Consider the following 144,179-nt stretch of genomic DNA (forward strand, 5'->3'; position numbering starts at 1 on the left):
ATCCTTTTCTTTCAAGTATTACTAATTTTGCCAATCACGATTAATTAGTATGAGATTTAAGGTTTAATTTTTATGTTTCTACACTTTTTTCACTATATCAAAGAGTACTTTGAATTATATCTTTTATTTGAGTTAAATACCTATTTTTTTATATCTAACCTTTATTTCGTAATAAAAGTTGATCCTATCATTATATTCTGTTTAACAAAAATTAGAGTCAATTAAGAAATGCTATGTGATCACCTCATAAAAATCTAATTAAATAAAAAACATATTAATATTTATATTGATATTAATTAAAACAAATTATATTAATATTAGAATATATATATATTCCTCTCTTTCCCCGTTAGAGCTGTCCACGTGTTCCAAAAAGAAAATTTAGTTGAGTATCATTTTGGTCGGCTTGGTCCACTTAAAAATCCATTTCATTATTTAAAATTAATGAAATATTTAAAATATATTTTTAATTAATATTTTATATATTTTTATAATTAAATTTAAATAATAAAAATAGCTTTAGAACTAGTTTGAGATGCAAAAATTTTTGTTTAAAAGTTGACCCAAGTCCATCCCCAACCCACCATCTTTATGGAAAATCAATCAAACCCACCAGCCTATCATTTTCCATGGGAAAAGAGATAATAATAAATTAAAAAAACTAAAAAACAAACAAAAATAAAAGCCAAATAGCCTTAAAACCCATCAAAGCAAAAAAAAATGGAGATGATATCATCATCAACAACTTCAAAAACCACCGCCATTACAAAGAAGAAGATAAAATCATAAATAGTTGTTTGGTACTTGAGACACAGGGAGAGAGAGGGGGACGATGATGGGGGAGGAGGAATTTTTTATTTTATTTAATATTAACATAAAATTTATAATTTATTTATATCTTAATGAGGTGATGATGTGATGCTTTTTTATTAATTGGGACGTTTTATTTTAACGGATATAATGGCTGGGCCAATTTTGGTTACAAAATAAAGTTTAGATATTTGGTTTGACTAAATAAAATTTTTAGGTATCCAACTCAAACAAATGACATAGTTTAAGGGTCTATCAATTTAAAATAAAAAGGTAAGAATTTAAAAGTTTTAAAGTTTGAGAAATTAAAAGGAGAATATATTTTTAATTAGGAATAATATTTGATATATTGCAAGTGGGAATATAAGCACGGTTAAAAGTTAATAAATATTTTATAGAGGTATAATAAAATATTAAAAAACAAATATATAAAAAAGAGAGAGAAATTATAGCACATGGCAATTTTTATACCTACTTGTGAAATAAAAATGTACATAGTCAACATATTAAATATTAACATTTTAATTATGTGAAAAGAATAATAATATTTATAATTATAGTAAAAAGTTGGATAAGAAAAACTCAAATTAATTATATCATGTGTGTTGAATTCATATTTATTAGGTTTGATTTTTGAGATGATGAAATTTTTATTAATGAAAAATTCAATATGGCTATTGAGTTTTCCATCAATGTATTTACTAAGACTGAGTTTCCTAAATGGTAAAAGGTTAATTCAATAAGAATTTTACACTAATGGGTTGAACAGTTCAACTTATATGACTTAGGCTGGAAATTCAAGAGATCAAAATTAAACTTAAATATATGGATTTAATTTAGATAAAATTTGACATCTATAAATGTGAATATTTAATTTGCTATAAAAATCTTGGACACGAATTTTATGAAAGTTTTAATTTAATGAAAAACTCAATACATATGTATATGTTGAGATTTATTTTAAAAAATCAAATTCAATAAATAATAAAAAACAATATATTAGAAAATAAAATATATATAGTAATCATGTGAAAATCTACAATTACAAAAGGGGTAAAGTTAGCTGGGGAGTGGGGAAGGTGGAATAAATAGGTCATCAACCTAGCTATATATCATAAATCCTACAAAATTATGACTCCATAAATTTAGTTTCTAAACCCTCACCTTCACCCCTAGGCTCTAACCCAACCTTGGACCGTTGAATTTGGTGTGATCCCTAAGTCATTGGTTCAACGAATTAAATTCGTTGGGCGTGTTAAACAAAATTATTTAATTTAATTATAATTTATATGCTACTTTTAGTTTTGTGTAATGCAAGGATATATTTATTTAAATTTTAAAATTTTAATTTAAAAACAACGTAATTATAATATTTTAATTTCTATTTTTAAATTAAAGTAAAACAATTTAACGAATGATAACAAACTCATATAATCTTTAAATATATATTATAATACACATTATTCACCTCTTGTTTGATTGATGATATATATTTCGGTTAGTTCAAATAGTTGCTAAGAATCAAATCAACACTGATAAGGAGTAATTAGGAAGTGGACACTTTACCACTAAAATGGAAAACAGTAAATAAATAAGATATAAAGGAATTGTTTAGGCAATTTAGTTTCCCTAAGTCTACGGAAACTAACTCAGTGAGAGATATCCACTCTCTTTAACAATTATAACAAATTATCTTAATTTATCACACACTTGTGATAATTTTCCTCATCTTTGCATCATGAAGAATGATACCCTCTCCATTAAATTCACCCTTGTTAATTCAGCAAACAAGATCACGATAGTATGATTACTCACAAAAACATATCAAATGCTTAATTCTCTCAATATAATAATCTATACAAATCTCTTTAAGACGAAGGTTTAGAATTTGATGCAAATCAAGAGGTAGATGGATTACTTGTTGTAACTGTGGATAGAATTATCGATTACGGTTAAACAAACGTGATTGGTAGAACACCTTAATACAGAGATTGTATGCATTAACGAGTAGCTTAACTGTTCGAATAAGAAGTTCAAGCTTATTGCGAGGGCAAATGAGTCATGCAGTTTGCTATAAAGAAGATATTCTTGCTAGTGGGCCTTGAAACTCTTGGTATTTTTATCCAAAAAAAAGGAGAGTAAAGGTAGAGTTGAGTTGTTAACGGGAAGCCGAGCTTATTTGGTGGTGTATACTTTAATTGCTGTTGGGAATTTTTATTTGTTCTGTTCTGTTGGACTGATGATACAAACTTCCTTATTTGCTTTATTATAGTTTGTTATTAATATGGCGGATGTTCGCTACTACTACTTTGATGACTTTATATTGACGGTTAGTTTTTCATAATTGATGTCAGTATGGAGTGTACTATTTTGAAGCTTTTGCATGTTATGCTTATCTTGTTTGAAGAAATTGCTCTAGAAGTTCTTGGCTAAATATACCAAAAGGGAAGAATGTTAGTGTTAGAAGTTACACGCTAGTTACAATTCACTTTATTAGAGTTGCTGAAAGTTTTTAATTAATTAAGAGTTGCTGAAAACATCCAGTCAATTAAGGATATTTTTAAAGAGTTCTAGTATGATTTACTTACTTCGCTTTAAAAAGTTTACTATTTGTAGAAGTTTAATCGGTTAAGATCACTTTTTATTTTATGCAATATCTAATGCTTAATTGGGTCAAACTTTAGTTAATAATTCAATCATACTAGTTGGGATTTACAAGTCCACAAATGCCTATAAATTTTGAAGACTTGTATATTGATGCATGTACAAGTTAGAGAGCACTAAGTTGTTCATTAGAGGAACTTAACTCAGTGCAAATGGTGTTATAAATAAACTGATATCATATTGTGATTAAGTTTTCTATGAGAATGACTTGGTGAAAGAGTGAATCTAGATAAATATATTAGAGTGAGGTTGTAACATGATAAGCACTTGAACTTAAATCATATATTGTGTTATTGAATTATAGTGGATTGCTTTTTGGGAAAGGCTTCACAAATATTAGAAGAGGTTTTGAACTACGTAATTAATTTGTGTGTTGATTGTTTTACTTTTCCAATTTCAATTATATTTTTAGTTGCAATTCACAGTACATCTAGCCAATATCAATAATAACAATATAATTTTTTTTAAAATATACGACTAAGAGATTAAAAGATTAATTTCTTATTTTTAAAACAAATTTGATAAAAACATTTTAGTCAATTTAATCTTCTTTTATATGTATATATATGTTAAAAATGTTTTCTATTTATTCGTATGATATTTAGCTTTTAGAATGTATCATATCAGTTTTGTTCCTAATTTAATTGATTTAATTGGTTAATTTAATTTTTTAACACCAAAGGAGGAAATAAATTTTTTCCTTTATTTAATTATAGCAAATATTTGGGTCTATCATATTATATATTGAGATTAGGGTTTAGACTAAAATGTATTAGCACTATGATATAGCATATGATTAAATGATCAGCTACACATTATATATAGAAATAATGTAAGAGGAAAAGCAAGTAGTATCATTAGTTATGAGAAGATTAACATGAAGTTATCATTTATACATTTTATGTGGCCTGAAATTGTATCATAAGCTAGTATAGAGTAGATATGGAGAATTAGGAACCCATCAACCAAAGGAAAAGAGATGATTAAATAATCTATGAATTTCATCAAGCAACAACTCATGCCTTTCACTCGTTATGAAAAAAAGTAACTCTAAATATAATTAATATTTAAATAATTCTAGAAAAACCATCAATAATAAGATTTTATTAGACCTATAATATTATACTAAATAAAACCTGGATTCCATCCAATTGAATATGAAAAATCCCAAGTAAAGTTGTGCATTTCTTTTACCGCGTATGAAAGGAGTAATAAGATCTTGGATACATTCCAAAAACTAGAGATCAAATAAAAAGCTCACATTCTTCTATTTATGGAAATTTTACTTTATTATTATTATTATTATTTTGTAAAGAAGTAATAATGAATAAATAAATAATATTCCATAAAATAAAACCTGAATGCGTGCACGCAATGCGAACCCAATGAGTGTAGTTAATTAATATTTTGTTTGTTTTCCTAAGAAAAGGTTTAGCTGATCAGCTGACGCCACAATTTCATTCTCCACTGGATGGATTGCTCTGCAGTTTTTCTAGTAATTCGTGTTTTACTCCTACTACATTTAATTATTTTAAATACCAAAATTTCCGGTTTGAGTCAGTATTTTTTTATTTAGTTGTTGTTGTTGTTTTTTAATATATATCAATGTTTATTATTTTAATTTTATTTTTGGAATTATTTTATTATTAATCTTTAAAATTTAGTCAAATGGTTTGTTTTAGATAGAAAATTTGATTAAACAGTTAAAATTTTGATGGCATTGAAATGGTAGCTTATGTGATATTTTAAGTATATTTCATTGTTAATATAGATAATTTTTTTAAAGTTTTTACAAACTTTTTTAATTTTGTTGACTTTTAATATTTTTAGAAATTTTATGAATTATGCATGGATTGTCACAAGTATTAACACATCAATGCCGTTAAAATTGAAATTTTAACAGTTCAATCAATTTTTATCTAGAAACAAGCAATTTAACTAAATTTTAAAGGTTGAGAACTAAAATGACCCCCAAAAAGAGAACAAGGCTCAAAATGACAAAATAAGTGAATGTCAAGAGCTAGACTTATTATTATGTTTTTTTCTTAAATAAACATATTTTAAAATTATTTAGAGGTTAAGCACATAGTAGTTAAGCTCTTTATTAGCATTTTAAAAATTAAGATTCAAATTTTATTATTGTTATTTCTTCCTTTCATTTGTATTATGCACCAAAAGGTTAAATTAAAAGTTAATGATTTTTAATAGATGAAACTCTAATTTTGTCATATATTAACTTAAAAGAATAATTGTTAAGCTCTTTATTGTTAAATTAATTAGAGGTTAAAGCACATAAAAAAATTAGTAGTTAAGCTCTTTATAGCTTTTTAAAATTAAATTAAAATTTATCATTTCTAATACATGCACCGATCAAACTATAGTTTGATGATTTATTAATTTATGCTTTGAAAAACAAAAATTAGTAAACTAGGTCATGATACACCAATAATATTGGTGAAAATATTTATGTAGCGAATTTAGAAAATTGACATAAAAACTAAGTTTGATTTTGATTGTCCAAATTTTGAAATTTTTATTATATGTATTTATGTTTTTTAAATTTTATCAAAATATAAAAAATATATAAATGCTATTTGTCTTATAAAAGAATGAAATATTACTAATTGGAGTTGAGATTTGATTGTTGAATCACATCATTTCAATTAGTGTGGGATAATAAAAATGAGGGTATATCTGCCAATAATTTCAGAACTTTATAGCTTTCATTATTTATCATGATTATTTGTGTTTAGGACTCTAAACGCCACTTACTTGGGTTTAACTAAAGGCTCAATTAAATAGAATACAGTTAGAATCCACTAAGTTATTTATTTTCTAAATTAATTTCACGTTTTGTTGTTCAATTTCAAACATTTATCATTGTCTGTATTGTCTAAAGCCAGAATTTAGAATCCATCATACTATAATTGCAATAGTATTAATCTTGCCATCCAATTTATATTTTTTTTTAGTGAAAACGCATTTTACAATACAAGTATAGAAGAATTGATTGATTTTTTAATTACCATTTTTAAAATTAAATGACATTGAAATTTTAATAAGATTTAAGTAAATATGTCAATTTTAAAAATTTTGATAAAATAATGATTTTAATATTATTTGATTAAATATAACGATGCAAGTCTAGTGCATATTGAGAATTAGAGGCCAATTTGCCAACAATTATTAGGCAATGTGCCGGACAAGTTTAGCAATGGTCGAATATATATATATATATATATATATATATATGGTTAGAAAATAATTCCAAGCAGCTTGATGAATCTTCTAACGAGGTGAAAAGGCAACAATATGCTTAAGCATTTATACTGAGGTTGATCGGAGGTCATTTAATGCCAAATAAATCTCAAATTAAGGTACATTTGAGATGACTCTTCCAACTAGATGACCTAAAAGAAGTCGAGTGGCTCAGTTGGGGTTAAACTATCTTGGTAATATTGTCCAAAAGTAAGCTTGAGGAGACTCGATTATTATTAGATCAAAAACCATGAGAGCTTTTGCATTTTTCATTTAAATAATAATAACGTAAGCATTGGAAATTTATTATTAGTTACCTAAAGAATGGATGTCATGCTCTAATCAATAATGCAAAAAAGAATCTTGATTGAATTTAAGATGAACTCTAATATATGGCACGTCAAAGTGTCATTGATAGTTCTTATCATAGTTGATATGCATAAAGTTAATCGAGTGATATGCCAATTTAAATTTATATAATATATTTTAAACTTGCTTTCGATGTATAGTATATTGTGAAGTGGATTTTTTTCTCCCTCATTCTACTAGTTCCCTAATGATTGAAAGTGGTTATGGACTGAATTTTGTGCTTAACTTCATTACATTGTCCTTTTGGTGATGATGGCCAAGTTGTCGGAAATGCAAAGGATATATTTGCAAATTTGTATGAATGGTTGATGATAGAAGGTAGATATTTTTTGAGGGAAATTCACAATTTGTTGAGTCTAGATGATTGATTGAGGTGCCTGAATACATGGTGTTATTCCCAACTAATTTGTTTGTAAGTCTTAAAGTGATAGGTGAACTTTTAAGTTTTTGACTCATATAATGACATGTCATAATAAATACTAATCCAATTTAAATTTTTATATCTTGCAAAGTGAAGAGTGATATGTAATCAATGGCTTCTACATTGTAGCTTTATTGCTATTAGAAGAGTGCTTGTAGAGAGCCACATCGATAGTCAATTTCCCTTTTTTTTTTTTTTTTATAGAAAAAGCTTTTGAATTAATAATCAATCCTCAAATTTAGTTTTTAAATTATTTAATGAAAATTAATTTTCATATTTATATTATATTTGTTTCATTAAAATTATATTCAGAAAATGGGTTTAAAGAAATTATCAACATTTTATATTAGAAAATTCACATTTTCAGAAAATCATATTATTTTTGAAAATTTATATTTCAGAAGCAGTTTTCTACCATTGTTTTGTTTTTGAGCATGGCTAGCCTCTGGTGGGTGGCTTTTGAGTTCCTTGCTTCATTGGGTAGTTTTTAATGAACAAAAGATGGTGGGTATATAAATTAAGAAATAATTAAATCAGAAATCCAACATTGTTAAAACATTAAATGGTGACAAATTCTTCCCATTTTACTTTTATCTATTTGCAAAATTCCAACTTGAAATTTTACTTTATAAAAAATATTAACCTCCTTACTATATTTAAGCCTAAATCTGGGTCTTTGACTGAATAACCGAAAAGAAAATGATGAAGAGATTCATAATCATAAGGGACCACTCTTTGCCAACCATTTTGATAATCAAGTCTGATGTATTCCATAAGTATATACAGACTCAGGAAGCATCTAACTTTTGAAATATATCAAAGCTTAAGTTTAAGCTATATTTTATTGGGATTTATAAAAAAATTATTTAACATTTTGTAACTTTATTTATTAGATTAAATATATATTCTCTCTCCATCTTTCTATTGAACTTACATTTGTTAATTAGAAAATATTTAATGCATAAAATGAGTTAAGAAAACCTTATTAATTGATACCAAATCTACTTTATATTTTGTTTGGCAATTGAATGTGAGAAATGCATGGCATGCATTTCAATCTTCACTTCTTGAGTTTACTCCAGCTGTTTTGGTTTAGGTAAAAAGCTATTTTCTTCTTTATTATCCTCTTCTCACTCTATTTTTATATGTGAAGCTCACCATAATTCACGTTTACAGTACCTTTATTCCTAACCTAAACCTCATTTAAGATTTATTATGGTTTTCATGCATTCCAATTAATAATAATAATAATGGTTTAGAATTATTATCTTATTATATGTATTCATAATCGATTCCAAAGGAAAAAAAACTTTTAGTGCGTGCATGCCCTAAAGAATAAAAATAATTACCCCTAAAGAAGTAGTAAAACAGATAAGCTTCTTACACAATAGTAATTTTGAGGCCAAGTTCCGAATTTAACATAACTTGCAAATTAAAACTAGTATTTTGTTGTTTCCTTTCTAGTTAATAATAATGTCCCTACCCTAAGACCTAACCCCAATAAAAATGAAAATGAAAATTACTAACACCTAATAACATAAAATGCCACTTATTCAACAAAAAAAAAAAAACAAGACACACAAACGCCATTAATAGACCCAACTGTCTTGAGACAGGATAGTAACAATAATTAAACACTTCAAAGATTTTGGTTACAAAGTTAAACAAAAAATGTAGTATTCTTTTATAATCGTATAAAATTTAAATAAATATTTTATGTATTTGCTATTATATATTCATGATATATAGAAAAGAAAAATCATTAGGGAATTGGTGTTGCAAAATCTCAACTCACGTGACCAACGTTGGCCATGGTCTCTGACACACGACTTCTTTGGCAAAAACCCTTCTCAGTCACTCACTCACTCACTCAACAATGGCGCTTCATCTCAAGCTTCTTTCTCTGTTTTATTGAAGCCCCCTCTTTTTCTCTCATGACCTTCCATTATTCAACTTCATTTTAGTGTTTGTCCATCTTACTCTGTACGTAAAATAGCTTTTTGTTGCTTGGGCCATGGAGTCTAAGCTTTCGTTTCAGTTCCTCTGTTTTCTACATCTGTTGTTGGTATTTATATGGGGGGGCATTAGAGCGCAAGAAGAGCCAAACCCAGAAAGGGAAGCCCTCATTTCCTTCAGAACAAGACTTCAAAATCCTCATCTCCTTTCTTCATGGAACCAACAACTCTATCACTGCCAATGGGATGGTGTGATGTGCCAACTCGGTCGAGTCACCGTTCTTGCTCTTACATCTCGCTCCTTGAAAGGTCCTCTCTCTTCCTCTCTTTCCTCACTCTCCAGCCTCACCCTTCTGGACTTGTCCTCCAACTTTTTGTTTGGCCAAATACCGGTTGAGTTGGCTGAGTTGACTATGCTCCGCATCCTCAAACTCGGGTCCAACTTTTTCACGGGAAAAATCCCTCCGGAACTGGGCAGCCTGAAAGCCCTTCGTACGCTAGAACTTTCCTCCAATGGACTCAGTGGCACAGTGCCGGCTCAGCTGGGGCAGTTGACTCACTTAGAGTTCTTGGACCTGGCAAACAATTTCCTTTCAGGTTCTCTCCCCTCAACTCTCTTCAAAAACCTTCAGTCTTTAACCTCCCTAGACATTTCTAACAATTCATTCTCTGGTAACATCCCGCCAGATGTTGGTGAACTTAAAAACCTGACCGCTCTTTACATTGGCATTAATCAATTCAGTGGGCAGTTGCCACCTCAAATTGGTAACCTTTCACTGCTCGAGAACTTCTTTTCACCCTCTTGTTCGATAACTGGGCCCTTACCTGAAGAACTATTCAGTCTACAGCTGCTTACCAAGCTTGACCTTTCATATAACCCATTGAAATGTTCCATTCCAAAGTCTACAGGAAAGTTAAAGAATTTGAGTATATTGAACCTTGTTTACACTGAGCTCAATGGTTCAATACCAGCAGAGCTTGGGAACTGCCAGAACTTGATGATGTTGATGCTGTCTTTCAATTCCTTATCCGGCTCTTTGCCTGAGGAGCTTTCCAACTTGCCTATGTTGACTTTTTCCGCTGAAAAGAATCAGCTCTCTGGGCCATTGCCGCCTTGGCTTGGGAAATGGATCAAAATGGAGTCCTTGCTGCTTTCAAGCAACCGCTTTTCAGGTAACATCCCACCTGAGTTAGGGGGTTGTTCCACGCTGAAGCACCTTAGTTTGAGCAATAACATCTTGTCGGGTCAGATACCAAGAGAGCTATGTAATGCGGAATCACTTTTGGAGATTGATCTTGACGGTAATAACCTTTCGGGGACCATTGAAAATGTTTTTGTCAAGTGTAGAAATCTCAACCAGTTGGTTTTGGTTAACAATCACATCAATGGTTCAGTGCCCGAGTATCTTGCTGAGCTTCCGTTGATGGTTATTGACCTTGACTCCAACAATTTCACTGGCAGGATACCTGTGAGTTTGTGGAGTTCAGAAACTTTGATGGAGTTTTCTGCTGGAAATAATATGCTAGAAGGTACGTTGCCAGTTGAAATTGGTAATGCTGTTACATTGCAGACCCTTGTTCTTAATCGTAATCTTTTGAGGGGCAGAATACCGAAGGAGATTGGCAATCTCACAGCTCTCTCTGTGCTTAACTTGAACTCGAATTTCCTAGAAGGATATATACCAGTTGAAATTGGAGACTGCAAAGGACTTACAACGTTGGATCTTGGAAACAACAATTTGAGTGGACCAATCCCGGTGGAACTTGCTGATCTGGGACTGCTGCAGTGCCTGGTTCTCTCGCACAATAATCTATCAGGTTCAATCCCTCGGAAGCCATCATTGTATTTCCATCAGGCTAATATGCCCGATTTAAGCTTTGTTCAGCATCATGGAGTATTCGATTTGTCCAACAATAGACTGACTGGTCCAATACCTGAAGAATTGGGGAACTGTGTTGTGGTGGTGGATCTTCTGCTTAGCAACAACATGCTTACCGGCAACATTCCAGGATCACTTTCTAGATTGACAAATCTTACAACTTTGGATTTGTCTGGGAATGTGCTAACAGGTTCAATTCCTGTAGAATTTGGTGACTCTCTCAACCTTCAGGGCTTGTATTTGGGGAATAACCGGCTTACTGGAACCATCCCTGGAAGCTTAGGCCGTGTTGGTAGTTTGGTAAAGTTAAACTTGACTGGCAATAAGTTATCTGGTGTTATTCCTGCAAGTTTTGGGAACTTGAAAGAGCTTACTCACTTGGATTTAAGCCGTAATGATCTTACTGGTGAGCTACCTTCTTCACTGTCCCAGATGCTTAACCTGGTGGGGCTTTATGTTCAGCAGAATAGGCTTTCTGGTGGGGTAGGTAATCTCTTCTCCAATGCCCTCTCTTGGAAGATTGAAGACATGAATTTGAGCAATAACATTTTCAATGGAAACTTGCCACAATCTTTGGGCAATTTGTCTTATGCGACTTACCTGGATCTTCATGGGAATAAGTTTACTGGTGAGATCCCTTCAGAAGTTGGTAACTTGATGCAACTTGAATATTTTGATGTATCTGGAAACAGATTATCTGGACAGATTCCAGAGAGAGTATGCGGGATGTTCAATCTATTCTACTTGAATCTGGCAGAAAACCGGTTGGAAGGTCCTGTACCCCGAACTGGTATTTGCCAAAACCTGTCCAGGACATTTCTCTCTGGGAACAGTGATCTCTGTGGCAGAATTATGGGTTTAGAATGCCAGATCAGAAGTTTTGACAGATCTTCTTTGTTAAGTGCTTGGGGCCTTGCTGCGGTCACAGCTGCAAGTGTCTTTATCATTTTTACTTCGGCCTTTGCTCTACGGAGATGGATTATGAGTAGTAGTCAGCAATGTGATCCAGAAGAAATTGAGGAAAGTAAACTAAAATCCTTTATAGATCAAGAGCTCTATTTCTTGAGTAGCAGCAGGTCGAAGGAGCCGCTGAGCATCAATATAGCGACATTCGAGCAGCCACTCCTGAAACTGACACTAGGCGACATCCTTGAGGGCACTAGTCATTTTTGTAAGACGAATGTGATAGGAGATGGAGGCTTTGGAACGGTTTACAAAGCTAAGTTGCCTAGTGGTAAGACAGTTGCGGTTAAGAAGCTAAGCCAGGCAAAAACGCAGGGCCATCGAGAATTCATAGCTGAAATGGAAACCTTGGGTAAGGTGAAACACCAAAATCTTGTCCCATTGCTTGGATACTGTTCTTTGGCCGAGGAGAAACTCCTTGTTTATGAATACATGATTAATGGAAGTTTGGATCTGTGGTTGAGAAACCGCACCGGAGCCCTTGATGTCCTTGACTGGTCCAAACGCTTCAAAATCGCAATAGGTGCTGCGCGGGGACTGGCTTTCCTTCACCATGGTTTCATTCCTCATATTATCCATAGAGATATCAAAGCCAGCAACATCTTACTCAGTGAAGACTTTGAACCAAAAGTTGCCGACTTCGGGCTGGCAAGACTTATAAGTGCTTGCGAAACTCATGTTACTACTGATATAGCAGGGACATTGGGTTACATCCCACCAGAATATGGACAGAGTGGTAGATGCACTACGAAGGGAGATGTTTACAGTTTTGGGGTAATTCTACTGGAATTGGTGACTGGAAAAGAGCCAACAGGCCCTGATTTTAAAGAGATTGAAGGAGGCAATTTGGTTGGTTGGGTTTCTAAGAAGATGAGAATGGGTGAAGCTGCTGACGTTTTAGATGCAATGGTTTTGAATGTGGACTCAAAGCAGATGATGCTCAAGGTGCTGAGTATTGCTGAAGTTTGCTTGTCTGAAAATCCTGCTAATAGACCAACTATGCTTCATGTGCTGAAGCTCCTTAAAGGGATCAAGGAGGATTACCTGTCTTTCTACTAGCAAGTATTATAGGTTTCTTCATTAATAATATTGCAGTTTTTTTTACAGAGAAGTTAGATTTTTAGTTGCTAATCTAATTATATTTTATTAAGTTTGTTTTCTTTTTCTTTTTATGTAATGCAATCTTGGATTAAATGGTGAAATTTAGACTGTAGTTGTGCTACATATGATTTGGGGGGAGATACCCCCGAGCATGGCATGATTCAGCCATTTTCCATGGTACATAAACCTTACAAATCACTCTAATGCTAATACTTATTTCTACTTATATTTTATATATATATATATATATAACTCACTATGCTGAAAGCAAAGAAGCAATGGAAAATTGAAATTAAGAAATAAAATGAATAAAAAAAGGGCCAAGACAAAGAAGAATGTGTACATCATCAGTTTAGAAGATGGTGCCAAGGATGCAACTGGTAGTGTGGTACATTGGGAAGGTTTTTCAATGGCAGCAACATTTTGGAGAATCAGTTGTAAAGATTGGAGCTTTGGTAGGTAACTGGGTCCACTCAACTGCAGCTTCATTTTCCGTCTAAAATTGTATATATGTTGTCGATAGAGTGACCAACCTGGTCGGCCCTTCGCTTTGCTTTTATTTCTGCCAATAAAATCTACCGGTAGAGAATGTGCCTCCTAAAATGGACCACCACAATGAATAATTCAATGTATCGCTTGTATATTTCTAAAACAATTAATAATATAATTAAATTCATATTTAATTATTAATAATGTATAAATATGTAAAGCTAAAGCATTCTATCAATAGAACCTCCAACGTTAAATACATTAATAGGGTTGGTAAAATAAACTTTAAGTTGAAAAATTTTTCTATGCTAATTTGAGTTTGAAATAGATTTGAGCTCAAAAAATTCGAGTTGAGTGCTAAATAGATCGACTCAAGATAAATTTGACCCAAAGACTGTAAAATATAAAATTTATAATGAAACAACCATAATAAAAATTAATAATTAATATAATTTGTGATATTACTTAAAATAAAAATAAAATATAAATAAATGATAATTATTTTATTTTGTGAAAATGTATTAATAAGCCTTACATATTTATATTAAAACTTTATTAATAGAAAATTAATTAATAATCAATTTTTATGGTAAATTATAGAGTGAAATAAAATTTTAAAATATTAATTAAATATAAAATATGTTAATATCATAATTATATATGTCACAAGTGAATCAACCTCCTTAAAACCATTAACTTCTCCTTATTATCTCTTCCTTGTTGATTCATCGTATCAACAAACTAACTAAGTCATTTTAATTAATTAATTAATAATTTAAAATAAAACTAATTATTAAGTTAGATAATTATATAAATTTATTTTATTTAAAAAATAAATTATGCATATAATTATATTCAATACATAAAGGTTAAATAAGCCCCATACAACATAGGGTAGGTGGCTCATTGGTGTGGGAAACTAGTGTGTATGTACTGTCTGATGTAGAGTCCTAGAGGGACTGTGGGTTTTTCTATTTCAATAGTATTTGTCCTCTATTTTTGTTCTAATAAAAATCTTGTGATTTTTTCAATATACAAGCGAAAAATATATTAAAAAAACATATGAGGATACTTTACTGAATTTTAGTGAGAATTTATTTATCGTGAGTACTCATTTAAACTTGTGAAATTAACAAATTTTTAGTTTTCTTATAGAGGAATTACTCAAAAGTTTTAGTTTTCATTTTGTGTCTAGTTTTGGATAAGAACCCACTCTCTTAATATCGGAGGGTTTAAGATCAATATCAGAAAAGATAACCCTCGATTGTAAGTTAAAAAATTAGATATTAGATCCAAAAGTCATACAGGACACTCTAGCATTGAAACATAAATATTAAATTTGGTAAGATTTATTATTATAGATAACACAAGTAAAAGGTCAACGTTATGAAAAAAATTTAAAGTTTTGCTAGATCGGATAATAAGTTTTCCAACAACATCATTGTTAATGGATAAATAATCAAAATGCGGAAAACGTAATATGTCTTCACGGCTTACTCTTAATTTTATTACGAGAAATTGTAATAAGGTTGCGGACTGGTTATCAAGAAAAACTCGAAACAAAACTTGTTTGCTTGATTGGACTCAGTCTTCCCCCACAGAGCTGGAGTTCATGTTGGGTAAAAAGAAAGTCAAACATAACACCTAGTTATGACGAATTCAACAAACCATTTTGGTTTCCTTTAATGAAATTCAACCTTTCATTTTTAAAAAAAAGAAGAAAATTTGAACAGGTATATATATATTAAAAAAAGGTTGAACAATTCCATAGATGCTAGAGATCATAAAATAAGAAAAAGAAAGAAAACATACAAGATTATAGAATGTAAACGACTACTTTTTCCTTTTCTTTTCATGCATTAAACTTTCTTTTGGTTATTTATGGTTTAGACTTTTTATACTTAGTGTTATTTGTTATGTCAGCTTTGGTAATGAAAAGCACAACAAAGGTTATTAATATTGTATTAAAAGTTTACCTATTAAAGGTATTATATTTGACGGTCAACCAAGTAACTAATGTGGCAAAGGAGATTTACGTAGCCAATAATACAATTATTGAAGTAAGCTATCACAATCTATAGCATCCTATGCAAGTGCAACTTTAATCGAATGAGTAAGTTGGTGGAACTAGTAAAAGCCAACCGGCCTCGTAATAGCCTCCTTTGCCACGGTATCCGGCACCATGTTAGTTTCATGGATTATGTGCTTCACCTCACTTACGCCCGATGATGCTGGAATCTGCAGTTTGGGAAGCAACAGCTTTAATGGAAGCAGTTGTATCACTCTCCACTAATAGTTTTTTTTATTTCCCATCTCATGCCAACCTTACTACATGAATGTCGGATGTTATATACCAACTGGTGGTATCATAGTGGGATGTGCAGAGGAGTAAACCTTAAACCCTAAATTGAAAGAAATTTATATTATTATTTTAATTTTTTATGAAAATAATTAATCATTTTAAAAGTTAAAATTTTAAACATCAATAAAATAATCTCACATCATCTATTTTTAAAGATGAGAAAGTATTATTATATTCATTTATATTTAATATTTTTTAACTTAATTTAACATTACTTGAAATCATTAATTTTTAAATAAACAAATAAGTTTTCTTCTTTTATATTTTTAATCATTTTTATTTTTTTTCCAAAATTTGCTTTTTAGGTTTTTAAATTTGTTTTTCTTTATTTTCAATATTCTTCTTTTGATTTTATTTTTATACAATATTTAGAACTACCCATAATCTCTTCCAACCATTAAATAGGAGGATAAATGCGCTTTAACGCGCTTAAATTTATGTTCTTCTGCATTGACAATAATGTCAATACCAACCAAATTAAGACTTAATCGAATTATTATAATTGTTTTCTCTACCGTATAGTGTTAATGTATTTCCTTTTCTTTTTAATTTTAATTATTTTGAGTAATTTAATTAAAATTAAATTAAGTTAGAGAAGATATTACATATAAAGGAATGTACAATAATATTTTATCATTAAAAATAATGATGTAACAATACTTTCTTAATGCTTAGAAATTATAGTTTTAAGATAATTCTAATATAAGTTATTCTCATTTTATATGAATATTTATATATTTCTATGATTAAATTTAAACAAAATATATTTAAAATAATTTTATTTAAACTCGGGGTAGCTCGTAAACAAAAACATCTTATCCGAAGTGGGTAGTGTTTCTTTTAATAAAAAGTTGTGCATATTAAGTAATTTCCTTTTTTTAAAAAAATAAGGTAGTTATTTCCTATGAATTTTATAAAGAAATCATTAATAGCGCTAATTGTATCTAATATTAATGAAGAGGACTGGCGTAAGTTTGATCCATGTAGAGCTATTTCTTGAAGTAAACGCCACAAATCTTCTTAGTTCATACCAATCCAAAGTTCAAATAAAAATTGTTGTTGGCTGGGTTATGTAGTTTCCAATACATTCCATTTATATCAACATTATTTAATTTTAACATAAAATAAAATTACGCGCAAATCTTATTAGAATATTTATTATATACATACTCGTTATGATCAATTATTATGAATTCCTTTAATGAAGGTTCTCTTTGAAAAATATTTAATGATTGGACTATAATACGATTACCGCTTAATCGAATCGAGTCAAATTATTTAAGTTAAATTAAAAATTAAATATATCAAATGAAAGTCTTGTTACGGTATAATTAATTTTATGTTAGATGACATAAATTTAAAATCATATATATTTAAAACTTTTTCAAGTAAAATAATATACTTTAGTATGATAAACTTAAATAATTATTTAACTTATTGATTTGAGTTTGGACCTATGTGTTTTAATTGATTTCTATCAAGTTTAATTCTTTAATTAATCAATATAAAATCATTTTCATAAATGTATTTTAAGCTTAGATTTATTTAAAGAATAATTGGATTAACAAATCATTTATTGTTACTAAAAGTTTTGGATTTTGGTGTTTTATATGAGAATATTATATTTATTGATCACTAAAAGATTTAATGTTATAATTTATATTTATTTCTCACTCTTCACTTAACGTATCCTTTCATTTGAATAGGTTCTTGGATTTTTCTTTATTTTTTAATTGAATGGTATCAGTATAGATATGATATTTTATTTAAACGCGTGCATTTAGACATTTCCTTTTTTTCTAAGGGAAGTCTTTGTATATATTATTAATAAGAATTAAATATGTAATAAAAAATATTTATTGTATAAAAATTATTTTATTTCTTAAGTGTGAAATATTATTCATACGCATACAATAAAGATATATTTATACTCTACATGTATACATTACGTTCAAATGAAATTGTTCAAATAAAACCTTTTATTATTCTTTTAAAAGTTTGAACTTGAGTGAATTTTAAAATTAATAATCCTTAATCATCAAATCAATTACGAGAGTTTAATTTAAATTATTTATTAATGTCCTCGCATGAAACTTATATAATTTAACTATGATATATGTAATTAATTCTAATTTTGATGTGTTTGAGTTGAATTTTAAATGATATCTTTATTTGAATTGAATTGAATTATAATATATAATATTTATACGTCGTGCAATAGACTTAAATTGGTAATGATTTTTTAATTATTTTGTGATATCTTCGAGATACGTTTTTTGGCATTGTCGGATTTATAATCTAACCCTTTTAAATTTAATTAGTTTATGTTTTATTTGTTAATGCCCTTGCATGAAGCTTTAATTTATTGTATAATTTATTTGATTTGACTATATTTTGTATAATTAATTCTAATTTTGATTTTATTTGAGTTGAATTCTAACATATATGTCGTGCAATAGAATTAATTTTTTTAACTCATTCAATAGAATTTTTAAATTTTAATTACATTTCTTTAAAGTTAGATTGGTTAGGCGTTTGTTAATTTTTTTTAAATCAAATGTAAAACTTATTTAAATACACTACTAAAACAATAAAGTAATTAAAAACAAAATAAATTTAAATTTAAATCATTTAATTCATAAAAATATAAAAATTAATTCAAAATAATGAAACAATTAACTAAAATAATTATTTAAAAATTAAATTAAATCAATAATCTATTTAATAAATTAAAAACACTTTTTATTCATGATAGTTTTAAAACATATAAAAAATAAAAATTTGGATTGTGCTAATGGATTTAATAATCAATTTAAGAAAAAATTAAACATATATATTATTTTGTTTTAATTTCTTAATGATTTTATTTGTAAAATGTTAAATTTTAAAAAATATATTTAATATATACAACTATCCTATGTATCAAACAGATATGCAAAATAGTTTTTGTATAATATAAGTCATTAATTTTTAAATTTTATATAAATATATATTACGCCTAAACAAAAATTGTCAAATTTAATTTTAACTATGTGCCCTTTCTAAAAAAAAAAAAAAATCCTCCTAGAAAATGCTATACTTTAGAGCATATTTTATATTGTTCTCCAAATCCCTAATCCTCATACAACCCTAAACCGAAATCAAGATAACCCCCCCAAAAAAAAGCCATTGCACTTAGTTATGGTTTATTAATGTGTAAATTTTATTGGATTAATTTTTTTAAGGAATGGGTCGAAATATATTATGCTCAGAGATTTTGTGTTATTCTGTTTTCAATTTTTGTTATGAAAGCCATAATTGAATTTATGAGAAATTTCAAAAGAAAATTGAGTAGTTCAATTTACTTTTGGTTAAATTCGAGTTGGTTTTTAAAATTCTTAATGGTTTTATTTCATTTAATACACACACTGGCTATAAAATAAAAAGCAATATTTTTATTTAATTATAATATATATTTTTAAAATTTTATTTATTTAAAATATTTATAAAATTTTGCAAATATATGATATCTCTATTGAATTTTTATATTATTTATTTTATTTTATAATTATATTTAAATTTATAAAATTTTAATAAATTAAAATTTTTTGTCAAAAAATTTTTTTAACCTTACTTATAATAAATATATAGGTACATTATGGTATGTTTAATTATGTTGGTATAAAATTAATAAGAGTGCGACCTTCCATCTAACCAATTCACTTGTTGTCATTTAAAAGATTTCATCTCAAAACGATTTGGTGGAAGAAAATCAGCAACATGGTATAATTAAGCAATTTTAAGAAACAGGCAATTAATTAATTTTTAATAGATTTTATAGACTTGCACGGTATAGTATACAACTACAAACATTAATATATTAATATAATTTCTTTAAATATTACAACTTATTAATTTTATATAAATTTATATTAATCTTACTACAAATAGAAAAAGTCAAACTTAATTTTTTTTAATACAAACTTGATAATCTGCCTTTAAAAAAAGTCAAGCTTAATTTTTTTTATAAAAAGTCAAACTTAATTTTTTGATACAGAAGGTCAAACTTAGTTTTTGATTCTTTAATTTAAAGAAAATTCCTTGCACAACATTCTGTTAGCAAATTGCTATACTATAAGAGTTTTATTTTTTGACCGTAAGAGTGGACGAAATGATAGATATACTAATGAGTAGGTAATGCTCTATAAATAAGGTAACCAAGTGTAACACATTCCCATGCTCACAACCAGCTCAAGAACATGATGAAGTTCCCTCAGTTTTCTATGCTTCCATTTCTTATGGTGGTTGTGATGTTGTCCCTGAGTGGGACAACTTTATCTCATCCTCACTGGGATTTCCTTCATTGCCTTTCTCTTCGTTTAGCAAACTATTCTACCATTTCCAAGGTTATTTATGTGCAAAATAATCCCTCCTATTCATCTGTTTTGAATGCTTCTATTCACAATACTAGGTTCTCTACACCAGCTACTCCTAAACCCTTTGCCATTATTACACCACTTAAAACATCCCATGTCCGATCAACACTTTACTGCTCCAAGAAACATGGGTTCCAGCTTAGGATTCGAAGTGGTGGTCATGATGTTGAGGGTCTTTCTTATGTTTCTGAAGTTCCATTTGTCATCCTTGATCTGCTCAACTTTCGAGCAATTAAAGTTGACACAAAGAATGAAGTTGCCTGGGTTCAATCTGGTGCAACTCTAGGTGAATTGTATTACGCAATTGCTGCAAAGACTAATACTCTCGCCTTCCCTGCTGGTATGTGCCACACTGTGGGCGCTGGTGGGCATTTTAGTGGGGGAGGATATGGCACATTGTTCCGCAAATACGGTCTTGCGGCTGATAATATAATTGACGCTCGAATGATTGATGTTAATGGAAGGATTCTTGATCGAAAATCCATGGGAGAAGATGTCTTTTGGGCCATCCGAGGAGGCGGAGGAAATACCTTCGGGATTGTTCTTGCTTGGAAAATAAAGTTAGTCCCCGTTCCAGCTGTTGTAACTGTGTTTACTGTCAACAAGAACTTGGAACAAAATGCAACCAAAATCTTTCATCGATGGCAGTACATTGCTCACAAGCTTCCTGATGATTTATTTATGAATGTTTGGATAACGAAGGTGAATTCCAGTCAAGTAGGGACGAAAACAGTTCAAGCTACTTTCAGAGGGATGTTGCTTGGTGGGGTTGATGAGCTGATTACATTGATCCAAGACAAGTTTCCAGAGCTGGGACTTGCCGAAGAGAATTGCAACGAAATGAGTTGGATTGAATCCGTTCTCTACTTCGGCGGACTTCCATTACAATCTGTGGATATTTTGCTTGATAAAAATGCTCTTCCAACATTAAGTTTGAAAGCCAAATCAGACTACGTCAAGGAACCGATCCCCGAAAGTGGAATCGAGGGGCTCATGTCCATGTTTCTTGAGGAAGAAGCTGACAATGCTGTAGCGATGATACCGGCTTTCGGAGGGAAAATGGATGAAATCCCAGAAAATGAACTACCTTACCCACATAGAGCAGGCAACTTGTTCGAAGCCACGTACATCGTGCAATGGACAAAAGAACAAAATGCAGAATCTGGAAAATACATAAGCTGGAGTCGAAGACTTTACAGTTTTATGACCCCATATGTTTCAAAATCTCCAAGAGAAGCATATGTTAATTACAGGGATTTGGATCTTGGAATTAACAACATTAATGACTACACAAGTTACGAACAAGCCAGCATTTGGGGTTTTAAATATTTCAAGAATAACTTCAAAAGATTGGTGCAAGTAAAGACCAAAGTTGATCCAATGAATTTCTTCAGACATGAGCAAAGCATTCCTCCTCTTTTGTCTCCATGGAAAAAGAAAGGTAATTAGGATTGACGAGTTTAGAGTCTTTTGTTAATCATGAATAAAGATTGCGATAGAAAGTAGTATTATATTGAAAATAAAATATCTTTTTTATCACTGTATCTGTAATTTAATGCAAAATCCACTAATTAAATCATAATTTTGTTTTACAAGTTTTGTTTCATCATATAATATTTTGGCTTAAACAAATTAACATTTTCATATCATGATTTTGTTCGGTAAAGATTCAATTATATATAAATATACCTTGGATAACAAAAATATTTCACCAAATTAATATATATATTATATTTATTGAATTAATAATATATTAATATGTTACAAAGAAAAAAAATATAACAAATTTCATGTGTTAGTCTGATGGCTAGTATGTTCATCGTCTTAGGTGTGACTTGAGTTTGAGTTATGCTAATCGCGTTAGTATTAAGGCTTTTTCCTCCTCTTGTAATATATATATATAAAAAAAAACATAATTGGTTAAAATTTATAATGTTAGTGTATTAACCTATATTATATATATAGCCATACTTTTTGGCTGCAGCAAGTAATGCAATAAAATTTGTTTTGTGAGAGGGGGTTTGGTGAGAAACTAATTGAAGAATAGAAAGAATGTGGGTCTTGTAAAACCTTGTAAAACCCCAGCAGCAGATTATGGCTCCCTTGATTCAATACCCATCCATTCATTTTTTAAAAGTAAATATTTATTTCTTGAAGAATCCTAACTTACCTCTCTACCCTTATAAAACAAAAAAGGCAAATAAATGACATTTTGAATTCTAGAATAACTCAAGCTCTTGGGTATAACGTATACGCAATACAATTTTCTGATTATCAGCGTGGAGCATGCGTTTTGCTGCATGAAATTTTATCAAAATAAATGTTTATACTGGAAAACTTTTTTGCAAATGTGAATATATATGCTTTCTCTAAAGTCAATATAAAATGAAAATACCATAGCTTTGTCTAAATGACAAAGAATTGAGATGTCGTTATCAGCATCACTATTCAACAATTTATTGCTGTAGGCTTATGGGTTATGGCATTATAGTTATCAAAACCCACTGCCGAATAGTTGCACAAGTAAAGCTCCTATGCCATGAACAAAGAATTAGACTAATTAGGTTATTAAAATTTTGATAGCTTAATTTCCATTCATTGATAAGGACGGTATAACTACTGCATTCATATTCTATTCATTATTGTAATATATTGATATTTCTACAATCATTAACACCATTTTATTTTAAATCGTAAAAAAAAAATAAAAAAAATTCAATAGAATATGAATGCAGTTTTTTAATCGACGCGTATCAGCCATTGCTCCTTCTGCTGTTATTATTAAAAAATGGTTTAAGCATACAACTAGGTTGAGTCAAGGCAAGACCCCTTCAATTGGTTGACTTCTTTTAAGAAGAACGTAAAAGAAGTGCATGTGAAAGGCCGGCAGCTTTTGCCCTTTTTCTTATATATATATATATATATATATATATATATATATATATATTTTAAATTTTATGGATTTCACCGAATTTTAAGCTTACACATTTTCATCTTTTAATTTTTAAAAAATGAACTTAATTTGGATGTAGTTTTAATTAGATATTTATTAAAATGAGTTTTAATTAAAGAATAAATTTGAGTGCACATTTAAGTAAAATGGGATGCAGGAATGGGGGAAACGGCGGAATTTGGAAAAGAGGTAGGAAGAAGAGATTGGAAAAGGATTCTAGGATTCTTTCACTTCTAATTACCCCCTCCTTTATCATTCAACAATTGGTTTTTGGTAATTTTCCTCAGATGTGATACAAACACGGATGGAAGAATTGATGAGAGGGACATGTAAACTTAATTAATGAATGTACTAATTTATTTGATGGACAGCAACACATGTACAAATTAGGTGTACAAACTTAATGTTAAAATCTACCGGACAACTGTGAGTGTGCCACTTTGTCTAGCAAATGTTATTTTTTATCATTACATATTTTTATGTAACATTAGAAAAACTTATCCGATACAGATTTTTATCAATAAAACTTTAGCTTGTAAACCCCAGAGAAGTGTCTCTACTATTTCGTCTTCAATCTGATTTTTCAACATTACTTCTAACTCAATTTCAACAACACCCACAAAATAATCAACATTTTTTTTCCTCTCCTTTTTCTTGTGCTGAAGGTTAAAGTTATTCTATTCTATCTAACTGCCATAAGTTTAGTCCATTTAGAGCTGTTTCTTCAAGTAAACGCAACAAATGTTGTTACCAATCAAAAGGTTGCTGCCAATTTTATTAAAAAAAATAATTTGTTGCTCACAGGTTTAAGTAGTTTTGAATAAATTCATCTAACATTATTTTGTTTAAATTTAATCCGTTTATATTTTTTATTAATTTAGCCTTTACCTTTTTTTTTTTTAACTAAATTTAACTATACATAAACTATCCCCTTCGTTAATATATTATTGTTTTAGTCCAGATTTCTATTTTTAAAAACTATTTTTTAAAGGTCAACAGGGCCAGCTTTGATGATTTCGGCGGTTTCTCTTTGGGCTCTGCACGTTAAACCCATAAGCCCAACCAATAATTTAAGATGAGATAGAGGAAGGGGGAAAAGAGAGCACTTATTCTTATTAACCAAGCATAAATGACACATATCCAACCACATTACATGAGCAAATAGCTCAACCAAATCAAGAAGGCCTGCAACATTGGCAAGCCTTGCGCCGCATCTCTCAACCAAATAGCAACCGAAAGTGGAGCTGCAAATAGACAAAACCAATAAAGCCATAACCACTTATATAAACCAGCTTCTCACTTTTCACGATCAATCCAGGAAAAAGCATTCATCCACCCTTGCTCCAAACGGAGGACAAAAATAGAGAGCACAAGAGAAAAGATTGATGATAAGAGAACCTCAGCCCTCCCCACAAATACGCCACACTGCAAATATCACACTTTAAATCCCAATTCAGATGCGCACCAAGAGCAGAACAGCTAAGAGTCACCTGCAAAAAGACCAATCAACACGCATGATGCACCAGCACATCACTAAAGCAATAAGTGACAGACAAATCTCTGAAGCCAGCATAGAAGGGAGGCTTATTACCGCCACCATCAGGAGGACGAGACGATGACGCCTTGGAACCCTGAAGGAGCTCATTATTATGGTCAGCTTGAGGCATTGTGGGTTCACCTGCTGTATCGACATTGAGTCTATATTCTGTCTCCTCAAATGAAACCACAGTATTTCCGTCTTTATCCAACGATGACTGCGGCAGATTGGACTCTTTTGAATTAGCCTTAGCTACCGGGCCGCCAGAATTGAATTTAGCCTTGTCGGGCCCATGTTCCGAGCTTCCCCTCATCTCTTCTGTTGGGCTTATGGGTTTGACGTGCAGAGCCCAAAGAGGAACCGCCAAAATCATCAAAGCTGGCCCCGTTGACCTCTTTAACTGCAGCAGAATCCTCCTCTAAGTTAGCCAATATATCAAATTTTAATCACCCTAGATTGCTCCCCTGGTTCTCTCTGACAGAGTTGTCTCCTTTCCATGTTTTTTTTCTGTGACGTACGTTGCACCACCATCCAGTCCACATACTTCTCCTTCTCTACCGGCGACACCGTCCTCGGTTGTTCTGGTTGGTTCTCTGATGGGTTATTGCATTGTGATTCATTCTTAGGAGTAAACGAGCATCCTTCGTTAACATGGCTATATCTCCCACAACTAAAGCAAATTATTGGGAGTGATTCATATTCAACCCTTTGAAGGAATCATCAATCTATATCTCCAAAATTAACAGCTTGTTGATACTAATATTAACAACTATACAATCAAATCTATTTTAAGAATTATTATTTATATTTTTTTAATTGTCTCACTTATAAATTTTGTTTTTTTCTTATATAGGGCACTTGACAAGTCGGGTAGTCTAACCCATGCTACTACATTCGATAGGTACAGCTAAAGCATGTTAAAGTTGGAAGTCCACCCATGACAAGGCCGTCAAAAAATCATTCTCAATACTAAACTTGACCAAAAAATAACCATTATCAATACTTATAAGATAAATTAATTGTTGTGGTTTCCATGAATGAATTTGATTGTACAAATCATTTAGACCAATCTTTTTCCCTAACAGCTTCAGGACCACTGTCCTTGCCGTGCTCAATCAAATTATGGATTCTTTCAGAAAACTTGATAGAGGAGACTCCATCAACCATCCCTGTTGAGCAATATCCTCATCATCACCAGCCAGGCCATTCCCTTTTAAACCTTAACCATTATTCATTAGCCAATTCTTAAAAGACATAGCCCCCTAATGGGATTAAAATCCATAAGGTCACCCAGGTCATGAGGCAATTGTCCCTTCTTTGTAACTCTACCACAATTGTTGGCACCCAAAGAGGAAGAGAGAGGAATGTTCATTGCTAACTATCAGATTTCTTCGTGTAAAGTAAAATCTGCTTAGTTACTCTAACCAACTTTTATTATGCATGATCAAGTTTAGTTTATTAAAATTTTATAAAATCATTTTCATATTTGCATTTTAAGCTTAAATTCATTTAATGAATGATTGGATTATCATAGAAGCAAGAAAACATGAACTATGATGGGCAAAAGAAAACATCTTCTGTTATTAAAAATTTTGAATTTCGGTGTTGTATGAGAAAATTTATTTAACAAGTAAATTAGTAGAATTTAATTAGGCTTTTATGTCGATTTTTACAATATTTAAAGAAATATGTTGATTTTGAAGAGAGAAAAACAGAAAATGGCAAATCAGCATATTCTTGTAGGATACATTTTCTGAAAATGCCTTTCACAAAACGCGGTTTTTTTTTTTGCATCAACTCCTTTTATTAGATAGTTAGATGTTAGTGATTTTTTTTTTTTGAGTCTCAAGTTTGATTTCTCTCCTAATAACATTTGTATTTTTTATTTCATGTTGTTTTAAACTTTGTTTAGTTTTAACTAATGTTTTTAATGCATCAACTCCTTTAGTTAGATAGTTAAAAAATAGTGATTTTATCCTTAAGTCCCAAGTTTGATTCATCTTTTAAGTACATTTATATATATTTTTTATCTCATGTTATTTCACGCCTTCTTTTATTTTTAATTAATGTTTTAATTAATAAATATATTATTTTCAAATTTTTATATTTATTTTAATTCATAACTCTTTTATTTATAAAACCAAATTATTATTTCAAATATTTTTAATATAACGATTATTTTATTTTATAAATAATAAAATTAAAAATAAAAAGTTTGAGTGCAAAATATTTATTAATTAAAAATAAAAAATATAAATATGCTTAGAAGAGAAATTAAATTTAGGACTCAAGGATAAAAATAATATTATCTAATCATCTAACCAACAGTGCTAATACATTAAAACATTAATTAAAAATTAAAAAATAACTAAAAAATATAAATATGAGTGAGAGAGGAATTGAATTTAGAATGCTAAAACAAAATTGCTAACATCTAATCATCTAACTAAAGAAATGAAATTGATGCAAGTTTCATAGAAAGGGTTTTCAGAAAGTGCATCCTACTTTCAGTTGAAAACACTCATGTTAGGGTTTTTTTTTAATTCTATCTCCAAAATTTTTATGTATTTCTCTAAATATATATATATTTTTATCTAAATTGCCCTAACTTTTGAGACTATTTATTTTATTTATATATATGTATTCACTCTAAATAATTCAAGAGAGTGGAAAATATTTACTTCTCTGTCTTGTTTTGGAATACACGATCCGATGGGAAGCAAGATAAGCGAACTAATTGGGTTTTTTTACGTGAATAATATAAAATAAATTAATATATATAAAAATAAGATAACAAGAATAATATTTATAAAATAGATAAAATATATAGTAAAATATTGGTGCTGCTTGACTAATCGGTGGCATCATTTTATTTCTAATAAAAAACTTATTTTTTAGGTGTAACTAAATCAATCGACGGCACTCGTATTTTATATGATAAATATAAGTTTTTATCAATATACGAGAAAAAAATAAATACATATATATATTTGAAATATTTAATGTTTACGCTAGAGAGTATTTCCTATTCACTCGTCTTTTCTTGTAGGAAATATTTACTATTCATGCCAGAAAATATTTATTGTTCATCTTCATTCATTTTTTACTTTTGCATCATATTTATTGGTCTTTGTAAACAATTATATATCATTTTGTTGTTGTTTTTATCACATCATCAAGCTGGTGCTACTTGACAGCTTGGCTGCACTAGCTTATCGGCTGACACGGAAGTGATCATTCAATCACAAGTTAGTATTTTTAATATTAAAAAAATTAAAACACGAGTTTTTTCAGCTAATTTTTTTTAAAACTGGTGCAACTAGGTTGTCAGGTGGCACAGCCTGACGGAAGTGACCACGAATTCATGTTTTTAATATCAAGAAAAAATTAAAACACGAGTTTTTTTTTAGCTAAATTTTTTTAAAAGTTTGTGGGTGCCGTCGCCAAATAATTTTTATTTTTTACTTTTTTCCCATATATTGAAAAAACTCGTATTAACCATACAAAATACGAGTGCAGCCAATTGATCCGGCTGCACCCAAAAAAATTAATTTTTTATTAAAAATAAAGTGGTACCGTCGATTGGTCGGGTGACACTCGTATTTTTTTTTGTATTTTGCCTATCCTCACAAATATTATTCTTATTATCCTATTTTCGTATATATTGATTTATTTTATATTATTCATGTAAAACCCAAACTAATTATATATTAGTACTTTTATATATATACATATATATATAATTAAATTGGTGTTTGTTTCACCAATTCCATATGAATATTTTGGCTTTTATAATGATTCAAAAATTTTAATTATTTATTAAATGATCCATTTTGAACAGTAAACATTGATGTCATTGTCATTGGCGGCATCGGACTAAAGTACAATTATATAAAACGTTCATGGAATGAAACAATTACCCTTTTTAGATTGGAAAAAAAAGGGATGACGACATTTCTCCTGCGGCACCAATTAAATGCTTTTAAACTTTTGGTCTAATTACATGTTAGGTTTGTCTATTTTGAAATTAAATTTAAATAGCCCTAAAATATAAGAATAACAAAAACAAACCCCATTCAATTTGTTTTAAAAATAATAAACTTAAAAACTATATAAAATTCTTATTTAAATTACCCAAATATATCCCTAAGAATTTTCCTACAGTTTTAAGTCAAAAATTGTTAAGGGATATGTTTGGGTAATTTAAATAAGAATTTTATATAGTTTTTAAGTTTATTTTTTAAAATAATAATAATAAATTTTGAAAAGAGTTTATTTTTATTATTTTTATATTTTTAAGGGCTATTTAAATTTAATTTTAAAAGGAGATAGACTTAAGTATTTAATTGGTGCCCTCGGGAGGAATGGCGCCACCCTTTTTTTCATCTAATCTAAAAGGTTAATTTTTTTTATGTCCCTAAACGTTTGATATAATTATACTTCAATCTGGTGCCGCCAATAACACCGACGACATCCATTATTTTTTAAAAAAAATTAGAGGTGATAATGTCAATGACAATGGCGTCATCGACGTTTATTTTTCAAAACATGTTATTTATGTACATAATTTTCAACGTAAACTATTTTCATAAATAATCAAAAGTTTTGGATTACCTTTATAAAAAAAAAGCGGGATATTTTTTTTAGATGTATATTAAAATTAATTTTTTTTCGAAAAATAATCCAATTGGTGTCAACATGCGGTCCAAATCACCGACCAATAAGCAGACAGCCACCTACTAAAGATTTGAAAAGAACAATTATCCTCGTTTATAATAAAACTTTAATAATTCTTTCAAATTCTTTTTAATTAAAGGAAAAAAAAGTAGAAAAGGAATTATTTAGGTTTTTTACAAGGAATTATTTAGGCTTTTTTTACTTAAATAATATAAAAATAAAATTAATAACTGAAATAGTATGTTCATTAGACTATTTATCAAAATGGTATGATTTTATTAGTGTACGCTAAATTGACGGCACTAAACTGAGATGTAATTAATGAACCATATCATTTTGATAAATAATCTCATGGGCATGTCATTTCAGTTATTAATTTTATTTTTGTATTATTTAAGTAAAAAATCAATTACTTAAAATAACTTTGATGAATTTGTTAATAATTTTAATAACTTTAGATGTTATAAATTAAATTACACAAATTATAAATTTCAAAATAATTAAAAAAGTTATACTCGAAATCTCTAAAACCGAAATTAACATAAGAAAAAACCCTCGATTAATTAACCCATTGCACTTGGTTATGTCAAACTCCATAAATTAACCAAATTATATTGCATTTACTTATCACAAACAAAGGCATGGATTATTTATATTTTAAAATTTTCTAAAATTTTAAATTTCTTCTTCAAATACATACATATTATAATATAATAACGTATGAAAAATATTTTTAACCTTAGTTATAAAAAAATAGTTAATTACATTATTTAATATATTATGTTCTTGTCGTAGCTTCAAATAAATTAAAATTTTGATTAATCATAGCAGGCATTAAGACAATTTATCAAGGATTGCGTGTATCCATCTCCATTATCGGACTGTCATTTAAAACATTTCCTAATGTTTTATTATAAAATATAAAACGTTTTGGTGGGAAAACAAAATCAACTACGGTAAGCAACTTGTTTTTTTTCTATATAAAAATAATAATGGGAAACAGATTATTTATATAGTGAATATCAGGCACCACCATATCTTTTTTTCAACTACTATGCTATCATATATTTTTTTAAATAGTGTTGTATGATACAATAACAACATTAAACTAAAATGTGATAAATTAAAATATTTAGGTATTTGATACAAACTTTTTTCTTTTAGATTGATTGTTGTTTTAGGGGATTATTGCTTCATAAACCCTTCATTGCTTTTTTTTTTTTTAAGATATTTTCATTTTGTGGGGAATTCCAATATAGAACATATGACATTTAAACTATATATTTTAGCTTTTAATGTATATATGCTCTGTAACATTCCGAAATAGGGCCTAAACGGAACAGTGGTTGCGAAACCACAAATTTAGGGTAAAATATATATATATATATATATATATTTTGAGGTTCATGGTATGATTACATGATTGTGTGAAAATTTCGTGATAAAATTCTATGCATAAAGTGCTTAAATTGAGGTTAGGGACTAAATCGAATAATTTGCAAAACTTGCATTCTAGAAGTTTTTAGTATGAAATTATTTTGGAATATTAATTAGGAGATCTTAAATGGTAATTTGACCAATTTTAAGTTCATGGACAAAATTAGGACATGGAAGGAATTTTTGAAAGCTTAGTAAGGAGGGGCATTTTGGTCATTTGGTTATTAACATTAATAAAAAGGTGAAAAAGATGATAAAATTGTATCATCTTCTTCAAGTTACCAGCAGAACCTTACCTCTCTCCATAGCTGGGGTTTATTCAACTTTCAAGCTTCATAGTAAGTGATTCCAAGCCCGTTTTAATGATCTTTACGTTTTGAAGTCCGTAGCTCGATAAAGCTTATGCTAGCAATAATTTAAGTTAGGAATCAAATTTGGAAAAATACCCATAGGTGAAATTTGTGTATTTTGATGTTTTATGATGGAATATGAGGTTTTAAATTATGTTAGACAACTTGTGCTACTTGGTTTTAAGTGAAAGCGAGTAAAAGGCTTAATCGGTAAAAATACCTAATAGTCATAAGTACATGTTAGTGTGTGAATTTGATGTTGCCATAGAAGGAAAAATGATCAGCATGTCATAAAACATAAGAAAATAGGATGAAGTTTAATTTACGAGCCTTGGGGCAAAAGTGCAAATATGTGAAAGTTTAGGGGCAAAATGTAATTTTGCCAAAGTTTGAGTAAAGGGTTGTTTTGATAAATGTTGATATTAAATAAGCTAAATTTGCTATTATAGATCAAGAAGAGCGAAATTCGAGTAGATCGGGAAAAGAAAAAGTAAAGGACTAAATTGTAAAGTTTAGTCACATTTTGTATCGAGGTAAGTTTACAGTAAATAAATGCAATATTCTTTTATTTTACATTATTATTGTCAATTTCCAGCATTTATAATAAATGTAACACTCCTTACCCGAGACTGTTTCCAGAATCGAGCACGAGGCATTACTAAACTTATTCTATCCCTTAAATAGGTTTAAATTGTTTATTTAAGCATTTCGGAATGTGCTGCCATTCTGCGTCGTAGTCGCCTAAAAATTCATATCTTGAGTTCCGAAACTCGAAATTAAGATCCGTAAATTTTTCCTGAAAGAAATCCCAAGTGACCCTCTCTTTCGGTACAACTGATACAAGTGTCTTCCACCAAGAGTAGGTCGAGTCTCTAAGAAGTGATACTACACATTTCATACATTCCTCGTGTACAAGATAATTCGTCAAAGACTCGATAGTATTTTCTAACCAAAATTCGCTCTTTCGCATCATCATCTTTTGTTGCTCGGAACTCTTCGCCTTTGTTTCTGATTCTATCAACTGGTGGTTTTCTCTTACCACTGTACCTATGATGGGGAAGCTTGAGCTACATGGGTAGCCCGAGAATCATGAGGGGTGGAGGTCTAATCTGGGATTCGTGCGAACGAACTCGGCAAATAAATCATTCAAAGCTCGGAGAGAGCTTCTAGTCACTCCTCCCGATCAACTATTACGGCCTATTCTCGGATGGCGCTGCCCTTCGTGGAAGCAGGCGCATTACTTTCTACATCATCATCACCTTGCCGGATCCATTACTATAAAACAAAATATTTAAAAAAATCGTCGAGTCGTCACACTATCAAAATACAAGTATGGCATGTATAGCTAGACTTTTCTCACACTAACTGCTCCGAGAACCGACTAAACCTGCTCGATACCAATAAATGTAACACTCCTTACCCGAGACTGTTTTGAGAATCGAGCACGAGGCATTACTAAACTTATTCTATCCCTTAAATAGGTTTAAATTGTTTATTTAAGCATTTCGAATGTGCTGCCATTCTGCGTCAGAGTCGCCTAAAATTCATATCTTGAGTTCGAAACTCGAAATTAAGATCCGTAAATTTTCCTGAAACTAGACTCATATATCTATCTACTAATTTTTTCATAGATTTTGACTTGGCCAATTAGTACAGTTTATTAGTTAAAGTTTCCCTGTTTCAAAACTCGACTGCACTAACCTCTTGTTACTACGAACCATGTTTCTTCCTGTACAAAATTCATATCACTAAGCCGTTTGTTTCTCTTAAAACTAGACTCAACAAGGATTATAACCATATAAAGTATACCTTCTAATTAGTTTTGTACAATTTATGGTGAATTTCAAAGTTGAAACAGGGTTCCAGAAATTGCTCTGACCCTGTTTCACTAAAACTCAGATATATCATGAAATATAATACCTTTACCTATTTTCTTATTCCATAAGAAAATAGACATAATAACTTTAATTTAATATATTATTCATCTTCAAACTATGTTTATAAAATTTTAGTGATTTTTCAAATTTACGTCATTGCTGTTACTTGAATCTGTTTTTAGGTTACTTTCACATTTTCATAATTTTCATGTGATAATCACCATTCAATCATACATATTAATAAACATGCATATCATCGGCCATTTTATTAGCTAATCACTAGCAAGTATTTACACATCATTCATTGTTCATATTATACCAAAAGTGGCTAAGTTTCTATACATGCCATACACAAAACAAAACGTCTAATTATACCGAGTTATTTCTTTGATAGTGTGATCGGCCTCCGACGTTTCCTTCGATCCCCGAGTGGCTAGATAAGTACTATAAGAAGAAGAAAATAAAGAGATTAAGCACTAGGCTTAGTAAGCTTACAAGCAAATAAATCACAACATTCAATATAATGGATAATTATGCATAATATCATCTAACATCATAAATTTCTTTACTTCTCAATTTCTATCTTCTTCTTTATTCCCTTACCTTCTTTCTTACCTGACCTTTCCTTTTTCATAAGTATAATCTACTTTTCCTTTGCTGTTAATTCACTGTAATTTAACTCGTATCCTGACCCGTTGAACCACTCGGAATACTAAGGATACTAGGGTCGTTCCTGTCTATCAATATCTCGCCAATGCCATGTCTTTGACATGGACTTACATGAATTATTCCTCTCCAATGCCATATATAATATGGACTTACATGGCTCAATCCTGTCTCCAAAGCCATATTTCTAATATGGACTTACATGGCTCATTTCGTTCGTCACATCAACCCTAATATCCTAACATTCCTAGGGTTCAACCGGGCTTTCTAACACTTTTCCTCCATCACTTCACCTTAAATTCGACTTTAAATATTTTCATAACATAAATATATAAATGCTGAAATTGACAATAATAATGTAAAATAAAAGAATATTGCATTTATTTACTGTAAACTTACCTCGATACAAAATGTGACTAAACTTTACAATTTAGTCCTTTACTTTTTCTTTTCCCCGATCTACTCTCGAATTTCGCTCTTCTTGATCTATAATAGCAAATTTAGCTTATTTAATATCAACATTTATCAAAACAACCCTTTACTCAAACTTTGGCAAAATTACATTTTTGCCCCTAAACTTTCACATATTTGCACTTTTGCCCCAAGGCTCGTAAATTAAACTTCATCCTATTTTCTTATGTTTTATGACATGCTGATCATTTTTCCCTTCTATGGCAACATCAAATTCACACACTAACATGTACTTATGACTATTAGGTATTTTTACCGATTAAGCCTTTTTACTCGTTTTCACTTAAAACCAAGTAGCACAAGTTGTCTAACATAATTTAAAACCTCATATTCCATCATAAAACATCAAAATACACAAATTTCACCTATGGGTATTTTTCCAAATTTGATTCCTAACTTAAATTATTGCTAGCATAAGCTTTATCGAGCTACCGGGACTTCAAAAACGTAAAGATCATTAAAAACGGGGCTTGGAATCACTTACTATGAAGCTTGAAAGTTGAATAAACCCCAGCTATGGAGAGAGGTAAGGTTCTGCTGGTAACTTGAAGAAGATGATACAATTTTATCATCTTTTCACCTTTTATTAATGTTAATAACCAAATGACCAAAATGCCCTCCTTACTAAGCTTTCAAAATTCCTTCCATGTCCTAATTTTGTCCATGAACTTAAAATTGGTCAAATTACCATTTAAGATCTCCTAATTAATATTCCAAAATAATTTCATACTAAAAACTTCTAGAATGCAAGTTTTGCAAATTATTCGATTTAGTCCCTAACCTCAATTTAAGCACTTTATGCATAGAATTTTATCACGAAATTTTCACACAATCATGTAATCATACCATGAACCTCAAAATAATAATAATATATATATATATATATTTTTTTTTATCCTAAATTTGTGGTTTCGCAACCACTGTTCCGTTTAGGCCCTATTTCGGAATGTTACATGCTCACCCTTTGCACGAGATTAATTACTTTTGGGTTAGATATAGAGTAAAATTTTAAAGGTTAAAATATGCTTAATGTTATTATATTCTTCGTGTATCTAAAATTTAGTTTCTATACTTTTATTTTCAAGAGTTTAGTAACTTTATTTTTGAATTGAAAATTTTAGGTGAATTTGTTTAGACCATTACAATTCTTTTGTTGAATTTGCTGGTGTAATATTTTAAAATTAAAAACATATACTCTCTAGTTATTCATATAATAAAAGATGACATTGTAATGAATCAATTTAATAGAGAATTTTAAGGGTGCTAATATTTTTAAAAATTCATTTCAATATTTTAAAAAAAGTATTTAATTTAACTAATGAAAATTATAAGAGTTGAAATATCAAATTATGTCAAAATTAAACTTTTATTTCAAAAATAAAATATAGAGATTGAATTTTAAATTTGAGCCAAATATACTAATCAAAACTAAAAATTAACCATTATTATATAATCTCAAAATAAGAGAGGGATTAAAACTAAAATTTAGCCACCATCTATTTGTGTAAAAAAAATGAAGAAGAACAAGTTTGAGGTAATGAGAGGGACTAAAGTGGTAATTTTAAAAAAATACAAGTATCTTAAAAATAATAATAAACAAAGAAGGGTTTATGAAACAATTATTCGCTACCACACTCTTAGATAGAGCCCTTAACTTTTTTTTGTTTTTTGCAACAATCGATCTAAAAGAAAAAGTTTTATATTAGACCCATGAATGTTTTGATTTATAATACTTCAATCCGATGTGACCACTGTGTTTGACCGATGTCGTCACTGTGTCTGACGACAATAATAAAAAAAATTACTTTTTAAAAAACCATATATTACGTGATGATTAGGGAAAAAATTAAGGTGATACTACCAACCAGTTCAACCATAATTATAAAAAACATCTCATTTTCATAATTATTCAGTTTCTCATCGTTTTCGTAAACATCTCATGATGACTGGGGAAAGATAAAATTACTTGCAGAAGATGCGGTTAAGCAAATTACTATTCTTTGGAGTTCTTTTTCCCCCTCGTAGTAGACTTCACAAAATAATATACTACAAAAATAAACATCTGAAACTAATTATGACATCATGAAATATAGGAATATGATAGATATAATAACGGCTAGGCAATGCTATATAAAGAAAGCAAAATGTAACTCACCCCCATGCTCACAACCAGCTCAGGAAAATGAAGTTCCTTCAGTATTCTGTGCTTCCATTTCTTTTAGTTGTAGTGATTTTGTCATTGAGTGGGGCAACTTTAGCTCATTCTCATGGGGATTTCCTTCTTTGCCTTTCTCTTCATTTAGCAAATTCTTCTACCATTTCTAAGGTTATTTACATGCGAAATAATCCCTCATATTCATCTGTTTTGAATGCTTCTATTCAAAATACCAGGTTCTCCACACCAGCTACCCCTAAACCCTTGGCCATTATTACACCACTCAAAACATCCCATATCCAATCAACAATTTACTGTTCCAAAAAACATGGGTTGCAGCTTAGGATTCGAAGTGGCGGTCATGATTTCGAGGGTCTTTCTTATGTTTCTGAAGTTCCATTTGTCATCCTTGATCTGCTCAACTTTCGAGCAGTTAAAGTTGACACAAAGAATAAAGTTGCCTGGGTTCAATCTGGTGCAACTCTAGGTGAATTGTATTACGGAATTGCTGCAAAGACCAAAACACTCGCCTTCCCTGCTGGTATTTGCCCCACTGTGGGCATTGGTGGGCATTTTAGTGGGGGCGGATATGGCATATTGATCCGCAAGTACGGTCTTGCTGCTGATCATATAATTGATGCTCAATTGATTGATGCTAATGGAAGGATTCTTAATAGAAAATCCATGGGCGAAGATTTGTTTTGGGCCATCCGAGGCGGAGGAGGAAATACCTTTGGGATTGTTCTTGCTTGGAAAATAAAGTTAGTCCCCGTTCCAGCCGTTGTAACTGTGTTTACAGTCAACAAGAACTTGGAACAAAATGTAACCAAAATTCTCCATCGATGGCAATACATAGCTCACAAGCTTCCCGATGATTTATATGTGGATGTAGGGATAACGAAGGTGAGTTCCAGTCAAGCAGGGAAGAAAACAGTTCAAGTTGCTTTCATAGCTTTGTTTCTTGGTGGGGTTGATGAGCTGATTCCATTGGTCCAAGAAAGGTTTCCAGAGCTGGGACTAGCCAAAGAGAATTGCAGCGAAATGAGTTGGGCTGAATCCGTTCTTTACTTTGGTAGAGCTCCAAGAAAATCTCTGGATATTTTGCTTGACAAAAATGTTGTTCCAAGAACAATTTTCAAAGCCAAATCAGACTACGTCAAGGAACCCATCCCCGAAAGTGGAATCGAGGGATTCTTGTCCATGTTTCTTGAGAAAGAAGCTGACTTCGCTGCAATGTTAATGGTGCCTTTCGGAGGAAAAATGGAAGAGATCCCAGAAAATGAACTACCTTACCCGCATAGAGCAGGCAACTTGTTTCAAGCCTCGTACATTGTGGGATGGAGAAAAGAAGAAAATGCAGAATCTGGAAAATACATAAGTTGGATCCGAAGATTTTACAGTTATATGGCGACTTATGTTTCAAAATCTCCAAGAGAAGCATATTTTAATTATAGGGATTTGGATATTGGATCTAATAACATTAGTGGCTATACGAGTTACCAACAAGCTAGTATTTGGGGTTTTAAATAATTCAAGAATAATTTCAAAAGATTGGTACAGGTAAAGACCATGGTTGATCCAATGAATTTCTTCAGAAATGAACAAAGTATCCCTCCTCTTTCATCTCCATGAAAGAAGAAAGGTTACTGGGGCTGAAGACTTTACAGCTTTTGGTTAAACATGAATAAAGATATCCGTTGAAAGTGGTATTATATTGCAAAGTGAAGAGGTCCTCTGTCACTCATCACTAGAAAATCTTTGTCACCATATCTATCCTGATGAATAATTTAATGCAAAATCTACTAATTATATCACAATTTTACCTTTTTTTTACAACAAATATTTCATACTTTTGTTTCATCATAAAATATTTTTGGCTTAAACTTTACCATAACAATCAACTTCAAATCAGAATTTTGTTTATATATAAATATGAGATAGAGTATTTTTTTAGTAGTACATAATTGTATATATGAATTTTAATTTGATACAATTATACTTACGTGAAACTCTAATTGTGGTTTAAAATTCAAATGTATATTGGATAAATACATCAATTTATTTTTATATTAGATAAATATTATTATTTATGTATACAATATATAAACATAAAATAATATTATATCAATAATTATATTAATAAATTATAAGAATTGGATCAAATCAAAATTTTATGTATGAATTACACAAAATCAAAATTTATGTATATAATTACACATTCATATATAATTTTAAATTTATCCCATATATTTATCACCAATTTAATATATATCTTTAAAATTGAGATACAACACATTTATTGAATTAATAGTGTATTAATGCACCACAATGCAAATAAACAAGCGATTAAAACTTTATCTTAATAGCTTTAAGAGTTTAGGTTTATAAAATAATAATATTTTCATCCTCAAATTGTAATGTACTAAAACATATAGTGTTTCAACCTATATTATATAGACATATTTTTCACAAGTTAACTTATAATCATTTTATCATATTTTATTATATTACTCAGTAATAAATTAATTTTAATTGATAACTTTTAATTATTTACATCATTTATTTTGAAAAAGAGAAGGAAATTTTTGTTTATTTAAAAAAAGCTCACTTTTATAAAAATTTTATTCATATTTCTAATTTCAATTTAAAATTTATATTAATTATTCTTTAATAATAAATAAGTATTTTCTTACTTAAATAACAAAATGAGTAATAAAAGTATACTTGAAGTGGTTTAGTGAGAAACAAATTTAACAATACAAAGCATGTGGGTCCTGTGAACCCCAGCAGATCTATTCATTCCTTTTAAATAGTTGATTGAATTAAAGTTAGAATGATAAAAGTAAACATTTAAAGATTAAAATATATTTTAATTTTTATATATTTTTATTTTTAAAATTTAATTTTTATTTTATTTTAAAAATTTAGTTACGTTGATACATAACATCAACAGTAATTGATGAAGCAAAGGTGAAGAAGATAATAAAAATCGGGAATTGGAAGTCCTGTCTTCAGAGAGGGTTTTTAGAATTTTATTATATAGGGAAGTTATTCGGTTCAGACTTTAGATTGAGTTATTATATATTTTATTATAAATATATAACAATTTATCTCTCACTTTGTAAAAAAGAGTTATAAAGCGGCTCTTTTGAGATAAATTTATATGCATAGAATGTGATATTAAATTAAACGAATTGTTAGGATATCGAAGGTCGTAATCTTAAATCAAACAAACTATAAAAATGACAGTCGTGATACCAAATCAAGCGAATCATAAAAATGATAGTCGCAATGTTAAATCAAGTGAACTGGTGAAATATTGAAGATCGCGATCTTAAATCAAGTTAACCATAAAAATGTCATTTATGATGTTAAATCAAGCGAACTATTAAAAGATCAAATGTCGTAATCTTAAATCAAGTGAATTGTAAAAATGTCAAGTACGATATTAAATCAAGCGAATTATAAAAATAAAAATTGTGATGTTAAATCAAGCGAATTGTCAGAATATAAAAAATCGCCATTTTAAAATTCGAGATGAAAAATAATTATTTTGTTTGAGAGAATATATAAAAGCCAAAAGTTTTGAGTATGAAAACCCATTCCCCAATAGTTAGATGCAGAAGTAGAGTTGCTATACCATACACAACCGTAAAGAACAAAGAATAGACAAATTAGATTATTAAAACTTTGTAGCAACAGATTAAAAATATTAAATATTTATTGATAGCTTAATTTTCATTCAATCATAAGGATGGTATAACTGCTAAGTAGGACTGCATTCATATTCTGTTGATTATTTCACTAATTATTGTAATTTTATTGATTTCTTTATTATCATTAACATGGTGTTATTTTAAAATGTAGCAAAATATTAAGATAAATATTAAAATTATATATGAATTTTAATTTGGTGTAATTATACATATCAAATTTGAATTGTGATTCATATATATATATATATAAATAAAATTTTCATTTGATTTAATTTTTACAAATCACTAACATCATTAAATTAGTACTATTTTAGGTTTATGTAAATATATACAAATAATTATATTAATCGAATATGAAAACAAATGATTTATTCATTTCTTTAAATGTGTAAAATTGAATCAATATTAAAATTTTATATATATATATATATATATGAATCAAAATTCAATTTAATATGTATAATTACATCTAATCAAAATTCATATATTAAACTACATAATAAATTAAAATTCATAAATAAATAATTTTATGGGTATGTTAAAGAATTACCGGACTACTGTTGAGTGTGAACCCATCAAGTGTTGTAGGCATACAAAGTCCAGCATGATGAGATTCAGGTGGGCCTAGCAACCATCAACCATTCTCAGTTAGCCTCCTTAGATTTGCATACTTCCTATTTAAAATAATTCTTGGGTCGGGTCAGTCAGTCTGAAAATAAGTTTAAACAAAAAAGTAAGGTTTGTTTAAAAAACGAGCCCTTAATCCAGTATGAATTATTAACAAAATAAAAAATCTGTTATTTTTTGCTCTTTTTAACATTTTATTGTTATTTTTATGTTGTTTTCTCATTGTGTTTTGCTACAATTTTACTATTATATTATTATTTTTAGATATTGTATAACTCTTATTTTATTATTAATTTTTCTACTGTTTAGAGGCATTTGATTGTTAAGTTATACCTATCTTAGTATTATTTAAGTATAAATAATTTTTAAATTTATTTTTAATTTGTTGAGAAATATTTATTTTAATATTTTTATTATTTTGATGTATTATATTTTTAATTTTTTATATAAAAACTAACATAAAAATTAATTTGGGTGGGCTAAGTCTAGGCTTTAGTTTTTTAATTAGGTGATATTGAACAAAATTTTAAACCTATTTTTCGAATTGAGCAAAGTCTATCAAACAAATTTAAAATTTTGGCCCAAACCCAGCCCTACCCATGAACAAGTCCATTCATGTTTCATCTCGTATCAAGTTGGGTCATTAGCACTAGGAGCGAAATTTTTGGGGATTGAAATTAAATCATGTATTTTTGTAAGAGTTAAAATATAATTTTATCATTTTATTATTTTATATCTTTATAATTTTTAAATGACTAAAATAAAACTATTATTTTGAAGGTTAAAATGTAATTTTAACATGTACTATAAGGTTTATACATTTTAAGGTGCCGAAAGTATAACTTTTCATTATAGAGGGCCAGAGCTCCTGGTACCGCCCCTGGCATCACCCTATAACCGTGGGATTTGCCACTGAGTATACAGCATCAGCAAAGACTAAGGCTAGCTATGAGATTGCGTCGATGAAAAAGTCACTAGTTTCTTTGAGTGAGGTATGGTAAACCTTTTTAGCCTACTCCATGTAGAAAGATGAAACCTTTTTGGGATTCTATTCGTTGCAATCATCCATGGTGGCAGTTTCTTTGAAATTATTGATTTAAGAGTTGGGGAAGTTTCGCCAATGGTATGTTGCTGCTTGGCCCTCTTCTCATTTAGTTGTCTATATTATCTTTCATAAAATACAACGGACAAGGTGTTTAGTAGCAATAAAGTATATAAAATTGTTGCTTTTTTCTTTATTTGCCAAACAACAAAAGGGTGTGCAGAACTTCACATGAACATGGTGAATTAGGCGGAACTATGTACAAGTGAACTAAATAAGAAAAAAAATATAGGTTTTTTTTCCCTTTGTATGCATGGCACCAATATACCATCAAATAACCATAAAGGATGTCAAAAGAGTCAGCTTTAGGTCTCGAACTGTTGGCCGTGAAGAAGACTTTCAGGGCAAAGTGGCAGTACCTTCCTCTACACCAATGTCTTTCACACCAGAGCTTAAAGATGAAGATAGATCATCCTCCACCCTATCATGTTCGTCCTCAAGGAAAGAGCCCTTCTGTCGCAATTCCTTTATCTTGAAAAATTCATCATAGTGTGATTTTCGTTGCTCCTTAAAGTTCCTACCACTTTGATCTGTTTCAGAATCTGAAAAAAGTAGAACATACTAAAAACCATCAACCAAAGATTGAACACAAGATAATAAATCGTAAGCTAGTGATGACCTGGAAGACTTAAGATTTGGATGGTGGAGTAGTGAAAGGTGTTCGTATCTTCATAACCTTTTTGGACCTCTGTGTATCGTAGAAAAGTCATCTAATTCTGTTTGCTTTCTCAGTAAGTGAACAAGCATTAGAGAATACAATGAGAATCATACGGATGACTCGAGCCAAGAGAAAATGGCACAAGAAAATAATGAAAACTTCCAAGCTATAAGTGAAAGCAAAAGTTTAGAAGCTATAACCCTTGAAATGATAATGTTCCACATCATGAATCTTTCCAGACACATCCCACCATTCCTCCAAAAAGATGAAAAAGGTTCATGAGATGATAAATGCCACTAGGAAAAACAAGGGCTTTACCCATCACAAGGTTGTCTGCTAGAGCAAGCCTCATATCATTTAGACTGAAAACAATCACTTTTAATCTTTTGAAAAATGAAGTTGTCATCAAATATGTTAACCAACTTAAAGGAAAGTGAAACATTTCTCAATATGCCATGAAAAAAAAGGACAACTTAAAAGCACAGATAGTAAGAAAACCTTCTTCGTGAGCCACAGCATTAGCGTCATCACCCAAAGATGTCCAGCCAGCTGAGCACCCAGTTGTTTTTCTACTAGGGGAAGCCACATCCTTCAAAGCAGGGCATAATTTTTTTGCATCCATATCATCGATACAATCATTGAAAACATGTCTTACAGGAGACAAAGACACTACAAACCAATATCAGATTTTATCGTGAGAAAAGCTATTCAATCTTTTATTTTTTTTAAACAGCACTCAACAAATGTATACGTAACTTGAAAACAAAACTAGAGCAACTTTCTTTAATATCCAACATGTATTTAAACTTAAAATAATAGATTTCTTCAGAAGGGTTTATGAGTATACCATCATCATCATCAATCATAGGGTGGTACGGCGTCTTGGGTTCAGTTATTTTCTGCCTTACAGGTTTATTTGCTTCAATTTCCTTAAGTTTTTCCTCATTCCATCTTACACGCCTAATGCTACCCCTAAAAACAATTATTAGATCCAAGGCACAACTAGAAACTATAGAAAAGTATATATCTTTCTTCAGCAAAAAACCTGTATTAAAATGAATGTGTAAGTAGGAAAATGAAAAAAGATTATGCAAAATGGGAATTTTGTACGAAAATAGCTAATATTTAACCATTTGAGTCAAGAAACTCAAACTCCAGCCATAGCCTAATCAAGGCTGTGATAAGATGCCAATATTTAGATGAGTTGACCATATCCTTCCACATTAAAGCGTCATATCCCCATAATGCATTGTCACTCGACAACACACACACACACACACACACATATATATAATGGGTACATTTTCAGTTATCCCTTTTTATTATAGAGTAATAGTCTCATGTACTGTTGCATCAAACCATTAACTGATACATTTAGGAGCCTTTCTAAAATAGAGATACCATACGAATATATTAAGTAATTTGAAAATCCATTCTGTGTTAAATCAAACAATCTGCACGATCAACATACTAAATAAACCAACATCTAAAGCTGCTAAGGTGAACTCTAAAGAGGGAAAACACAAGCGAACAACTGCAGCTAAAGACATTGAGATTATTGAGCAATGAAAGAAAATGCATCAAATATAGCAATAACTTCGCATTACACGGTATCAAGAACAATGATAAAAACAATTTCAAGTTAACCACCAATCAACTCTACATCCCATCCATCTCCTTCTAGAAGAAAAAGGAAATAGAAAGGAAATAATATGGGAAGATATTACAATTACTTCATCCGGAAATTTCTTGAGTGCCAAAAGCAAGCTTCAAACGAACCTGATCCACTGAAACATTATAATAATCACTTATCAAAACCTCAATGTCTAAAAATTAATCATGTAAACTATTATACAAATATCAAATACAAAGTGGTAGATTTATCCATGAGCTTGTCGTAGCTATTATTTATGTAAAGCATAAAACTGGAAGGAAAGAAACAAACTGAAAGGAAAACAATGTCTGGACTTGATAAAAATACAAATTGAGAAATTAGGTATTATGGAAAAGTAGAGGATATAACACCAAATTCTCTCAAAAGCATAACTAGATCAACTCCAAGGGAAAACCATGTCAAACCTAATAAAGAAATGCTAATAGCATCTATGAGAGGAAGAAATTACAGGGAATCATGCCAAAATAAACTAAAAACAAAATCCCAACAAGGGCTTCAACATTAGAATTGTAGGCGGGAATCTCATTATCCCAAGGCTACAAGGCTATATACATCGACAACTTGAACTAGCTTTGTTGAGTTGCAAGGACTCTCATTTCCCGATTGTACACCAGGTTAATGCATTTGAGGTTTACTGTTCTTAAAATAAAACAAGGAGAGGCATAATATATCTACATTCAAAATAAAAAATTCATGATCCAATTAACTATTCTAAACGAAATAATGATTACAATTATATGCAAGTAATTCAACCAAGAACCATAAGGAGAAGGAAGCAGGGTGAAACCCAGAACTAGAAAAAGTACCCAATAATCCATTGAATGAAATGTATAGAAGGAGAATGCATGGAGAAATACAATTTAAAAGAAAAGTTCGATACGATCAAATTATCAATCCCAAAAAAAGAAAAAACATTGTTGTTCGTTTTATTGAATGAAATTGAAGTAGAGGAAATGAAAAAGAAAATGGCGAGAGAAAATTGTACCTTTGGATTGATCCTCTTGGCTATCGTAGTTGTATGAAAATGTTATTTTGAGGCTTTTATTATTTCTAACTTTTAGTTAAATCCGGATGCAATGGAGTTACCGCCACCTTCGGTCTATTTCACTTTTACTTTCACGTCAGCTCTCGTACATCTTGCCACCTCAAATCAACTTATTATTAAATCATGATACAGAAAAACAAAATAAATATTTTTAAACTTAAAATGTTTTGTACACCGCGGGATCAACAAAATTCCTCTACCCCTTTCGTCTGTTAACCCTCCTCACATGGCTTAACAGTCAATCTACCATTTCTTTCAATATGAGGGAGGAAATTAACTCTTCACTTGATTAGGGGTGGAAGAGAATCAAGAGTTTCAGTTTATTTCAGATTTCTTCTTACCCCCCAAAAAACACTTCTACAACATGAACTCTGATGGGTCAAAGAAGATCAATAGATTTTTCAGAATTCATTCCCTTTAATTTGGCAATTCATTTTTCTCTATTTTTCATCACTATTGTTTAGTTTCAGACCAAATTTGAAAAACTTAATCATCAATGTTTGTTTTTTCTTTGTTAGCAAGCTTAATGTGAAATTGAGCTTTATATTTTTCGTAGATTTTTGTCATTTATTCATCGATATTTAACTTTTTTTTCAATTTTTTGTGATTTCCATTGAAGTTTACCAATTTTATTTTGAATTTCAATTATGACTTTTTTTTTTTTTTGGTGTTTTGGCTATTTAAATAGTTGAAGCTGAAAACTTATTTATTAATATATTGTACTTTACTATTTTATATTTATTGTTTAATAGAAATTGAATAGTGATAGTATATTAGCAAGTTTTGAAAACTTCTGTATATTAAAAAAATTGTATAAATTTTGTACTAAATAATGAGAGCACTAATCTCACCTAACTAGATAAAGGTAAAATTCGAGCTTCATCCCTCTCAAAAGTCAATGCACTAATCACAATAGAATTGTGTTTACAGCCTAAATTGTGCAAACAATAAAACATTTTCATTCAGCATTCCAAGTATTGACAATTGTTGAATTCAACAAAATGCATGGGAAGAATGACATGATTCTACTCATCATGTATGTAAATAAAGACACAAGTTGCTTATATTTATTTATGGCCTGGGGAGATCAGAAATAATTAGAAACTTGAGTTTTTCATTTTCACTCTCGAGTCAACATTACTGCTCTTGGGAAGGTTATTCTAAGACCTGTGCTTCTTTCTGCTCTCCTGTTGTTTGGGTTTTTTGTTTTTTACATCTTTTGCTTATTGTCCCTTCCTACAATATAATATTTTTCTCAAACGAATTCAGATTTAATTGAGTTAATTCAAGTGAACTTTTTTTTTTTAATATACATGATATTTAAGCTCAACATATTCAACTATTACGTTATTCTTGCGGATGCAATTAAAAGATCATATTGCTTGGCATGATTTACAAGGATAACGAAATTCATGTCATGAATACTGGATAAAATGTCTTCAAATACATTATTATTATTCCAGCTGAAAAGCAGCTATAGACAAAAGAAACTGTTACTGATAATGCATAGGCACAAATGACTTTATACACCTGACATAGTGAACAGTCAACTATAAATGCTATCTTATCATGGCAAAAATCCACCTATGCATGCTTATTACATTTCATGAACATTTAAACATGCTTTTTCAATACATTAAACTGATTTTTTTTTAAAAATATCATAGTTTTGGTTCCAGGAAAGAAAGATTCTGCTTCCAGATCTAAGTGGGCACTTACTTCTTTTTTTTTCTTTTTTATGTTCTTTCTTTCGCAGAACCAATACATTCCTGAAAAAAAAAAAAAAAGCTTAGCATATGGAACAACATAAACAGAATTGAGATCAGTTGTGCAGTGGGTTTGGTCCTCCAGGGACAACTTTGTGCGAGACATCGTGAGCCGCCGTGTACTTGTTGCTGTTCCCAGAAACAGAAGCATAATAACTTGAAGAAAAATGGTGTGCAAATGAAAACTTTGTTTGCTGGTAGGAAGCCCAGGTGAGTTGCCGACAACTAGAGAGATGGACTGTTGCTAACATAACTGCGAGAATCAGAAGTGGAAGAAAAGGACTGTGAGTTCTCATGCTCTGAAAGGACTGCCAGTGTTGGGAAAACAAGATCTTCTTCTGAGTTGGATTTCTAGATTTCAAGGTCTATATATAATGGTAGCAGGCAACCAGTTAGAATGACATGAATGCCCATATTCTAATCATAATTAGCCCCAATTGGGATTAAGTCTAAACAGAGCCAAGAATTGGGTAGGGGTTTAATATCAGATATGAAGTTTGAGCTACAGATAAGGTTTTTTAAGTCGGCATATGTATGTTAATGAAATCCAGCAAGATTTCATAACTAGTTTTCTGTGATAATTTTGTTGTAATATGCTGGAAGGCAAATAAGGTTCTTTCTTAGCAAAGAATGATTAAACGTGTCTCCTGTCATTTTCAAGCAGAGGTTAGTCGTGTTTTAAGGGACCAAAGCATTGAATAAATTGTACGTTTGATTGGATATGTCAATGGCTCTCAATATTCATCTCAACTGCCAGCCTCATAAAGTGAAATTGTTTTAACTTAAATCACCAATCCTTTCACCTTTACCCTTCCATTGTACCTAACCTGTTCCTTCCTTGGCTTCAGGGACTTCATTAACAGGAGCTTTTATAGCACCAGTTTTCCCCCTCCTCTTTTTGGTGTCTAAAACAAATTATATCTAATTAAGTCAAGTCGGATCCCGATGAGTAGGAGCACTTATTTTCTCATTGTGTCTGCACTCCTATTTTTACATATTTGTTAGTATAAATTTTCGGCGAGTAAAATCTCAAATACACGAACGGAATTCGAACAAAAGAAGAAATAGAACAAAGCTTCAATGTATCAAGCCACTATCTTTAAGGTTATATTCGCCTCTATCTATCTTCGGTGTGCAAACTAGTTCCAAGCAAATTAACCTCGAGGATACAATGAAGCCAATGACTGTTTGCATTTTACACGGACGAGAATAGCCCACTATACACTGAGCAATTTATGACAAAAAACTCAATTTCTATAAAAAAATTTTGCAGTAATACTTTTTAGAATAATCTAATAATATTAGAAAATAAAGAAAGAAAAGAAAGAATATTAGAATTTGTTGGTATGATTTCCAAATGAAATCTCATTCCTATTTATAGGAATTTTCATGTCTCTTCATAGACACATCTTTCATCATCAATAGGTATCTTTCTGAATAATAATATCTTTGAAATAAACACATAATTATTCATTTAATTATAACTATTCAAATAATATTATTTAAATAGTTATAATTCTTTTTAAAAATAAAATAATATAATCTTTTGATTAATTATAACCATTCATTTATAGTTATTAGAACACTATAAATATTTAAAAATGTTCCAACAATATTTGTCTATACGATGACAATCTTCAACAGGCAATGCATCACCTTCGGTAGCTCCTAAGGTTTTCACCATTTCCATCCCCTTAAGTTGCTGGAAATCTGGAACTTTATTCTTGATGCTTCCAACCTTTAACATACTTGGTCTTGGCCATATACTCCGCCTCCAATTGGAATAGACCAAGGTCTGAGATGCCACTATATTAATTCTTTTGTTTTCTTCAAAAATTATCTTTGCATGGGCTCTGCTAGCTTCCTTTAGTTTACTCTAAAAAAAAAAAAAAAAGCATAAGGTCCATAAAACATAGTATAAAAAAAGACGAAATTCAGGTTGACAGCTCAGAACTTTCTGATTCATTTAATGCGTAATACTTGCACTTATATGATTGATCATGCCTCAGGCAAATCCTACAACCATTATAAGTGTTTCAGCTGTAACCATCAGTTAGAAAACTAAACTTCGCCACTTACTAGACAAAATACCTTACAACTAGGACAGTTTATTTGTTTTGGCTAAATTTTTGTTATTAGTCCCCATTAGATTTTGAAAATACAAAACTTAGATAAAGTAATTTAACAATTATAATTTAGTCAAGATTGAAATTATAAAACTTAAAAAATATAAAAATTAAATTATAACCTTACTTTTTTTATGTTATATAAAGTTAAATAGAATGACAAATAATCACAACACTAAAAGGGATTCTATAAATGGGACCCATATAAGTTGGCATCCCACTCCAATAATTTAACTTCTAAAGTTTCTGCATTTCATTAGTTATAATTTGGGTAAAAGATGATAAGCAAAATAAAGAATTTAATGGGCATCAACCAAAGAAATCGTCCTAACTCCAGTGTAAACGAAAACCCAAAAAGAAATTCTATAAACGAAATCCAAGTAATAATCTAAAACCAACCCCAAGAAATCTTGTTCTAATTCATTTGCAATGTTTCTGGATTTAAAAAGCCAAAATGAAAATGAAGGAAAATCCAAAATTGAATAAGCTTGATGATGAGATTGGAGAATTCCCTTTTAACCCATTTCATCACAACAAACAGAAATTATAAGTATCGTACCAACCTAAGAAAATATGATCTGGTATTGAATGAATATATCCTAAGTCCAAATCAATAAATTTAAGCCTTGTAAGATGATTAGTTTATACGTAACATGCAAGTAATAAATAATTATCAGTTTGATAATTAATATTAGGTCGAATTTCAACTTTTGATTAAGCGATATTGGATGTTAATTTCAAAAATCTGGTTCAAATCATGAGATCAATCATGTTTGTGGTGTTTGAGCTAATAATAATATGTAATAGATGTAAGTGAAGGGTAAATAATTGTTGCAAATTTTTTTATGATGGGAAAATGTATATAGTCGCTCTTAAGTAATATAGTAATAAATATTAGAGTTATCATCTCTTCAATAATTTATTTTAAAACAAAAATTGTAAAATGGACAGATGATAATTTTGAAAGTAAATAAAAATCTGATTGGATTCAAATAAACATGTAAAGCAAATTACAAATAGTAACAAAAATTAATAACGATGAATTGAAGAGCCAGAATAATTATTGTCCCCTAACATGCAATTATTGGTAGCAATGTTGCAGCAATGCCGCAATTTATTAATCCAGAATCGACAGTTTATATGTAACACCCCTTACCTGACTCGATCGTCGAGTCTGAGCTACGAAATGTTGTATCCGTTGCCGGAGCAACTACAGTTAAATACGTAATAATGATTATTCACACATGCAAATCAAGGGTCAACCACATTTAATTTATGCTAAACAATTATTTTTGAGTCTTAATCGAGCTTACGGAAGCTCTATTATCAACCTGAGCATGAAACAAAACCAAATTGCAAAGTTGTAAAAGTTCAGGACCAACGTTGTGATGTCATCTCTTCCACGTCATGATGTCACCAAAATAGTATGTCATATCACGATGTCACATGCTGTTGGCCAACATTGTGATAAGGTAGGTAGGTCATTGGGACATGGACCCTGTCACAACATCAAGCCACTCGACATCACGACGTCACATACTATCGGTCGATGTTGTGACGAGGTAGATAGGTTATCGGGGCATGAACCTTGTTTTTGGTAAAAATGAATCATTTTGATACCTATTTCAATTGCTCCAAACAATCATTCAAAATATGCATCAAGCATTAATTTCATTTGATTCAAAACATGCTAGAAATATGTCAGACAAGCTCAACAAGTCATGTTCAATCCTCACTGTAAGGCCCAAATTTTACCCGGGGCCCAATAAAACCAAACCCAAATTAAACCTAGCCCATTACCCAGTTACAAGCCCAAACCCAATTTTGGCCCAACCTAATCCCAATACAATAGCCCAACCCAAACACACAAAAAAAAAAACTAAAAAAAACTAGCCACCAAAGTCTGTCACCATCCACACCTCCACCTGCTCCACTTGCACCTGCAAAATAGAAAAAGGGGAAAAGACAACAACAAATAATAATAAAATTTGTAAAAAATGGATGGTTATAAGAAAGCCATCCGAAAATCAGGAAGAGGAGGGGGGATTTTGGATTCTATCTCATTTTTTTCGGCTAAAAATAGAAGCCGAAAGAAATCGTAAAAGGGGGATCCCCATTCTTGTACGCAGGATTTCAGAAAAAAAAGAAAAAAACACAAAGAAAAGGTGGATTTCCGATCGTATTCTCTTGGTTTTCATTTTTTTATTTAGTTTCTTTTTTATTTCTTTTTTATTTTTGTTTACAAATCTATTAAACGAAAGTGGGCATAAAAAAAAAAAAAAGAGAGGAGAAGAGAGTCTTACCGGATCCACCCCGGGGTTGCGTCGCCGGAGTTTTCTTTTCCGTCGTCAGAATCGACACAAGGAGAAGGTGGGGGGTTCTTTCTCCTTTGTTTTCTTCGGTATAGAGAGGCCTCTCCATTGAATCTCCCTTTAAAAGTGCCAAAAACCCGGTTTCGTGAGGCTTTGAACCACCGTTTACGATGGAAGCCACGGCGGGTTCACGATGGTTTGGTGACAGTTCAAAAGGGGGAAGGTAGAAAACCTAGCAGAGAAAAGAAGTTGAGGAGAAGGGGCTGCTCTCTTTATTTCTGCTGAATGATTAAAAGGGGGTTGAATGTTTCAAGAAAAAAAAGATTTTTTTTAAAAAGGGATTTGAGTGTTCTAAAAGGTTTTTTTTTTAAAAAAAAAGGGAGCCACTGTTCTTTAATTTTAATTGCTTTTGGGGAAAGGAAAAAGATGGCCTACGCATGTTCCCCTTAAATAGGTAATTTGCGCGGCCAGTCCTTTCTATTTTGCGTTACCTTTAATTTGTCCCTATTATGTTTCTTTCATTTTTCTCCAAAAGTTTGCACGTTGTTTCAGTTTGGTCCGTGCCTAGGCAGTGTTTTTGGTGATTTGGGTCAATTTAAATTTTGATCCCGAGCATTTGTGCGCGTTTTATTTCGGCCCACAATTTTGTTTAAATGATTAGTTTTGTTTATAAATTATCCCTTTGGTTTTGTTATGCTTACAATGAAGTTTTTTTTTCCTTAAGAAATAAGAGCATATTATTTTAGCATATAATCTTGTATTGTTTTGATGATTTCGTTGTTTTTTTTTATGTGCATATTTTTTCTTTTCTTTTTCAAATACTTTCGTATATTATCATTATCTCTTTTATATATATATATATATATATATATATATATATATATACCTAATATAATTTCTTATATTATTTACTTAAATGTTGTACATATATCACTTTGCATATTGCTAAATCTTTTGAAACTTCATTTATGTATTATATATATATATATATATATATATATATTTGATGCATCTCAAATTTCCATGTAAATTATTTTATGGCATTTATTTTAAAATTCATTCGTATGATATTATTTAATTTATTACTTATTTATATTTTCTATTTATTTTAAAAGTATTATATCCATTATTTGTTTTAAAGTCTTTGCATTACTTTTATAGTAGTGTTCTTTTAAAATTTCCTTTCTTCCCTATTGTTCATTTTATTTTAAAACTTGATATTTTATTTGAGTAATTTGCTTAGAACTTCTTTTAAGTTGGCTTTTAATTCATTAGCTTATAATTATTAACATTTGTATTTATATATTTGTTCCTTCATGTTTTTGTATCATTCTTGATTATTCATGTAATGTTATTGTCCCAAATTTTTATTTCTGGCTCAATACTAAGCTTGCATGCTCTTTATTGCATCATGTTTTTCTAATTCCAACTTCTTTCTCAACGTCAATTGTTTTTATCTCTAAATAATCAAACAAGTATATTGACTCATTTTTTTGCAATTGTATTTGAAACTTCACAAATCAAGGCAATGTTTCGTGTTTGGGAATTCGGGAAATAGTTGTGTCCTAACTCACTGGATATGACATTTTGTTACCTCGAAATAAGATTTTTCGCAAGTAAAGGCAATATTAGATGTTTGGCAATTCAAGGAATCGTGCCCTATCGTGCTGGGTTGCAATTTCCTGTTTGTTCGAAACAATCGAATATTTCTTTGGTGTTCCACTCATGTCTTTTAAAAAATTTCATTAAAATGAAAGAGATGTTCGATATTTAGCAATTCATGGAATCGTGCCCTAACGTGTTGGGTTGCAATTTCTCGTTTGCTCAAAATAACCGAATGTCTCTTTAGAATTTCATTCATGTTTTCTAAAAAAAAAAAAAAACTTATAAAGGAAATGTTCGGTATTTAGCAGTTCGGGGAATAGTACCCTATCGTGCTGGGTTGCAATTTCCTATTTGCTCAAAATAATCGAATATCTCTCCAGAATTTCACTCGTATCTTCCAAGGTGAGGCAATGGTCAATGTTTGGAAATTCGAGGAATCGTGCCCTCTTGTCTTTGGGTATCGATTTTTCGTTAGACCAAATAGTTGGGCATCTTTTGTTATTTTCAATTACAAATTTTCGAATGCGAAACAAGAAGATTTTGGCAATGGACTCGGGTTATTCAAATGTTATTAACAAGAACCACATTTAAAAAACATTTTAATTTTAGACAAAAGGACGATATTTAATCAATTTGGTACCAATTTTGGGCGTAATGAGGGTGCTAATCCTTCCTCATACGTAACCGACTCCCGAGCCTATTTTCTCATATTTTCGTAGACCAAAATCATTGTTTTAATAAACCAAACTGTTTTATTAAAACAACCCAAATTTCTAGGTGATCCGATCACACCTAAACAAAAAAAGATTGGTGGCGACTCCATTTTCGCTTTCCAAAAAGTCGATCCATCATTTTTAAAACGAAATAAAAAAATGGTTTCGACACTCACATCAATACTTTTGTTACTTAAACATCAACAACACTTTAATCATTAAGTTTTTTTAAAGTGAATTTTACTAGATTTAAGCTTAATTCAACTAACCCATTAATTAATTATTAAGATTAAAAGATTTAGTTCAATTTACCATCAGAGAAAACTTTGAGAAATTGAGTTAAATGACACATAATATTAAGTGTTGAATTAGGAATTCTTGTAATACATGTTAGATTTGAAGCAGATACAATAAATTCAAGCTTCAACTAAGTTTTTGATTTTATGATTAATTAATTATTATTAATGGCCTAAATGTAAAGGATAAGAATTTTGAGGTTTGTTAGTGAATAATGTTAGAATAAGGTCCCTGTAGTATTTTTACAAGACTAGATTTAAATTTGATCAGGTAGATTGTGAGATACGGGTATTTCAGACATTAAGATTCAAAAAGGTTAAATAGGGTCAAACATCTCATGACATTATTGTTAGTAAGCCACTGAATGGCTAACCATGCCATTGATGGTGTGTCTATATACTTATATAGAGAAAGAATTAGAAAGAATTGAAGCAAGAAAAGGAAAAATTAAAATTGTTGATTAAACCTTGAGAAAAACTTACTCATTTTGTTTGTTGAAAGGTAAATTCTCATGCAACTTACTATCTTTCCTTATTTTTTTGTAAGTTTGTGTGAATCCTTTAGTTAATAGTATTACTAGTATGTAACACGCTAAAAATGGATAAACTAGACATGCTTGGCAAAGAAGCATTAATGAATTATGAATGAGATGAAATGGATACTATGTTAAATTTGGAATGTAAGTATGTCTATATACATAGTAATATGCTTGATAAGACATGGCCAAAAGAAGGGCTAATGAACTTTATTATGTTATATGATAAGTATATGTTTCTTATAAAGCTACGACTTATAAATTATGAAAATTGAAATGTAATTGTTGAAAGTAAATGTATGATCATTAATGATATATGCCTATGTAAACCCAGTAGAAAGGATATGACACAGTTGGCATGCCAATAGTGTCATATGTACATTTTTGTACAGGTTTCGGTAGTGATATGAAGACTATTTATGTCATTGGATGATTTAGCATTTGTTGCGGATCATTGGATATGAATTGTCTCTAAGGAGACCTTGGTGTGGTGGAAGAATGTATTTGTGTGTTTATGTGTGTGTGTGTGTGTGTAACAACCTAAAATTTCAGTGGTGTCGGAACAGTGATTTGAGATCACTAAATCCGAAAAATAAGATTAGAAAATTAAATAAAAATAATATTTAGAAGTGAGTGAGATATTAGAAATATTTTTAAATAGGCGAAATTAAAATTTAAGGAGAAGTTATTAAATAAATTAAGTCGAAAATGGGGTGCTGAGACCCCAATTTCATAAAACCGAGTCAAAAATAATTTTATAAATATTTATGGAGTGTTAGTAACATGGTATTAAAATTTCATTAGAAAATTTTAATGTTTGGGTGGTCAATTGAATGAAAAGGACTAAATTGAAAAAGGTGTAAAAGTTGCTAGAATGATTAAATAGCTCAGTTGTCAAATAAGGAAGGACATAAAGTGTAAATAAGCCCAAGGGAGATATTTTCGGCGGCACATGCAGAGAAAAATCAGAAAAATTGAGGAAATAAGGGAAAAATTGGAAAATTACAAAATTAACTAAATAAAGATAGGACTAAAGTGGAAATATCTAGATTTCTCTTTATTTTCTTCATTCTCATCAGCCAAAAACGCCATATGAGAGTTTTATAAGCTTTTTTTTCATAATTTTTACATAAAGTGAGTAAAATATTGTTTTTTTCTTGTAAATTTTATGGTTTTAAGACTTTTACAACTAGGTCCTACTATCTAATTCATTAGTTTTTTATTATATGGATGATTATGGAAGTTTCCATGGATGAGTGCTGAAATTTTATGATGATTTAGCATGAATTTGAAGCTTTAATTTGGTTGTGAGATGATTTATTTAAGTAATTTCAATAGAAATTGATGTTTAGGACCTCATTGTGAAAAATGTTGAAATTAGGGTTTGGTGCTAAAATTTTGATTTAAAAAGGTTATGAAGTAGTTTAAAATGATATAATAAAGTGTTAATTGAGAAAAATTAGCTCAATTGAGAGGTTAATTAAGAAACGACTAAATTGTAAAAATTGTAAAGTTTGGGGTAAATGTGTAATTTCAAAAATTAAAGGGTATAAAGCATGAATTGAATTGAAATTGAAGTAGATGCTGATGATTAAATAATTTTATATTCTAGATCAAGAATCAGAAGATAAATGAGGAAAATGAAAAGTTGTCGAACAGTTCCTGAAATATAACAACTTTTACAAATTGGCCCAGGTAAGTTCATATGATTGGATTGTGTGATTATTTTTTAAATTATAAATGATGTGATGTTATCTACATGTTGCTATTGTATTGTTAATAATGTGAAACATTGTAAAGATCAGATTGAAAGTTCAAATTGAGGAAAACGCAAGATTGAGTACGTTCGTGTTGTGTCAAGTGATGAATTGATGGATAAGACTATGGTTAATCCATGGCAAAATTATGACATGTAGGTATGGTATTATCCATACTGAGTTATGACACGTAGGTATGGTATTATCCATACTGAGTAATGACACGTAGGTATGGTATTATTCATACTGAGCTATAATACGTAGGTATGGTATTTCCCATACCGAGTTGTGAAACGTAGGTATGGTATTAAACATACTGAGTTGTGAATCATGGCACTGAGCAAACGACGTACTCAAATTCGTAAGTCGTCCCTTAATTTGACATGTGTGAGTAAGTGATAATTGAGGATAAATGTTGAACTATGAATTGATATTTGGGTATTGAGCTCAATTAAGTGAACTCATCATTTGAAATTATATTTGACAGGAATTGGATGTTTAATATTATTTATTGAATTGGTTGTGAATGCTTGGTAAGATTGTTATTATGAACCTATGAACTTACTAAGCTCCCAAAGCTTACTTTGTGTCTTAATGGTTTCTGTAGATTTGCGTGATATAGGTGGTTGGATCAACATAACGGGAAGCTCCAGAGTTACATCGGTAGATTTTGAATACAACTTTTGATTTATATGGCATGTATAGGACAGGGTTGAAAGATGTAGTTTTGAAATATTGAAATTTGTATGTTTGAATATCTATGCTCTGAAGTTATTTTGGTAAGGTAATAAATGAAAACATTTTGACAAAATTAGGATAAAGTAGTATTATAGTATGTTGGTAGATGAAAAACTTATGTTTTGGTTGATTTGGTTGATTGGTTTGGACATATTTGTGTATTTGAAGGTTATGTGCAGGTAGATTACAAAAAGGGTGAGAAATGTGGTCTTAAAATGGCCTATTTTCGTCCACACGGGTTGACATATAGGCGTGTGTCTATGCCATGTGTGACACATGGTATGCCCTACGGACATGTGTTGTAGCCGTGTGTCCCCTGCACATTAAAATTTAAAAGCAGAATGCTCTGAATTAAGCACATAGACAGAGACACGGGCGTGTGTCTCAGTCATATGGGTAACATGGTCATAGACAAGGCCATGTGATTTGGCCGTGTGAACCTGCACTTAAATTGTAAAATTTAAAATAACCATACGGCCTAGTACAGAGGTGTGTGACTTGGCCGTGTAACTTCAATTTATTCATAGGATGTAAGTCAGAGATTTACACGGGGTCAGGACATGGGCGTGTATAATCACACGGCCTGCCCACACGGGCGTGTCCCTAAGCCACACAGACGTGTGAGCTATGCACGTGCGAAAAATTTAATAGTTTCGTGAAAATTTCTCTGAGACTCAGAATAAGTCCTGACTCGATTCTAATGTTCATATTGGGCCCCAAGGGTCTATTTAAGGGATGGTTTGAATATTTTCATTTATGAATGGTAAATTTGACTTGAATTGATTATACATACTTAGTTATCCTCGATAATACTCTACAACCCTGTTCCGGCAACGGATACGGGTTAGGGGTGTTACAGTATCTTTGATGCCTTTGAGCCTAGCACTTACGTGTTTTAGTATGGTGTAGTTATTTCTCTTTTGAGCTATCTCGGTGTGGTGTAGTTCACTCGTCTATCCACATTCATTTTTACTACAGTTGCATTAGACAAAACGTTAAATTAAATATGATTTTGAGTAATGAAAAATGAACATGATATAACATGTTATGAATCACTCTAGATATAATTGGCATGGTATGGATGAGTAACTCATTAGAAGGAATTGGGAGTTATATAATCATATAAGAAATGACACAGTTTTGGTTGTAATTATGATATTTGACACTTGAATGTGTGTATATATATGCTTTACCTTGCATTGTAATGCTATGTGCCTTGTTTAGCTAAATTTGTGCTTAATTCACTTCGCATTTTGAACTTATTGAGCATTGAATGCTTACTTGCCATTGGTTTTTTACCTTTAGATCTTCAGCTATTGGAATTCTCAAAGCCTACTTGGTATATATACCACATATCTATAAGAGTATGCTTATTTTTTATATAATGTCGTGACATGTACATAGGGTGTCTTTTATAAGTAATGGTTAAGGTTGTCTTTTATAAGTAATGGTTAAACTCATGCAAATAAGTGTTAAGTTTGATCTTGTTATGATGAAGTTAGAAAATGCCTAGTTATTTGTTATATATCGTTTATCAAATCATTTTTGTTATCATAAGCTTTATTATTCTTTTGTGCATAGGTTTATTTGATATGGTGTGAAGTTGTTATGTGGTAACAAGTTGATTGGATGGTAATTTGGCATTTGAAATTATGCCTACAATGCAATGTGTTGAGTTTTTGGGTCATTTAGACCATTTGAGATTGGTATTTAGCAGGTTCGGGGAAAAATATGCAAAATTTAGGGAATTTTTCCTTATTAGTGTCGTGACATTAAACCTATATTTCCATTGTTGCGACATTCCCCTATTGAAGTCACAACCCTTAGCCTATTGCCTTTAATGTCACGACTTGCTTTTGCTGAAGCCGCAACACGAAACCCTTTACCATCAATGTTACGACATTCTCTTGTCGAAGTCACGACATCAGATTACTGTCTTCATGGTCGTGACTCAACCCTTTTGAAGTCATGACATAAAGTTATTGCCCACATTGTTGTGACAATACTCATTGATGTTGCAACAACACTCACCTATTTAATTATTTTTTACATTTTAGTCCCTCAATTGTTATCAGGGTATCATGAGAGCTTTCGTAAGCCTACTTATAACTTGGATTTGAATAAATAATGTTTTTAGAAATATTAAATATTGACTATCTTGTATGAATTGTCTTCCTAGATTTTGAAATGAAAGTGTAGTTACTTTGGCAAAGAATGTGGTGCCTCATATCTTAGACCCGACGATCGGGTTAGGAGTGAGGTGTTACAGTTTTTGTTAATAACATTTTGACTAGATTGCATTGGCGGGAATTGGGAAGGATTTTCATAACCTATGGAAAGTGAAAGGTTGTGGATGTTTTCATCCCACAAAAGAGAAGCAGAAGCAACAAAAGATTTGGTTTTATTCGCTTCTTTTATATTGATAATGTTGAAAGGGCTACATATCGATAATAATTGTATGAACGATTCTTCTTTGTTAACTTGTTGAAATCAATACCACATCAACAAATTTAACCCAAAAAAATATTTTTTAACTGTGCCAACAATAGGACCAAATTTTAAAATCTAAAAAATAAATAGACTAAATTCTTAAAAGTAAAAATATAAAAATTAAATTCTAAATTTGCAAAAAGTGTATAATGAATCATGGTGGACTTAACCAAAATATAAGTACGACAATAGCCTATTTGTCTCTCGGTTTGCCTCGCTCCGTATTTCCTCTTCCTTTTTTCTGTACCAAATATAATTATTAAGAAACCGTTTTAGTTTTACCGCCGGAAAGAGAAAGGTTTCGATAATTTTATAGAGTTACGATTTAGGAAAATCCTGGGAGAGGAGAAAGATGGTATCGTCACCTGTCGTGAACACGTATCCTCTGTCCAGCTACACCTTCGGCACCAAAGAGCCGAAGATGGAGAAGGACACGTCCGTTGCCGATCGCCTTGCTCGCATGAAAGTCAAGTAATTTTTTACCACTTTCTCCTTTTTTATTTTCGTTTTTCAATTACATTTTTTGCTGGATTTTTCAAAGACCCTAGATAAACCCCCAATGATCCTTTCCGTTTCCCTGATTGCTAAGCTAATGTTCTATTTTTTTATAATGATGTTTTATTTTTATTTTTTAATTTGCGATTAAGACGCGTTTGTGTTTTGATCTATCATATTTAATCAAAAGGAGATTCGTTTGGAACGGAGGAATTTATGAATCAAAAACGAAATTACTGATAAAAATTAAATTTGAACTGGGGTTTGGGAAAGTTGTCTACTTTTCGTTTTCCCTGTTTGTGGGAAGGGTTTCTCTCTCTCTCTCTCTTAAAGGAAAATGGTGCCTCATTTAAAAAAAAAAAAATCGCTTCCTATAAAGAAAGTGGAAAAAGAATGCACCTTCATATCGCTCATTTCCAAAATCCCTAAGCAAAACCCAAGCAAATTCAGGCTCTAAACTAAAATGTCCCATTGAAGGAATAGTTATGGTTCGACAAGTTTACTGTTAAGACTGGCATGTTGAAACTTTAGTTTATACAAGCTCAAGTTTGTAATTGCTTCTTTGGATTGTGAATTGCAGTTATATGAAAGAGGGCATGAGAACAAGTGTTGAAGCGATTTTACTGGTATGTTAATGTGCTTCTGGTTTGCCATAATGTCATAATATGCTCTGTTAGAATTTACCTTGTAATGTTTATGATTCATTATCTTTTGTGAAAATTTATGGTAATATTTTTCACTCCTTGATTTCTCCACATGGTAGTCATGCAATCATGTTTTATTGCTTTTATTTTGAATTATTAAAATGATTATCCTCTGTTGCCTATTTTATGTAGATTTGGCTAGTTATATTCATTGCACTGAAACTTTTGAAACACTATGCTCTTTGTTGTATTTAACTTTGTCATAACAATAGTTATCTTTATTGTGAGATGATAAATGCATTTTATTGGGGATTGGGTGCTTCATCATTTTAATGAAGTGGAAAAATTAGAATACACCGTAAATTTTGAAGTTATTGTGAGATAGTAACACTAACATTAGAGATTTGGAACTACTGTATTTGGAGATGTCGGCTTTTTAAAGTTGACATGTTCAATATTTGGTTAAATGATTCCATTCAGAAAGAAAAAGATGATTCAAGAGTGTTATAAAGTCTCTTATTCTTACATTTCAAGGCCATTATTTTATTTGTCATTAAGGTTGTATATTAGTCATTTAGCGAAGGAGGAAAAGGTTTGTAATTGTATATCAGCTTTTCGTTTTTATCAATTCTGCTGCTCTGATATTTCAGTTGGTTCATGCTTAAGCATATGCTGTCTCATTTTTTGTCATAGAATGGGAGGTTTTTGCATCTCAGAGATCTATAGCTTGTAAAAGTGTATATGTATGATCACAATAGTCAACCTGGCAGAAATTTTCAACTATGTCTTGCATATGTAAAGAGAAGATTATGCCTCAAGAAAAGAGGAATGACATCCTAATACATAATGTATTCCTTTCTAGAGGCACTAAACATTTGTATGTTTTAAATTGACTATGGTAATATCTATAAAAGAATTAGCATTCCTTTTTGCCATTATGAGTTTGTGTTATACTTTTGCTACATCCTTCTTTACCTGTAACTTAACAATACTATTATCATTCTGTGGCTTAGCAATTAGGGTTCTAAGATGACCATTTTAATGTTTGTTCTTTGATTGCTTATTCTATTTTCTCATGCAGGTCCAAGAACATAATCATCCTCACATTCTTCTTCTGCAAATTGGGAACACATTCTGCAAACTTCCTGGTGGACGCCTGAAGCCTGGAGAAAATGGTATCATCTTATACTATCCTTTTACTTCTGCTACGTTCTGTCACCTTCTCTCCATACATCTTTTCAGCTGTGCTATTTTGGAAACTATATGTTGGTTGTAATACTTATGATCTTCTTTCTTTTGGCTTCAGAGATTGAGGGTCTGAAGAGGAAGCTGACCAGCAAGCTTGGAGCTAATTCACCTGCTCTTGTGCCAGACTGGCAGGTATAGATTTGTAGTATTTATCTCACTAGGGTGAGGAGAGCAGGTTTCCCTTTCTGTGTCCTTTGAACTTTGCAGTGATGTAATATGCAAACAATTTCTTTCAATGCTAAATTCTGTTCCTTGTTACATTATTGTAGATTGGTGAGTCTGTGGCCATCTGGTGGAGGCCCAATTTTGAGACAATGATGTATCCATATTGCCCTCCCCACATTACAAAACCCAAGGTAATAGCAGCTTCATGTTACTTATGAACTATGCTATCTTTTCTCAACTTCCTCTGTCATTAATATTGCAGGAGTGCAAGAAGCTTTTCCTCGTCCACTTGTCTGAGAAAGAGTACTTTGCAGTACCGAAGAATCTGAAACTTCTTGCTGTACCATTGTTTGAGCTCTACGATAATGTGCAGGTTAGGAGTATACCTACTTCCCAATCCATTTTTCAACTTGATTTATAATTTGAGTTTGCACCTCTCTTCTGTTTCTTATTTGAGTTGTAGAAGATTTTAAAAGCTTGGGAAAGCGTAAATGGAGAATGAACTGTGTGTTTGTGGCAAATTACTGTTATCAAATCATATGTTTCTTATCTTATGTCTGCTATATTACGTTATTACCACAAAGTCTTTTTTTAGGTCTCTTTTGCCTTTCCTCTGTATTTCTACTGTTTTAATGAAATGGTAAATAGTAGGTTCGCTGCTTAGATATGCCTTACTGTTTCTTTTTTCTTTAAAGGATAAAATGATTGCTTTATTGCTCTTCTGGTTCTTTGTAACAAACAACATTTAAACGTTGAACAGAGATATGGGCCAGTCATATCAACCATTCCTCAGCAGCTTTCTAGATTCCAGTTCAACATGATCAGTATATGACTTTGGCATGGGATGCCAAGATTGTGAATCTTTCTGCTCGCTTTCTGACAGCTACATCATGAGAGTATCGCTTTGGTTCCAAGAGCTGTTGCCTGTACGCAACGGTATATAATGAGAGACTTGTCTTATTTACTTTTCCTAATTTGCTTGACCGAAAATTTGATGTATGGCAAACTCTAGTACTTTAATTTGGTTACGAACCATTTGGCATTACCAGTCACAGCCCATCATGTCTGCGTCCGTAACCACCCTAGTCTCCCTACTTGGATGGTTTATATTAACGGTTTTATACGCTATCAGACCTGTTAAGATGCCATTGTTTTGAGGTTTAATGTCATGTATCTTGGTCATGGATGTGTGAATGTTTTCATACAGAACTGCTTTGCTTTGCTTCCATAGTAATTAGTTATGTATGTCCTGCAAGCATGATGCTAAATGTGAGCAGAACTTTCATTTTAGGTTTTTCAAAACGCTCTAATCCAAACTTTAAAAAATATATATATTAATTGGACCTGTGGGTGCTAAGTGAAATCATGTGATTGAAATTGTACCCGATTGAGATATAAACCACCTTACTAATATATATATATATTTTGAAGTTTCACTAATAAATAGATCATTTACAATTCTGACTAATTACAATATAGAATTCAATCAACATAACGCATAGTGAATGAAAAATTGGACAAAAGCTGGATGAATCAACATAATGTATAGTGAATAAAGAACCGGACATAAACTAGATTACTTTGAAAAGAATTTAACAAAATTCACATGTTGCAATTAAATTTAAATTTGGGCCATCGAGGTCTAAAACATCAGCCTTTATTAATAGTACCAAGGTCTCTTAGCTATTAATTCTTGATTTTGAACAAAAGCTGGCTTATTAATTTACATTTATTAGGCTTTTCCCTGGTTTGCTCTAACCATTATTCGACATGTATTTGCTAAGAAATCCCTCAGAAAAACACCTGCCCTGCTTGTTTTAATAGCGTCTCTTTTTTTTTTAATCACTTTACAAGGCAGTAGTAGTTTACAACATTTCATCTTTCCCATCTCAAATGCTAACGTATTGGGGTTTCCGGGAGGCCTTAACCCAGTAGAGTTTCGAAGGATCTCAGAACTAGTGTCTCAATCTTTATATATGTATATATATACAAGAGGGTTTCCGAGTTCTAAACGTATTGGATCTCATAACACTAGTGTTTCGACTGATATAAAATAACAATCTCAGCTGCCAACATAAAACCAAATTCTGTTTACCTAGAACATGGATTCAGGTGAGTTGCAGTAATTTGTGTCTTAAATGTATGTTTAGTGTTGTATAACTTGTATGATCTTGGTCTTGTGTTTTTACAGATTGGGCAGGGTTATCCAGGGACCTGGTTGATTTGATATTAGCACGACTGGTTTCCGTGTCTGATTATTTGCGATTTGGAGCGGTATGCAAAACGTGGCACAGTGTTGCAATGGACAGAATCAACAACTTCTGCCTCCACAACTTTCAATGCTCCTTCTCCCTACCCATGTCTTCCAATGCTTCTTGTCCCTAGAGATGTCCAAGGTATTTGGAATCTATCGCTCTTCATTTTATTCAATCCGCTGGACAACGTATCAGTTTGCATTACTTTTACTCTTGTAATACCTCCATTCTCGTTTAGGCATTAGGGCTAGGCTCCAATGATTGATCATTGCATTATTACAACGTTGCAGTATTTGAATTTAGCCTAAGAAAAAAGCTTGTATTTTCTGCTAACCCAGAATCAAGCCCTGATGATTACATGGTAATGGCTATACTTGGTGAGTCTGGTAGACTTAACGTTTTTTAGACCAATCATAGGCATTACCCAAAGACTTTGAAGATGTGTTTTATGCAGTTGATTGGAGAGGGAATGTCTATTCTTTTAACCTCATTGATGACCCATCTATCCAATGTTATTGCCCCTTACAGTATCAGATTCCACAGACAAACATTATGTTGTAGAGTCAACTACAGAGAACTATTGATGGTTTGAAGGATAATGGAGCAGCATGAAGGATTATGGGTGTCAAGCTCTGGAAACTAAACAACTATTGCAAGGGATAGGAATGGATGAAGATGAAAATCAAGGAGATTTTGCTTTTCAATCATCATTAAATTAGTCAATAAAACCTTCATTTGAAGATTGCATGAACCTAATCGATTGCAGCATTCATGTCACAAACTAGGAGTTGCCTTATAGATAGAGCAACTAAGCTAAAACCATGCTGAAAAGCTGGATTGTGAATATTAAAACATAAATAATGTACTTCAATCTATAATCTACATGATTCAAACATTATTACATCAAACTTGTTACTTACAAATCAATAAGTAATTTGTTCCAAATGGTATAACACTATATCTATATACACACACAGAATAATGAACAATGGCCAATGCTTCACTACATAAAACCAAACCAAAGACATCCTAAAAGCAAATATACAAAAGATCCCATTTCCTAAACCAGAGGAATTTGACCCTCAAAAACAACCAAGGACCTTGTTCGGAGTAGTTCCGGTGGCACGGTACTTGGCAGCTATCTCCTCAGCCTTGAGAAGATCTTCCCCACGCTTGGCTTCAACCATAGCTTTCTTCTCTTCTGCTTCCTTGTGGATTAAGGCTATTTTGTTTTTCATTTTCTCCACATACTCAGCTTTCTGCTTCTCTAGTTTTTCCTGCATAACATTTAAGAGTATTAGCTTTCTTCTCTTCTGCTTCCTTGTGGATTAAGGCTGAACAGTTATATAATTCAGGGTTGGCGGAGGTATTTCAGTGGATTTAAGCACCGAGTGTTGTTTGGGTTGGGGTTAAGGAAAGATTAGGAATGGAATTAGTACCTCAATCTTTTTCAGCTCAGCTTCCAGAGCAGCTTTCTTGCTGTTTTCCCATGCCTCGATAGAGGAAAGCTTTTTATGAGCTCTGCCCAACATTTTCAATAAACTCCAGAGTTTGGGTAACATAAAAGCCAGAAAATCTAAACCAAAAGCAGTTAAAAAGTATAATTTTGTTGGCACTTGGCATATTATGTTATGCAAAAATTCATACCACCAAGTTTCCTCAATGATTTCAAAGAAAAAAAAACCAAAGTGAAGAACAGTTCATACTTGTTTTCAGCTTTGCTTCTTTCACTCTCTTCCCAAGCTTTGATCAGTGATATTCGCTTCTCTGTCGCAACTCTAGCAAGCACAGTATCTGGATCATAGTAATTACATTTAAACCTTCATAATGAATCAAGTATTAATAAACCTTAAGATATGGAGAAATTACCTCGGTCCACAGTACTCTCCGTGCTCTTTTCCTCAGTCGGTTCTGCGGCCTCTGCCATAAACACCAAAATTAAATTTAAAAGGAAAAAGATAACAACAATAGTAATCCTATCCTAATATTAAACTAAACAAGGAAAAAAACAAAAAAGGTATATACTTTGGAGTGCGGCGGACTCAGCAGGTTTTTCTTCAGAGGGAGGAGGCGGGATTACGGATTTTTCCTCCGCAACGTCTTTGGGGGCTTCGGGAGGTGGTTGCTCCGAGGGGGTTACGGTTTCAACCTTCTTGGGTTCTTCCTCTGCCATGCGTTATTTGCTGACAAGAATCCTCAACTGATGGACAACAAAGCGAGGTGAATGAGAAGACAAGAAAGATTAAAAGAGAAGGGAAAGGATGTTATATTTGCTGGTTTGATTGACAGAGCTGATCTGCAATGGTAGGTACAAGTGGTTTATAGTGCGTTGGCTGAGAGTGACTCAGTCGGGCAAAAGCTTTGAGTGAGAACTTGATATTCAACCTGCCTAACCTTTTCTAAACACCCAAGTTATCATCAACAAATACAATTAAAAAACGAAAATCTTTTTGATTTCTGTGGTTTTGTCTGTTCATTTGAACGAATAAATGATTGAAAGGTTAAATTTTTTTGACAATCCTTTCGTTGTTGGGTTTATTTTTCAAAGATGGGTGGGGTTAAAAGCTCGTGACTTGAGCCGTAAGTTTTGAATTAGTGCAGAATGAGCCAACATCATGCCAATAAGAGTGCAAATTCTCATCCTGATTTAAGGTTGCAGTGGGAAGTGTCATAATCAATCGATTGGAGCTAAAATAATTGAATTCAAAGGAGATTAGGTTCAATCATGCAATCATCATTTGCTAATACTTTATTATTTTTATGGAGCAAAGCATGGATGAGAGATCTCTCTCTTTCTCTCTTGTTTGAAATAAGTTAGGATTAGGCGTAATACAGGGGTTAGGTAAAACTCTATGGCCACCTTTGGTTAAGTGTAATGGAATAAGGTTGTAATGAAATAAAACTGTAATAGAATAGGGTTGTAATGGAATAGAACTGTAATAGAATAGAGTTGTAATAGAATAGAACTGTAATAGCAATTCAATTGTTTGGTTGAATGGAATGGAATAGAACTGAAATAATATTCTTGTGTTTGGTTGAATGGAATAAAGTTGTAATAGCATAAAAAAAGAAGCTGAAATGACCAGAGTACCCTTAGCAGAAATTTTATTAAAAGGATGATTATTGTTATTAAATTTAATAGGATTATTATTAGATATAATTTAATAAAAATAATAATACATAATTTAACCCTATTTTAATAAATTTATTATTAATTATAATTTAACAATAATAATATATAATTTAATAATATTCTTAATATAGCAATTATTAAAATATAAATTAATAAAAATAATATATAATATTACAAAAATAATATACAACCTACTTTATTATTTTTAAAATATAATGCATATTTAATGTGTTAGAATATTATTAGCAAAACAAATAATTTAGCATATATATCATAATCTCTATGTTACTTGAAGAATAATTTAAAAGAATAATTTCAAGAATATATTATCTCAAATATTTTTACTCATAGATGATATTGATATACAAAGAAAAGAACTAATGAAATTGTTATATTGTGTATATATATTTTTAACATATTTTCGTTAATTTATTTATGTTGCTAGACGTGTATAATATAAAAATTTCATGTAAAAGTAAAAATGAACAATATAGATTTAAATTTGTAATCACAAACTCTCATGCAACTTCATTTTTACATGTGCCAAACTTCACAAAGAACATTGATTTAAAGTATCTATTCACAAAGAATAGCATTAAGGTTCCTTTAAAATATTGACCGAGAGTATTCTATAGAATCAAATATGATAATACAAGACTATTTTAATCTAATATATATTAATAGAAAATTATTAAACATATAAAGCTTCCTGCATCAATGACTGAATGTATTTTAGAAGCTGGAAAATACAAAGCAAGAATACCAATAGATGAATATACTTGAATAACATGCAACCATTGGCTCCTCTTCTTGAAAATTTGTAAAGCTTTTGCAGTTGCAATCAATGGAAACTCAGTATCCTAAGCTACCCATTTGTTAAATCCAATAAATTAGTTACAGCAATTGAAAAGGACCAACGATGGCTACTGCATACACTTCCTGTAAAAGAAAATAGTAATAATAACAACTCAAGGTCGTGGTCAATACAAGCCAACATAATAACATACAATAGTGAATCAAGGCAGAAAAGTAGTCACTTAAATATCTTTCAAGTAGCCTCTAAAATGAGATAAGATACAAATCAAAAAAAGAAAAAGAAAAGAAAAGAACATATATAATGAGAAACCAAAAAGTGTTTTGAATTTAATCATGGCAGAACAGTATTCACCTTGGCATCTTTCCCCCAATCTGTAATGTAAGATATAACATAAATGTGAATGAAACATAGAATGTTGAATCAATGGTGAAATGCATCTGCATTGTTCATTAGATAAACAAAGGCATTAGAATTCAATCATGGCAGAGCGATATTCATTTCGGCATCTTCCCCCCAAACCGTAACATAAGATATAGATACAAGTTGGCTAAAAGAGTGTCCAAATAGTAAAAGATGCGAGACAAGTTAAGTACGGCCATTGCTGTAACGCCCCCTTTACCCGAGACCGTCGCCGGAGTCGAGCACGAGGCATTACTAAACTTATTTGAGCACTTAAACAAATTCAAAAAATTTATATCACACTTTCCAGACAAGCTGTCCAACTGCGTTACAGATGAAAAAAATCATATCTCAAGTTACAAAACTCAAATCCAAATCCGTAAATTTTCCCAAAATCTAGGCTCATATATCTACTTACTAAATTTTTCTAGAATTTTGGTTGGGCCAATTAGTACAGTTTATTAGTTGAAGTCTCCCTGTTTTAGGGTTCAGCTGCTCTGACCCCTGTTCACTACGAACCAAATTTCTCCATGTACAGAATTCAAATAACCAAGCCGTTTATTTTTCTTAAAATAGACTCAATAAGGAATCCATAAATATATCGTATGACTCCTAATTAATTTTTACAATTTTAATGATTTTTACAAATCAGAACAGGGATTTCAAAATCACTCTGACCTTGTCTCACGAAATTCAAATATCTCCGATATGAAAGCCTTTTGCTTACACCGTTTCTTCTATGTGAAACTAGATTCAATAAGATTTAATTTCATATTTTATTCAACCTCTAATTAGATTTTCATGATTTATGGTAAATTTTCAAACTCAAACTACTGCTACTAACCAAAAACTGTTTTAGTACAAAATGTTGTTAACTAGTTTATAACATCTTTACTTCATTTCATTTAAACTCTATACATGCCATATAAATCTTCAAACATAAAACAAAAGCTACCGGAATTGATCTGGATAGTGTGCTTTGTTGTGTTGATCCGATCTACCCACTTCACTTCAAGTCAATCTACATAAAAATATTAAACACACACAAGTAAGCTTATTGAAGCTTAGTAAGTTCATAGGTTAAAAGTAATGCTTACCAAACATAATATTTCCAAACAATACCAAAAATTTACTAAAGTTTCCTGCGATTCACAACCATTGTTATAATAACTCACATAGTTGAGCTCAACAGTAACAACTACTCAATCTCTTTCATTTGGATCACTTCTCTTTTATTTCTTATAATCAAATTAGGAAACGGCTTACGAAATTGAGTACGTCGTTGCTCAATGCCACGATTCACAACTCAGTATGGTTTTCCTCATTGAAATACCATACCTACATTTTTCAACTCGGTATGGGAAATGCCATACCTACATTTTTTTAACTCAGTATGGATTTGATAATACCATACCTACATTTCATGACTCAGTATGGATAATACCATACCTACATTTCACAAATCAGTATGGATGATACCATACCTACATTTCACACTTCTCCATGGAACGACCATGGTCTTATCCAATCAATTCATCACACGTCACGATACTGACGCATTACTCAATCCTGCGTTTTCCTAATTTGCATTTCCACATTTATTCTTTCATTAACAAAATCTACACAATCCCACAACAAATTCAGTATATAATAACACATTATAAACTTCAATCATTCACAAATAAACATCTAATTCCAACCATATGAACTTACAGCTAATTTGTAGAAGATATTGAAATTTAGGGACTATTCATAACTTTTTCTTTTCCTCGTTCTTCTTTGGATTCTTGATCTATAATATAAAATATTTCTACTCATTAGCATTTATTTGATTTCTATTTCACTTCACAATTTATGCTGTTCAAATTTCGAAATTGCACTTTTACCCCAAAATTTACAGTTTTCACAATTTAGTCCTGCTCAATTCACCCATCAATTGAACTAATTTTTCTCAATTAACACTTTATTTTATCATTATAAACTATTTCAAAACCTTTTATATTCTGAATTTCAACAGCAACCTTCAATTCACAATTTTTTCACAATTAGGTCCTAAATATCATTTCCTATCAAAATCACTTAATAAAACCACCTTAATATGAAATTAGAACTTAAATTTCATAATAATTCATCATAAAATTCCTTATCCATCCAGGGTAACTTCCAATTTCACCCATAAAATCAAAAACTAATGAATTCTACAAGTGGACCTAATTGTAAAAGTCATAAAAACATAAAAATTATCAAGAAAAAGCAAGAATTAAACTCACATGATGTAAAAATATGAAAAACCAGCTTTCTCCAGACCTTCTATGGTGTTTTGGCTGAGAAAATATGAAGAAATGTCTAGATTTTTCAATTACATCATTATTTAACTATTAACTTTTATCTATTTCCAATTTTGCCCCTTGTTCACATTGTTTTCTTGCTTATTTCATACCCAAACCGTCCAGCCATTAACCTTTGGGTCTAATTGCTCTTTAAATCCATCTTTTTAAATACTTAAGCTATTTACTCACAATTTAACAAATTTTGTGCTATTTTCAATTTAGTCCTTTTTAATTAGTTAGCCATCTAAACGTTAAAATTTTCTAACGAAACTTTAATAATAACTCAATGACACTCCATAAATATTTATAAAAATATTTATAGCTCGATTTTCGACTTTGAGGTCTCGATACTTCATTTTTTACCCGTTTGACCTAATAAATTCTTTTAATTCACTAATTTCACCATTTCACAAATTCTTCTAAATTCTTACTTGACTCATAAATATTAAATTACTATCTTGTTCAATCTTATTTGTCGAATTTAGTGATCTCAAATCACCATTTTCTACACCACTGAAAATTAGGCCCTTACAACTCTCCCCCCTTTAAAAATTTCGTCCTCGAAATTTGTTACCTGAAAATAGATTTGGATACTGTGATCTTATTGACTCCTCTGTTTCCCAGGTTGCCTCCTCCATACCATGTTGATGCCATAATACTTTAACCAATGGTACTCTTTTGTTCCGCAATTCCTTAACTTCACGAGCCAAAATCTTCACTGGTTCTTCTGAATAAGTCATATCTGGTTGAAGCTCAATTTCAGTATGGGGAATTACGTGTGAAGGATCTGACCTATACTGCCTTAGCATAGACACATGAACCACATTATAAATCTTCTCAAGTTCCGGAGGTAAAGCCAAACGATAAGCCACAGGACCAACCCTTTCCACAATTTCATATGGCCCTATGAATCTCGGACTTAATTTTCCTTTTACCAAATCGTAACACCCTTTTCCATGGTGAAACTTTTAAAATACTCGATCACCCATGCATATTCTATGTCTCTTCGTTTTAAATCCGCATATAACTTCCGACGATCCAAGCGACTTTTAGACTATCTCGAATAATCCGGACTTTCTCTTGGTTTCTCGAATCAAATCAACCCCAACTATTTTTGATTCACTCAATTCAGACCAACACAATGGAGTCTTGCATTTTCTACCATAAAGAGCCTCAAATGGTGTCATTTTTATACTAGACTGATAGCTATTGTTGTAAGCAAACTCAGCCAACGGTAAATACCTTTCCCAACTGTCACCAAACTCGAGTATACAACATCTTAACATATCTTCTAAAATTTGAATCACTCGCTCTGACTGTCCATCTGTTTGAGGATGAAATGCTGTACTAAAATTCAATCTGGTGCCTAAAGCTTCTTGCAATTTATTCCAAAATCTTGAAGTAAACCTCGGATCCCGGTCTGAAATGATAGATATTGGAACTCCATGTAGTCTCACAATCTCTGACACATACAATTCTGCTAACTTATTAAGTGAAAAACTGCTCGACGGAATAAAGTGTCTTGACTTTGTCAATCTATCAACAATCACCCATATCGAATCTTTCTTTCTTGGAGTCACAGCAATCGACACAAAATCCATTGAAATATGCTCCCACTTCCATTCAGAATCATAATGGGTTGTAATAAACCCGTTGGCACTTGATGCTCTGCTTTAACTTGCGGCAAATCAAACATTTTGCAATAAATTCGAAATTTCTCTTTCATACCAGCCACCAATATGTCTTTTTCAGATCACCATACATTTTTGTACTACCGGATGAATAGAATACATACTATTATGTGCTTCAGAAAGAATATCATTCTTTAAATCAGAATTATTTGGAACACAAATCCTATTATGATAGCGCAATATACCTTCATCATCAATACTGAACTCTGAATCTAAATTATCCCGAACCATTTGCCGTTTCAACACCAATTTTGGATCTTCATTCTGCACCTTCTAAATTTGTTGAAGAAACATTGGTTTTACCTTCAATTCTACTAATACAACACCTTCTTCATTAAGAACCAAATGAGCATTCATTGCCCGAAGTGCAAACAAGGATGACTTTCGACTCAAGGCATCAAGAACTACATTAGCTTTCCCGGATGATAGTCAATAACCAAATCATAGTCTTTCAAAGAACTCTAACCACCGCCTCTCGTCTTAAGTTCATTCAGAACATCCCAAACCCGGCCCAGACGTTATGGCGAATCGACGTGCCACATTGGAGTTGAAAACCCACGTTCGTTTAGTGTTTTAAAACCATACATTTTATTGAGTTAACAAAGTGTATGGAAGTCGGGCACCGGTAGGTATCCGAGACAGAGGAGGTGAGCTATGAAGGTCGCTTAAGTACCAAGCTCTTTAATTGGATCCAATCCTAGACATGCCCACAACCATAGCCACACTTTGTTATATCGAGTTTAAATTTGTTTAAGTGGACGTCTTTGATAAATCGATTAATTGTGGTGTTGAGATATTTTGAAAACAAGTATCATTTTGAAAACACGTCCTAAGTCTAGCCCATTTGAATAATTATTAACCAATTTTAAAGTTATTAAAATTAGTAGAATTCGAAAAGAAATAAAAGGAAAGTTAAAATTGGCCTTATTACAACCCAAAAATAAATAATAATTAAAGGAAATTAAATGAAAACCAACACTTATTTAAAAGCCCAAAGATGATCACCGTGGCCACTCTGAATCCTCTCCTACCAAGTCCCCACATCAAGGCTCACCAAGGTTAAGGAAAGGGGTGAGTTTGGAAACTCACAGTGCAACAAGCTCCTTTCAGAGCCCAAAAACAATAATAGCCTGTTGAGTCTAAGCCCAAATCCAATCTCAACATATACTGGGCCATAGCCCTTTTTCATGTTTCATATTCCATAACATTGGGCCGAAGCCTTTTCATATTTCATATTCTTGGGTCAAGCCTTTCTCAGAAATCAGTATGGCCCTTAGGCCCATTTCAATATCACATATAATTTCAATGAAAGAATGCAACCCATTTGGGGAGACTACTCAACCCACTATCCGCTACTCTCCACCGTACCAACCAACACACCATGTGGGATTAACTCGACCCACCCCGCCATACTTCTCCATTGGCAAAGATAGTCATGATATCATATAACCGGAGGCCTAGCCTCTTTTAATAACTGGGCAAAAGCCCTTTCAATAACGGGGCATAAGCCCTTTTATAATCGGGGCATAAGCCCTTTTGATAAGCAGGGCATAAGCCCTTTTGATAACAGGGCATAAGCCCTTTTTCACTTCCTCCATCCATATAAAAACCCAACCCAATGCGTTATGATTACATCATGTGCATATCATACATATCATGTGCATATCATACATGTCATGTGCATCTCATACATACCATATTTATCAAAATCCCATGTATTAAAATCATACATAAACCCTGGGGTATAATGGTCATTTTACCTAGGGGCAAAACGGTCATTTTCATGGTATAAGGGTAATCTCATAATTTTACCAAAATTAGGGTTTCTATGTTCATTAACGATTACTAACAATCCATGGGTGCAAACAGTGATTCGGCCTATTTTTAGCGAAATCGAGTTATTGGGCCTAAAACCCCTAATGGGCCCTACTTAGCCAATTTCGTCATCTAGGCCCATTTAGCCTATATTCCATAACGGTTTTAACAGTCTTATCATGCCATATAATAGATTTCCGTTTTCTACCAATTTTTACCCAAATGGGCTCGAAAGCCCAATGGGCCCCACTTCTACCCCGAGGTCTAACTTACCAAGAACGCCAAAACTCACATTCTTACCGTTTCCATCATTCTTGATCACCGTCTCATCAATTCTAACTAACTAGTGAGCGTTATTGTTTGCTCATAAGTCCTCGAAATGCCGAATTTGGCATTTCTACTTTCTAAGATTTTATCGCTTTAAGCTATGAAAGGGTTCGTTACACACCTGATTTGCGATATTCCTTGACGAGATCTCCTATGCGATTTCTCCTATAATCAACCACTTATAGATTAGACCATGTTAATATTAAACCAAATCGAAAACTACCTATTATCATCACTTACACATTCTGCCACCATCCCCAATGGCCCTTGGGTTCATACCTTTGCCGAAGTTGATGACTAGATTTAGTCACTCCGATGATCCAAGCTTTTCACACACTCCTCGATCGGCAGCCTTTAATCCTCACTAGCACCAACAAACCAAATAACGCCAAAAACCCTTTTAGCCTTAGTCGACGGAGGGTTTTCGGTTTTCTTAAACCACAAGATACAAATGGAAAGAAGGTTCAATACTTACCAAGAGATCTACTCATTGAAGAACGTTCCAAATACCTTCCTACCCCATATCCGTTGTAAATCCAACTTAAACGTGCGTGAAAATAGATCTAAATATTAATTCCTAATCACTAAAATATGAAGCTTTGACTTTTAAAGAAATATTAAACTAAGCTATTTAGAGGTTAGTACACACTGTTATGGGTTGAAGTTGAAACGTTTCCAAAATCAATCGCCTCGATAACCACCACCGTCATTCAAACTTAACTAATCCAACATCAATATATGTAAATCCTAAGCACATCACCATACGGAACATAAGGGCATATTCGTCATTTTACCATACAGGTATTTTGGTAGTTTTACAAATTGAGGTATTAGGTAATTTCACAAACCAAAGGTATTTTAGTAATTTTGTAAATCGGGGTAAAACAGAATTCTATAAATCAAGGGTAAAACAAGAATTTATAAATCGAGGTAAAATGGTAATTCGTAAATCGAGGTAAAAGCGGTAATTTTGTAAATCGAGGTAAAACGATAATTATGTAAATCGGGGTAAAAGCGGTAATTATGTAAATTGGGGTAAAACGATAATTACGTAAATCGAGGTAAAATAGTAATTACATAACCGAGGTAAAAGCGGTAATTACAGTAAATCGAGGTAAAAGCGGTAATTTTACAAATCGAGGTAAAAGCAGTAATTCTATAACCCGAGGGTAAAACGGTAATTCTATAAATTGGGAGTACTTTGGTAATTTTACAAGTTGAGGGTATTACAATAATTGGTAAACTAAAGTATTCTAAATATGGATAACAATACTAATGGCCTTAAAGCCCATTCTCGGCCCAAATGGGCCCACACGCTCGTGTGGCCCTTTTAGCCCAAATCTAGCCACAAATATTAGATTCACCTAGCCTAGCCCAATATTTACTACACAATCAAACAACTTATCCAATTCAATAGTAGGCCCATTAGGCCCACATGACCCCTTTCTACCATCGCGGCCAAGTAGCCATCCTACTGACTAGAGTAGTAAGAAATACACACCGATAGGAGACTGGAGTTAATCCACGCTCCGAGCACTCTTAGCCGACGCCCAACCCAAACGCAGCACGCCATACAAATGAAAGGGATCACCAAGAAAGGTACATTTACTCTCTTCATGGTTCCTCTATTTAAAGCCGACTTCACAACCACTCTTATATTAGCTTCCTTATGTGGGATCCTCCAACATTAGAGTTTAAATTCAACACCAACTCTTGCAGCCCCATTAGCAAAATAAATGCTCTTTGCTTGCCATGGGATTCGAACCTATGCCTCCCTTAAATGCTCCACACGCCATTTGCCACTAAGCCACAAGGCTTTTGTGTCATATTTTATCCCCAATTAATTATAAGGTCTAAAGGCCAAAGTCCGGTTCCTTTAAAAAAACAAAATAAATTGCAAGAGCCAAGGCTTGAACCCAAGCTCCCATACAACCTTAATGAGGCCACAACCACTAGACTACATGCTTCCTTGTGTCATTTATTTACCACAATAATTTAAAAGGCCCTCATTCAAGCATCCAGGTTTTTTTTTCACTTAATACCAAAATTTTTGCTAAAGCCCAAGTTTAAACCCAAGATTTCTCCAACACTTCTCAAAGCCATTAACCACTAAAGCAAACATTTAATTGTGTTATTTCATTGCACAATTAAATACCTATATACAACCTCCTTACGGACCCGCACTCAAGGCCCAATACTTCTAGGCCCAAATTCGAGGTGTTACAATTCTACTCCCCTTAAAGAAATTTCGTCCTCGAAATTTCCAACTATCAACTAACCGTATTACTCAAGTCAAACCTCTATGCTTCCGCTACGCACTCTAATTAAAAATAATTCTTAGTACGATCCAGAACATCTAATTACCAAAGTAAAGAAACATTTATCAAGCACGCATACAATTCATAACACATATTTAAATAAAATAAACTTGGCGATCCCGAGCTCGATGCTCCTTGGACCCACATCTAAGACATGCTCCTGTCTTCCTATGGCATTCACCCGGATGACGTCCGTTGCAGTCTTTGCAGATTGGATAGTTTGGTCGTGTCGTAACATGTTTCACATTTTCTAAGAACTAGAATCCTTCCTTTTCTTACACTCCAAGCACCCTACTTGAAGCGTTTCCCTAATTTCCTTAATTTTGGTATCCAATACTTTCTACCACTTTCCTTACTATCTCGGCGGTGCCTCGGTACCAAGCTCAGAGTTACCGCTACCGAAGTTGGCGGACTTTGCTTACCCTCGAATCCATATCAATACTCTACATTACCAAGACATATCAAATAACTACAAAGATCTCAAAAGTTTTACTATTTATTCATATATCTTATGCAGAGAGTATTTTCAAGTTTTTGTTCTTATAGAATCATATCCTAACCACGGTTTCAATCTTTTAGGGTTTTTAGTTCTACCCTATCTACGATTTCATATCAAAAGGCTCGATTCTAACTACAAGATTATTATTTGAGTGCATTACGGTGTAGGAAAAAAAGTACTTACAGACTTGGTGCCGGGATTCAAGATGCAACCTCCTCGGTTTTAAGATGAACTCAAAAGATTTAAACTTTTGAAATCCATTTTCAATCATAAAAAAAACAAGTTCGAGATTATCTCCTTTAAACAAAAATTTGTTTTCAAAAGTCGGGTTTTCCAAAATACCATTTTGGCATAAAGTTTTGAAAAAAAAATTTTTGGACCCGATCCACAGCCGAGTTGTTGCAACCTAGGCTCTGATACCACTAAATGTAACACCCCAAACCCGGCCCAGACGTTATGGCCGAATCTGACGTGCTACATTGGAGTTGAAAACCCACGTTCCGTTTTAGTGTTTTAAAACCATACATTTTATTGAGTTAACAAAGTGTATGGAAGTCTGGGCACCGTGTAGGTATCTCGAGAGAGGAGGTGAGCCATGAAGGTCGCTTAAGTACCAAGCTCTTTAATTGGATCCAATCCTGACATGCCCACAACCATAGCCACACTTTGTTATATCGAGTTTAAATTTGTTTAAGTGGACGTCTTTGATAAATCGATTAATTGTGGTGTTGAGATATTTTGAAAACAAGTATCATTTTGAAAACGCGTCCTAAGTCTAGCCCATTTGAATAATTATTAACCAATTTTTAAAGTTATTAAAATTAGTATAATTTCGAAAAGAAATAAAAGGAAAGTTAAAATTGGCCTTATTACAACCCAAAAATAAATAATAATTAAAGGAAATTAAATGAAAACCAATACTTATTTAAAAGCCCAAAGATGATCACCGTGGCCACTCTGAATCCTCTCCGGTCCAAGTCCCCACATCAAGGCTCACTGCAAGGTTAAGGAAAGGGGTGAGTTTGGAAACTCATGTGCAACAAGCCCTTTCGAGCCCAAAACAATAATGACTGTTGGGTCTAAGCCCAAATCCAATCTCAACATATACTAGGCCATAGCCCTTTTCATGTTTCATATTCCATAACACTGGGCAAGCCTTTTCATATTTCATATTCTTGGGCAAGCCTTTCTCAGAAATCTGTATGGCCCTTAGGCCCATTTCAATATCACATATAATTTCAATGAAAGAATGCAACCCATTTGGGAGACTACTCAACCCACCATCCGCTACTCTCCACCCGTACCAACCAACACACCATGTGGGATTAACTCGACCCACCCCGCCATACTCTCCATCGGCAAGATAGTTTGCTTTATCATATAACCTGAGGCCTAGCCTCTTTTAATAATCGGGAAAAGCCCTTTCAATAATCGGGGCATAAGCCCTTTTATAATCTGGGCATAAGCCCTTTTGATAATCGGGGCATAAGCCCTTTTGATAAGCGGGGCATAAGCCCTTTTCACTTCCTCCATCCATATAAAACCCAACCCAATGCAGTTATGATTACATCATGTGCATATCATACATATCATGTGCATATCATACATGTCATGTGTATATCATACATGTCATGTGCATCTCATACATACCATATTTATCAAAATCCCATGTATTAAAATCATACATAAACTCTAGGGGTATAATGGTCATTTTACCTAGGGGTAAAGCGGTCATTTTATGGTATAAGGGTAATCTCATAATTTTACCAAAATTAGGGTTTCCATGTTCATTAACGATTACTAACAATCCATGGGTGCAAACAAAGGATTCGGCCTATTTTTAGCGAAATCAATTATTGGGCCTAAAACCCTAATGGGCCCTACTTAGCCAATTTCGTCATCTAGGCCCATTTAGCCTATATTCCATAACGGTTTTAACGGTCTTATCATGCCATATAACAGATTTCCGTTTTCTACCAATTTTACCCAAATGGGCCCGAAGCCCAATGGGCCCCACTTCTACCTTGAGGCCCAACTTACCAAGAACGCCAAAAATCACATTCTTACCGCTTTCCATCGTTCTCGATCACCGTCTCATTGATTCTAACTAACTAGTGAGCGTTAAACTTGCTCATAAGTCCTCGAAATGCCGAATTTGGCATTTTACCTTCGACATTTTATCGCTTTAAGCTATGAAAGGGTTCGTTACACACGATTTGCGATATTCCTTGACGAGATCTCCTATGCGATTTCTCCTATAATCAACCACTTATAGATTAGACCATGTTAATATTAAACCAAATCGAAAACTACCTATTATCATCACTTACACATTCTACCACCATCCCCTATGGCCCTGGGTTCATACCTTTGCTTAGAAGTTGATGACTAGATTTAGTCACTCCGATGATCCAAGCTTTTCACACACTCCTCGATCGACACCTTTAATCCTCACTAGCACCAACAAACCAAATAACACCAAAACCCTTTTAGCCTTAGTCGACGGAGGGTTTTCGGTTTTCTTAAACCACAAGATACAAATGGAAAGAAGGTTCAATACTTACCAAGAGATCTACTCATTGAAGAACGTTCCAAATACCTTCCTACCCCATATCCGTTGTGAATCCAACTTAAACGTGCGTGAAAATAGATCTAAATATTAATTCCGAATCACTAAAATATGAAGCTTTGACTTTTCAAAGAAATATTAAACTAAGCTATTTAGAGGTTAGTACACACATTATGGGTTGAAGTTGAAACGTTTCCAAAATCAATCGCCACGATAACCACCACCGTCACTCAAACTTAACTAATCCAACATCAATATATGTAAATCCTAAGCACATCACCATACTAACATAAGGGCATATTCGTCATTTTACCATACGGGGTATTTTGGTAGTTTTACAAATTGAGGGTATTGCGGTAATTTCACAAACCAAGGGTATTTTAGTAATTTTGTAAATCGGGGTAAAACAAAGAATTACGTAAATCAAGGGTAAAACAAGAATTCTATAAATCGAGGTAAAATGGTAATTACGTAAATTGAGGGTAAAACAGTAATTCAGTAAATCGAGGTAAAATGATAATTATGTAAATCGGGGTAAAGCGGTAATTATGTAAATTGGGGTAAAACGGTAATTACGTAAATCGAGGTAAAATAGTAATTACATAACCGAGGGTAAAGCGGTAATTCTATAAATCGAGGTAAAACGGTAATTTTACAAATCGAGGGTAAAACGGTAATTCTATAACCTGAGGGTAAAACGGTAATTCTATAAATCGGGAGTACTTTGGTAATTTTACAAGTTAAGGGTATTACAATAATTGGTAAACTAAAGTATTCTAAATATGGATAACAATACTAATGGCCTTAAAGCCCATTCTCAACCCAAATGGGCCCACACGCTCGTGTGGCCCTTTTAGCCCAAATCTAGCCACAAATATTAGATTCACCTAGCCTAGCCCAATATTTACTACACAATCAAACAACTTATCCAATTAGCCCAGTAGGCCCATTAGGCCCACATGACCCTTCCTACCAAGTAGCCATCCTCACTAGAGTAGTAAGAAATACACACGATAGGAGACCGGAGTTAATCCACGCTCCGAGCACTCTTAGCCGACGCCCAACCCAAACGAGCACGCCATACAATGAAAGGGATCACCAAGAAAGGTACATTTACTCTCTTCATGGTTCCTCTATTTAAAGCCGACTTCACAACCACTCTTATATTAGCTTCCTCATGTGGGATCCTCCAACATTAGAGTTTAAATTCAACACCAACTCTTGCACCCTGTTAGCAAAATAAATGCTCTTTGCTTGCCATGGGATTCAACCTATGCCTCCCCTTAAATGCTCCACACGCTACTTGCCACTAAGCCACAAGGCTTTTTGTGTCATATTTTATCCCCAATTAATTATAAGGTCTAAAGGCCAAAGTCCGTGTTCCTTTAAAAAAACAAAATAAATTGCAAGAGCCAAGGCTTGAACCCAAGCTCCCATACAACCTTAATGAGGCCACAACCACTAGACTACATGCTTCCTTGTGTCATTTATTTACCACAATAATTTAAAAGGCCCTCATTCAAGCATCCGGTTTTTTTTCACTTAATACCAAAATTTTTGCTAAAGCCCAAGTTTAAACCCAAGATTTCTCCAACACTTCTCAAAGCCATTAACCACTAAAGCAAACATTTAATTGTGTTATTTCATTGCACAATTAAATTGTAACGCCCCCTTTACCCGAGACCGTCGCCGGAGTCGAGCACGAGGCATTACTAAACTTATTTGAGCACTTAAACAAATTCAAACAATTTATATCACACTTTCCAGACAAGCTGTCCAACTGCGTTACAGATGCAAAAAAAATCATATCTCGAGTTACAAAACTCGAAATATAAATCCGTAAATTTTTCCCAAATCTAGGCTCATATATCTACTTACTAATTTTTTTCTAGAATTTTTGGTTGGGCCAATTAGTACAGTTTATTAGTTGAAGTCTCCCCTGTTTCAGGGTTCGGCTGCTCTGACCCCTGTTCACTACGAACCAAATTTCTCCATGTACAGAATTTAAATAACCAAGACGTTTATTTCTATTAAAAATAGACTCAATAAGGAATCCATACAAATATAGTATGACTCCTAATTAATTTTTTATAATTTTTAATGATTTTTACAAATCAGAACAGGGGAGTTCAAAATCACTCTGACCTTGTCTCACAAAAATTCAAATATCTCCTGATATGAAAGCCTTTTTCTTACACCGTTTCTTCTATGTGAAACTAGATTCAATAAGATTTAATTTCATATTTTATTCAACCTATAATTATATTTTTATGATTTATGGTGAATTTTCAAACTCAGACTACTGCTACTAACCAAAAACTATTTTAGTACAAAATGTTGTTAACTAGTTTATAACATCTTTACTTCATTTCATTTAAACTCTATACATGCCATATAAATCTTCAAACATAAAACAAAAGCTACGGAATTGATCTGGATAGTGTGCTTTGTTGTGTTGATCCGATCTACCCACTTCACTTCAAGTCAATCTACATAAAAATATTAAACACACACAAGTAAGCTTATTGAAGCTTAGTAAGTTCATAGGTTAAAAGTAATGCTTACCAAACATAATATTTCCAAACAATACCAAAACACTTACTAAAGTTTCCTGCGATTCACAACCATTGTTATAATAATTCACATAGTTGAGCTCAACAAGAATAACTACTCAATCTCTTCCATTTGGATCACTTCTCTTTTATTTCTTATAATCAAATTAGGAAGCGGCTTACGAAATTGAGTACGTCGTTGCTCAATGCCACGATTCACAACTCAGTATGGTTTTCCTCATTGAAATACCATAACTACATTTTCAACTCGGTATGGGAAATGCCATACCTACATTTCTTAACTTAGTATGGATTTGATAATACCATACCTACATTTCACAGCTCAATATGGATAATACCATACCTACATTTCACAACTCAGTATGGATGATACCATACCTACATTTCACACTTTGCCATGGAACAACCATGGTCTTATCCAATCAATTCATCACACGTCACGATACTGAACGTTACTCAATCCTGCGTTTTCCTAATTTGCATTTCCACATTTATTCTTTCATTAACAAAATCTACACAATCCCACAACAAATTCGTATATAATAACACATTATAAACTTCAATCATTCACAAATAAACATCTAAATTCAACCATATGAACTTACCCGGCTAATTTGTAGAAGATATTGAAATTTAGGGACTATTCCGCAACTTTTTCTTTTCCTCGTTCTTCTTTGGATTCTTGATCTATAATATAAAATATTTCTACTCATTAGCATTTATTTGATTTCTATTTCACTTCACAATTTATGCTGTTCAAATTTCAAAATTGCACTTTTACCCCAAAATTTACAGTTTTCACAATTTAGTCCCTACTCAATTCACCCATCAATTGAACTAATTTTTCTCAATTAACACTTTATTTTATCATTATAAACTATTTCAAAACCTTTTATATTCTGAATTTCAACAGCAACCTTCAATTCACAACTTTTTCACAATTAGGTCCTAAATATCATTTCCTATCAAAATCACTTAATAAAACCACCTTAATATGAAATTAGAACTTAAATTTCATAATAATTCATCATAAAATTCCTTATCCATCCAGGGTAACTTCCAATTTCACCCATAAAATCAAAAACTAATGAATTCTACAAGTGGACCTAATTGTAAAAGTCATAAAAACATAAAAATTATCAAGAAAAAGCAAGAATTAGACTCACATGATGTAAAAATATGAAAAACCAGCTTTCTCCAGACCTTCTATGGCGTTTTGGCTGAGAAAATATGAAGAAATGTCTAGATTTTTCAATTACATCATTATTTAACTATTAACTTTTATCTATTTCCAATTTTGCCCCTTGTTCACATTGTTTTCTTGCTTATTTCATACCCAAACCGTCCAGCCATTAACCTTTGGGTCTAATTGCTCTTTAAATCCATCTTTTTAAATACTTAAGCTATTTACTCACAATTTAACAAATTTTGTGCTATTTTCATTTAATCCTTTTAATTAATTAGCCATCCAAGCGTTAAAATTTTCTAACTAAACTTTAATACTAACTCAATGACACTCCATAAATATTTATAAAAATATTTATAGCTCGATTTTCAACTTTGAGGTCTCGATACCTCATTTTTGACCCGTTTGACCTAATAAATTCTTTTAATTCACTAATTTCACCATTTCACAAATTCTTCTAAATTCTTACTTGACTCATAAATATTAAATTACTATCTTGTTCAATCTTATTTGTCGAATTTAGTGATCTCAAATCACCATTTCCGACACCACTGAAAATTAGGCCGTTATAACTCTCCCCCCCTTTAAAAATTTCGTCCTCGAAATTTGTTACTGAAAATAGATTTGGATCTTGTGATCTCATTGACTCCTCTGTTTCCCGTGTTGCCTCCTCCATACCATGTCGATGCCATAATACTTTAACCAATGGTACTCTTTTGTTCCGCAATTCCTTAACTTCACGAGCCAAAATCTTCACCGGTTCTTCCGAATAAGTCATATCTGGTTGAAGCTCAATTTCATTATGGGAATTACGTGTGAAGGATCGACCTATAACTTGCCTTAGCATAGACACATGAAACACATTATGAATCTTCTCAAGTTAGGAGGTAAAGCCAAACGATAAGCCACAGGAACAACCCTTTCCACAATTTCATATGGCCCTATGAATCTCGGACTTAATTTTCCTTTTACCAAATCGTAACACCCTTTTCTATGGTGAAACTTTTAAAATACTCGATCACCCACTGCATATTCTATGTCTCTTCGTTTTAAATCCGCATATGACTTACGACGATCCAGGCGACTTTTAGACTATCTCGAATAATCCGGACTTTCTCTTGGTTTCTCGAATCAAATCAACCCCAACTATTTTTGATTCACTCAATTCGGACCAACACAATGGAGTCTTGCATTTTCTACCATAAAGAGCCTCAAATGGTGTCATTTTTATACTAGACCGATAGCTCTTGTTGTAAGCAAACTCACCTAGCAGTAAATACCTTTCCCAACTGTCACCAAACTCGAGTATACAACATCTTAACATATCTTCTAAAATTTGATTCACTCGCTCTGACTGTCCATCTGTTTGAGGATGAAATGTTGTACTAAAATTCAATCTGGTGCCTAAGGCTTCTTGCAATTTATTCCAAAATCTTGAAGTAAACCTCGGATCCCGGTCTGAAATGATAGATATTGGAACTCCATGTAGTCTCACAATCTCTGACACATACAATTCTGCTAACTTATTAAGTGAAAAATGCATTACATTTGGAATAAAGTGTCTTGACTTTGTCAATCTATCAACAATCACCCATATCGAATCTTTCTTTCTGAGTCACAGGCAATCGACACAAAATCCATTGAAATATGCTCCACTTCCATTCAAGAATCATAATGGCTTGTAATAAACCCGTTGGCACTTGATGCTCGCTTTAACTTGTCGGCAAATCAAACATTTTGCAATAAATTAAAAATTTCTCTTTTCATACCGGGCCACCAATATGTCTTTTTCAGATCACCATACATTTTTGTACTACGGGATGAATAGAATACATACTATTATGTGCTTCAGAAAGAATATCATTCTTTAAATCGAATTATTGGGAACACAAATCCTATTATGATAGCGCAATATACCTTCATCATCAATCTTGAACTCGAATCTAAATTATCCCGAACCATTTGCCGTTTCAAACCAATTTTGGATCTTCATTCTGCAGCTTTACGAATTTGTTGAAGAAACATTGGTTTTACCTTCAATTCTACTAATACAACACCTTCTTCATTAAGAGCCAAATGAGCATTCATTGCCGAAGTGCAAACAAGGATGACTTTCGACTCGATGCATCAAGAACTACATTAGCTTTCCACGGATGATAGTCAATAACCAAATCATAGTCTTTCAAAGAACTCTAACCACCGTCTCTGTCTTAAGTTCGGTTCCTTCGAGTCATTAAGTATTTCAAACTTTTGTGATCCGTATACATATAACACTTCTCACCATATAAATAGTGTCTCCAAATTTTTAAGGCAAAAACAATTGCATTAACTCAAGATCATGTGTAGGGTAATTCTTTTCATGTGGTTTTAATTGCCGTGAAGCATAAGCCACCACCTTTCCCGATTGCATTAACACACAACCCAAACCACTTAAAGATGCATCACTTGTACACAACATACGATATACGATTACGGTTGAGTTAAGACCGAGCTTCATTAACATTTTCTTTAATCGATCAAAGCTCTGCGACATTCATCGACCCACATAAACTCAACATTCTTACGTAATAAACGAGTCATTGGTGAAGCAATCATGGAAAAATTCTTTACAAAACGGCGATAGTATCCTGCTAATCCCGAAAACTTCGCACTTCGATTACATTCTTGATGTTTTCCAATTCACCATTCTTTGAAACTTTACTTGGATCCACACGAATTCCTTCGATTGATATAATATGACCCGAAATTCAACCTCATGAAGCCAAAACTCACATTTACTAAATTTCGCATATAACTGTTTTTCTCTCAACGTCGTAGTACAATTCTCAAGTCTTTGTGCATGTTCGGATTCGCCTTTGAATAGACCAATATGTCATCAATAAATACCACCACAAATCTATCCAAATAAGACTGAAAAATTGATTCATTAAATCCATAAATGCAGCGGGGCATTCGTTAAACCAAAAGGCATTACCAAAATTCAGTAGTGACCATACCGAGTTCGAAAAGGTCTTTGGCACATCACACTCTTTAACCTTCAAATGATAATACCCAGATCTAAGGTCTATTTTTGAGAACAACTGCAGACTTTTCGGTTGATCAAACAAATATCGATCGAGGTAATGGATATTTATTTTAATTGTTACCTTATTCAACCGCACGTAATCAATACACAATCGCAACGAACCATCTTTCTTTTTCACAAATAAGACAGTGCGCCCAAGGTGATGTACTTTCGATCGATGAACCCTTTATCCAATAACTCTTGCAACTGTGTCTTCAACTCTTTTAACTCAAATGGTGCCATTCTATACGGTGTTATTGATATTGGAGCGGTACGGAATTACATCAATTGTGAATTCAACCTCACGATCCGGGGTAAACCGGTAATTCCTCGAAACACATCAAGAAACTCATTAACAATCGACAATTGTTCCATCTTCAATTCGAACCCAGTATCAAGAATATAAGCTAAAATGCTTCATTACCTTTCCGAATCAATTTTATTTGTAAAGGTGAAATAATTCGACATCATTCTTTTATCCCCAAACTCAATGAAACTATTTCCCATCGACATTTTAAATCAATCCGTTTTCTCTACAATTCACTATGGCATCGTGTTCAATCAACCAATCCATTCCAAGAATAACATCAAATTCTCGGAAGGTAACAACATTAAATCGTGAGAGAATTCACGCCTTGTATTTTCAGTGGACAATTCCGACATATTAAATTAACCAACACACTTTGCCCTAGTGGATTAGTGACTTGCAATTCAAGGTCGATGGACTCAACGGTCATTTTCTTTTCGACACTAATGCGGTGCAAATATATGAATGTGTAGATCCGGGATCAATTAAAGCATATCTGAGAATCATCAAAAGATAGAAATTACCACTATCACATCCGGAGCGAAGCTTCTTCCCTTGCCCGGATAGCATATGTACGTGCAGGTACTCTTGTCTCTGATCGAGCTGCAGTATCTCTCGTTCCCGAATGAACAGTCCCAGCAGCACTACTTTGACCCGAACGTTTACCTTTCTGAGGAGTATTTGCTTGCTTCTCCCCTTGTTCTCTATCTTCTTTTAATAATTGAGGACAATCCCGAATAAAATGATCAGTTCCACCACATTTATAGCAAGCTCCTGCTCTTCCCCAACACTCACCAATATGAAATCTACCACAATTTTTACATCTAAGTCTCGGAATATTTTGCACACTACTAGCACTAGCTGCTGGTTTCTTAGTTATTCCGACATCTTGTTGAGTCGTTTTACTTTTATTCGATCGTTCTGGGATTATAACAGTCGACTGTAATCATTTCGAACTTTTGGCGAAAAAGTCGAAGTTGGTCTAGAGAAACTTCTTTTGTATACCTCTTTACCTCTTCTTTCTCTTTGCATCTTTCGTTATACACTTCTTCCATCTTTTGAGCTCGATCGACGAATCACAAATTCGAATCTCTGTACCTCCAATCATCATTACGATTTCATCATTAAGCCCTTCTTCAAATCTAATGCACATTTCTTCCTCTGTCAATTTTAACATCCCGAGCATATCTCTTGAGATACACAAATTCTCTTTCATATTCGCCACTGTTTTATTCCTTGTCAAGATCAAGAAATTCTCTTCTTCTTATCTAAATATATGTAACATTCAAATAGGGCTAAAGCGGAATAGTGGTTGCGAAACCACAAATTGAGGTAAAAATAAAAATAAAATAAAAATATTTTATTATTATTTTGAGGTTCATGGTATGATTACATGATTGTGTAAAAATTTTGTGATAAAATTCTATGCATAAAGTGCTTAAATTGAGGTTAGGGACTAAATCGAATAATTTGCAAAACTTGCATTCTAGAAGTTTTAGTATGAAATTATTTTGGAATATTAATTAGGAGATCTTAAATGGTAATTTGACCAATTTTAAGTTCATGGAAAAATTAGGACATAGAAGGAATTTTTGAAAGTTTAGTAAGGAGGGCATTTTGGTCATTTGGTTATTAACATTAATAAAAGGTAAAAAGATGATAAAATTGTATCATCTTCTTCAAGTTACCAGCAGAACCTTACCTCTCTCCATAGCTGGGGTTTCTTCAACTTTCAAGCTTCATAGTAAGTGATTCCAAGCCCGCTTTTAATGATCTTTACGTTTTGAAGTCCCTAGCTCGATAAAGCTTATGCTAGCAATAATTTAAGTTAGGAATCAAATTTGGAAAAATACCCATAGGTGAAATTTGTGTATTTTAATGTTTTATGATGGAATATGAGGTTTTAAATTATGTTAGACAACTTGTGCTACTTGGTTTTAAGTGAAAACGAGTAAAAGGCTTAATCGGTAAAAATACCTAATAGTCATAAGTGCATGTTAGTGTGTGAATTTGATGTTGCCATAGAAGGAAAAATGATCAGAATGTCATAAAACATAAGAAAATAGGATGAAGTTTAATTTACGAGCCTTGGGGCAAAAGTGCAAATATGTGAAAGTTTAGGGGCAAAATGTAATTTTTCCAAAGTTTGAGTAAAGGGTTGTTTTGATAAATGTTGATATTAAATAAGCTAAATTTGCTATTATAGATCAAGAAGAGTGAAATTCGAGAGTAGATCGGGAAAAGAAAAGTAAAGGACTAAATTGTAAAGTTTAGTCACATTTTGTATCGAGGTAAGTTTACAGTAAATAAATGCAATATTCTTTTATTTTACATTATTATTGTCAATTTCAGCATTTATATATTATGTTATGAAAATATTTAAAGTCGAATTTAAGGTGAAGTGACGGAGGAAAAGTGTTAGAAAGCCGGTTGAACCCTAGGAATGTTAGGATATTAGGGTTGACAGATGTAATGAAATGAGCCATGTAAGTCCATATTAGAAATATGGCTTTGGAGACAGATTGAGCCATGTAAGTCCATATTATATATGGCATTGGAGACAGAATAATTCATGTAAGTCCATGTCAAAGACATGGCATTGGCGAGATATTGATGAGACAGAAGCGACCTAGTATCCTTAGTATTCCGAGTGGTTCAACGGGTCAGGATACGAGTTAAATTACAGTGAATTAACAGCAAAGGAAAAGTAGATTATACTTATGAAAAGGAAAGGTCGGGTAAGAAAGAAGGTAAGGGAATAAAGAAGAAGATAGAAATTGAGAAGTAAAGAAATTTATGATGTTAGATGATATTATGCATAATTATCCATTATGTTGAATGTTGTGATTTATTTGCTTGTAAGCTTACTAAGCCTAGTGCTTAATCTCTTTATTTTCTTCTTCTTATAGTACTTATCTAGTCACTCGGGATCAAAGGAAATGTCGGAGGCCGATCACACTATCAAAGAAATAACTCGGTATAATTAGACGTTTTGTTTTGTGTATGGCATGTATAGAAACTTAGCCACTTTTGGTATAATATGAACAATGAATGATGTGTAAATACTTGCTAGTGATTAGCTAATAAAATGGCCGATGATATGCATGTTTATTAATATGTATGATTGAATGGTGATTATCACATGAAAATTATGAAAATGTGAAAGTAACCTAAAAACAGATTCAAGTAACAGCAATGACGTAACTTTGAAAAATCACTAAAATTGTATAAATATAGTTTTAAGATGAATAATATATGAAATTAAATCTTATTATGTCTATTTTCTTATGGAATAATAAAAATAGGTAAAGGTATTATATTTCATGATATATCTGAGTTTTAGTGAAACAAGGTCAGAGCGATTTCTAGAACCCCTGTTTCAACTTTGGAAATTCACCATAAATTGTACAAAACTAATTAGAAGGTATACTTTATATGGTTATAATCCTTGTTGAGTCTAGTTTTAAGAGAAACAAACGGCTTAGTGATATGAATTTTGTACAGGAAGAAACATGGTTCGTAGTAACAAGAGGTTAGTGCAGTCGAGTTTTGAAACAGGGGAAACTTTAACTAATAAACTGTACTAATTGGCTAAGTAAAAAATTCTAGAAACAAATTAGTAGATATATATATGAGTCTAGTTTCATGAAAAATTTACGGATCTTAATTTCGAGTTTTGAAACTCGAGAAATGAATTTTTAAGTAACCATGACGCAGAAAAACAGTTTATTCTAAAAATTAAAATAAGTGATTTAGAGTTGTTTAAAAGGTAAGATAAGTTTAGTAACACCTCAAGCTTGACTCCGGTGATGGTTTCGGGCGTGGGGGCGTTACAATATCTCTTTCCCACATACTTCTTCGTAAATTCGTTTTGGAAGAATTCCCAGGTAAGTTTATCTGCAGGTACCACTGCCTCAATGGTTTCCCACCAATTATACGCTTCTTCTTTCAATAGCGAAACTGCACATCCCAAATAGTCCTCCGGAGAACACATCATCTGTTTAAAAACTCTCTCCAAACTCTTTAACCAATACTCTGCTTTAATCGGATCATCGTCCGATCTCCCTCGAAATTCTTTAGCTCCAAACTTTCTGAGTTTTTCAATTGGTGTTCTTTTGCTAGATTCATCTATTAAAGAAGGAGCAACCGGGGTTGTAACTAGTGGTACAGTAGGGGGAGGAGGAGGTTGTTGTGCCTGACTTCTTCCTTGTATTGTTTCATGATACCACTGATTCATTAATCCGTAAATCATATTTTTAAGTTCTTCCTCTCTCATCAAAGAAATAGGACATTACCAATTGTTCCCCTTTCGAAGTCTGTATTCTACTATTAACTTCCTCTTCTTGACTAGCACCATCGGGTCTATCAGACATCTTTACAATCTATAACAAAAATTAGTAATTAGATCGGATCATTCACATCACACTATCACAGATTTATATGGCATGTATTTTTAAACATTTTACACATCAAATTAGCTTCGAGAATCGACTAAACCAAAGCTCTGATACCAATAAATGTAACGCCCCCTTTACCCGAGACCGTCGCCGGAGTCGAGCACGAGGCATTACTAAACTTATTTGAGCACTTAAACAAATTCAAACAATTTATATCACACTTTCCAGACAAGCTGTCCAACTGTGTTACAGATGAAAAAAAAATCATATCTCGAGTTACAAAACTCGAAATCTAAATCCGTAAATTTTCCCCAAATCTAGACTCATATATCTACTTACTAATTTTTTTCTAGAATTTTTGGTTGGGCCAATTAGTACAGTTTATTAGTTGAGATCTCCCCTATTTCAGGGTTCAGCTACTCTGACCCCTGTTCACTATGAACCAAATTTCTCCATGTACAGAATTCAAATGACCAAGACGTTTATTTCTATTAAAAATGGACTCAATAAGGAATCCATACATATATAGTATGACTCCTAATTAATTTTTTATAATTTTTAATGATTTTTACAAATCAGAACAGGGGAGTTCAAAATCACTCTGACCTTGTCTCACAAAAATTCAAATATCTCCTGATATGAAAGCCTTTTGCTTACACCGTTTCTTCTATGTGAAACTAGATTCAATAAGATTTAATTTCATATTTTATTCAACCTATAATTATATTTTTATGATTTATGGTGAATTTTCAAACTCAGACTACTGCTACTAACCAAAAACTATTTTAGTACAAAATGTTGTTAACTAGTTTATAACATCTTTACTTCATTTCATTTAAACTCTATACATGCCATATAAATCTTCAAACATAAAACAAAAGCTACCGGAATTGATCTGGATAGTGTGCTTTGTTGTGTTGATCCGATCTACCCACTTCACTTCAAGTCAATCTACATAAAAATATTAAACACACACAAGTAAGCTTATTGAAGCTTAGTAAGTTCATAGGTTAAAAGTAATGCTTACCAAACATAATATTTCCAAACAATACCAAAACACTTACTAAAGTTTCCTGCGATTCACAACCATTGTTATAATAATTCACATAGTTGAGCTCAACAAGAATAACTACTCAATCTCTTCCATTTGGATCACTTCTCTTTATTTCTTATAATCAAATTAGGAAACGACTTACGAAATTGAGTACGTCGTTGCTCAATGCCACGATTCACAACTCAGTATGGTTTTCCTCATTGAAATACCATACCTACATTTTCAACTCGGTATGGGAAATGCCATACCTACATTTCTTAACTCAAGATGGATTTGATAATACCATACCTACATTTCACATGACTCAAGATGGATAATACCATACCTACATTTCACAACTCAGTATGGATGATACCATACCTACATTTCACACTTTGCCATGGAACAACCATGGTCTTATCCAATCAATTCATCACACGTCACGATACTGAACGTACTCAATCCTGCGTTTTCCTAATTTGCATTTCCACATTTATTCTTTCATTAACAAAATCTACACAATCCCACAACAAATTAGTATATAATAACACATTATAAACTTCAATCATTCACAAATAAACATCTAAATTCAACCATATGAACTTACCCGGCTAATTTGTAGAAGATATTGAAATTTAGGGACTATTCATAACTTTTTCTTTTCCTCGTTCTTCTTTGGATTCTTGATCTATAATATAAAATATTTCTACTCATTAGCATTTATTTGATTTCTATTTCACTTCACAATTTATGCTGTTCAAATTTCGAAATTGCACTTTTACCCAAAATTTACTGCTTTCACAATTTAGTCCCTACTCAATTCACCCATCAATTGAACTAATTTTTCTCAATTAACACTTTATTTTATCATTATAAACTATTTCAAAACCTTTTATATTCTGAATTTCAACAGCAACCTTCAATTCACAACTTTTTCACAATTAGGTCCTAAATATCATTTCCTATCAAAATCACTTAATAAAACCACCTTAATATGAAATTAGAACTTAAATTTCATAATAATTCATCATAAAATTCCTTATCCATCCAGGGTAACTTCCAATTTCACCCATAAAATCAAAAACTAATGAATTCTACAAGTGGACCTAATTGTAAAAGTCATAAAACATAAAATTATCAAGAAAAAGCAAGAATTAGACTCACATGATGTAAAAATATGAAAAACCAGCTTTCTCCAGACCTTCCATGGCGTTTTGGCTGAGAAAATATGAAGAAATGTCTAGATTTTTCAATTACATCATTATTTAACTATTAACTTTTATCTATTTCCAATTTTGCCCTTGTTCACATTGTTTTCTTGCTTATTTCATACCCAAACCGTCCAGCCATTAACCTTTGGGTCTAATTGCTCTTTAAATCCATCTTTTAAATACTTAAGCTATTTACTCACAATTTAACAAATTTTGTGCTATTTTCAATTTAATCCTTTTTAATTAATTAGCCATCCAAGCGTTAAAATTTTCTAACTAAACTTTAATACTAACTCAATGACACTCCATAAATATTTATAAAAATATTTATAGCTCGATTTTCAACTTTGAGGTCTCGATACCTCATTTTTGACCCGTATGACCTAATAAATTCTTTTAATTCACTAATTTCACCATTTCACAAATTCTTCTAAATTCTTACTTGACTCATAAATATTAAATTACTATCTTGTTCAATCTTATTTGTCGAATTTAGTGATCTCAAATCACCATTTCCGACACCACTGAAAATTAGGCCGTTACATAAATACCTATATACAACCTCCTTACGGACCCGCACTCAAGGCCCAATACTTCTAGGCCCAAATTCGGGGTGTTACAAGTTCCTTCTGAGTCATTAAGTATTTCAAACTTTTGTGATCCGTATACATATAACACTTCTCACTATATAAATAGTGTCTCCTAATTTTAAGGCAAAAACAATTGCAGCTAACTCAAGATCATGTGTAGGGTAATTCTTTTCATGTGGTTTTAATTGCCGTGAAGCATAAGCCACTACCTTTCCCGACTGCATTAACACACAACCCAAACCACTTAAAGATGCATCACTGGTACACAACATACGGTATACCTGATTCTGGTTGAGTTAAGACGGGAGCTTCGTTAACATTTTCTTTAACTGATCAAAACTCTGCGACATTCATCGTGCCACATAAACTCAACATTCTTCGTAATAAACGAGTCATTGGTGAAGCAATCATGGAAAAATTATTTACAAAAGCGGCGATAGTATCCCGCTAATCCCGAAAAACTTCGCACTTCGCTTACATTCTTGGTGTTTTCCAATTCACCACTTAAAACTTTACTTGGATCCACACGAATTCCTTCAAATGATATAATATGACCCGTAAATCCAACCTCATGAAGCCAAAACTCACATTTACTAAATTTAGCATATAACCGCTTTTCTCTCAAAGTCGTAGTACAATTCTCAAGTCTTTGTGCATGTTCGGATTCGTCTTTGAATAGACCAATATGTCATCAATAAATACCACCACAAATCTATCCAAATAAGACTGAAAAATTCGATTCATTAAATCCATAAATGCAGCAGGGCATTCGTTAAACCAAAAGGCATTACCAAAATTCGTAGTGACCATACCGAGTTCAAAAGCGTCTTTGGCACATCACACTCTTTAACCTTCATGATAATACCCAGATCTAAGGTCTATTTTTGAGAACACTGCAGCACTTTTCAGTTGATCAAACAAATCATCGATACGAGGTAATGGATATTTATTTTTAATTGTTACCTTATTCAACTGCCTGTAATCAATACACAATCGCAACGAACCATCTTTCTTTTTCACAAATAAGACAGGTGCGCCCTAAGGTGATGTACTCAGTCTGATGAACCCTTTATCCAATAACTCTTGCAACTGTGTCTTCAACTCTTTTAACTCAGCTGGTGCCATTCTATACGGTGTTATTGATATTGGAGCTATACCCGGAATTACATCAATTGTGAATTCAACCTCACGATCTGGGGGGTAAACCAGGTAATTCCTCAGGAAACACATCAGTAAACTCATTAACAACTGACAATTGTTCCATCTTCAATTCAGAACCCCGAGTATCAAGAATATAAGCTAGAAATGCTTCATTACCTTTCCGAATCAATTTTCGAAATGAAGGTGAAATAATTCGACATCATTCTTTTATCCCCAAACTCACCAAACTATTTCCCATCGACATTTTAAATCAATCCGTTTTCCTCTACAATTCACTATGGCATCGTGTTCAATCAACCAATCCATTCCAAGAATAACATCAAATTCTCGGAAGGTAACAACATTAAATCAGCAGAGAATTCACGACCTTGTATTTTCAAAGGACAATTCCGACATATTAAATTAACCAACACACTTTGCCCTAGTGGATTAGTGACTTGCAATTCAAGGTCGATGGACTCAACAAATCATTTTCTTTTCTCGACACTAATGCAAAGGTAAATATATGAATGTGTAGATCCAGGATCAATTAAAGCATACAGAATCATCAAAAGATAGAAATTACCAGCTATCACATCCGGAGCGAAGCTTCTTCCTTGCCTGGATAGCATATGTACGTCAGTACTCTTGTCTCTCGATCGAGTGCAGATATCTCGTTCCCGAATGAACAGTCCCAGAGCACTACTTTGACCGAACGTTTACCTTTCGAGGAGTATTTGCTTGCTTCTCCCTTGTTCTCTATCTTCTTTAATAATTGAGGACGATCCGAATAAAATGATCAGTTCCACCACATTTATAGCAAGCTCGGCTCTTCCCCAACACTCACCAATATGAAATCTACCACAATTTTTACATCTAAGTCTCGGAATATTTTGCACACTACTAACACTAGTCTGCTGGTTTCTTAGTTACTCCGACATCTTGTTGAGTCGTTTTACTTTTATTCGATCGTTCGGATTGTAATAGGTCGACTAGAATCATCTCTGAACTTTTGGCGGAAAAGTCGAAGTTGGTCTAGAGAAACTTCTTTTGTATACCTCTTGACCTCTTCTTTCTCTTTGCATCTTTCATTATACACTTCTTCCATCTTTTGAGCTCGATCGATCGAATCACAAATTCTCGAATCTCTGTACCTCCAATCATCATTCGATTTCATCATTAAGCCCTTCTTCAAATCTAATGCACATTTCTTCCTCTCGTTTGACAACATCCCGAGCATATCTCTTGAGATACACAAATTCTCTTTCATATTCGCCATTGTTTTATTCCTTTGTCGAAGATCAAGAAATTCTCTCTTCTTCTTATCTAAATATCTCTTTGCCACATACTTCTTCTTAAATTCGTTTTGGAAGAATTCCCGAGTAAGTTTATCTGCGGTACCATTTGCCTCAATGGTTTCCCACCAATTATACGCTTCTTCTTTCAATAGCGAAACGCACATCCCAAATAGTCCTCCTGAGAATACATCATCTGTTTAAAACTCTCTCCAAACTCTTTAACCAATACTCGCTTTAACCGGATCATCGTCGATCTCCTCGAAATTCTTCACTCCAAACTTTACGAGTTTTTCAATTGGTGTTCTTTGCTAGATTCATCTATTAAAGGAGGAGCAACCGGGTTGTAATCGGTGGTACAAGAGGGGAGGAGGAGGTTGTTGTGCTGACTTCTTCCTTGTATTGTTTCATGATACCACCGATTCATTAATCCGTAAATCATATTTTTAAGTTCTTCCTCTCTCATCAAAGAAATCGGGACATTACCACTTGTTCCCTGCTTTCGAAGTCTGTATTTTACTATTAACTTCCTCTTCCCGACTAGCACCATCGGGTCTATTAGACATCTTTACAATCTATAACAAAATTAGTAATTAGATCGGATCATTCACATCACACTATCACGATTTATATGGCATGTATTTTAAACACTTTACACATCAAATTAGTTCGAGAATCGACTAAACCAGGCTCGATACCAATAAATGTAACGCCCTTTACCCGAGACCGTCGCCAGAGTCGAGCACGAGGCATTACTAAACTTATTTGAGCACTTAAACAAATTCAAACAATTTATATCACACTTTCCGACAAAGCTGTCCAACTGCGTTATAGATGAAAAAAATCATATCTCAAGTTACAAAACTCGAAATCCAAATCCGTAAATTTTCCCAAAATCTAGGCTCATATATCTACTTACTAAATTTTTTCTAGAATTTTTTGTTGGGCCAATTAGTACAGTTTATTAGTTGAGGTCTCCCCTGTTTCAGGTTCAGCTGCTCTGACCCCTGTTCACTACGAACCAAATTTCTCCATGTAAAGAATTGAAATAACCAAGCCGTTTATTTTTCTTAAAAATAGACTCAATAAGGAATCCATACATATATCGTATGACTCCTAATTAATTTTTTACAATTTTTAATGATTTTTACAAATCAGAACAGGGGAGTTCAAAATCACTCTGACCTTGTCTCACAGAAATTCAAATATCTCCTGATATGAAAGCCTTTTGCTTACACCGTTTCTTCTATGTGAAACTAGATTCAATAAGATTTAATTTCATATTTTATTCAACCTATAATTATATTTTTATGATTTATGGTGAATTTTCAAACTCAGACTACTGCTACTAACCAAAAACTATTTTAGTACAAAATGTTGTTAACTAGTTTATAACATCTTTACTTCATTTCATTTAAACTCTATACATGCCATATAAATCTTCAAACATAAAACAAAAGCTACGGAATTGATCCGGATAGTGTGCTTTGTTGTATTGATCCGATCTACCCACTTCACTTCAAGTCAATCTACATAAAAATATTAAACACACACAAGTAAGCTTATTGAAGCTTAGTAAGTTCATAGGTTAAAAGTAATGCTTACCAAACATAATATTTCCAAACAATACCAAAACACTTACTAAAGTTTCCTGCGATTCACAACCATTGTTATAATAATTCACATAGTTGAGCTCAACAAGAACAACTACTCAATCTCTTCCATTTGGATCACTTCTCTTTATTTCTTATAATCAAATTAGGAAACAAACTTACGAAATTGAGTACGTCGTTGCTCAATGCCACGATTCACAACTCAGTATGGTTTTCCTCATTGAAATACCATACCTACATTTTCAACTCGGTATGGGAAATGCCATACCTACATTTCTTAACTCAAGATGGATTTGATAATACCATACCTACATTTCACATGACTTCAAGATGGATAATACCATACCTACATTTCACAACTCAGTATGGATGATACCATACCTACATTTCACACTTTGCCATGGAACAACCATGGTCTTATCCGTCAATTCATCACACGTCACGATACTGACGTACTCAATCCTGCGTTTTTCCTAATTTGCATTTCCACATTTATTCTTTCATTAACAAAATCTACACAATCCCACAACAAATTCAGTATATAATAACACATTATAAACTTCAATCATTCACAAATAAACATCTAAATTCAACCATATGAACTTACCCGGCTAATTTGTAGAAGATATTGAAATTTAGGGACTATTCAGTAACTTTTTCTTTTCCTCGTTCTTCTTTGGATTCTTGATCTATAATATAAAATATTTCTACTCATTAGCATTTATTTGATTTCTATTTCACTTCACAATTTATGCTGTTCAAATTTCGAAATTGCACTTTTACCCAAAATTTACGCTTTCACAATTTAGTCCCTACTCAATTCACCCATCAATTGAACTAATTTTTCTCAATTAACACTTTATTTTATCATTATAAACTATTTCAAAACCTTTTATATTCTGAATTTCAACAGCAACCTTCAATTCACAACTTTTTCACAATTAGGTCCTAAATATCATTTCCTATCAAAATCACTTAATAAAACCACCTTAATATGAAATTAGAACTTAAATTTCATAATAATTCATCATAAAATTCCCTTATCCATCCAGGGTAACTTCCAATTTCACCCATAAAATCAAAAACTAATGAATTCTACAAGTGGACCTAATTGTAAAAGTCATAAAAACATAAAATTATCAAGAAAAAGCAAGAATTAGACTCACATGATGTAAAAATATGAAAAACCAGCTTTCTCCAGACCTTCCATGGCGTTTTGGCTGAGAAAATATGAAGAAATGTCTAGATTTTTCAATTACATCATTATTTAACTATTAACTTTTATCTATTTCCAATTTTGCCCTTGTTCACATTGTTTTCTTGCTTATTTCATACCCAAACCGTCCAGCCATTAACCTTTGGGTCTAATTGCTCTTTAAATCCATCTTTTAAATACTTAAGCTATTTACTCACAATTTAACAAATTTTGTGCTATTTTCAATTTAATCCTTTTTAATTAATTAGCCATCCAAGCGTTAAAATTTTCTAACTAAACTTTAATACTAACTCAATGACACTCCATAAATATTTATAAAAATATTTATAGCTCGATTTTCAACTTTGAGGTCTCGATACCTCATTTTTGACCCGTATGACCTAATAAATTCTTTTAATTCACTAATTTCACCATTTCACAAATTCTTCTAAATTCTTACTTGACTCATAAATATTAAATTACTATCTTGTTCAATCTTATTTGTCGAATTTAGTGATCTCAAATCACCATTTCCGACACCACTGAAAATTAGGCCGTTACATAAATACCTATATACAACCTCCTTACGGACCCGCACTCAAGGCCCAATACTTCTAGGCCCAAATTCGGGGTGTTACAAGTTCCTTCTGAGTCATTAAGTATTTCAAACTTTTGTGATCCGTATACATATAACACTTCTCACTATATAAATAGTGTCTCCTAATTTTTAAGGCAAAAACAATTGCAGCTAACTCAAGATCATGTGTAGGGTAATTCTTTTCATGTGGTTTTAATTGCCGTGAAGCATAAGCCACTACCTTTCCCGACTGCATTAACACACAACCCAAACCACTTAAAGATGCATCACTGTACACAACATACGGTATACCTGATTCTGGTTGAGTTAAGACTGGAGCTTCTGTTAACATTTTCTTTAACTGATCAAAACTCTGCTGACATTCATCAGGCCACATAAACTCAACATTCTTCTGTAATAAACGAGTCATTGGTGAAGCAATCATGGAAAAATTATTTACAAAACGGCGATAGTATCCTGCTAATCCCGAAAACTTCGCACTTCAGCTTACATTCTTGGTGTTTTCCAATTCACCACCGCCAAACTTTACTTGGATCCACACGAATTCCTTCACCGATATAATATGACCCAAAATCCAACCTCATGAAGCCAAAACTCACATTTACTAAATTTCGCATATAATCGCTTTTCTCTCAAAGTCGTAGTACAATTCTCAAGTCTTTGTGCATGTTCGGATTCATCTTTGAATAGACCAATATGTCATCAATAAATACCACCACAAATCTATCCAAATAAGACTGAAAATTCGATTCATTAAATCCATAAATGCAGCGGGGCATTCGTTAAACCAAAAGGCATTACCAAAAATTCGTAGTGACCATACCGAGTTCGGCGGTCTTTGGCACATCACACTCTTTAACCTTCAAATGATAATACCCGGATCTAAGGTCTATTTTTGAGAACACTGCAGCACTTTTCAGTTGATCAAACAAATCATCGATACGAGGTAATGGATATTTATTTTTAATTGTTACCTTATTCAACTGCCTGTAATCAATACACAATCGCAACGAACCATCTTTCTTTTTCACAAATAAGACAGGTGCGCCCTAAGGTGATGTACTCGGTCTGATGAACCCTTTATCCAATAACTCTTGCAACTGTGTCTTCAACTCTTTTAACTCAGCTGGTGCCATTCTATACGGTGTTATTGATATTGGAGCTGTACCCGGAATTACATCAATTGTGAATTCAACCTCACGATCTGGGGGTAAACCAGGTAATTCCTCAGGAAACACATCAGTAAACTCATTAACAACTGACAATTGTTCCATCTTCAATTCAGAACCCCGAGTATCAAGAATATAAGCTAGAAATGCTTCATTACCTTTCCGAATCAATTTTCGAGCTGTAAAGGCTGAAATAATTCTGACATCATTCTTTTTATCCCCAAACTCAGCTGAAACTATTTCCCCTGTCTGACATTTTAAATCAATCCGTTTTCCTCTACAATTCACTATGGCATCGTGTTCAATCAACCAATCCATTCCAAGAATAACATCAAATTCTCGGAAAGGTAACAACATTAAATCGTGAGAGAATTCACACCTTGTATTTTCAAAGGACAATTCCGACATATTAAATTAACCAACACACTTTGCCCTAGTGGATTAGTGACTTGCAATTCAAGGTCAGTGGACTCAACAGTCATTTTCTTTTCTGACACTAATGCAGTGCAAATATATGAATGTGTAGATCCAGGATCAATTAAAGCATACACAGAATCATCAAAAAGATAGAAATTACCAGCTATCACATCTGGAGCAGAAGCTTCTTCCCTTGCGGATAGCATATATGCGTGCAGGTACTCTTGTCTCCGATCGAGTGCAGTATCTCGTTCCCGAATGAACAGTCCCAGTAGCACTACTTTGACCCGAACGTTTACCTTTCTGAGGAGTATTTGCTTGCTTCTCCCCTTGTTCTCTATCTTCTTTTAATAATTGAGGACAGTCCCGAATAAAATGATCAGTTCCACCACATTTATAGCAAGCTCCGGCTCTTCCCCAACACTCACCAATATGAAATCTACCACAATTTTTACATCTAAGTCTCGGAATATTTTGCACACTACTAACACTAGCTGCTGGTTTCTTAGTTACTCCGACATCTTGTTGAGTCGTTTTACTTTTATTCGATCGTTCCGGGATTGTAATAGGTCGACTAGAATCATCTCTGAACTTTTTGGCCGGAAAAGTCGAAGTTGGTCTAGAGAAACTTCTTTTGTATACCTCTTGACCTCTTCTTTCTCTTTGCATCTTTCTGTTATACACTTCTTCCATCTTTTGAGCTCGATCAGACTGAATCACAAATTCTCGAATCTCTGTACCTCCAATCATCATTCTGATTTCATCATTAAGCCCTTCTTCAAATCTAATGCACATTTCTTCCTCTGTCGGTTTTAACATCCCGAGCATATCTCTTGAGATACACAAATTCTCTTTCATATTCAGCCATTGTTTTATTCCTTGTCGAAGATCAAGAAATTCTCTCTTCTTCTTATCTAAATATCTCTTTGCCACATACTTCTTCTTAAATTCGTTTTGGAAGAATTCCCGTAAGTTTATCTGCAGTACCATTTGCCTCAATGGTTTCCCACCAATTATACGCTTCTTCTTTCAATAGCGAAATCGCACATCCCAAATAGTCCTCCGGAGAACACATCATCTGTTAAAAACTCTCTCCAAACTCTTTAACCAATACTCGCTTTAACCGGATCATCGTCGATCTCCTCGAAATTCTTCACTCCAAACTTTACGAGTTTTTCAATTGGTGTTCTTTTGCTAGATTCATCTATTAAAGGAGGAGCAACAGGGTTATGGCGGTGGTACAGAGAGGGGAGGAGGAGGTTGTTGTGCCTGACTTCTTCCTTGTATTGTTTCATGATACCACTGATTCATTAATCCGTAAATCATATTTTTAAGTTCTTCCTCTCTCATCAAAGAAATCGGGACATTACCACTTGTTCCCTGCTCAGAAGTCTGTATTTTACTATTAACTTCCTCTTCCTGACTAGCACCATCGGGTCTATTAGACATCTTTACAATCTATAACAAAAATTAGTAATTAGATCGGATCATTCACATCACACTATCACAGATTTATATGGCATGTATTTTTAAACACTTTACACATCAAATTTGTTCCGAGAATCGACTAAACCAGGCTCTGATACCAATAAATGTAACGCCCCCTTTACCCGAGACCGTCGCCAGAGTCGAGCACGAGGCATTACTAAACTTATTTGAGCACTTAAACAAATTCAAACAATTTATATCACACTTTCCAGACAAGCTGTCCAACTGCGTTATAGATGAAAAAAAATCATATCTCAAGTTACAAAACTCGAAATCCAAATCCGTAAATTTTCCCAAAATCTAGGCTCATATATCTACTTACTAAATTTTTTCTAGAATTTTTTGTTGGGCCAATTAGTACAGTTTATTAGTTGAGGTCTCCCCTGTTTCAGGGTTCAGCTGCTCTGACCCCTGTTCACTACGAACCAAATTTCTCCATGTACAGAATTGAAATAACCAAGCCGTTTATTTTTCTTAAAAATAGACTCAATAAGGAATCCATACATATATCGTATGACTCCTAATTAATTTTTTACAATTTTTAATGATTTTTACAAATCAGAACAGGGGAGTTCAAAATCACTCTGACCTTGTCTCACAGAAATTCAAATATCTCCTGATATGAAAGCCTTTTGCTTACACCGTTTCTTCTATGTGAAACTAGATTCAATAAGATTTAATTTCATATTTTCTTCAACCTCTAATTATATTTTCATGATTTATGGTAAATTTTCAAACTCAGACTACTGCTACTAACCAAAAACTATTTTAGTACAAAATGTTGTTAACTAGTTTATAACATCTTTACTTCATTTCATTTAAACTCTATACATGCCATATAAATCTTCAAACATAAAACAAAAGCTACCGGAATTGATCTGGATAGTGTGCTTTGTTGTGTTGATCCGATCTACCCACTTCACTTCAAGTCAATCTACATAAAAATATTAAACACACACAAGTAAGCTTATTGAAGCTTAGTAAGTTCATAGGTGTAGAAGCCCAAATTGCCCGGGCCCGATTATATCAAAACCCAACCAAACCTCTAAACCCACTAAAACCCTTAACCCATGACCCATTTACATCTACCCAAACCCATTACAAAACCCAAATATTAAACCCAATTCAAAAGCCCATTAAGCCCTCCCAAAAAAAACCTAACTAAAAAAAAAAAAAAACCCTAACCCAAAAAAAAAGAAAAAACCTAACCCCCAAAAAAAAACCTAACCTAAAAAAACAAAAAAGAAAAACCTAACCCTAGCCACCTAACCACTTTCCCACTTGCCCCATTTTTCCTCTCATTTTTGATATCCATTGTCTACCACCATCACCTACAAAATAGAAAAAGAAATAATAGAAAATCATGTAAAAGATGGCTATAAAAAGCTATTCAAAAAATCATGTAGAAAAAAAGAAAGGGAGGGGGGATTTACAAAGATTGAAAAAAAAAAACACAAAAATCCCTTCAAATTTTGAAAAAAAAGAAACATAAATAAAAAGGTTGCATCTTTTTTCCTCTTCTTCGAATCTTTTTCTTTCTTTTTGTTGTGTTGTTTTTTTCTCCTTTATATATACATATATTGTTAAGAAAAATTTTACCTTTTCCGCCACACGTGCATGCGGTGGCAACGATGGTGACGACGACGGTGGCGACGACGATCGACCGTGACCGGCCCCTTTGGCCGAATTTCCTTTCCTCCTCCTTCTCTCTTCTTTCCCCCTTTTTTAGGTATTTTATATATATTATGTATATATTTTTAATGCCATTAGTTATATATTTCTTATGTATATATTCTTAAATACTATTATATATACATATATATATATTTTAAATACCATATTGTGTATATATTATTATTACAAATTATTACTATTGCTAGTATTATTATAACTATTATTATATTAGTGTATATTTTATGTACATATATATATATATATTTGTACATATCATTATTTTATATTATTGTTGTAAACTTTTTATGTATATATTTTTATGTACGTTTCCTAATATTTTCTTTTATTGTAGATATTATTATTATTATTATTACATACTTTTATTATATGCATATATATATATGTATTTTTATGTACATATTATTATTATTATTACCAAATATATCATTTTTCCTATTTTATTATTAGTACATGATTTGTTTTTATTTTATAAATATCATTATTATTGTTATTCTAATATTCTAGTATTCCATGTTAATATTTTTCATTAATGATATCATTTTTTTGCGTCCTTTATCTATTTTTAATTTCTCACTTTAGGAATATTTTTTCTCATGTTTTAATTAATTTAAAAATAAGGCAATGTACCGATTTAATATTAAGCTATCGATTTCATCGCTATGTTGGGTGAAATTCGTTGGCTTGTGTTAAAAAACGGTACACCCTTTCTAAAAAAATCGAAAACTAAAAATTCTCATTTTTCAGTCGGATCACGATTAAATATTATATTGAATTCGTATTTTTGAAAATCAAGTCAACACATGTTTATGCGATACCAATTTTGGGCGTCGCGAGGTGCTAATACCTTCCTCGCGCGTAACTGACTCCCGAACCCCAATTTTTCTCTGGACTTTCACGTAGACCTAAATTTGGCCTTCTTTTTGTTTTAAAATAATTTTATTAGGTGTCTGACCACACCTACAAAAAAGGATCGGTGGCGACTCCCTTTGTTAATAAAATCGAAAGTTAGTTTTCAAATGTTTAATAAATCGCCGCAATTAGCGACCAACCGAAGAGAAATTTTTACGTCGCTATGATGGCGACTCCACGGGGACCCTTTTGAGAGTCGAGTCGAATTAAACTCGCGTTGTCAAAATTTTCAAAGTTCCTTGTTCAAATTAACATTTAGTCGTGATCCTCAAATTTTTTGTTTTCAAAAATCATGCATTTGCATCGTGTTGTATATATTCTAACTTGTTTTATCCGGTTGTTTTTCACTTTAAATTTTGTGATTTTAGTTTTGGTTTAGTTTTTTTAAATAAAACGTAAAGGTTCGCAAGTTTCTCCCCACACACCGTGCACGTGCATTTTTGTTGCATAACATGAGCTCTGTACCCGGGCTCCGTCCCTGTTAAGTGAAAGTAAACGCTACGCCTTCGTGAGTTAACTCGTTCCTCCGCACAGGCTAGTGAATACTTTCGGGTTACATATGACTTATGCTTTCGTGAGTTAACTCGTTCCTCCGCATAGGCATAAGTAAATGTAATCCCTCGAATTGAACTCGTGAGCCTGTGATGGGTTATGACCGAGGCTTCGTGCTAATCTTAGCAGATGATAGTACGAGCAATTCGAGTACCTGTTCTAGAACCAAAACCGCATATAGTGAACCATACGAGCCACCCAACTAGAGCAATGCCGAACCTCCGCTCGTTTAATAGTCACCGAAATAAGTACACGGGAAAAGCACATCTTACCTTCTATTTCTTTTACATTTGTGCTTTCTAAGCAAGGGAATCGAGTCCACTAGACCAAGTAGCTTAATTTGTTAGATTTTCCACAGTTTTTCTCTGTTTATATGTGTTGCGCTAATTAAGGTCGTTTGTCTGTATTTTTATTTTCCATCATGCATCGAAGGCATCTTGTTAGGAAGGTGTTGATTAGAGATTGGTTGCCAAAAACGGGTTTCTAATGGAGGAGTCAATTATACGAGTGACCGAAACGTTGTGTAATACTCATTTGATTAAAGAAATGCCTAAATAGGGGCTATCTTAAAATTAACACCAAATTTTTGCATATTCATTCATGACTGACATTCATTTGACATTCATGCATTCATTCATGCATTCATTCATACATTGCATATCCCATACTCGGTCGCTGAAGATAAAATATATAATTCGTAGTTGTAATACCACAATACTGGAATCACGTCATCCGTATAAAACGCGAAGGCAAGCTAGAGTAATGGAGGCTGAATTCAACGAAAGGATCGAAAGGATGGAAAGGATTCAAAAATAATTACAAGAGCAACTGGTCAAATCGCAACAAGAGATGAGAGATCTAATGGTGAGATCTCGACAGGAATCACTCGAGCAAAGAGATCAGATGGCCAAAATGATGGAGATGATGACAACTTTGGTCAAAGGAAAAGGACCCATGCAGAAACCCGATGTTATGGAACCTCAGTCAAGAATTCACCACGATCAGGATCCACTCTATCCCCCGGGATTCACTCCACCACCCGCATATACAACACAAAGAGGGTGTACTCAAGGGGAACCCACAGGCTTGGAACATCGACCTATGCCACCTGCTCCACCCACTAATTTGGGGCAAGGAATATTCGCGTCAAACCCAGGGGCTAGTCTTACTGATCCACTAGTTCAAGATCTGGATGACCCAGCAGAGGTAGCCAAGTTAAAATTGGATAACCATGATGCAAAATATAAGAGTCTAGTGGAAAGACTCAAAGCAATAGAAGGCATTAAAGTCTTCTCCGCACTAGGTGCCAAAGAACTCAGTTTGGTACCTGATCTAATCTTGCCTCCAAAATTCAAAGGCGCTGATTTTGAAGAGTATGATGGGACAAGGTGCCCAAAGCACATCTCATCATGTTCACGTCGAAAAATGACCGGTTATGTGAGCGAGGATAAGCTACTTATACATTGCTTTCAAGATAGTCTAACAGGTCACTCTTGGTGGTATAACCAACTCGAGAGAAAAGATTCGATCTTGGAAGGACTTGGCGTCAGCATTTTGCGAGCAGTACAAGCATGTGTCGGATATGGTGCCAGACCGGATGACCTTGCAAATGATGGAGAAAACGCCATCAGAAACTTTCAGATAGTATGCGTAGAGATGGGGAGACGTCTCGGCCCAAGTAGAACCCCCATTAACAAAAACGGAGATAACCGTTCTCTTTATCAACACCTTAAAGGCGTCATTTTATGACAAATTAGTGGGAAGTGCCACGAAGGATTTCGCGGATATTGTAATATCCGGTGAACTCATAGAAAATGCCGTCAAGAGTGGTAGAATGGAAGGATCAGAAGGCTCAAGAAAAGCAGCACCCATAAGGAAGAAAGAGCCAGAAGCCCACATGGTAGGAACTGAGAGCCGTTACATTCCCAATTCGTATCCTAACCAACCCCGACCTCGAAATTATCCACCCCAATTTCTATTATCCCTCAAACCCCTTACTACCAAGCACCACATCCGTCCTACCCGTATCGCCAGAACAACCAAAGACCCGTCACCACTTTCCCACAAAACACGGTACCCACCCAAAGCCAACCCGAAGCGAACCAAGACCAGAAGGCATAATCCAGAGACCATAATTTACCCCCATCCACGTGTCGTATGGGGAATTGTACCCAAAATTTTGGAAAAACAGCTAATTTCTCCCATTACATGGCACCCTTAAACCTCCATACCCAAAGTGGTAAGATCCAAACGCTAGTTGTGCATACCACGTAGGGAACGAGGGCACTCTCATCGAGAAGCTGTCTTGCTTTCAAAAGGAAAGTTCAAGGACTCATTGGCGGGTATCCTACGATTCGATAGTGCCGATGCGCCACGGGGAACCCGTTCCCTAACCATACCGAAGGAATGTGAGCACAATGGGGAAAGAGGATGAATGGAAGGTCGGAAGATGTGTTTGAGAATAAGGACACCTCTGCGAGAAAATCTGGAGGTATTGGTTAAGAAATGATTGCTCTGTCACTCGATAGAATTTACGGAGAAGAAGGTCAAAGTTTTGCAATTTTCATGGATTGTTGGACATGACATTCACCATGTGAGGACTTTAAAAGGTTACTTCAAGACCGGATGGATAATAAGGAGATCAAGGTCCTTAACAAGAGGGAAGATGCCAACGAAAGAGAAGTATGCGTCTCTGATAGCCAATCATCAGGCCCCCTTATAGTGTTGATTGACCGTTGGTAATTTATTACGACGCGATGAGAGAGCCATTGAAACCACAGATGGTAATTGAAGTACCGTCTCCTTTCCCATATAAGGACAACAAAGCAGTACCATGGAAAATATGGCATTAATATCGTCACACCTGAAGATGAAAAGACCAAAGCCACAACTGAAGATGTTGGGGAGGTAGGTCATTTTACTTGAAGTGGACGATGCTATTCTAAAGAAGTTGAACCGGTAAAGAAAAGTAGTGACTCGAAGTAAAAAGGGAAAGCAGTGATGCACGAAGTCGAAGTCGAGCCAGAAATTCCACCCGTATAAGGAACTAAAAAGCCTGTGAATGAGAAAGAAGCTCAAGAATTCTTGAAATTTATTAAGCACAACGAGTATAGTGTGGTGGAACAATTGAGCAAGCAAGCAGCCAGCGCGAATCTCAGTTCTATCTCTACTGTTAAATTCAAAGCCACACCGGAATGCTCTATTGAAGGTGTTAAATCAAGCTTATGTGGCCAACAACATATCTGTCGAAAAGCTTTATAGGTGGGTAAACAATCTGAATACGGACAATTTCATCTCTTTTAGTGATGATGAGATACCGCCAAATGGTAGAGGCTCGATGAAAGCGCTGCATATCATGACTCGTTGCAAGGGCTACATAATACCGAATGTACTCATCGATAATGGGTCAGCGTTAAATGTTATGCCATTGGCTACGCTTTCTAGAATACCGACGGATTTGTCCCACTTAAGGCCCTGTCATTCTACGGTAAAGGCATTCGACGGAACGAGGCGCGAAGTCATGGGAAAGATCGAAATCCCTTTGGAAGTGGGCCCTTACATTTATGATGTCGAGTTCCAAGTCATGGACATTACACCCTCTTATAACTGTCTCTTAGGAAGACCTTGGATTCATTCTGCTGAAGCGGTCCCATTATCCCTTCATCAAAAGGTGAAATTCATCATGGATGGTTGTTTGGTCACTGTCGAGGGAGAAGAAGACATTGTCGCATCTGTCTCTGCCGATGCACCGTACTTGGAAGTGAACAAAGACGCATTGGAATGTTCCTTTCGATCCCTTGAATTCGTCAATGCCACTTTCGTCACTGAGAGAAATAGAATTCCGATGCCAAAACTGTCGAGAAATACCAGAATGGGTGTCAAGTTGACCGTAGGAAGGGGAGATCGTACGAGAAGAGGTTTAGGGAGACATCTGCAAGGAATAGTTAGGGCTTTAAAACCAGTGCACCATAAGGCCCGATACGGTTTGGGGTTCCAGCCTGACATGCGTCAAAGAAGAAGACAATGGAAGAAGGATCAAGAGAGAAGAATTGCAAGAACTTTGGGCCGAGAACCAGAATGGGAACCAATAGAGTACCCTCCTTTGTCAAAAACATTTACATCTGCGGGAATGATGTACCCTGGACAAGATGATCCATGAAGCATGCTGGGGTTAATTGAAAGGGGTTTTCAGAATGTCAGTATAAATGTCATTAACAAAGGGGCTGGTGCAAGTAAAGATGTTTATAGGATACGCCCTTGCCCTCTTGGTTTCATGTTGAACAATTGGACTGCCAAGGAGCTTCTTGTAGTTTATAAGTCTTCAGAGTAATGCTAAACATTAACTTCTATTGTGTCCTTAGATATAATAGAACTCTTTTGTAAGAGTTTACATTCGCTCTTTATCATTTAAATGAATATCAATGAAGATGCATTTTGTCACGATTTTTCGCATTATCACTAATTTCATTTCATAGCCTATCCTTACATTTGCCTCATTGCCATGACATAACATTTTGTTTGTTGTTTCCAATACTTGGATGTCCTTCTATAGCTTCCTTTTCCATTCAACTTTCAGGTGCTCAGATATTGACGACATGAATAAGCCCGTTACGAATCTTGAAATTGATTTTGAGAAGGCTGTTTGCTTAGGAGAATTTGAAGCCGAAGAAAATACTGAAGATTATGTCTCGTCTCCTGAATTGTTAAGAATTGTGGAACAAGAGGATAAACAGATTTTGCCTCATGAAGAATCTGTGGAAACAATAAATTTGGGCACTGAAGAGAGAAAACAAGAAGTGAAGATTGGGACTTCTAGTTCTGAGAGTACCAGGCATAGTTTGATCACTTTACTCCGCGAATACAAAGATGTTTTCGCATGGTCATACCAGGATATGCGAGGCTAGATGAAGAATTAGTGGTCCATAAGCTCCCATTAAAGCGAATGCAAGCCCATCCAAAGAAAAATTAAGACGGATGAGACCAAATACTATTGAAAATAAAAGAGGAAGTCAAGAAGCAATTTGACGCTGGCTTCCTACAAGCCTTCAAATATCCAGAATGAGTGGCTAACATAGTCCCGGTACGAAAGAAAGATAGTAAAGTATGAATGTGCGTGGATTACCGTGACCTGAATCGAGCAAGCCCAAAAGATAATTTTCCCTTGCCACATATTGACACGTTGGTGGACAACACAGCAAAACATTTATTGTTTTCTTTCATGGATAGATTCTCGGGGTATAATCAGATCAAGATGGTCCCTGAGGATATGGAGAAAACTACCTTCATAACAATGTGGGGAACGTTCTGCTACAAGGTGATGCCATTCGGGTTAAAGAATGCTGGGGCAACATATCAGAGGGCTATGGTAATGTTATTCCATGACATGATGCATAAAGAAATAGAGGTCTACGTCGACGACATGATTGCTAAATTCCGAGGGGAAGAAGAGCATGTAGTGAACCTCAAGAAGTTGTTCGAAAGGCTGAGAAAGTTTCAGCTAAAGCTTAATCCAGCCAAATGTACATTTGGGGTTACCTCGGGAAAGTTGCTAGGCTTCATTGTCAGTGAAAGAGGTATCAAAGTTGATCCAGATAAAATAAAAGTCATCCAAGAATTACCACCTCCGCGCACGCAAAAGGAAGTTAGAGGATTTTAAGGGAGATTAAACTACATCGCCTGATTTATCGCTCAACTTACCAACCAATGCGCCCAATATTTGGCTTCTTGAAAACATAACCCGGGAGAATGGAGCGAAGAATGCCGGTGGCCTTTGATAAGATAAAACAATATTTGTCTAGTCCTCCAAAGGCTAGTACCGCCAACTCTGGAAGACCATTGATATTGTATTTGATTGTGTTCGAAAGTTCAATGGGTTGCATCTTGGGGCAACACGACGAGTCGGAAAGAAAGAAAAGCGATCTACTACCTCGGCAAAAGTTCATCGAATATGAGGCAAAATATCCGTCTATTGAGAAATATTGTTGCGCTCTGGTTTGGGTAGCTCGGAGACTCGGACAATATATGTTGTATCACACGACATGGCTAATTTCAAAGTGGACCCAATAAAATACATGATGGAATCGCCAAGACTATCGGGAAGAATGGCGCGATGGCGATCCTCCTTCGAATATAACATTGCCTATGTAAATTAGAAGTCGATAAAAGGGAGCGCAATAGCTGACTTCTTAGCAACTCGAACGATAGGGGAATATGAGTCTTTAAGATTCGATTTCTTAGACGAAGACTTAATGTACATCACAGAAATAGAATCCGAGTCATCAAAAGAGAATTCATGGAAGATGTGCTTTGATGGTGCGTTAAATGCTCTAGGGCATGGAATTGGAGCAATCCTGGTATCACCAGACGAGAATCATTATCCATTCACCGTAAGATGAACTTCTTCGTACCAATAATATCGTAAAATATGAGCCTCAGTATCATGGGGCTTCGTGCGACTATCGAGCGAAACATCGAGATCTTAGAGGTGTACGGGGACTCAAATTTAGTGATTTACCAAATCCGTGGAGAGTGGGAAGTGAGGACTCAAAATTGATTAAGTCTGAATGATTTAGTGGTTGGATTGATCAAGGAATTCAAAGAAATAACTTTTCATTACTTCCCACGAGAAGAGAACCAACTGGCTGATGCCCTAGCCACTTTAGCTTCAATGTTCAAAGCAAGTAAAGAAGCAGAAATAATGCCCCTCAAAATGAGCATATACGAGGTCCCTGCACACTGTTGTAGCATTGAGAAAGAGGCAGACGGACGGCCATGGTTCCATGACATCTTAGAATATATCAAGAATCAAAGCTATCCCGAACAAATGAATGAGAACGACAAAAGAACAATCAGAAGAATGGCAGCGGGATTTGTTCTTGATGGGGATATCCTGTATAAAAGAGGAAAGGATCAGATGCTTTTGAGATGTGTGGATGATGTTGAAGCTAGAAAAATACTTGAAGAGGTCCACGAGGGAATTTGCGGAACGCATGCCAATGGTTTCAGTATGGCTAGAAAGATTATGAGACTCGGTTACTATTGGACGACGATGGAAAGCGACTGCATTAGTTTTGCCAGAAAATGACACAAATGTCAAATCTACGGCGATAAAATTCATGTAGCCCCTTCGCCCCTTCACGTCATGACTTCTCTGTGGCCTTTTTCTATGTGGGGCATGGATGTCATAGGGCCTATTTCCCCGAAAGCTTCTAATGGACATCGATTTATTTTTGTGGTCATTGATTACTTCACACAATGGATAGAAGCCGCTTCATTTGCCAATGTGACCAAGACTGTAGTTTGCAGGTTTTTGAAGAAGGAAATCATTTGTCGATATGGTTTGCCTGAAAGAATCATTTCAGATAACGCCATGAATCTGAATAACAAGATGATGAAGGAAGTATGCGAGCAATTCCAAATAAAGCATCATAACTCCTTGCCCTATCGCCCAAAGATGAATGGGGCTGTTGAAGCAGCCAATAAAAATATTAATAGGATCATTGGGAAAATGACTGAGACGTTTAAAGATTGGCACGAGAAGCTTCCATTTGCTCTGTTTGCATATCGCACATCTCATTTAACATCTACGGAGCAACTCCTTCTCTCTGGTTTATGGAATGGAAGTTGTGCTACCTATCGAGGTTGAGATCCCTTCCCTACGAGTCTTAATGGAATCAAAGTTGGAAGAAGCAGAATGGGTACAAGCTCGATATGATTAGCTGAACCTCATTGAAGAAAAGCGTCTCAGGGCAATTTGTCACGGACAGATGTACCAAAAAAAAATGATAGCAGCCCATGACAAGAAGGTACGACCAAGAGAATTCCATGAAGGAGAACTCGTGCTGAGAAAAATTCTCCCAATACAAAAAGATTTGCGAGGGAAATGGGCACTAAACTGGGAAGGACCGTACGTCGTAAAGAAGACATTCTCAGAAGGAGCTTTGATCCTTACCGAGATGGATGGGAAAGAGTTGTCGAATCTAGTGAACTGAGATGCTGTGAAGAAATATTATGCTTAAGATGAAAACCGAAAAGGGCATCTTAAAAAAAAAAGGGATCAAGGCGAAAACCCGAAAAGGCGTCTTGATTAGTACAAAAGATTAGGATGAAAACCGAGAGGCGTCCTAATGAAACAAACTGGCGGTCGAGCGATAGGTCAAGCGGTGAGGCTACGATATTTGAAGCATTTAAAAGCTCGAAATCTTCTACGCAAGAAGCCGCTTCGAAAAGATTTTGATTGAGGAACGAGGAAGAGTTCATGTGTTGAATATCTAGAGCATTTGTATCCATTGAATACGATCCTTTCTTTCTTTTGACATTTTTTACTCTCATTGGTTAACTTGCTTTGTTTGCCACAATTGAAATAGATGAATATGAAATATCATTTTGTCCCTATCGACCTTTTTCATGCATCTCATTATGTGTTTATTTACATGATAAATGGTGAAATGACATACTCTAAACAAAAGAAATGTTAAGCATTACGGATGAAAATTTGATAAGCACAAGAGTCTCAAAGTAAGAACAAAGTTCAATCGAGGCGTAAGAGTGATATCGAGAAACGTCGATTACTCGTGAAGCTTGAAGATGTATAAGGCTGAAGAGAAAGTCGAGAATCAAAGCAATAAATCTGATCCTCAGCAATCGTGGCTAAATGGACATCCGACAAACATGCTTAAGGAGTACTGCATAATCATGTAGGCATAAAAGCATTTAAGACAAACATGTGCATATCATTATAACATCATACATGGCATATACAGGTACCCCAGCAGAGCAAAAAATCTTAAATGAGAGTCACACTGAATCAAATGAAAAAACACCCGAGTTCTACCAAAGGAAAAATTTTGGTATTTTGATGTTTTTAATTCATGCTTTTCAAGGGAAATCAACTCATATTGCGAGAGATGAATTAAGCCTCAAGACACGTTGAGGTATTTTTAATTTTTGTTTTCAAAATCAACTCATATTGCGAGAAGTGAGTTGAGCCTCGGGACACGCTGATGTATTTTTAGTTTATGTTTTAAATTGACTCATATTGCGAGAGGTGAATTAAGCCTTTTAATTTTTGTTTTTCAAAATCAACTCATATTGCTAGAGGTGAGTTGAGCCTCGAGAACGCCGAGGTATTTTCAATTTTGTGTCTTAATTTCAACTCATATTGCGAGAGGTGAGTTGAGCCTCAGTCACTGTTGAGGTATTTTCAATTCTTTTTCAATTTACGTTGTTCAAGAATCAACTCATATTGCGAGAGGTAGGTTGAACCTTTTAATTTCTACTTTTTCAAAATCAGCTCATATTGTGAGAGGTGAGTTGAGCCTCAGGTCACGCTGAGGTATTTTCGATTTTTGTTTTCAATTTATGTTGTTCAAGAATCAAATCATATTGCGAGAGGTGGGTTGAACCTTTTAATTTCTACTTTTTCAAAATCAGCTCATATTGCGAGAGGTGAGTTGAGCCTCGTTTCACATGCTGAGGTATTTTCAATTTCTATCTTTCAAAAAAAAAATTCAACTCATATTGCGAGAAATGAGTTGAGCCTCAAGACACGTTGAGGTAATTTCAATTTCTATTTTCAAAATTCAACTCATATTGCGAGAAATGAGTTGAGCCTCAAGATACGTTGAGGTAATTTCAATTTCTGTGAGAAATGAGTTGAGCCTCAAGACATGCTGAGGTATTTTCAATTTCTGTTTTTCAAAAAAATCAACTCATATTGCGAGAGGTGAGTTGAGCCTCAGGACACGCTGAGGTAATTTCAATTTCTGTTGACAAAAAAATCAACTCGTATTGTGAGAGGCGAGTTGAGCCTCAGGTCACACGCCGAGGTATTTTCAATTTCCATTTTCAATTTACGCTTTTCAAAAAAAATCAACTCATATTATGAGAGGTGAGTTGAACCTCCGATCACATATCGAGGTATTTTCAAAATCGCTTTTCAAGTTAAGTTTCAAAAAATCAACTCATATTGCGAGAGGTGAGTTGAGCCTTGGCTCACGCTACTGAGCTATTTTCATTTTCTATCTTTCAAAAAATCAACTCATATTGCGAGAGGTGAGTTGAGCTTGGATTACATCTTGAGGTATTTTTTCAATTTATATTTTCAAAAAATCAACTCACATTGCGAGATGTGAGTTGAGCCTCGAGTCACATGTCGAGGTATTTTCAAAATCTGTTTTTCAAATTCTATTTTCAAAAATCAACTCATATTGAGAAGTGAGTTGAGCCTTGGCTCACGTCTTGAGCTATTTTCAATTCTTATTTTTTCAAAAAATTCAACTCATATTGCGAGAGGTGAGTTGAACCTCCGATCACATATCGAGGTATTTTCAAAATCGCTTTTCAAGTTAAGTTTCAAAAAATCAACTCATATTGCGAGAGGTGAGTTGAGCCTTGGCTCACGCTATTGAGCTATTTTCAATTTCTGCTTTTTAATGTCTGCTTTTAGAGAGTCAATTCATATTGCGAAAAATGAGTTGAGCTCGGGATCACATGCCGAGTAGAGAATAAAGATTGAAGGCGATTGAAGGCGTCGATTTTGTCTCCTTAAAGTTGCAAATGGAGTTGATCGAGGCATCGATTTTGCCTTTCCGAGTCGCAGAAGAGAAGACCAAAATCTTATCTCACCAAGTGATAGAAGAGCATATTGAAGTTGTAGATCTTATCTTTACGAGATACGATGAAGCGGATCGAAGCCACAAATCTCATATCCTTGAAGTTACATTAGAATGTTGAAGCTACAAGGCATATCTCCGAATTTGCGATGGATTGAACCAAAGCTACAAGATGCGGTGGACTAAAAAGGACTAACTAAACAAGAAGAGTTCCAAAGCAAGTCAAGACCTAGCAAGACCCGCAAGTTTGGTCTTCCATGAAAGTCTTTGCTTTATTATCGTTGCGACAATGAGCAAAGAGGGCATTATAGAAGCCCAAATTGCCCGGGCCCGATTATATCAAAACCCAACCAAACCTCTAAACCCACTAAAACCCTTAACCCATGACCCATTTACATCTACCCAAACCCATTACAAAACCCAAATATTAAACCCAATTCAAAAGCCCATTAAGCCCTCCAAAAAAAACCTAACCAAAAAAAAAAAAAAAAACTAACCCAAAAAAAGAAGAAAAAACCTAACCCCCCAAAAAAAACCTAACCTAAAAAAACAAAAAAGAAAAACCTAACCCTAGCCACCTAACCACTTTCCCACTTGCCCCATTTTTCCTCCCATTTTTTATATCCATTGTCTACCACCATCACCTACAAAATAGAAAAAGAAATAATAGAAAATCATGTAAAAGATGGCTATAAAAAGCCATTCAAAAAATCATGTAGAAAAAAAGAAAGGGAGGGGGGATTTACAAAGATTGAAAAAAAAAACACAAAAATCCCTTCAAATTTTGAAAAAAAAGAAACATCAATAAAAAAGTTGCATCTTTTTTTCTTCTTCTTTCGAATCTTTTTTCTTTCTTTTTTGTTGTGTTGTTTTTTTCTCCTTTATATATACATATATTGTTAAGAAAAAATTTACCTTTTCCGCCACAGTAGGCGGTGGCACGATGATTTACGACGACGGCGGCACCGACGATCGACCAGATGACCGGCCCCTTTGGCGAATTTCCTTTCCTCCTCCTTCTCTCTTCTTTCCCCTTTTTTAGGTATTTTATATATATTATGTATATATTTTTAATGCCATTAGTTATATATTTCTTATGTATATATTCTTAAATACTATTATATATACATATATATATATATATTAAATACCATATTGTGTATATATTATTATTACAAATTATTACTATTGCTAGTATTATTATAACTATTATTATATTAGTGTACATTTTATGTACATATGTATATATATATATATATATATATTTGTACATATCATTATTTTATATTATTGTTGTAAATTTTTATGTATATATTTTTTATGTACGTTTTCTAATATTTTCTTTTATTGTAGATATTATTATTATTATTATTACATACTTTTATTATATGCATATATATATATATATGTATTTTTATGTACATATTATTATTATTATTACCAAATATATTATTTTTCCTATTTTATTATTAGTACATGATTTGTTTTTATTTTATAAATATCATTATTATTGTTATTCTAATATTCTAGTATTCCATGTTAATATTTTTCATGAATGATATCATTTTTTAAGTCCTTTATCTATTTTAATTTCTCACTTTAGGAATATTTTTTCTCATGTTTTAATTAATTTCAAAAATAAGGCAATGTACCGATTTAATATTAAGCTATCGATTTCATCGCTATGTTGGGTGAAATTAAATTAAACTTGTGTTAAAAAGCAGTACACCCTTTCTAAAAAATCGAAAACTAAAATTCTCATTTTTCAGTCGGATCACGATTAAATATTATATTGAATTCGTATTTTTGAAAATCAAGTCAACACATGTTTATGCGATACCAATTTTGGGCGTCATGAGGTGCTAATACCTTCCTCACAGAATCGACTCCGAACCCCAATTTTTCTCGGACTTTCACGTAGACCTAAATTTGGCCTTCTTTTTGTTTTAAAATAATTTTATTAGGTGTCTGACCACACCTACAAAAAAGGATCGGTGGCGACTCCCTTTGTTAATAAAATCGAAAGTTGGTTTTCAAATGTTTAATAAATCGCCCCAATTAGCGACCAACCGAAAGAGAAATTTTTACGTCGCTACAATAGGTTAAAAGTAATGCTTACCAAACATAATATTTCCAAACAATACCAAAACATTTACTAAAGTTTCCTGCGATTCACAACCATTGTTATAATAACTCACATAGTTGAGCTCAACAATAACAACTACTCAATCTCTTCCATTTGGATCACTTCTCTTTTATTTCTTATAATCAAATTAGGAAACAGCTTACGAAATTGAGTACGTCGTTGCTCAATGCCACGATTCACAACTCAATATGGTTTTCCTCAGTGAAATACCATACCTACATTTTTCAACTCGGTATGGGAAATGCCATACCTACATTTTTTAACTCAAGATGGATTTGATAATACCATACCTACATTTCCATGACTTCAAGATGGATAATACCATACCTACATTTCACAACTCAGTATGGATGATACCATACCTACATTTCACACTTTTCCATGGAACGACCATGGTCTTATCCGTCAATTCATCACACGTCACGATACTGACGTATTCAATCCTGCGTTTTTCCTAATTTGCATTTCCACATTTATTCTTTCATTAACAAAATCTACACAATCCCACAACAAATTAGTATATAATAACACATTATAAACTTCAATCATTCACAAATAAACATCTAATTCCAACCATATGAACTTACAGCTAATTTGTAGAAGATATTGAAATTTAGGGACTATTCCGCAACTTTTTCTTTTCCTCGTTCTTCTTTGGATTCTTGATCTATAATATAAAATATTTCTACTCATTAGCATTTATTTGATTTCTATTTCACTTCACAATTTATGCTGTTCAAATTTCGAAATTGCACTTTTACCCCAAAATTTATAGTTTTCACAATTTAGTCCTGCTCAATTCACCCATCAATTGAACTAATTTTTCTCAATTAACACTTTATTTTATCATTATAAACTATTTCAAAACCTTTTATATTCTGAATTTCAACAGCAACCTTCAATTCACAATTTTTTCACAATTAGGTCCTAAATATCATTTCCTATCAAAATCACTTAATAAAACCACCTTAATATGAAATTAGAACTTAAATTTCATAATAATTAATCATAAAATTCCTTATCCATCCAGGGTAACTTCCAATTTCACCCATAAAATCAAAAACTAATGAATTCTACAAGTGGACCTAATTGTAAAAGTCATAAAAACATAGAAATTATCAAGAAAAAGCAAGAATTAAACTCACATGATGTAAAAATATGAAAAATAAGCTTTCTCCAGACCTTCTATGGCGTTTTGGCTGAGAAAATATGAAGAAATGTCTAGATTTTTCAATTACATCATTATTTAACTATTAACTTTTATCTATTTCCAATTTTGCCCCTTGTTCACATTGTTTTCTTGCTTATTTCATACCCAAACCGTCCAGCCATTAACCTTTGGGTCTAATTGCTCTTTAAATCCATCTTTTTAAATACTTAAGCTATTTACTCACAATTTAACAAATTTTGTGTTATTTTCAATTTAGTCCTTTTAATTAGTTAGCCATCCAAACGTTAAAATTTTCTAACTGAAACTTTAATACTAACTCAATGACACTCCATAAATATTTATAAAAATATTTATAGCTCGATTTTCAACTTTGAGGTCTCGATACTTCATTTTTGACCCGTTTGACCTAATAAATTCTTTTAATTCACTAATTTCACCATTTCACAAATTCTTCTAAATTCTTACTTGACTCATAAATATTAAATTACTATCTTGTTCAATCTTATTTGTCGAATTTAGTGATCTCAATCACCATTTTCGACACCACTTGAAAAATTAGGTAGTTACAATTGCAAACCAATCATTCTTGCATCAACAGAGAGCTCTCCTCAAACCCATACAATAGTGTCAATTTAATATATCAAGAGTACAGAAAAAATTGTAACAAGTACAGAAGACATTTAATTACAGAATTGGAGATATAGAAAATGTATAATGTAAACATAAAACAAAGATATTGCTTTTCACTATATAAAAAACCGATTACTTCATGTATTTTACTTATCCTTTATTAGTATTTATCCTTTTCTCTTTTGAATTCAAACCTCAAATGTATCTTACTGGATAAGACACTGAAGTTTTACAACCATGAAGGAAGACTTATATACATTATTATTAAGTTAAATTGAAGGTAGAAGTGCTTGGTCATCTTTGCTAAAGTTTCAAAAGGATAAATGAAAAACAGAGTTTCAGTTGTGAGTGGTATAGCATCTACTTGGGGAGAAGAAAGTATGTCAAGAGAACTTAGCTAGTTCATGCAGAAGAAATATAAATTGCTTCCATTCAGAGAATACAATCAATTCCTCCATCATTTGGTCGCTTCATGGCACCAACATTTCGCTCAATAATTGGCATAATTGGCGGCACAATAGTGGGGATTATATCATCTTCATCACAAAACCATGACTTTGTCATTCCAGTTGCTAGGTATAAGGCATACACATCTGCTGATATTAATGCAATGACAACTTTAATATAAATCGATTCGGTCTTCATCGAAGAAAATCAAGCGAAGTTATGTTTTAGCGAGTTATAAGAGTACCACTAACCATTCTGAATAAGAACCGCCCAATTGGTTTTCTCTCGAAAAGGTAGGCGAAACTTGAACCTCACCATGTCATAGATAACTAAGAACTGTCACATCTACCTTGTAATGAGCAAATAAATATTCTTACTAGATCCCAAACTTTCAACAAAAGAGCATACCAATTCTTTTCCACGAATTAGCAAATTGAGCAGATTGATTTCTTTGCCAGATGAATACACCTAAATGTAAATATCATTAGAATTTATTATGATTTAGTAAATCATTATGGGGGTTGAACCGCAGATAATCCATGATAAAATTGCATAAGCACTAACGGTAATAATAAATCTAAAATCCATAACCAAAAGCAAACAGAACATGCATATTCACCATGTAAAGGCTCCACAAGAATTCAAGCTAAATGAGTAGTGTGTTAATTCACAATCTGTAAAATCTCGCATATCTGCTCATATAATTCACAACCGATACAAGACTTGAGTTTAGAAATTCAATTGAGAGAACTTTACTCATTCAAATTGCACCTCTACATGCATGTATTTCCTCATGAGTCGAATAATAGATGAGGTGAATTTGGCAAATGCCTGGCATTCCTTGTGTGGCTTGGCTTTTGAAATAACCCTAAAAATAATAATTTTCTTAAGATTTGGGCATCGTTTTAGCAGCTCCTCTATCCTCCTCTATTTTCCTTCTCCTAAAAAATACGAAAAGGTATACATATACAAACAAATATCCGATAGGGAAAATATGTGCAGAATCGATTAGCTTGTCTTGTCAGACGAAGGAGAATCAAATTGGATGACTTGATTCAATTTGTCTATGATTTTAGCCGAATCTTTGAGAGGAGGAGTTGACTCGAATAATGAATCGATCTCCTCGTGAGCAGTTGCGAATCCATTTCAATTCCCTTTGACAAATCATCGAAACAAAAAAAAATCAATCAAAATGCAAAACAAACCCCAGTTGAATTGAACTTACAACAAAATCCAGTTGATTTGGCCTTCAAGTTGATCTGCTTCTTTTTAGATTGATTTGAGCTTGAGATTGTCGAATGACCAAAAGAAAACAAAAGTTGAAACCGTTAGAGAAAATTTAATCTAAGAAAGGGTATTTTTGGAGGAGAAAAAAAAGGCCATTCGATAGGGAGGTTGGAATAGCCATTCGGCACCTCCTCCTCGGAATGGCTATTCGGCGATTTTTAGAATGAACCTGTAATCTCCATTCGACGTTTTGAGCATTCAGCCAACCAAACGGCTATTTTCCTTTAAAGTTTTGAACCGTGTCGTAATGGAATAGCAATTCCATTGAACCAAACATAGTGTATATTCCTTAGATTTGATGGTTTGAAGGATGGTTTTGCTTTAAATGACAAAGCATTAACATTTATTAATATATGATTTAGGTCTAAGAACCCCCACCCAGTGATGCCAACTTTAGGTTTACCTCGATGTCCTTTGATTTCCCTTGCTGTCTTAATGTGCACTTACGGTGATTTATTTTAGAGGAATCGTTTCTACATTCATGACCTTTTTTTCTTTTAGCTATTTCATATTTATATATTCTTTTCCATTTTCGCTTTTACTGTCATAATCGTTAAACTATTAAAAGGAATCAAATTAATTTTTCTTAATAAAAACACAGACTAAAACATTAACATTTTTAACATGACAACTTGTATAGATTCATGTGTATTTTATACTCTCTTTTTTTAAAAAAAAGTATAGTTTTATAATTTTCTGAATATTTTTATAAATTTTAAATTATTTATTTATGTAGTATATAAAGTACATGTAAATTGACATGTCAACATCATTAAAAATTAATATTTTAGTTAGTATTTTCATTTAAAAATGATCAGATTAATAAAATATATAAATATTAAAAATTAAATTTATTTAAAAATACTAAATTAAAATATATATATATATATATATATATATATAAAAGGTGGAGATTGAAATTTTTTAATTAGAATTAATAACTAATTATCTAGTTAGCTCACATTTAATTTTTGCATTGTGGTAGGTAAGCCTTGCCCTCTCGTAGCAGTGGCCTGAGTTTAATTTGTTAAATGCCCATAGAGGTATTAATTAAAATGGGATATATTTTGAAGAAAAAAAAATTATATTTTTGGTGAAAAAGTGAATATAAAAAGTAGTTTTAATAAAGATAGCTTAGAATGAAACTCATAGGATCACAAACTAAAAATTTAAATTACCACCCATTGCTGCTTGTTACTTTCTTCTTCAATGTAAGTTTGGTGAGTTAAAACAGAAATATAAAAATTAAGATTCAAAATTAAGGTTTATAATGGGCCAACATTCATATGATTACATTTCGTGATTGAGACGAACTTTTAGTGAGCCTAAGTATTCAACGTATGAGAATCTTAACCCGCAATGCATAAATCTTTTCTAAAATGCAGGCTCCTCGATACAAGGAATGCCGCCAATCCCTCAACCAATAATCCCCTAAGGTGAATAAACAATTTGTAGTAGTCCCATTGCTATAAAAAGCATGTCTTCACGAAATAAAATATACATCTTCCACAAAATGACATAAGAATGAGATATATTTTCTAATTATTATTATTATTATTATTATTTTTGGTTGGAAAGGAATATCTGAGAATAAAATGATTCAGAAAATCTATTTTTTATATGCCTTTTGGTTTTTATAGAAATGGAAAATGATATAATAAACCATATAAAATATCTTGATTTAAGATTATTATCCTATCCAAAACAAATTTATTAGCTTCTGGTTTGATTTCAATCAAATCATTATTCTAAATGAATTTATATCTTTATAATGAATAGTTGTGCTAATCATATGATAAATTTTGCTTAAGAAATGTTGGTAGGCGTGCTCTTAAAAGTTGAAAGGTGTATCTAGATGGAAGTGTGTTTATTTCTGGTAAGGTTAAAAATAGTAGTGGCGTGAGATTAGTTACCATAATTTTAAGATAAAAGATTCCATCACACTACAATCATCGCCCATCCAAAAGGGGGCCTAACTTCGTTTTTTTAGGCAGGCATAAGTAGTCATGAGACCGTGTGAATTTAGCTTATAATATTCTATCATTTTGTACAAAAAAAATCAATACACAAGCTAGATTGTGTTCGCATGAAAGTTGATACCACTAGATGATGTAGTCTAAAATCGAAAATATATTTTTATTTGACTATAAATTACATATTAGAACTTATTTGTTGCAATGTTTAAGAAATTTTATTATCTCTCAAGCACAATAAAACTTTCATTATTATTAGATTATAATATATCTATGATACAAGTGAAAAATAAAATTATGTAATAAATATATTTATATAAAAAATAAATAAGGCTTTTTTTAGCACAAAGCACATAGAATAATTTATAGCAATGTGAAATTGATAGACTTTTGAAGTCACTTTATCCCAACGAGAGGTTTCTCACGTCAAGTGGTCTAAATCTGAATGTTGTCATCCAATGTTGATTTCCTAGAGGAGGAATTTGATATCATCAAGTGTCGAATGAAGTTTCTATCCAAAATTGAAATGTCCTATCATAATATTCCTCCATTTCTTGCTTACATTAAGAAACCTGCAATGATTAACACCGAAGGGTCTAAGGAGTAAGAGAGCAGTTCTTAGGGTGAGAATTCGCACAAGGGCTTTGTTATTAATTCTAAAGCTATGAACTGTCGTCAGTTGAAAACCGTTAGACTCCTAGGCCATGGCAGCTCCTCCAATTACGTTTTTCTATTTGTTCTGGATGACGCATAATGAGAAAAGCCATTGTGTGGTAGTGGAAGGGATCGCTTGAGTTGAAGGTAATATTCTTTTATTTTGAATAGATGTAGTACTGCTTGAGAACAAGCTAAGGATTGGTTAAGTCATCGCAGAGATAATTTTGATTGTCACCATAGGTGATGGGTTGGAGTTCTTAAAAATAAGATTATTTTTTGTTCCCCAAATGGTCCAAAGGGTGTTTTCCATTGCTGTGTAAATTTTCCTTGAGGATTCTGCTAATATATCATTTACTTGTAGCCAATTCAGAATCCATCAAGAGATGGGAATGCCATTAAAGGAGTTCGTTTGGATGGCCAAGGGGGATCCAAACCAAACCACTCTTGCAAAGAGGCAAAAGTGGAAGAGATGATCCATAGTTTCCATGTCAGCTTTGCAAAGAGAGCAAGTAGGATCATTAATCAAGAATCTTTTGTTAAGAATGTTTTTTGTAGGAAGGTTGTTCTTGCAAATTTTTCACACGAAAATGATGATCTTAAAAGGGGATTTTTTAAAACGCCAGAGATTTTTCCATGCAAATTGATGTTCACTTTCAGGAGTAGCACCGTAGTGTTCCTTGTAAATTTGAGAATAATGGCTTTTGACTAAAAAGAGGCTTTTGAAGTCATTTTTCCAAACGATTTTGTCTTGCCCACCTTGGATAGAAGAAGTTCTAGTGATTAGATCAACAACTTTATTAGGGTCGGGAAGTTGTAAAGCTTTAGATTGATCGACACTGAATTTGCAGGGGTTAATAAAGCAGTTTGCCTGTGGGTCAGATTCTTGGTGCGCAACTATGTTAATCAGCGGTTTGAATGGGTTTGCTAAGATCTAACTATTTTGACCACTCTATAGTTGAATATATTTACCCTTGTTACAAATGTCCTTACTGGTGAGAATGCTTTTCTACACGTAGGAATCAGATGGTTTAGGTTTCACTAGTTCAAAAGGGTATTTGCTACAATATTTTGCAGTGAGGACTCTGGTTAGAAGGCAATGCTTGTCAGTAAGGATACACCAAGCAATTTTTTCTAAGAGTGCTTCATTGAAGAGATTCTTTTTACAAATGGAAGCACATAGAGTGTCCTAATTACAAGTATGAAGTTTTCTCTCTCCCGTGTCATGGCCCCACCAAAAAGAACTAATTCTTTTGTCCATATCATCACAAATAGAAAGGGGCGATTTAAACACGGAGTGAGGATAAAGAGGGATATAGGATAGAATGGATTTGATTAAAGTCATTCTTCCACCGAATGAGAGGAATTTAGATTTCCAAATGGCAAGTTTCGAGTTGAGTTTTTCAAGTAGGTTGCCAAAGAATTGCCTTTTCTTGAGGATTTTCCCTATTTTTAGACCCAAATATTTTCTTGGACTGTCCACTTTTTTAGCATTCAGAATGTCGCGGAACCATTTTCTTGCATGGACTTTTGTGGTGGGCCTGAGAAAAAGTTTTGACTTCTCAAAGTTTATTTGTAATCCAGAAAGAGAGCAAAAATTTATAAGAAAAGATTTTAGCTTTTTACGTGAATGCACATTGACATCGAAGAAAATGCAACAATCATCAGCAAAAAGGAGATGATTTATGGGAGGAGCATTTCTAGAGATTTCGATATGTCTGATATATCCATCAGTTTCAGCTTCTTTGAGGAGATGATAAAGGAAATTCATGCACATGACAAATAAATAAGGAGAAAAGGGTTCACCTTGTCGCTGACCTCTATTGGGTGAGAAGCTTTTGGAAGGTGAACCATTAACTAGCACTTGATAATACACAGTGGAAATACATTGTCTTAGTATATTAATCCAGTGCTGATTAAAACCAATTGCTTCCAAAACCGTGAGGAGGAAATCCCAAGTAATTTTTTCAAAAGCTTTACTCATATCGATTTCGAAAGCAGCAAGGGAGGCTCTACCCTCAGTTTTCCTTTTGATTGTGTGGAGCAATTCAGAAGCCAAGATAATATTATTAGTGATGATTAGTGTAATGACCCAAAATTCACGGGCATCAAAAAAATATAATATCGGGCCTCTGTCTTAGTAAACCGAGTTCGTAAATAATTATTGGGAATATTTGTGAGTCTAGTAGTGTGTTTAATTAGGCTTTAATTAAGTGAAATTAGCTCAATTTAGAGAAAATAGTAAAAGGACTAAATTAAATAAGAGGTAAAAGTTAAATTATAGGTTAATAAAAATAAAAGGATTAAAATGGCAATTAAGCCATTAATAAGAAATGAGGCGGCACATATGTAATAAAAATCTATGATTTTTAAATTATATAATTAATTATTTAGATATAAATTATGTTAAATTAATTTAAAACAATTATATTATAAGATTTTTATATGATAAATAAAATATGATTTTGACAAATGGACGGTGATAAAAATATACAAATGTAATAATAATAATAATAATAATATATGTACAATTGTAACATATTTATTTAATTATTTTTATTAAAGTAAATAGATATTTATTATTATTTATAATTATTTAAATAGATATTTATTATAATTATATGATATTATAATATTTTTATATGACAAATAAATAAAATGGTGACAAGTGTAAAGTGATGATGAATCTAAGTGTACTAAATAAAATATATACATTTTTAATTTATATATGTATTTACTTAATATCAAAGTAAATAGATATTTATTATTTTTAAAGATAGTTATTAATTAAATAATTATTTATAAGATTTTTATGAAATAATTAGATAAAATCATGACAAATGTATGGTATTGATCATGTATAAATGTAGAAAAGTAAATGAAATAATTATTTATAAGATTTTGGAATTTTTAGGTTTTTGAACATAATTCATGTCGAACAAAATAATGAATTAGGGATTTAATTAAATGAATTTTAAGTTAGAATTGATTAAAGGATTAAATTGTAAATTAGGCTATAAGTTTTGTGTTGTAGGATTAAATTGAAAGAAGTTTTAAATTAGGGTCTTATTATGAACATTAGATAGTTAAGTAGAATATGGAAGGAAATTGAATAGAAATAAAGTATAAATTGAGTTAGAAAAGTAAATGAGTTAATTAGGATTAAATTGGAATTAGGGTATAAATTGGATAGAAATTCAATTATTATTGTAAAATTAGTGCTGTAATTAATAGTATAATTATTTAATTTTCGTAGCTAATAAAGAATTCGAGGTATCGACACAAAAAGGAAGGAGAAAGGTCGTCGAGGAGTAACTGCAAAATTCGGGTTTGTATTACTATAATTCAAGTTATTTATTATTAAGTATTAATTTTAAATTTATTTATTTTATAGAAGTAAATATTGAGGTAAGGAATTTTATTGAATTGAATTTAGAAAATTGAATTGAATGAGAAATACATGTTAGTATTACTATATTTCAATTTAATTATTATTAATTGTTGAATTTTAAGTTAATATGCATGGTAAGTATTAGTATTGAATTTTATGAAATTAAATTGAATTCTGGTTATATGTGAATAATTGAAATGCATATTGAATTGGGAAAGTGTATTGAATTATGATTATGTGAATTGAAAATTGATTAAAAAGTGGAAAATGATTGAATTGAAAATATGAGAAATTGCGACTAAATTGAATTGAGATTTATATGTGATCCGGAAACCCTATTAACTAGTCGGGCTGAGTCGGATATAGTTGGCATGCTATAGGATTGGAAGTGTTCAGGGATACTTCGACCTCAAGTCGATGAGACACTGGGTGTCACTATTTTACTTCGGATAGATTCGATGAGGTACTGGGTACCACTTTACTTCGGCTAGGCCGATGAGACACTGGGTGTCAACTTTGCTTCGAACTATCCGATGAGGCACTGGATGCCAAACTGGTGTGTTTGGTTGGATCCGTGTATCCGCCAAAGTTCGAGTCTATTAATAGGGGTAATTAAAAGAAAAGTTAAGTTGAATAAAAGAAATTGGTTGAACCATTGAAAGAAATGTGAAAATGGAACATGAATTGAAAATGTGATTTGAATGTGAGTATGAGAATGGAAAGCATGAACCAATGGTTCATGAATTAGATAATGGCTCAACATGAATGTATATGATTTCAATTGACGAATAGCTAAATTAAATTGTATGAATATATTGAGAAGGGCAAATTTATGTTTGAATTGGTTTAGTAAATATTAAAATTATATGATTTAATTTATATGATTATGTTTATAATTTGAATTATAGTAATACCACTAAGTATAAAATACTCAGTGTACGGTTGTTTCCATGCACAAGTTAATAGGTATTCAAAGTCTCGGTTCAGCATCTAGGCAATCCCAACTCCAGCGCAAAACTCGGTGATGTATTCTTCTTTTAGCAAAAGTGGCATGTACGTAGGTGTTAATTTGGTCACTTTAAAATGCTATATAAATTTTTTTGTAAAGAATGGTATTTGGTATTTTGGTGTTTAAACTAATGAAATGGTATGAAAATTTACATGATGTGCATGGTAGAATTGGTGCTAAATTTAGAATGGATGAATGAAATTCTAATTTAATTTTTGATGGTAACATAAATGTTCATAGAGTAAATTATCAAATTATTGTCATAGGTATGATTTTAATACGATTAAACATGAAATTGCATTGGTTGAAATATTGGTTTTGGATTGGTTCTGGTTTGAAATTGCAGGAAAGGTTAGTATTTATAAAAGGGATTATATTGAGGTTTTTTTTTTTTAAAAAAAAAGAGTCAATTAGCAAAAGTTTTATATGAATTTATGATTATATTATAATATATTCGATAATTATTTGAAAATTAATCGTAAATTATCTGATTGTCCGGTAATGCCTCGTAACCCTGTTTCGACGACATTTTAGGGTTAGCGGGTGTTACAATTCGCCCAGGAATGAAAGCATTTTGGTAAGGTGAGATGAACGATGGAAATGCCTTTTTGAGTTGGTTAACAACAACTTTTTAAATGATCTTGTAAGCCACATTATAGAGTCTAATTGGGCAGCAAACAGAGGGTTTAAATTCAGAAATACCTTTCGGAATGAGAGTTATAAGGGTTTTGTTGAGTTCCTTTTGAGGAAAAAAAAAGATGATGGTTAAAAAAAAGATGATGGTTGTGATATCTTCACCAATTATATTCCAATACCTTTGATAAAAAAAAAAGTTTTGCCATTAATGCTAGGGGCTTCAAGGGCTCCAATTTGAAAAACAACTTTTTTTAGCTTAAAAGCAACAAAGGATTTAAAGAATGAGGTTAAGTTATTGAGAAAAGAGATGGTTGAGTCTCTATTGAAAGGGGTAAAGCCCCAAAGAGGTTAACAAAGAAATTTATGAAAACATGCTTGATAGCTAGAGGGTTATCAACCTAGCATTTAGAAATGGGATAAAAGATTCCATAGATTCTATTGGCAGCTCTTCTCTTCGTGGTGGTGAGATGGAAAATTTTAGTTAAAATAGTAAAATAGAGATAGAGCTAGGCAAGAAAAATTGAAAACCAAAAATTGACATGAGCCGATATGTTGGATGGTTTATGAAATAGAAGTTAAAAGCTATAGTTATCTTAACTAAATTAAATTCTTTTTTATTTAATTTATAATTAATTTTAATTTTTATGATGTAAAAATAAATATTTTATATTTAAAATAGTGAAAAAACTTAAACTCTTTTGTATAAAAATATTTTTACTTGAATTAATATTGTTCTTTAAGAAATATTTATGAACAAGATTTTAAAGTTTTACCAAATAATTTCGAACACTATAATTTGTCAAAATAAGTGTAAAATTTCAAAGCCAAAATTAATATGAAAAATCGAAAATTAAATTGAACCAAACTATGAAGGACAGTTTGAAAACTACAAAAAAAATCCGATCAAATTGTACTGATATCACCCCTAAGTAGAGATGTTAAAAAGTGTCAAGTTCAAATCTAATTATGTGCAAATAATTTTCTATTTTTATATAAATATATAAAATGATAAAATACTCCTAAAATTATATAATTTACTTTGTAAAATAATGATATTTTAGTCATTACCCAATTAAGTTGATATTAGATATTGTGACCAAGGTAGTCAATTATGTACTAATGAGCATACTATTTTTCATACTATTAAATATTTTACACATTAATGTATCTCAGAGGTTAACTTTTAGTTTCTTAATAAATTATATATTATATATACATGAAAATATATTTCAATTACATCTATTTAAATATGTTTATGTGCGGATATGTGTTATAAAATTATTAATTAGGTTAAATAGCTTAATTTAATAATTACATTTTAATTTTAAATATAATTATTAAAAATAAAATGTTTTAAGATAATAAATAAATAAAAGATAACTTTAAAATATCATTTTTTATACAATTGGTACATGTTGGTATGTATCGATACAAGTCAATATTAATCAAAATAGGCCGAAAAACATTAGATGGTTGAAATGTACTAAAATCTATGAACTACTTAATACTGATTGAAGAATGGAACGATACCTATCCACCGATATGACCAATATCAATACAGTATCAATTATCATACTCGTAACACTAACTTAATTAGTAGTAAGTTTTTTATTTTTTTATGCGATAACCAATTAAGATAAAAATCATAGCATCTATCGAATAAAGTGGCAGAATACAATATTATGTCTAGAAATACATATTAATAAATATATCCAATATTCATCAAATACAAAGATATAACATAAAACTATATAGCTGAATAGCTAAAGTCATCATCTTGAGGAGCCTTGGAGAAAACAGTAATTATAACTAAGGCTGTTAGAATTAAGTGACCCAAATTCTTATTTAAATAAAATACGATGGAAAATAAAATAAAAGTAAAATCCATATAGAACTAGACTTCTTTTATTTTATTTTAGAATAAGGTTTTAAACCTTATTAAACTCCATCTATTTTATATTGATTAGGATAAGGTGTTTCAATCCTACTAGAATATGGCTTTGCAAGCCTATAAATAGACATAGTCTATTCCTCTTGTATTTGAGTAAAAATTTTTCGACATAGTGAATTTTCTTCTCCTCTGCCTGTGGTTTTTTCCGAAAGGGTTTCCACGTAAAATTTATGTGTTCTTTATTTTATTTATTTTATTCTATTTTATTTTTCACAAATTGGTATCGAGCTTAGGGTTATTCATCTCGATCACGGTAATGGCGTCTTTGAAGTATGAAATTCATTGTTGGATCGCAACACCGATTTGCGTTGTGGCAAATTAAGATGCAAGCGCTTCTTGCACGATGGATCTAGAGGATGCCCTGCTAGGATAGATAAGATGCCTTCGACATTAACAGATGAAGAGAAGAAGCGTAAGGATCGAAAGGCATTAACACAATTACATCTCGCATTTGTCCAACGAAATTTTGCAGGATGTGATGAAAGAGAAAACCGCCACGCATTATGGAAGAGGCTAGAACAAATATGTATGTCGAAAACTCTAACAAGCAAGTTGCATATGAAGCGGCGTCTTTATGCTCATCGTTTGGAGGAAGGTGCGTCAGTACACGAACACTTAACAAGTTTAAAGAAATTCTCTCAAACTTGGAGGCCATGGAGGTTCAAGATGATAAGGAAGATCTAGGGTTGATTCTACTTTGTTCGTTGCCCGTCTTATTCAACCTTTAGAGACACGATTTTATATAGCATGAGTCTCTCACGCTTGATGAGGTTTATGATTCTTTAACCTCGTATGATAAGATGAAGCATCTTGTGGTTAAACCCAACTCTCGGGAGAGGGTCTCATTGTTCGTGGGAGACAAGACCGTAATGTTGATGATGATCGTGGTAGAACACAGAACGGAATCCTCGTGGTAAATCTAAGGGTAGATCGAAATCTTCAAACAGAGGTAAAACTTGCAACTTCGCAAGAAGAAAGGGCACATTAAATCTGAAAAGCTATAAGCTACAAAATAAGATTAAAAGGAGGTGCGAATCAAAAGGAAAACAACCGAGAAAAATTCGGTGAAGTGATGTTGTAGAAGACTACAGCGATGGTGAACTTCTAGTTGCTTCATCAATGATTCTAAAGTAAGTGAGGAGTGGATACTTGATTCAGTTTGCACCTTCCACATGAGTCCCAATCGGGATTGGTTTACAACTTATGAAACAAGATCTCAAGGTGTTGTTTTGATGGGAAATAATGCTTCATGTAAAATCGCAGTGTTGGAACAATTAAAGTTAAGATGTTTGATGGAGTTGTCGAACACTTAGTGACGTGCGGCATGTTCCGAATTGAAAAGAAATTTAATTTCGTTGAGTACTCTTGATTCAAAAGATGCAGATACACAAATGAAAGTGGGGTTTTAAAGATTTCAAAGGGTCCCTTGTTGTGATGAAAGGGCAAAGAAAGATTGCCAAGTTATATGTTTTGAGGTTCTATCATTCTCGGTGATGCAATTGCCGCTTCCTCTTCCTTGTCGATGATGATATTACTAAACTTTGGCATATCGCCTAGGGCATATGAGTGAGAATGGCATGGCGAATTAAGCAAAGAGGACTTCTTAATGGGCAAGGAATTTGCAAACCGAATTTCGTGAGCACTGTGTTTTTGGGAAGCAAAAGAGAGTTCGATTCACTAGAGGAATCCATAACACGAAGGAAACGTTGGAGTATATCCATTCTGATCTGTGGGGGCCGTCCAGAGTGCCTTCGAGAGGTGGAGCTAATTATATGCTAACCTTTATTGATGATTTTTCCAGAAAAGTTTGGGCGTTCTTCCTGAAGCAGAAAAGCGATGTGTTTTCCACATTTAAGTCTTGGAAAATTATGATTGAAAAAGCAGACGGAAAATGATAAAATACCTCCGCATGCACAATGGCTTAGAGTTACGCTCGATGAGTTTAATAGATTATGCAAGTCGGAGGATCATGAGACACTTGACGATTCATCATACTCCACAAAAAAGCGGCGTTGCGAACGAATGAACGAAACGATCATGGAGAAGGTTCGATGTATGTTGTCAAATGCCAACTTACCAAGTCATTTTAAGCGAAGCGACCTCTCGCATGTTTTTGATCAACCGATCTCCATCCGCTGCCATTGAGAAAAGACTCCACAAGAGGTATGGTCCGTAATCCCGCTAATTATTCGATTTAAAGATTTTTGGGTGTCCTGCGTATGCTCATGTTGATAATGGAAAATTGGAACCGAGATCCATTAAATGCGTTTTCTTGGTTATAAAGTGGTGTAAAAGGCTATAAGTTATGGTGTCCTCGAAAATAGAAAAGTTGTGATTAGCGAGATGTTGTTTTGATAAAACCGCTATGCTACCTAACTTATCTCTTAAAGACTCTTCCAATAAAGAAAACCAAAAGCGGTGGAGCATCGATTAATACGTAATCAACTCCTCAAGCCAAGACAAAATTGAGAAAAGAGTTGCTTCTTCACCGCAATACTCTATCGCCAAAAACAGGACAAGAAGAGAAATTAAACCTCCAAAGAAGTATGTCGAGGTTGATCTAGTTGCTTATGCTTTAAATGTGGTGAAGATATAGATGCGAATCAAGAGCCATTTAATTATTACGAGGCGATTAGGCGTGAAGACTCGAAAAAGTGGATGTTTGCTATGCAAGAGGAGATGGAATCACTCCACAAAAACGTAACATGGGATCTTGTAAAACTTCCTAAAGGTAAAAAGGCATTCGTTGTAAATGGGTGTTTAAAAGAAAGAAGGGACTCGTGAGTTGAAGAACCCGGATATAAAGCAAGGCTTGTTGCAAAGGGTTACATCAAATTCGAGAGTGGACTTCACAGATGTGTTCTCTCCAGGTTGTTAAGCATAGTTCGATTCGAGCTTTGCTTGGTATTGTGGCCATGCATGATTTGGAGCTTGAGCGGTTAGATGTAAAACTGCATTTTGCATGGAGAACTTGAGGAAGATATTTACATGCAACAACCGAGGGTTTTATAGTCTCGAAAAAAGAGGACTATGTTTGCTTGTTGAAAAAGTCCCTTTACGGTTTGAAACAGATCACCAAGACAAAGGGTACAAGAGGTTTGATTCCTTTATGACTTCTCATGATTTCAAAAGAAGTAGTTTTGACAGTTGTGTCTACTTTAAGAAAAATAAAGGATGGTTCTTTTGTGTATCTACTTCTTTATGTTGATGACATGTTGATAGCAAAGAAAAGATAAAAGAGAGATAAGAAAGGTTAAAGCCCAACTAAGTGAAGAATTTGAGATGAAAGATTTAGGACCAGCAAAGAAGATACTTGGTATGGAGATTCTCGAGATAGAAAAGCAAGTAAATTGTACCTAAGTCGGAAGGGTACATTGAGAAAGTTCTTTGCGGAGTTCAATATGCAGAGTGCTAAGCTTCGTTAGTACTCCTTTAGCGACCATTTCGGACTTTCATCGGCCTTATCTCCTCAATCGATAATGAGATTGAGTACATGTCACATGTTCCATACTCTAGTGCAGAGGGATCTCTCATGTATGCTATGGTTTGTTCACGTCCGATTTATCATATGCAACGGTCGGTCGGTTAGCGAGATACATGGCGAATCTCGTAAAGAACACTGGAAAGCGATTCGATGGATTTTAAGATACTTACGAGGCACTACTAATGTTTGCTTACAGTTTGGAAGAACTAAAGATGGAGTTATAGGGTATGTTGATGCTGATTTTGCTGGAGACCTTGATAGAAGAAGATCTCTCACAGGTTACGTCTTTACAATCGGAGGTTGTGCAATTAGTTGGAAAGCCACTTTGCAAACTACGATCGCTTTGTCTACCATCAAACCGAGTACATGGCGATTACTGAGGCTTGTAAAGAAGCTATTTGGTTGAAGGGACTATTTAGTGAACTCAATGAAGACCTTCAAATCAGCATAGTATTTTGTGACAGTCAGAGTGCCATCTTTCTTACAAAAGATCAAATGTTTCATGAGAGAACAAAACACATTGATATTCGGTATCATTTTGTTCGTGATATTATTGCTCGTGGTGATATTGTTGTGAGCAAAATTAGCACTCATGAAAATCCTGCAGATATGATGACTAAGTCACTTCCTATAACCAAGTTTGAGCATTGCTTAGACTTGGTTGGTGTTCATTGTTGAAGTTAAACCCTTAAGGGTTTTTGGAAGAGGTGAAGAACTTGTTTATTGAAAGTTCGCGATGAAGAACTTGTTCATTGAGAATTTGTGTCAAGGTGGAGATTGTTAGAATTAAGTGACCCAAATTCTTATTTAAATAAAATACGATGGAAAATAAAATAAAAGTAAAATTCATATAGAACTAGACTTCTTTTATTTTATTTTAGAATAAGGTTTTAAACCTTATTAAACTCCATCTATTTTATATTGATTAGGATAAGGTGTTTCAATCCTACTAGAATATGGCTTTGCAAGCCTATAAATAGACATAGTCTATTCCTTTTGTATTTGAGTAAAAAATTTTCGACATAGTGAATTTTCTTCTCCTCTGCCCGTGGTTTTTTTCCCGAAAGGGTTTCCACGTAAAATTTATGTGTTCTTTATTTTTATTTATTTTATTCTATTTTATTTTTCACAAAGGCTCCATATAAAATTGTGACGATAGCAGTGAAGTTAACAGGGTAGGCTTCGGCACCATATTTAGCAAGGCCAGAGCTCTTAAGGAACGTAAGCTTTTCCAGGAACCCAATGGCGGCGTTGGCGACAGCCAAGATGTATACAAAAAGCCCCACCACGACGTGCCAAGGAAGCGATTCTCTTCTTAATCCGGCCGCTCCTCCAGGGTAGAAGAATACCACAAAACCATATATCCACTGTCAAAAAATGACGGTAAGCATGCTTAAAGGATACTAGGTTTAAAAGGATCAATCAGTTTAAATTTCAACTATAAAGATTGCTGCTGGTAAATATTAAGCGTGGGGAACTTGGTTAAGCAAGTTAGTATTGATTACCATCCCCTGTTTTATGTCCGACAAAATGGAGATAATTAAAGAAAGTTTGTATAATACCTGAATGCCATAGAGGACAATGATTCCAATCCCAAGCCAAGAATGCAAGCTGTAGAGATTAGCTATTGAACTCTCATTATGATACTTGAATGCCGCATAGATCCCAATAATTCCCAGAATCAGTGCAATGGCATGAAGCACAAGATGTACTACTTTCTTGACTTCTTTCCTCAGAGGCAATTACTTGTAGCTCATAATGGCTGCATTCCTCAAATTTTAATGTTCTTCACATCATTCTATCTCACAGAAAACAAAATTGGGAAACAAGCTATCTGAATTATGGAATATAGATTGCCCCGTGTATGTATATCCCAACTGTCTCACCCCCTAATTTTATTTAGGTTAAAATAGCCCATAAGTCTATACTTTTTCAAAAAATTTGGATTTAATCCATGTACTTTTCAAATTTTAAAATTTAGATTTAATTATTAATAATATTATTTTTTATTAAATTTATTGGTGTGACATTTTAAAATAAAAAGAATATTCAATGGTCACGTGACTAAAAAATACGGTTGTAATGAATCTAAAATTAATAAAACAATATTAATAGTTGGACCTCAATTTAAAAATCTGAAAAATAAAGAGATTAAATTTTTAAAAATAAAACACAAAAATTAAATTTCTAATTTATGAAGCGTCCAAAAACTTAAACATATTTTAACCTGTCATTTAATACTTTAATACTTTGAAAAGAAAATGGGATGGGTTTCAAGATTTTCTTTTTCCTATAAATAAATGTAGGTGTGTTGGATTACATACCTTCACCTCCCAAGATAATGAAGCCAATCAACATCAATACAGGATGGATCTGCACAAAGATTAAATAGTTAGTGAATTTAACCACATAACCCTCCGAATTATTACGTTTTTTCCTAAAACCAAACGCATCTAGATGTCGAATTTGCTACAGCATTTGACATATATAATTTTATAAAAGAAAAAAAAAAATCTAAATGTTGATTTTGCTGGAGCATTTGACATGAAACCTTTGTTATCAGAATTTGGGATGTTCATATATTGATACTGTTTTTGTTTTTATTTTTATTTATATATTTGAAGGATGATAGTATTCATGTTTAAATATGTGTTAGATATATATATTACAAAAAAAAAAAAAAAAACTTTGAGAAGTCCCATGAAACATTGTTAGGAAGCCGGTTTTAAATCTTCAGACAGAGAGGAAATTTGGAATGCCAATCAATTCCAACACATTTTCAATTGAAACGTTCAAGTTGAAAATTTTTTTCGGTTATTTTTGGGTTCATTTTAAAATTTAAATTGTATAAATATATATTTAAAACTACTTTCATACAAAAATATAGTAATATAATAATTTTTTCAATTTTATTAATAATAAAATTTAAATAAAAAACTAAAATTGATTTTTTTTTCTTTTTTGCCCTAAAAACCAAAGTCAGTCACTAGCCTGACTGACAGCCCAATAATTTTATTTTTCATTGATAACCATATATAAATGCAAATATGAATTTTAACCAAAAATACAAACATTAAATATGAAACTTTAAACTATAAATACCATTTAATTCAAAATACTAAATCTCACAATAATTATTATATATTGGTGATAATTGTAAATATGTCAAAGTCTTCATTAAATAATTTTTTGATTATTTAAAAAATAATCTGAAGAAGTCGCCCTTGTTCCTCCTATAAACAGTATCCATTTTGGGGAGGCACGTGGCAAGTGATGTTTCTTAATGTTGGTGAAAAACGTGGGTAGGTAGGCAGGTGATATTCATGAGAAATAGATGTTGAATTCAAAACAAATTACATTCCCATAGTGTTTGGCATTTGCACATTGCACCTCCACAAAATCCAAATTTAACAAAAGCTTCCATCTTCTCTTGTTTGGTGATGGTTAAAGGAGCAGCTTCCCTCTTTTCAATCACTGCTTTAAACTTTATTACAACTTTTGGAAAAAAAATATATATATATAATGAAATGAATGGAGCGCCTTGTCTTTTTACTAATTGTCGTAACCATTTTTTTAAGTCGTCAGAACTATTTTTTTAAAAAACGGTAGTCGACTTGGATTTTAAAATGAAAATGAAAAAAAAACTGAGTCGCCACCAATCTTTTTAGGTGTGATCGGATCACCTTAAGTTAATCATTTTAATAAAAGTTAAGATTTACCTAAACGATAATTTTGGCCTACGAAAATCGTAAAATGGGTTCGGAGTCGGTTACGCATTTGAGGAAGGATTAGCACCCTCGACACGCCCAAAATTGGTACCTAGTTGATTAATTAGTGTCTTAGTATCGAAAATTAAAAAAGTTTGAAAGAATTTTAAAATACGATCCTTCTTTATAAAAAGCTCAAGTGTTAAAGACTCTCTCGTCTCAAAATATAAAATGTCACACCCAAAAGTTAGGACACGACATCTTAAATTTTCGAGAGCGAGCTTGCCTTTTATGAAATCTGTGTATTTCATTAAAAGGGTATTCGATTATTTAGAATAACGAGAAAGTCGAAACCCAAGAAGTTAGGGCACGTTTTCTCAATTCTCAAACACCTAATATTGCCTTTATTTCGAACAAAATTCTTATTTCGAGATGACAAAATATCATACCCGTAAGTTAGGGCACAACACTTCACATTTTCGAGAATAAGCATTTTTAACTTGTATAATGATTTAAAAAGAATATATTCATTATTTAGGTTAAATGAGAAAAGTCGAAACCCAGTAAGTTAGGACACGATTATCTCGAATTACAAAATACGGAATATCACTTTTATGAAAGGGTTATTTTAATATATATTGAGTAAAAACGTGATTTATAATGAAACATAAATGCTATGGTGTTAATATGTATAATGACACCATGATAGATGTGATAGCGTCAAAAAGCAATTAAAAAAATGAAACAATAGTGAAGCTTAGAAATATGTAAATGTAAACACATATGTGAGGGAAATAAAACAATCGAACACGCGAATCTAATAAATAAATAAACGAATGTAAGAAAAACGGTAAAATAAAATGACAATGGTAATGATAATAATGATAAAAGGTATATACATATATGTATTTAGGTACATACATAATAATAGAAGTAATAAGAAATATATAAGGGAAATATATACGTACATAATAAAAATAATATAATATTAAAGGATACGCATGTAGTATATAGAAATGTATACGTAATAAAATTATATAGTATATATATATATTTGTGTATAAAACATAATAAAGGTGAAAATAGGTATAACAAGAATATGGCGTTAAATATATATATACTATGATATTAAAAAATGTGTACATAATATATATATTAGGAATAATAGTAAAAATAACCGTCAAGAATAAATAGGTATAGTAATGGTGTATACATATCAGAATAATAACAATGTGACAAAAAATGAACAATATTACGTAAATATATACGTATATTTTAAAAATGAATACGATAATATTAAAAGTATATACGTAAAATATATATAATATATAAAAGAAAATATATGTATATAATGCTCAAAGAATAGGCACAATGCAATGTTAATATAGGTATATATAATGAGGAGTATAATATATAGATATATATATTTTAAAAGAATACATATGAGGTCACAAATACATTAACCAAAATAATAATATTAAAACAAATTAATAATACTATATGATATATATGTATATAATACTAAGTAATAATAATAATAATAATACCATGCTAATAAATAAAATATAATAATGATAGCAATAATGAAATAGAATAGTATGAATAATATTAAGACTAAAATAAAATAATGAGAAAAAGTAAAAAAATGGACAAAAGTGAATTAACAATGAAGTTAAGGGGAATTTAAAATAAAAGGACCCAATTGAATGCGCACAACACGAGGGACCGTGGAAGCAATTATTCCTTTTGGATCGTAACGCAGCACAACCAATGAGAGACTAAATTGGAAAGTGCAATAAATTATAGGGCCAAATTAAAATACAAGAAAACCCGATTGAAAATCATAGAAAAGCGGAAGGACCCAGCAAGCAATTAATCCCTAAGAGCGAAAACATGCGGATCCCGAGTGGGCGGGTCGGATTGGTCGGGTCGCTTCAAAACGACGTCGTTTTGGGTCTTGGCACGGGCACCAAAATCAGTGCTTTTTGGTAGGCTATAAAAGCCTAAAACTTCTAAAAATTTCATTTTTAGTGTTTAAAGAAAAAAGAGGTGAGAGAGAGGAGAGGGCGATTTCCCATTGGGGCCGATCGCCACGGTCATTGAAATGCAATCTTGTTGTTCCGCCACAGTACACGGTGGTGAAAAATCGCCTCAGTATATTTTTTACCTCTTTTTTGTATTTTTATATGTCTATAATATATGTGTATTTTTAGTAAAATAGGTTAAAAGAAAGAAAATAACGATGATACTAAATGAAATCACCTTGGGCTATTAGATATTGACTCTCTGCTTGGACTGCTTTTTTTGCTTCCGATATTCTTGGATCTCGTTTTTTGCTTTGTGTATTTTTCAAATCTAATGTTATTTCTTATTTTAAAAAAACGCCGATCCTACAATGGTTTTGGATTCACCTCTTATAGGCATTTTTACAACTTGCTTCTTTGTTATCTGTCTCTTTTCCTTTATTGATGCAGTAAACTGGTGGAGCAGAGGCCACTTGCAGGCGTCGGTGGTGGAGCAGAGGGAGCACATCTTGGCTAGGGTTTCTATTTCTTTGGTTTTGGTATTTTAGGTTATTGTTGGGCTTAGTGGGTTAGTAGATGGGTTTTGGGCTAGGGATTTAGTGGTTTTTGGGCTTAGTTAGGGGTTGGTTTGTAATTGGGGTTTTGGGTATTGGGCCCAAAATTGGCTTGTCTGTTGCCCTCTTTTGCTTGTTGTCGTGTAACGAGAACAGAGCAAAGACTTGAGAAAGACCAATTTTGCCCTGGCCTCACTATGTCCGGACTTGTCTAGTGCTCCTTTTCCCGTGTAGCTTCATTCCAATCTTGTTGCTTCACTCCGCTTCACCGCTTCTACCGCAGCCTTCAAGAAGGTAAGGTTTGTTTTGATCTGCTCCATCGCAACTCTATGGAGCTAAGACATGTGATTTCAATCTGCTTCATTTGAAACTTCAAGGAGATCTGCTGTGGCTTCGATCAACTCCACTTCTTTGTTTCGGAAGAAGATATTTAATTTTCACTGTTACCCTACCGCTAAGGGATTAAGGCTTGTCATCTTTGATCTGCTTCCCTCGCTAGGGTTTTAGATCAGATACTCAACCTATTACCCTACCGCTAGGGGTTTAAGGTTCTTCGTCTTCGATCTGCTCCACCACCGCTAGGAGATAAGATCCGCAATTTAACTGTTACCCTACCGCTAGGGGTTTAAGGTTCTTCTTCTTCGATCTATACCACTACTGCTAAGGGGGATAAGATCTATAAATCTTCAATCGCTTCACTGCAACTTCAGGAAGACAAGATTCGCTGGATTCGATTTGTTCCATCGCAACTTCAGGAGACAAAATCAGAATTTTCACCTATTACCCTACCGCTTGGGGGTTAAGGCCCATCTTCTTTGATCTGTTTCCCTCGCTAGAGGTTAAGATCTTCATCTTCGATCTGCTTCCCTCTTGCTTGGGAGGTTAAGATCTTCATCTTCGATCTGTTTCCCTACCGCCTAGGGAGATAAGATCTGCAATTCGATCTGTTACCCTACCGATTAGGGTTTAAGACCCTTCGTCTTCGATCTGTTTCCCTCTTGCTAGGGGTTAAGATCAGAAATCTTCACTGTTACCCTACCGCTTTCGGGGGTTAAAGCTTGTAAATTTGGCTTGTTACCCTACTGCATAGGGGTTAAAGTCCATCATCTTCGATCTGCTTCCCTCTTGCTAAGGGTTAAGATTTTCATCTTCGATCTGCTTTTCCTACCGCTAGAGAGATAGGATCTGCAATTCGATCATTACCCTACCGATTAGGGGTTTAAGACCTTCGTCTTCGATTTGTTTCCCTCTTGCTAGGGATTAAGATTTGTAAATCTTGACTGCTACCCTACCGCTAGGGGTTAAGGCTTATGAATTCATCGATTCTAGGGACATGACCGAGAATCGGTTCTCAGATATATGCTTATGTCAAAGAATTAGGATGTTATGATCA

At 32.7% G+C, this 144,179-nt stretch overlaps 6 protein-coding genes and 7 long non-coding RNA genes across 15 annotated transcripts in view; 5 read left to right on the forward strand and 8 right to left on the reverse strand.

The window, feature by feature from the left end:
• The first annotated feature begins 9,153 nt into the window (after nt 1-9,153).
• On the forward strand, nt 9,154-13,542 carry LOC108461670 (leucine-rich repeat receptor protein kinase EMS1-like). Of its 2 annotated transcripts, XM_053019176.1 has the most exons (2): nt 9,154-10,074; nt 10,165-13,542. In XM_053019176.1, the coding sequence occupies exons 1-2, from the start codon at nt 9,537-9,539 to the stop codon at nt 13,377-13,379; spliced, it is 3,753 nt and encodes a 1,250-aa protein (XP_052875136.1). In that variant the 5' UTR covers nt 9,154-9,536; the 3' UTR covers nt 13,380-13,542. The 2 variants fall into 2 exon arrangements, with proteins under 2 accessions (XP_052875136.1, XP_017617063.1); XM_017761574.2 differs by having other exon boundaries at nt 9,199-13,542.
• Nucleotides 13,543-20,467: 6,925 nt separating this feature from the next.
• On the forward strand, nt 20,468-22,282 carry LOC108463106 (tetrahydroberberine oxidase-like). Its single transcript, XM_017763054.2, has one exon. The coding sequence runs from the start codon at nt 20,511-20,513 to the stop codon at nt 22,134-22,136; it is 1,626 nt and encodes a 541-aa protein (XP_017618543.1). The 5' UTR covers nt 20,468-20,510; the 3' UTR covers nt 22,137-22,282.
• Nucleotides 22,283-33,790: 11,508 nt separating this feature from the next.
• Nucleotides 33,791-35,219, reverse strand: LOC128280908 (uncharacterized). The gene is made up of 3 exons (XR_008271108.1): nt 35,140-35,219; nt 34,584-34,670; nt 33,791-33,962 (listed from the first exon to the last, which is right to left on the reverse strand). It is a non-coding gene; the product is annotated as an uncharacterized LOC128280908 (long non-coding RNA).
• A 1,574-nt stretch (nt 35,220-36,793) lies between these two features.
• LOC108463232 (tetrahydroberberine oxidase-like) lies at nt 36,794-38,627 on the forward strand. The gene has a single exon (XM_053019375.1). It carries the CDS (start codon nt 36,838-36,840, stop codon nt 38,338-38,340), a length of 1,503 nt encoding a protein of 500 aa, XP_052875335.1. The 5' UTR covers nt 36,794-36,837; the 3' UTR covers nt 38,341-38,627.
• A 3,737-nt stretch (nt 38,628-42,364) lies between these two features.
• On the reverse strand, nt 42,365-45,838 carry LOC108463562 (protein phosphatase inhibitor 2-like). Of its 2 annotated transcripts, none has more exons than XM_053019457.1 (5): nt 45,574-45,838; nt 44,647-44,692; nt 43,761-43,885; nt 43,412-43,582; nt 42,365-42,797 (listed from the first exon to the last, which is right to left on the reverse strand). In XM_053019457.1, exons 2-5 carry the CDS (start codon nt 44,649-44,651, stop codon nt 42,595-42,597), a joined length of 504 nt encoding a protein of 167 aa, XP_052875417.1. In that variant the 5' UTR covers nt 44,652-44,692; nt 45,574-45,838; the 3' UTR covers nt 42,365-42,594. The 2 variants fall into 2 exon arrangements, with proteins under 2 accessions (XP_052875417.1, XP_017618975.1); XM_017763486.2 differs by having other exon boundaries at nt 44,647-44,700; nt 45,574-45,835.
• Nucleotides 45,839-51,167: 5,329 nt separating this feature from the next.
• On the reverse strand, nt 51,168-52,247 carry LOC128280825 (uncharacterized). The gene is made up of 2 exons (XR_008271004.1): nt 51,829-52,247; nt 51,168-51,465 (listed from the first exon to the last, which is right to left on the reverse strand). It is a non-coding gene; the product is annotated as an uncharacterized LOC128280825 (long non-coding RNA).
• A 7,891-nt stretch (nt 52,248-60,138) lies between these two features.
• On the forward strand, nt 60,139-63,733 carry LOC108461538 (pre-mRNA cleavage factor Im 25 kDa subunit 2-like). Its single transcript, XM_017761406.2, has 7 exons — nt 60,139-60,443; nt 61,048-61,093; nt 62,193-62,286; nt 62,418-62,491; nt 62,629-62,715; nt 62,787-62,897; nt 63,285-63,733. The coding sequence occupies exons 1-7, from the start codon at nt 60,325-60,327 to the stop codon at nt 63,354-63,356; spliced, it is 603 nt and encodes a 200-aa protein (XP_017616895.1). The 5' UTR covers nt 60,139-60,324; the 3' UTR covers nt 63,357-63,733.
• A 515-nt stretch (nt 63,734-64,248) lies between these two features.
• LOC108461723 (uncharacterized) lies at nt 64,249-66,031 on the forward strand. Its single transcript, XR_001867835.2, has 3 exons — nt 64,249-64,636; nt 64,716-64,920; nt 65,308-66,031. It is a non-coding gene; the product is annotated as an uncharacterized LOC108461723 (long non-coding RNA).
• LOC108461722 (remorin-like) lies at nt 65,617-67,306 on the reverse strand. The gene is made up of 5 exons (XM_017761645.2): nt 66,805-67,306; nt 66,649-66,699; nt 66,486-66,573; nt 66,219-66,300; nt 65,617-66,056 (listed from the first exon to the last, which is right to left on the reverse strand). The coding sequence occupies exons 1-5, from the start codon at nt 66,950-66,952 to the stop codon at nt 65,862-65,864; spliced, it is 564 nt and encodes a 187-aa protein (XP_017617134.1). The 5' UTR covers nt 66,953-67,306; the 3' UTR covers nt 65,617-65,861.
• Nucleotides 67,307-83,100: 15,794 nt separating this feature from the next.
• LOC128280648 (uncharacterized) lies at nt 83,101-84,498 on the reverse strand. The gene is made up of 3 exons (XR_008270742.1): nt 84,417-84,498; nt 83,856-83,937; nt 83,101-83,166 (listed from the first exon to the last, which is right to left on the reverse strand). It is a non-coding gene; the product is annotated as an uncharacterized LOC128280648 (long non-coding RNA).
• Nucleotides 84,499-92,865: 8,367 nt separating this feature from the next.
• LOC128280538 (uncharacterized) lies at nt 92,866-93,892 on the reverse strand. The gene is made up of 2 exons (XR_008270632.1): nt 93,845-93,892; nt 92,866-93,155 (listed from the first exon to the last, which is right to left on the reverse strand). It is a non-coding gene; the product is annotated as an uncharacterized LOC128280538 (long non-coding RNA).
• A 43,931-nt stretch (nt 93,893-137,823) lies between these two features.
• On the reverse strand, nt 137,824-138,903 carry LOC108478840 (uncharacterized). The gene is made up of 3 exons (XR_008270972.1): nt 138,826-138,903; nt 138,064-138,263; nt 137,824-137,868 (listed from the first exon to the last, which is right to left on the reverse strand). It is a non-coding gene; the product is annotated as an uncharacterized LOC108478840 (long non-coding RNA).
• A 702-nt stretch (nt 138,904-139,605) lies between these two features.
• Nucleotides 139,606-144,179, reverse strand: part of LOC128279303 (uncharacterized) — an 18,612-nt gene continuing 14,038 nt past the window's right edge. The window contains exon 2 of the long non-coding RNA XR_008270973.1: nt 139,606-139,975. This is a non-coding gene — a long non-coding RNA (uncharacterized LOC128279303). The remainder of the gene's footprint in view (nt 139,976-144,179) is intronic.

The sequence above is a fragment of the Gossypium arboreum genome, chromosome 9, assembly GCF_025698485.1.
Source record: "Gossypium arboreum isolate Shixiya-1 chromosome 9, ASM2569848v2, whole genome shotgun sequence".
Classification (NCBI taxonomy): domain Eukaryota; kingdom Viridiplantae; phylum Streptophyta; class Magnoliopsida; order Malvales; family Malvaceae; genus Gossypium; species Gossypium arboreum.

What these genes read in the sequence shown, in the direction of transcription:
- LOC108461670 (XM_017761574.2), top strand. Translation starts at nt 9,537, where the DNA reads ATGGAGTCTAAGCTTTCGTTTCAGTTCCTCTGTTTTCTACATCTGTTG.
- LOC108463106 (XM_017763054.2), top strand. Translation starts at nt 20,511, where the DNA reads ATGATGAAGTTCCCTCAGTTTTCTATGCTTCCATTTCTTATGGTGGTT.
- LOC108463232 (XM_053019375.1), top strand. Translation starts at nt 36,838, where the DNA reads ATGAAGTTCCTTCAGTATTCTGTGCTTCCATTTCTTTTAGTTGTAGTG.
- LOC108463562 (XM_053019457.1), bottom strand. An exon ending in TATGATTGATGATGATGATG is followed by an intron (nt 43,583 to 43,760) that starts GTATACTCATAA and finishes ATTGGTTTGTAG; the next exon opens with TGTCTTTGTCTCCTGTAAGA. An exon ending in TGCTGTGGCTCACGAAGAAG is followed by an intron (nt 42,798 to 43,411) that starts GTTTTCTTACTA and finishes TACTTTTTTCAG; the next exon opens with ATTCTGAAACAGATCAAAGT.
- LOC108461538 (XM_017761406.2), top strand. Translation starts at nt 60,325, where the DNA reads ATGGTATCGTCACCTGTCGTGAACACGTATCCTCTGTCCAGCTACACC. An exon ending in CTTGCTCGCATGAAAGTCAA is followed by an intron (nt 60,444 to 61,047) that starts GTAATTTTTTAC and finishes TGTGAATTGCAG; the next exon opens with TTATATGAAAGAGGGCATGA. An exon ending in CTCTTGTGCCAGACTGGCAG is followed by an intron (nt 62,492 to 62,628) that starts GTATAGATTTGT and finishes ACATTATTGTAG; the next exon opens with ATTGGTGAGTCTGTGGCCAT.
- LOC108461722 (XM_017761645.2), bottom strand. Translation starts at nt 66,952, where the DNA reads ATGGCAGAGGAAGAACCCAAGAAGGTTGAAACCGTAACCCCCTCGGAG. An exon ending in GGAGAGTACTGTGGACCGAG is followed by an intron (nt 66,574 to 66,648) that starts GTAATTTCTCCA and finishes ACTATGATCCAG; the next exon opens with ATACTGTGCTTGCTAGAGTT. An exon ending in AGAAGCAAAGCTGAAAACAA is followed by an intron (nt 66,301 to 66,485) that starts GTATGAACTGTT and finishes AATGTTGGGCAG; the next exon opens with AGCTCATAAAAAGCTTTCCT.